This window comes from Varroa jacobsoni, unplaced genomic scaffold, assembly GCF_002532875.2.
Source record: "Varroa jacobsoni isolate VJ856 unplaced genomic scaffold, vjacob_1.0 scaffold_1296, whole genome shotgun sequence".
Lineage (NCBI taxonomy): Eukaryota > Metazoa > Arthropoda > Arachnida > Mesostigmata > Varroidae > Varroa > Varroa jacobsoni.
Window position 1 is genome coordinate 112952 of NW_019214198.1, and position 124208 is coordinate 237159.

The 124208-nt window shown below is 41.3% G+C and overlaps 5 protein-coding genes and 2 long non-coding RNA genes across 9 annotated transcripts; 4 read left to right on the plus strand and 3 right to left on the minus strand.

Annotated features, from left to right (window-relative positions):
- Positions 1-19048: 19048 nt before the first annotated feature.
- On the minus strand, positions 19049-24567 carry LOC111268517 (metalloendopeptidase OMA1, mitochondrial). 2 transcript variants are annotated; one of them, XM_022847541.2, is made up of 3 exons: positions 24449-24567; positions 22156-22542; positions 19049-20991 (listed from the first exon to the last, which is right to left on the minus strand). In XM_022847541.2, exon 3 carries the CDS (start codon positions 20780-20782, stop codon positions 19514-19516), a length of 1269 nt encoding a protein of 422 aa, XP_022703276.1. In that variant the 5' UTR covers positions 20783-20991; positions 22156-22542; positions 24449-24567; the 3' UTR covers positions 19049-19513. The 2 variants fall into 2 exon arrangements, with proteins under 2 accessions (XP_022703276.1, XP_022703277.1); XM_022847542.2 differs by lacking the exon at positions 22156-22542.
- An 874-nt stretch (positions 24568-25441) lies between these two features.
- Positions 25442-50769, plus strand: mask (multiple ankyrin repeats single KH domain). The gene is made up of 10 exons (XM_022847536.2): positions 25442-25648; positions 35590-35778; positions 38034-38343; positions 39017-39343; positions 39498-39996; positions 40252-42152; positions 42354-42814; positions 43461-47424; positions 47640-48397; positions 48696-50769. Exons 1-10 carry the CDS (start codon positions 25580-25582, stop codon positions 48735-48737), a joined length of 8520 nt encoding a protein of 2839 aa, XP_022703271.1. The 5' UTR covers positions 25442-25579; the 3' UTR covers positions 48738-50769.
- Positions 50770-54267: 3498 nt separating this feature from the next.
- On the plus strand, positions 54268-86657 carry LOC111268515 (uncharacterized). 2 transcript variants are annotated; one of them, XM_022847538.2, is made up of 15 exons: positions 54268-54680; positions 58976-59124; positions 64555-64985; positions 65280-65503; positions 74684-74870; positions 75150-75217; positions 76288-76402; positions 77625-77716; positions 79774-79842; positions 80061-80159; positions 82103-82266; positions 83217-83350; positions 83940-84119; positions 85428-85723; positions 86047-86657. In XM_022847538.2, the coding sequence occupies exons 1-15, from the start codon at positions 54585-54587 to the stop codon at positions 86128-86130; spliced, it is 2388 nt and encodes a 795-aa protein (XP_022703273.1). In that variant the 5' UTR covers positions 54268-54584; the 3' UTR covers positions 86131-86657. The 2 variants fall into 2 exon arrangements, with proteins under 2 accessions (XP_022703273.1, XP_022703274.1); XM_022847539.2 differs by having other exon boundaries at positions 74687-74870.
- A 5075-nt stretch (positions 86658-91732) lies between these two features.
- On the plus strand, positions 91733-107651 carry LOC111268512 (uncharacterized). Its single transcript, XM_022847535.2, has 4 exons — positions 91733-93577; positions 102039-102228; positions 103131-103362; positions 103871-107651. The coding sequence occupies exons 2-4, from the start codon at positions 102039-102041 to the stop codon at positions 104127-104129; spliced, it is 681 nt and encodes a 226-aa protein (XP_022703270.1). The 5' UTR covers positions 91733-93577; the 3' UTR covers positions 104130-107651.
- Positions 105186-105658, minus strand: LOC147752369 (uncharacterized). Its single transcript, XR_015314250.1, has 2 exons — positions 105435-105658; positions 105186-105283 (listed from the first exon to the last, which is right to left on the minus strand). It is a non-coding gene; the product is annotated as an uncharacterized LOC147752369 (long non-coding RNA).
- Positions 107652-109321: 1670 nt separating the features above from the next.
- Positions 109322-117872, minus strand: LOC111268511 (organic cation transporter protein; the record flags this gene model as incomplete). The annotated part of the gene is given in 7 exon segments (XM_022847533.1): positions 109322-109468; positions 109928-110067; positions 110673-110854; positions 113218-113432; positions 116771-116856; positions 117465-117618; positions 117704-117872. Coding segments are annotated over 7 exon segments (989 nt in total), but the record flags the coding sequence as incomplete, so codon positions are not given.
- A 1524-nt stretch (positions 117873-119396) lies between these two features.
- LOC111268513 (uncharacterized) lies at positions 119397-121653 on the plus strand. The gene is made up of 3 exons (XR_002685271.2): positions 119397-119748; positions 121134-121208; positions 121545-121653. It is a non-coding gene; the product is annotated as an uncharacterized LOC111268513 (long non-coding RNA).
- Positions 121654-124208: the final 2555 nt, after the last annotated feature.

Consider the following 124208-nt stretch of genomic DNA (forward strand, 5'->3'; position numbering starts at 1 on the left):
CCCATTTAAGGCACTGATATTAATATTTGGTTGCCAGTTAACCTAGTTCATATACCAATATTCGTTTTGGGTCGTTGCTGTAGGGTAAATAGAGCATATGCCGATCGAATATCCCATTTACATTCCGACAGGAGCTAAAGAATAAGGGTCGATTTTTTAATAGTAAACTTGCCTCGATTGCACCTTAGTCTCCCTGCTAAAAGTTGCCACCACCGTCAGCAAGCAGGGCAAAAAATGGCAGAAAGAGAGTCAGTAAACGATTCCAGCTATAGTTACAGAATTAACGGCATATCAGTTGTAAATCAGAACAGGACTAATCACAATCGGTGGAACGGTGTAGCAGTTTAAATGCATTACCAACTGTGCATTTATTACCTAAATAGATGTTTCAACTTGTACGTTCAGTCCTGCTCATAGGCATTACTTTAGACAGCTGGTTCCTTTCACCACGCTAAGGAGTGTGCCTAAGGCCAGAGAAGTAGAGTACCCCGCGTGTTTTTAAATTCAGCAAACATGTCATCGTAAAAGCATCACCGAGATGCAAATTTTTTGCCCGGCACCTTTAATCCGCCCGTCAAAAATCACTAAGATTATTATCGTCTATCCCAATTTGACTGTCTGTCGCATACAACAACTCCGCAGCTATTGTGATATACGCACGACAAGATTTGTAAACGATTTTAAAAATTTTCTGAAACTTCTTTACGTCTTTACGCCCTCACTCTAACAGCCCGTTAGTGACAAGTGAATGGTGCAACCCGGTCTTCGAGATCATTATTATGCTAATGTGATTCAGTAAATAGTAGCTGGACAGTGTTTTGTAGGAAGCTGCTTTAGAGATCGAGCGAACGCAATGGTAAAGGCGTCTCCGAATTGGAAAATGGCCGACTAAGAAAAACGCCCTGGAATACTATATTCAATATACGTGGTTAGTGGTTGACGTAAAGAAATCCCAACAATACAGCACTTGTTTGATATCTTCTCGGAACAACAAAACCAGCGTTCAAAAGATGGGAAAGACGGAAACTGGCACGTAACTATCATTAGCATTGATGGATTCTAATGGCAACTTTCTCTCATAGCGACTAGAGATTTAGGTATATTCCTAGGCCGCAATGACACATAACATGACGATGGAAACTATTGTGATCGCATTTGTGCACTCGATACTTACGGTCGTATTTTTCCTTTCTCTATCCATAAGTTGTACGGGACACTCTGTGCGGTCGCATCAACGACTGGCAAAGGGGTGCGTGACGCCGTAGACACTGAGTTGTGATCCATGACCCGCAGCGATCGCCAAGCCTATGTAAAATATTCGGTTAAGCTCAAGGAACGAAGTGGCGAGAACAGTGTCAATGTGTTATACCGCCTTCCGAAGTCAGCAAAATATAGCTCTTTCAACCGGTATTATAAATTATTTGATTTTTATTTTTCGTCATTTGATGACACGTAAATTTCTCAAACCTTAAGGCTAACGTCTGGTAATACTCACGAATCACGTATCGACTCAAATCCTTGAATCTGCTTGTTAGTCTGTAGGTATGGACGTGCATTCAAACGAATTCTACAAATGAATCAGTGATTGCGACGTAGCACGTGCAATCAAGCACGTACAACCTAAAGCTAAAATCGGTAAATAAAAATGGCGAGAACTAGTTCTGGTCCTGTGAGATAGAAAACGAATTGTCTCCAGCAAGCTAACTCTTCAACAACGTTCATCAAAAACTCGGTTCTTTTAATAATCAGTGAATGCAGAGTAGCGAATTCGGATCGAAGGGGGTTGGCAGCACCTGTCGCAACGATACTATTGATCATAGGGCATATCGCACATAAGTAAAATCACAGGACAGTAAGGCATTATCGAGTTGTCAAACCAGATGCCATGCCATATGGCCTACAAAACAGGACCAGAAGAACGAAACGCTGAGTAGAAGACGTAGATTAGCTGCGAAAAGACCAGCCTCATCGACGTCTGACATTGGAGACGTCGAATCATCCTCGGACCAGTTGATTCCTGTCACTGCCAGCCTGTCATCACCTGATACCTTCGGATAACAGTGACTCGTGCGACTATGACTGAATATTCTGTCTGATCGCAAACGTTGCTCTCTTAAACCCCCTCGATCCTTTGTAAACAAAGAAGGGGAGTGAGGGATAAGTAGGCAAAGCGGTCTCGCCAAAAAGCTAGCGTTCTTCCTATTATTCGACTGTTACACTGAGATGTTCTCAGTAACTAGGCACAAGCTACCTGTTCTGACGTATTTTGATAGATCCGATGTTAAGCCCATACGACATATCAAGCTAACTCTATAACCGTATTAGTCAGCTAAGGCGTCTGATGTAAGCACAAAGCTTTTTGTAAGAAAGAGACCACTGGCGTGCCAATCGTACACAGTGAGCGCGTACACAACGTAGAACACGAAATAATTGGAAAGTTTTTTCTTGCAATTATCCAACAATTGAAATAAATTGTGTGCTACTGGTAATTCAGGGTCTAGGTAAAGGACCAATGAGCAAAAATAGTTTTTTTTTCAACTTTTATTGGCGCGCAGTTCTAAATACTGAAATGAAGTATACGTTGGCACACCCATCAGTCCAATGATTAATTGCGTGCTGTTGTATAGTGTAATCCTCAACCCCATCCTGCCCTCTTTTTATATAGTTCCGTTGCCGTTCTTATGGATAGTCGCACGCTGAGCCCAACGTACCGGTCAACCCATTTACAGATTTAGTGATCTCCGTTCTGCGCACATTTTACCCTCTATCTATATCTCTCGGTATTTCTTGGCCCTTCAATCTGCGTCTATAGTTCAGTCACTCACTCTCGTTCGCAGTGCTGTCATCAAATAGGCGAAGGCGACGACGTGACTTTAAGGTGAAACGTGATTTTTCCACGAAACTGGGGAACCGCCGACTACTGCGATGTGCACTGAAACGAGCAGGCGGGTCGACACAGGTAGTGCGACGCACGCGGCCTCACTTGAAGCGAGGCAGGACAAACCACCCGCAGCGAAGCATCTCGTTGATGGAGCACAGACTACCAATATTATTTCCGCGCTGGTTCCATTCGCAGTGAGCGAGAGTCCTTGTCTTCTTCCCTTTGTTTCTTTCGACATAGCCGCCATATCCCACCATCGCCCATTAACCCATAGGCCAAGCAGAACTTCAAGCACAAGCTTGTCTGCCTGGAGAGCACCTCTTCGTGTTCTTTGCGTAAGAGACAGAGGAAAAACTGACAACGAGCGGTTCTGCCGGTTGGTGTCTTGCTTCACACAGACTGCCTTCGTCAAGCGGGGTTGCTGTCAGGGCCCGGCACTGTTGGGGTGTATATACGGTACCCACAATGGCTACAAAGTGCGTCATCGATGGACGACAACTTCTCAGTCGCCAATGCATTTGAACCGTAACTTGTAAATATTTATATAATGGTATGCAGGCTTTTTGGCGTATCGGCTAAACTTCCGACTGAAAGAAATAAGAGTCGCTGATTAAGGTTTACTACATAGCATATGCAGCACGACAGGTTAGCTGAATAAAGAAGCAAACAGGTTTTCCGTTTTTTTGCTCATAATGTGAATAGAAATTTACTTGGTCAATTTTATCAAAGCTGTTGTTAACTTTTGGATTTAAAGACATTCGCCCTATAACATCTCTAACGAAATCACAGTCCTCCAACCGCACCGCTCATGCAAAAAATCATACTATACAGAATCACATTAGTGTCTTCCGTTACTCATTCGTTCCCAGTATGTATGCTGCTCTAGCCTTTATCTCATTGGCTTTGTTTTACTTTTACTATAGATAGGTAGTATCTATAGTTCGTTTGCTTCTAAAACTATATTTGTTATATTTTGCTGCTACAGGGGCCGCGCTATTCATAACGCTTTTTCCTGCTCGTCCCGTCTGTTAGCCCAAAGAAGGAGGACCGGATGGATGAGCTTTTCATTAATAACCACGATGTCAGTGGTACTCGCTCGTCAAGAGCTCACCGATCTCTTATCGTCCGTTGCTTAAAAGTCTGACCCTCCACGTCTTGTTCTTATTATCATTATACGATCTTGGAACTTTTCTGCTCTGATATATTCTCCACAGCTCCTCGCCTTTCACAAGAACATACTATAACACGACATTGCACGAACTAATGAACTTCCTCTGTTGAGCTTTCAGGCCACAGGGCCATAGAAAAACTGCACTCAACGATTTGCACAGAAATGTAAATACGCGAAAAACGTCCGATTGTTAAATACGCCATTTTACATTAGTGACTCTATTTTCATACACGTACGTGACGAAAATTATCTCTATACACGTGTACCAAATTTTTATCAATAGGATCAATTCTTATCAATTTTTTATAACAACTCAAATCGGTAGAGACACATAAGTGCATAAAATACAGACTGAAACAATAGTTTCTATAGTCATTTATCCAACGGAGAAGTATGAGATATACGAAGATGGACACATTTTCAATAAATTGATTTGGCTTGCAGTTCTTGTTCACACACACATGTAAACAACACATTTAGTACGTCGAATCAGAATCTGATTGATCCGCTAAAATACCTCTCCGCTAACAATTTGCTCGAAGATCTGTGGAACGACGTCGTTTATTTGAGTATTCAGAAGCGAGCAATGATAGCGTTTTAAATCGATCGCGTAATAGGTGGAAGCACAAATGTTAACGTTATTAGTCAGGAAAGCGTACGTTTTTACGCTCGACAGGAATATTTAGCTCTGACGGTCGTATTTGTCTTCGAGAAACCTGTACTCTTTTCCGGTTGACGGTATGCTCTGATGCGGCCTTAATTTCGTCGGTAGGTTTACTCTGCATGGAAGGCTTTTTATAATAACTTTAATGTATGTGGGTGAGCACGTAAAGAAAGAAAGAAAGAAAGCTTAAATCTGAAAATCATGGGTTTTCATCAACCCAACCGGCTGACGGCCCAACGACCTTTAGCTAAACAAGAAGAAGATTAGTTTGTCTCATATTCTACTAGGCATGTTAACTCAAAAGTCACCTCTGCCTAATTAATACTCCTTCAAAGAAAAAAAAAGGATAATTATAGATGTCCTTTACCTACTACTGTCAAGAATGAGAAATACTTGTTGACTAGAGCATTTGTTCAAATAGCGTAATGCATAAGGCAGCTCGAAGAAAAACTACGGAACTTTACATACACCTATATGTACAATAAGCAAACATTACAATAACAATAAAATTCAATGAGAACTGACTGCCTCGGCAACGACAGCATCGTACGTTCGTTTGAACGCAGCATCGATGGGCAAGATGGCGTGGCGATATGGGTAATAAAAGCAAAAACAACAGAACAGGTAACAATACTTGCACTATAAGGTCAACTGAGTACAATTTCCAATTTTTTTGACTAATATCAACTCGTTTTTCTGCAATCTTCGTGCTGTTGTAATGACATCAGTGATAAAGCTTCTAGCTCACTGGCCCGCAGCCTGCTTCGTCAAAGGATGTTTTAAGGACTGTCGCCAAAAGAAAAGTCCCACACCACGACAACTATCTGTCGTGTACTCCCCCAGGGGGTGCGGGGTCTGGTCTGTGATAGCAAAAAAAGGAGGAGTAGGAGGTTTTGTTTTCATCTCTCTGACTGTGGCACGTGACCCCCCGACATGCGACGACTCTCGGTCCTAGCTTCGACCTATTCAATGAACCTTGCGGACGATACGACTAAAGAATGGGTGCGATCTCTCCGAGATAGTATCCCATCGTTGCCATCAGGACCATCTTTATTTGGCCGGTAAAGTAATACATTTTCACTTGAACAGCACAACCATCTTAATTTTGCGTCAAAGGCCTTATGGCATACTCGAAGTACCTGCCTTCAGTCTGGGCTTTGCTCGTCCAAGGCTGTCAGTCATTTGACATGGTCACGCTCTTACCCACTCCGCCAAAAGACGGGCTTTCGTCTAGGAACAGTAAAATCCAGTGATGGTTTTTAAATTAACAGAGACTAGTAAGAAAAGTGGATACTCAGGAAGAGCACTGTTGTGGATGGCTGCAATCGAACATCCAAGAGCACTTGCCGTACAAGGTCGGCGACGAGAAATCGGTTCAACGTACCAGGGAGCCGCAACGTTGTTAGAAACTACAGGAGCAGAATATTATGTGTTCGGTCTCCTTTGTAAGACTTCTTGTTCGGATGTACCATACGATTCAGTTTGTGATGAGTAGAACTAGAGGCAATACTCAAACCCGGGACAAGTACCACCAGCTACCTTACTAATCGCTTCCTTTACGAACATTCAAAAACAAACTCTGTAACTATAAGTTTCTTCTCAGATATTTGATGGCTAACCAACTTAACCATGAGTTTCTCAACCCAATATTATATAAAAGCTTGAACATAGACTCACAAATAAACAGCTGCATAAATAATTGTATAGCCCAAAGAAAAAATAGAAATGCTTGAGTTGATTACGACAGGCAAGGCCTTTATATCAAAAACATAAATATTATCAGTATTTCGACTACTCGGCATCAATATAAAGTCGGCTGGTTATCTGTATTTGGGTTGCATTTAGTTCGGTGACCATTTGGGACCAACCATCGATGAACACGCAAAACAAATGGTGAAACGTTATGATGAACATTAAAAGAAACCAAGTAATAAACGTGCCAACGATTTTACAGCAGTATAGGCAATCGGGTACATAAGAGTTAAAAACGCTTTTAGCTCTTAAACAACGGTAAATCATTTCATAGAATTCAATAGATCTTTTAAATCGGGGACCAGTTGCACAGAATACTAGCCGACTGACGGCGAAGCTTTGTACCATCGCTCGATTCCGAAACGTTAGGTGATAGCGTCAACTGCAGAAGTAGTGAATATAAAAGTAATTAATGATATCCGTTATTACCTTCATTATATTTTGTGCTCAAAAATAGTTGTCTTCGTTGAAGCTATGTAGATAAGCGATGCTGGCTTTAAGAGTTAATATTCGAAAATCTGCCAACCAAATTAATATAGTTTTATTTGGAAGATTTTTCGTTTCAGCAAAGATTGGAGCTTATATTCTGAATACCGTAAAAGCCATCCAGTAACTCTTTTTGTCCACAACAGCTCATCCACGACTTGTTTAGTAAAAAAAAGTCACGTGTTAGAACCGAGACAACTATATTCATTTATATATACAGGTAATTATTCAGTGGTTCAAACACAAAGCATTATAAGTTGTCAAATTTAGTTTAGCATGGTGTCAAACGTTCTCTGCAAGAATTGTTTTGTATGCGCTCTCAAAGTAAAAACAACGCCTGAACCCACGATACCACTTGGCCAAACTCTATTCAGAAACAGAAAACGAAAAACGCTAATGGGGATAATAAGTAGGGATAATCAACGTGAGTAAATGACCAGCGGGGGATAAAAGTGTAGGAGAGAGGGAGGGAGGGGGGGGTATCAAGATGGACGAAGTGTAGCTAGGAACGATGATTTGACTTTGCTGCCATGTTCCGCAGCGAAAAACACGGTGGCGGCCGCAAGAATTATTTTAGCAGCCATAATGTTTTCAGCTCCTGTAACCCAGGAGGCATTCCGAACTACTTGGTGTTTGAAGCTTTTGCGCGCAAACGCGTCGGCTTCTCTACACGAGTGTACGATCTGGTCTGGCTACATGCGTGGAGTTATGTTGTTGCTGGTTTTGCGTTCTGTTTAAGGGTCCGATAAAAAAAAATAACCCAGCTGAGGTGAACCAACAAACTAAGCAGCCGCAACTGCAGCGGGTACACGCGATGGGTCAAGAGCGACAGGCCGACAGACACCCGATGGCCTTACAGACAACTTCAAATCCCTTTGCTTTTCTCGCGACCGAACGCCCTTCCCCAAGTCCTAATCCGATCGGTCCCTCTTCCGTCCCCACTTTGTGCGTTCAAATATCTTTTTTCTTTTTTCGTTTCGATCCATTCCTCCTTTTCCTCCTAATTTCTCTCGATCTTTGTAGTTTCTCCTTAAACCCCGCCTGGCTACCGTCATGCGCGATGGTGATGGCGGATTCGACGGTGGCGTCGGCGTCAGCTGTCGGGGCCATGCCTAGCATTCCGTCTAGCAGTAGCCAGCCGCTTCTACAGAAAGACAGCGGAGCACGGAGCGTTGGGCTCTTGTACATAGCACTACGGGCTTCAGCAGTAGGGAGCGTTCATTGGCAAACTAACAAGCCGCCTAACAGTCGTTTCGTAGTAGCTCCGATGTCTTCCTCTCTTCGTTGGTTCACCCGCTACCAAGCAACTTCTAGCAAGTGACTGGATCTCTCGTCCTCCATCTCAGACACTATTACCCTAGCTTTGCTTCAGGCTTAGGCACGACAGCTGATCCGTTCTCTGGCCTCGAGTTCAGCGCTGCTCTGCTCCGGCACTGAGAGACGCATCCCATACTTCGTGGGATGCCATTGAAGTCGAAGTCCTTCCACATCCACCATCCCCTGTTAAAATCCTGTGCTACAGCTTCGCACCCCACTTACTTCATGCTCCCCATTTCCCCGTTCAAACGAAGGATAAGAGTCAGGGTGACAATCGCTCTCCATCGCTTACGGACGTTTCTAGTCCATGTCATGCGCGACACAAGCAGATCTGAGGTAAGTGCTTAAGTGGTGATTTCTCCTATATGTGTGCTCAGTATGCATGTGTTTTAGGAACATAATCAGAAGAACTTAACATAAAGCAATTTGAAGTCAAAAAATTTGACGAATACCGAATGTTTTCGGTTTAATGGCCGCGGCTTCAGACTCATGGGCGATTTATCTCACAAAACATCAGTCTTCAACACGAAGATGTAATGCCTATCGATACTTCAGTAGCTGTATGTTCAGTAGCTGTTAAAGCTGTCTAATTGTTTGTTATTCGATATGGTAATACTTATGTTACATCTGCGTAAATTTTTGGTGCTTCTATCAATGCAAGCCTACTTTATTCTTATATTATTTACTTCTGAATCCGAAAATAAATATATAACAAATTTTGTCTAAAGTTCTAAAAAGATGACTTGCGCCATTATCTTCTCATTGAACAAGGAAGTCTTAACAAAAATACGGCTGGTCTAAGCTGTAGTCAGCTCAATTAAAATAGCAGCCCTTGTTGTCTATAGGCCCGACTCTTCTTACGATGGCCCGGTACAATTTTGTGGCTATATCGTTGCTACAGACGCCGCCGTCGCCGCTGCCATCGCCTTACGCGAATCCTCCTCAACCGAGCGGTAGCGCGGCTATGTGAAAGCAGCTCTCAGCGCTGGTCCCCCTCTTCTGTAGCGCAGCCCGGCCAGATCTGGTCCGGCCCGGCCCGCTTTAGCTTCGCCCTGCAATTCGTCGAGCCGGAGGAGACCTGCTGTGGGCGAGCAGCTCGGCGGAGGGCAAGCCATGAAGTGGGGAGAGGCGGGGGCTGGTAAAGGGGGTGGATAAACGGAAGGGGATAGCTCAGGTTTCCATGACAACCGGGTCAGACATAATCTTCCACTCCTGTTCTTGTTCTATGTTCTCCTTTCTCAAAACGGCTCATGATCTGCTTACACAGGGCCACTCCCCTTTTTTCGCTCTCTCTCTTTCGCCCACACTCTGTCCGTCTGCTTTCACTATATCTTCCTAGCCCTCGCCCTCTATCCACCCACTTTGGTCGACTCTCTCCCCTTGTCAATGAAGGGAGAACGCTCTTCTCATTCGGCCAAGCAGACGACGCCCGGGGGACCCTTAGTAGAAACGGTGTCGAGCTGTTTCCTATTGGCGTTTTCGGGCGAGGCCGCTCGCGGAGCAAGTGGCTTGGAAGCTCGGGAATTGGAAATAGTAGCTTACGTTGTTGGGATCCAAGCTCAGGATTCTTTCGGTTTTCTTTGCCTTTTTCCTTTTTCCCTTCTTCGGAGACGGGTCGAGATCGCGGCCAGGCAAGGCAAGCATCTACCTAGCTTCAACCAGAAGTTTCTCGATGTTGTCGTCAGCATGAACCTTTCGTAGCTAGGCTGTCTCCCTGCGATGCCCGTAAGGGGCTTTGAAATGGCTTTTAGAGGTGATGTAAAAAGTAAAGTAGCAGTGGCTCTACAAACGAGAATTTTGCAAAAAATTCAACACCTATGTGGACCTAAGGTACAGGTGTACACATCAATAGCAAGTATAAACTGGTGTACAACTGAAAGCGGCAGTCAAGAGAGCAGGCCTACACTTGAAATAGAGCTTGTAGATAAGCACGTTAGTAGCTATTCATACGCGATAGCACGTGAATTATTTTACAGTCATACTACCGCAATATTGAGCGTGTACAGCGGCGAAGATGGTCACCAATGGTCCTTAGAGAGCGTAGAGCTCCATGCTATTAGTTACTGGCATTCTGCACCTATCAATCAAATACCGTCAATCAACCGTCAAATAGAATCTATATTTCAATACGTAGCGATTTAAAATTATTTTGTAGCTAAGACAAAATGTTCGACGAGTAAGATACGTAGATAATGATATGCGTAATCATTTGCTACCATATATGGTGAGGACTTTACGACATCTACAATAAACAGCTTCAATATGTGCTCATACGAGGGCGACTCACTAATCAGTATTAGCCAATGCCGAAAAGGACTATCTCGCAAGTATTCCTTACAAATGCTCAGTTGTTATGCTACTGATTTCCGACATATGTTTCCACTGTAAAAAGTTATTTTCACAACTGAAAGCCCCACTTTTTAAACCTGTAAACCTACGTTTGTACTCGCTCTCTATATAGTAAAATTACCCTTGGCTTTAGTTGGTATCAATCGCGGCATCCTCGGTGTGATGTAAATTAAAAATTCTCCATACAGAATTATTAAATATCTGCTAGTTAATTTAAGTTAGAGCAATCGATAACCTAGTTCATTTAAATTACAACATTAAACTGAACCGGATATTACACATATTGCTGACAAAAGTAAACTGTCTACTTAGAAAAAAAATATATATATTTATATAAACTTGTTAGGATATGTCTGCTAGACAAGCCATTTCAGTCATTCACCCATATATTGTGTGCGCGTATGTTCTCCACAAGAAACTCGGACTGTACTGCAGAGCTAAAAGTAATGCAAGCGGCTCCCCGCTGGTGGGAATCGGGGAATTATTTAGGAGAGCCATGAAATTAGGAACTCTCTGGATGGCCATCCGTACGGGGTCACGTGGAGCACTCACGGGTCCCATTTTTAGCTCTTAGGAATCCAGATTTCGTTGATTTGCCACTGAAGTCTACATCTGGAAAATTGGCCTAAGGCAATGTCTAAATCATAATTCTTTTAATCACCTTAAACCCAGCAATAAGACAATATTCTGCTTGCACGTAATGTTTAGTAGGTCTACATTACCAAATAATACATTTGTAATCTAAAAGCATGACGTCAAATAAATAAATTCTGTGGGACAAGCTTTTCCTTAGTAAATCTTTTCGATATATCACTGATCATGGAATAGACGCGACTTGCTCTCAATAGAAGTTTCTCAAATATGTTCTATTTACACCCATTTCTTGTCCGTTTGTGTATAGCACTCTGCGATCCCTCCAGAAAATGGTGAGTATTGTTCCATCAGGACAATTTCGTGGAAGAGAATCACTATACCACTGTAATTGTATAGGATCACACCGTCTATAAGTCGTTTGAGGCCTTACTTCCGAAAAATAGCTAATTCAAACAAAAATTCAAGCTATAGGAAATTGGGGTTTCGGATGAGATAAAACTACAAGCGACCATTACTAGAGAAATTTCAAAGGGACGTTATTTAACAGTAATTTGTTACATTTTGGCCTTTCGTAGAATTTTTCTTTTCAGTATATTTTCATAGCTAAGCCTTAATATTATCTTGTTCACATTAGGCTAGTACGTAGGCTCATATATCGCCATGCCACCACCGGCACCCTATTATTTTTGGCATTCTATTGGACCCTCTCGAAATTGCAGCTTCTTAAAAACATTCACTACGTTGCATATTTTAGCTATCCAGAATTTTTCGTTGCCATACCTAACGAAGCTCTATAAAGGCTGTTGTCTAACAAAAATCGATATAAATTGCACTAGCTTTTACATCATCAACTTAATTATTCAGTAATTAACTCCAGTTTATCTAAGTATGATACCTGGCGGCAGTTAATTTAATGCTGTCCTAGTCCACGCCGGTGCCGTCTAGAATCATTGACGCAAGACATGCATGAAAGCGCGGGAACTTATCATGAGTGGGATAGAAGTTTTGCATCAACAGAGAGAAAACGTGTAGCGAGCAATGGCAGTAAATTGTGCAACGTAATAAAGCTGAAGCCAATTGGTCAACCGTGATATGAGATAGATTTAAGGTTTGGTCATTTGGGTGGGTGTTATCTTGATTGTAACGCCCCATTTCCACCTCCGATCATCTTTGCGGTGTACATCAGAGCATCCTCTAGGTTCCCACATACTGACATTATAGACTCAGAGAATTACTCCCCTTGACTTGCATCTAAATCAGAAATGAAGGTTGGCCTTTCTTCGTTATTGTACATCGGCGCCTCTGAAACGATGCTGGAACCGCCCACACGAGTGAATCTCTGTTCGCTCCTAATCTTATTCTTATTATTATGACTGTAGGTGTATTGAAGGTGAGTCCCTTTGTCGATTGCTTGTATTGAAGTGTAGATTACCTATTCCCCGTCGTGATTTGAAGGCGTGGGAGTCTGCGGCGATACTTGTGCTATTCATAGATGCGGCCGGAACACCAAACAACGGCGAAACAAGCTTCTATTATTGAAAAGTCATCACAACTAGGACCGCAGCTTTTAAAATGTGTTCACAAAGCTTACCATTAGCTATTTATAATCAAACAAGTGGTTAAAATCATCGGATTCTATGCAAAATCGTTTGTTGGTTATCGCTATCAAACTACGGACTGTGGCCATCGGCACGATCATTATTCAGGTGATCCCTGAGTTCACTGTAAAGAAACATAAGTTTGTATACAAAATGTATATAGTTACGTAGGTGTCGAACCGACTACAGCAAAATCACCTCGTAATTTAACTTCTTCATTCGTGCGTCAAAGAATATCATAGGCTATTTTAACTTAATAATAGAAAATTTCTGATTCATGGTTTTAACAAAATACCCGATAAGATGTCGCTAGGTTATCGACGCGAAAACGAGATTCTAAACCTTCCAAAGCTTGTGTAGGAGAGTTTAGGAAAGACGGCCTAATCCCTCCCCCAATCAAATGTCTACAATGAAGTTCTACGATGTACTGACGTTGGCAATTCAGACACTTTATTTGTCCATCGAAGAGAATTATCACATGCTTCTCTTTGTGGAACTTATAGGGATCATGAGTACTATATGAGAACAAATCTTTGTTGAAATTTATCAGTACAAAATCAATTATTACTTGGCTAAATCAACTGACAATATTATCTGAACTTTTTGATAATCACATCAAATCCTTATTAGAAAACTGTGAATTTGAGCCTTGTACTGTTCAACTAAAAACTGACCTTACCTACAAAATACTAAATGAATTCTAACAATTCAAAACGCAGTTCTATCCTACTTACTACTGGATATATCTACTGAGACCTTTATTTGGGCTTTTTATATACTAGCCTACCCTATTTTGTCACATTATTCATCAAATACGGTTGGCCTTATACTTTACAAAATTATTAAATAATAGTAAAAAGTAAAAATAAAATCATCGATGGACATATAATTGTTGTTTTCGTACGAAATGCTATATGAATAATGTAGACTTTTTTTTAAAGCTTATTGCATTTGGACCTTATATTTGGTACCTTCAGGTTCAATAGTAGGAAGCAAAAGTTTCACTTCGGTGTTCATGTTAATCGTCGAGTTCGCGTGTACGCCGATTTCCATCCTGGTCCAGTCGAGGTACAACTACCTTCATAGTTTTTACGCTTTTATAGATACTGGACTGATCTGTAAACATTTTACAAGTGTCATTTATATGCCATTCCGACTATTATTACTCACGAACGCTCGTAAATTTACTTAAAGTACAAAGGCTTCGCGCCCAGCTTATTGGCCATAGTCAGGTGACGGTCGTCATAGGCCACCCCGACAATGAGTGCTTATTGCTTGTTAGAAAGTGGCTTTGCATTTCAAATTTCCTTATGCCTGTAAATAAAGCATAAGGTAGGTAGGCGCCTTAGGCGCAGAATTTTGTTGAGATCGACTTATGACGGATCAGCTAAACGTTAAGCCGCAGAACGCAACATCTAAAATCATTATCTAGGGGCGGTGGGCGTACATTCTTAATGTATCTAAAAAAATGTTTTAAAAGAGTTGTTATGGCCTTATTGTAAGGAAAATGGACCCCCACAAAGACTCACTTGGTTGCGATATAAAAAAGACATCTTAACGCGCTTGTCTTGGGTTTGAGTGTGATACATGACGAAACCTAGAGGGGTCTTCTTTTTATGCGAGTTTTTCAAGGGCAACAAACTACAATGGCGTACAGTACCGTTGCAATTCAACGGCTGTTAGAAAAGGCTGTGTCTTTCGTTCAAATAATAACGGTAGCCTATGCGCGAGTAAAAACGCTATCGATGCAAGTTATACCCAATACAAATTCTAGCGCAACGCGACTATCGCGTCTATTTCAACACGTCCTAACACAGAAACGGAAAAGTTTCAACAGGAATATGTGAGAATAGAGGGTGGACAGGCATAGTTGTAACAGTTTTATGTGTCCTTTCATTTTACATCTGCTTCTTGTTGTATGTCGTTCCTTTTATGTGATTCCGCACCAGCGTCGTCTGAACTGTGGACTTTTCATCTGTTACGTTAGTCGTGCTGCCTTCAGTGTCCAGGGGGCGGCAGCTATAAGGAGTGGAAGGCAAAATAACTAACATAGTTACTACATATTTGTTGGTTGTGTTTTTGTTAAAAAAAAACCACAACAACAAGAAGAAAAAGAGTGAAGAGAAAAGAGGAAAGATATTAGCTTTTTTTGAATACTATTAGACTGTACCAGAAAGGGTAGAAATGTATAATTACGATTATGAGAAAATCTACGTATAGTTATAACTTTAATTCGAATTTTTCGTTCGGATTAAATTTTGCCTCTTTCACTTCCGCTGCCCTTATAGTCCGCAACAGGAATAGTTGTGTTGAACGATTGTTGACGTTTTCATTTAGAAGCAACGTGATAGCTAGTAATTATAATAATTATTCCTATACGTAAAACTATTCCTAGACACTTCATTCAACCTTTTCGTTATCGAACAAACTATTCGAAATTAGTAAAGCTGCACACCTGAGATTGTGTGAAAATACTAAGCCTTCGTAGTAGATTATTTCAAACGATTTGTCTTATAGTTCTGCTTGGACGGCGTTTTTCCTACTTTAATAACGTTCACGACTCAACGTGAGCACTTCACAAGTGATAGCCGTCGTGACGTTTTACCAATAGGCCTTCATTAATTTTGTTCGATCGTTTCTTTAGACATTTTACAGGTAGCCGCTTCTATTCGGTATAACAATCACAGGTTGGTGATGTGATTATGGCCTGTTAGGAGCGAATTAAATACTCGCCAAAGCCTTATTTAGCAACCTACACAAGCTCCAGGCTGCGATCGTTTTCGATGAAAGCTAGAAAGCCACGTTGAGCTATGTTTCTATACCAGCATTCGTCTGTTAATCACACTTTGCGTTCGGGCACGCGCATAGGCCATCTGCTTCATCGACCGAGCAACGCTTTCCCTCACGATGGGTCACCGTTGAGCGGGCTATGCTTCCACGAATTTTTCTAAGCACCGCACATAAAAGCCAGTTAGTAAAGATGCAGATACTCAAAGTAATAATTAACAGTGCATTGAGCCCAAGAGAACGTATTTACTGTCTGTAAAATAGTGAACTCGTGAATCAATTATTATTACAAGAATTACTAAATAGAACACAGAGCAAATGTATGTTGCCTTAAGATACAGCTGATAATATCATGCCTTGCTAAAGCAAATGTTCCGTGAACTATTTCTTAGTGCACTACCTATGTGGAGTGTACTAAGGTACTATACGATACTACGATAAGTACTATATTCCCCCTAAATAGTGTGCTATTCATAGAAACACTGTATTCTTGTTTTTTTTTCGTTGAGTCACTCACGAACTATCGTTATGTCCACTAAATTCGTCGCCGATTATCGAAAAACCCTCGCCATAATAATCACAGCTAACTTGTGCCCCCCAGGATAAATGTTTCCTTGTTCCGCAATTGCAATCAGGCAAGATAACTACGTTTGATAAGTAATAATAATTTCATAACCTTATAAAGGCCGCTATATGGCCCTACCCTTTTATCGAAATCTATTTTTATTAATACGATTGCTTGCTATTGTTGTAAACTAATATGATTTACTGAATATGCACATGGAAAAAAAACGTATGTGAAGTAGTCTGGACGCATTATACATGGGAACAATATTTTAAGCACCCGCTATTTAGTCTGGGATGCCATGAAACTCAGGCGTATTGATAATCACATTTTCAATAACGATGGTTTTTGGCGATGGCGGGCGAACATTTTGGCTTGTGGAAATCCTTCGGTACTATAAAGTTTATCAGATCTTTCCACCGTTTTCACGACGCACTTATCCATCATCAAAAGGGGCCCAGACGATTCGAAAATTTTATTTTAGTGAATTCATTTGTCAAAGCTCTGAAATTTCTCGAAATCTGGCAATGGTAGTAAAAGAAACGTGAAGGATGAGTAATCCGGAATAATCCCTTTGTGCGAGAATAACCGCGATCGGTCTAACCCAAATGATTATCGACCCATAATTATTACAATTCCTCATGATGAACTTTTCGTAATGGCGTGCCAAAAACCAAATCTCAGCTTACGTGGAGCTCGCCCACTTGGCAGATGCTAATATAAATCCCATAAAGTCCGGCTAACTAAATTTGTTTGTTCTAATATAATAGGATTTATTGGCTGTACAGTCGAGGATGGCAACAGTGTTGCTTAGTGTTATCGACATTTGCAACATCTTTCATTTGTTGAATAATGTTATGTTAAAGATCTACATCTAATAGAATTATGCCAGGAAACGTCCTTTCTGACAAAGTCAAAGCTTTATAATTTTATTTCATATATTTTGTATCGAGAGCAACTTGCATTAACACGTACTTTTTTTTGGGTGGACAACAAGCAGAACCGTCTACGAACGTCTAAATTAGCAGTAGCCTAGAAAAATGTTATTCGAAGTAGTTTCCGATCCAGTTGACAGAAAACGTATTTCAAGTTATCCTTGGTGTCCTCTAGCCAGTTCAATCAAATGTCCAACAGCAGTCCTGGATGATTCATTCCTAAATTTTCTACTATGCACGTAATAGACATTTTGGGCACATTAGAACCAGAGCTCTGCTCGTCCCTGAAAGTAGATGACAAATTCAACTGTACGTTTGTGACCGAGGTTTATAATACATGATCCCTCTATGGCTTCGGGCATAAGGTAATATTTAATTTTAAAGCGTTCTCTAGCTACTATATTCTTACGTATACATGTAAATGTAACACGTTTGATAATATTAGTCATATTTCAATAATTTTGGAGGATCCGCATGGATTTTACTCGAATTTTTGATTCTATGACGGCATTCAACTTTTCAATAATGTCTCTGAATGGCCACTGCTATACTATATTTAGGTTGATAAAAAAAATCGAACCTGTATGTAACATGCCGTTCCAGTATTTAGCCCAAGCTTAATGGCCAGTAGTCACAGTTGCCGCGCAGAAAACATATGGCAGTCCAAGTTATTTAGTTTAATGCCACGCTATACATGTATGTTGTTTTCAAGCCGAACAACTGAGCAGCAAATGGCGTCTTGACAAGTATTTCGATTACATAAAGTAACGTTACATTACCTACATATATGATGATGATGATGATGAGAACGTATTTCTGCCTAGATATCAACTTTGAAGTTCATGTGGTTTCCATGAGAGCCATAGAATGCATCACTGGCAAGCGACTTAGTCCCACTTACCAATTAAAAAAGCTTTTAAACTTTAGAACTTATTCTGAGAAACGAAGTCCCAGTGAAGTTCTTATTTCTAGGCGCTTTGCTTTTGACTGCTTTCAACAAGTTTGTGTCACGCTCGGACATTGTCTACAGCGACCTATAGAAGCCTCACTCATGGACAAGCAACGAGGAGAGTCCGAACATCAATAAGTTATCTAATGGCTGTAAAAGAATTAAATTTCAGATGCCTGTTCAGAAACGGTTAGAGAATAAGTCCGGGAAACAAAAGCGCCCTGCTAACTTTTATTCAAGCGATAATTATAGTAATTAAGGTATATAAGGAATGCTGAAATTACTCGCTTAACGACACCGACATGGTGGCATATACCTAATACAAACGTACCGTATGGGCTGTTGAATTTGTTGACCCCAGTGAGACCCGGAGTGGCACGATGAGCCATTCGATATACTTTTACATTGTGTATAACTAGACATCGTATTATTAGGCTCTTTCTTTTACTTGTCATTTTTCTGAGTTTCACGCACACAGCTCCGACAATTTATCGGTATGTGATGAACGCGTAACTTGTCTTATCCTGAATGGCCTGCATTTCCTCGAAAAAGTCAGCAATATGACGATCAAAGCCAAATTACCGAAGTGTTGACTATAATAATGATAATAATAATAATAATAATAATAATACCTGAAATCTGTACTAGTTTGACTGCCTCTCCGTCAGCGACATGCGTTCGCTTCATTGCGATTTCCTGTTACGCAAAGTAAACCCAGACACCGTTTATTGACATAGACGTAAAATTACGTGTTGCGATTTTTTTGAGCGTTTGCCACAAACGCTGCGAAGAGAAATCGCTTGCTTACCAGATGGTGGTAATGTCTGTTCATCTCTTCTCTTTTATTTAGGGTACTATCAAAGATAAGATTTACCAGTCAAGCATATTCGGAAATTATCACCTTGCATGGTTATTAGTCAATATATATAAATATTTGCTCTTAGATCTAACAGTCTCTGTTTAATATATATATATATCACTTTCAATGAAAACAAGGCAATTCATAGCATATTGAGTATATTTTATTACTAGTTCCACTCCTTTAAATAAAACTGCTTATATCAATAATCGTATTCCTAGTATCTCGACTGAACCATTTTCACTTGTTCTAGCGTAGCAGGAAAGCAGCGACGACTTCATTATATGACGCAATTGATTTCCCATTTACTACTGGCAAGATCACTATAATGAATGACTCTTTTTAATGTTTTATTTAACAAACATATTTAAAGGAGAACTACGAAACTGATAGATACTTAGCCAGTAGCAAGTAGGCACCAATTAGCCGCCATGAATAAACCACAGAGAAACTTCACTATAACTTTCTTTTACACTAATAGTTGTAACAGAATACTTTGTGCTATACTTTATCACTGAAATATCGACACGTTACCGTGTAGTTTTAGCGCTTTTCCCATCGCGTGACCTTTATTATAGGTTCTGTTTGTGTACCGCCGCTTATGTACTATCGCTTAGTAGTAATATAAGCTATTCCTTCTTTTTCCATCTCCTGTTGCCATTTTTTTACTCTGTCAACTTCGTGTCGTAATCCTTCGATGCTTGTTCGTGGGTCCCTCCTTGGCAACGGTGGACATCGACACTGCATCCTTTTTTTCAGCATGTCTCCGATTTGCCCATCAAGTGTCTGACAACGGTTCGCATCTGTCGGATGGGTGGATAAAAACTCCGGGATTTTTTCCTGATTTTTTAACTCTCGTAACAATTCCATTTTTGCCCAGAAAGTGCTGCTATGTCGTACGTCAAAGCACGCCTTTGCAGCCAGTTCTAAACCAACCGTATCAGCTTCTGTCTCAAGCTTTCTTGAGTACGGCAGGTGCAGCATAAGAGCTACAATTTTATTAAATAACCAATGAGTTATGGCAGCTATGCCATCGGATGGCATTACCGCCCATATGACAGCCAATAAGAAGACTACGCATATGTCAACGAAATGCGCATAGGATATGTTCTCAGCACTATGGTTGAGGACGGCATGGGCCATCTCATGCGCTAAAATACAGCCGAGTTCGTCATCGTTTTGACAAAGCTCAAGCATTCCACGAAAGACGTAGATCTGTCCATTTGGTAGAACGAAGGCATTTTGTAAAGGGGAGTCGATCACCGAAACAGACCAATTTTTCTCATATATTTGGGGTAGGTCTCGATTACCCGCCAGAAGCTGCTCTGCAACAGACTTCATCCTACGTACGTAGGCATGGTTGATTGGAAAGAGATCTTTTCTCAAAGGCACTATCTCCATTTTATGTTGAAACTCGGTAAGTTTTGCCATTTGTTCATCACTGAATGCGATAAATCGTAAACGACCTGTAATTGGAGCTCGCTGTAGGTGGCTTATGTAGTAAAGGGACCCAAGGCCTCCTGTGAGGCTTAGGCCTAAGGCAATCTTTCCGCGATTTTCACGGAAGCGTTGAGCAAAGTAAGCACGCCTGTTGGGCGGCAGCGATTTCCACCACTTTCGGAAACCACGACCCGTGAATATGGCAAGACCCTTAGCTAACTGACGAGCTACCAATATGACCAAAGGGTGGAGATACCGCTGGGAATTTACGTGTACACCAAACGTTTGTCTGTGAAGCGCTTTTCGAAATAGCGGTCGAGATGAGAGATTATATTGTAGACGAGAAAATTGCCGCTTCACAGTTGACTGATGCGGCATTACAGCTGGAGTAAAACTGGAACGAAAGGCTACGAAGAGACTTTGACGCCACGTCATGGCTATTATTTGGCGTGAGGCTCGTACCGGTTAAGAAAAGCTAGAACGCCGAGTGCGTCACCGCAGCGTCTTAGAAAGGCTTTTCGACAGTCTAGCAATACGAAAGGTTAATTTGATCGTTTACTTGAATCTGGTTGTTCTGATCTGTTTCAAGAGAAGGGCAAGTAAATCAGGTGGAGTAGGAAAAACGAACTGGCCATACAATTTACCTGAAACGGAAGAGAAAGTACGTATCTGATGTTTTACGAATCAGCTAACAGAGTACTATATAAAAATCGTTATGTTTGCCGCTAGCCTTAGCAAACAAGTCTCTAGCCCCGTCTGAACTACACAAACTATATGGAAAACAAAATATTTTTATTAATATTAAAATATAGCATAAAAAGGAAGGTAAACGTTCGATCGAATTATGATAAAATCCATTGAAATGGCTCATATTTTCTAATTTATAGATTTCGTAGAAAACGTAAGCGAATTAAAGGACGATTTCCATACAGCCCAAGGTGTCATAGTTTCTATGAAGAGATAGAGAAGTAATTTTGGGTTGCTGATGTATCTCATTATAGATTACTTCCTATTTTCCTCACCAAAAAAAAAAAGTTTTTAAATAGTATTACTATATATTATTTTCACAACTATTATTAGTATGATATTCATCGAAGTCACACGATCTGAGGAGTTTGCTTCAGGCCATACTCAAATATTTAAGAGGCCGTCTCGTACGGATATACCATTGGTCACATTATCACAGAGTTAAGCTTCCATAACATGATACAGCCTAAATACACATTCCGAATTCTACATTCGCTATTATTATTAAGCTTAGGTTTCAGACTGCTGGCTCCCTCTAGCGTCAAATTCAGTGTGTCCATCTGCGTCCATTTGCACCTAAACCGCTTTCTACATCCTGAAAGTTAGTAAGCACGTTAACCCTGGACCGTCACAGGGAGACCGACATGCAGTGTATGTAACCTAGTATGTGGTAACTTCTAGAATCTTGCATTAAAAATTACCATGCCATGTAACACATGTGACACCATTAAACCGCTCAAATTTTTTGTCAGTACTACACCTATCCCTTACGACAACATTGGAAAGCTAAGGAAGAGTAGCGGCAGTTCCACTCCGTTGCGACTAAAAGGGAGTGCGTATAATGCGGTTCGTATTTCACACACATGGATCTACGGGAGACTCGTTTTGTACGTTTTACCATAAGTTTCTTAATGTCTGTTTTTAATTGTGCCACTGGTTTTAAGGTCTACGTACCAAAAATGTCCAAAATTTGTGTCGCTGTTATCGACACAGTCAAAGAGATGTGTACATTTTATTCTCTACTAAATAAAGATCAATTCAAGAACCGAAATTTTTCTTACCGTTTCCGAAATCTTTCGCCTGCACCTCATCAACGGAACTGTTCCGCGTTATGTTTCGTTGCTACATTCTCTCTAGTTGATACCCTTGTTTATCTCTTAAAGAAGTTTACACTTGTGACGAAAATTAATTCTATCGACGAGTTGTTGTGGGTAGCAGGTGCAAATTTAACTACGACATGTAAAGCACGAATTGTTATTAAATATCCATAGATTGAGCTTGGTGATCGTTAAAATTCGTGAGTTACACGTGCGTTCCAATTCGCCACCGTACGGTTTTGCACAGCAGCCGCTCCAAACAACGGAACGAAGAGGCCATTCGTAGTTGTCTATGCTTCAAATATCGAGGATGCGCGCATAGCCTGCGCGTCCGAAAATTTCAGACTACCCCTGCGGAGAGATGGTATTATCGAAGCGTGTGGGTTGATATAATAAAGCCATTACCACAAGGGTGGAACGTCCTTTAAGAAAACTGGGCGAAGATAACGTTTGGAAATGATTTAGAACAAAAGCCGATCACTGACAAATTATTGAAGCAAATGGTAATAGCGAATCGACTAGCGATTTCTGGAATACGTGTGTAAAGGCAAATAATTAATGCAAGTGAACAGTCAACGAGAAGAAGCAAAAGGTTGTAAGAGAGACCGAATCATTTTGGGCATTATGCTTCGATCAGCAATCTATAGTTACTGCTGGATCAAGAAAGTGTCGAAAAAAGTACCGCAGTTCGACTTTGGTCGGTTAAAGGCCTACTCGTGACCGCGTTTGTGGCGCCGCACTCATTGCTATGCACAAGCCAAATTTCAATATATTCAAAACATGTGTTTTTGCAAGCATTATGTAAGTTACTGTCGAGTGTTTGTTGTTTCTTTGGATAACGAATATGAAATGTTAAACAGCGTATATGTTTTCCTGAATTAACATAGAAATTAAGTGCTGCCGAAGGCTTTTGAAACTATCTTAGTTGGTAACAAGTACACGAGTACCACGAACGGTTTTGTGGCAGACAAAAGGCTTCTAAAAATAACCCTGGTCTTGGACGATCTGTCACAGCGCATAATTCTCAAGGATTATCGCATCAACATGTTAGACAGTACGAAGAAAAAGTAAACATCCTATCCGCATCGGTCCTGTCGGACCATTTGCAGGCGAAAAGACTTATAGTAAGAATGGGGGTAAAGGATTTGAACTTAAAAAAAATAGGGTCATTAACAATTCAGTACCAGGAAAAACTTAATACAGCTAAGGATCAGCCGGATTCTGACAAAAACTTGACAGTTTCCTCATTCACCAAGGCCCCCTGGAATGTGATATTGTCCTTTTTCCAAACCTTGAGAAAAAGCTTTAGAACAACCAATGAAATATAACAAAATTAAAAGGTCTACTCCTACGACTGAGTCTGAAAACAAAAACAATGGTATAGGTTTTAAATGATTTGATGGGGATTATTTCGTGGGGGCCAGCTGGAATTTTAGACATAGACAGGTTGGTACAAAAGATAGCTTTTAATACACTTTTAATGCAATAACATAAGCTTCGTAGTTCGGTTAGCACTATTTACCAATAGTTCGACCGAAATCCTAACAAATTGTTAAAATCGTCGACTACTGACTGATTTTGGAATAATGTCCTACACGAAATGTTTCCTATATCCTGGATTCCTTGTACAAATCGACACAAGTTTTTTGACCCAGTTTAGCACAGTACCAGCGACGATGTATTTATTTGAGGCTATGATCACTTACTAACAAAGTATTGGAAAATCTTTGCTAAAATGGTAGAAATTTGTTTGCCTTGTTACGAATTACTGCGCAGCAACAACATAATATAAATATTGCCATACGTGTAAGTAAATACAGCACAAACTGTCAGGCCAAAGTGAGTCGATTGCACATTCGTGATCACCAAACTAAACAATAAACTGGAGAAAAAAACAGGAAATTCTAGCTTGAACATAAGAAATATCGTATAGGTTAAGACTTTGTGTTTTGAATATTTGCCCTGTATTGTATAAACATAATTTTTTCCAATATTTTTACATGATTGTTCATTTGCTGTGACGCTTGAAGAGACTCAATTGAATTTTCAAGGACGCGATTTAGTCACTCCTTAGTCGCATCTCATTAGATGACTAATTGTTACGGCATTAAACGCAGGTGAACTCGCATGTTATACGCGTATCGAAATGTTTCAGCAGTTGCTATATATTATATTAGTAAGTGTTGAACACAATGGCAGAAAATACAAGTTAAAGGTAACGCAACTTTTATTTAAAATAAATGCCAATAAAACTTACATTCGAGAAAACAAATCGAGGAAATCATGATCATATGTTGAAAACTTCAAAGTTCCTCCCATAAGGAGGCGGCCATGTCTGTTTATGCCCGCGGAGTCGTCTTATTTGAAATATTGGCGTCTGTTCGACCTAGCGGACCTTCAGATAGAAACGCACCTTTGAAGTAACTGATATTAGAAACGTATTTACGAAAAAAAATCATTCTTATGATTAATATTTGCAAACTACCATTTACCTACACAAATTTCAGTTTTCCCGATCGTGTTTTTCTGTCTTCATCGTTGCAGTAGCATTTAGGCATCTCGCAACTGTGTCATTGGGATAATTATCTAGCGTGTACATTGAACGGTCGTTACCTGCGAAACTATTTTATATGTTTTTTTACCTGAATGAGCGGTGCTGTGCAGCTGTATGAGCATCAATCTAAAAACGCATGTGAGAGTCCCGCATTAAATACTGTCGAAGATGGTAATTGTGATTTTGGCATACCGCAGCAGAATTAGTGCAAAAAAGCAGTATGAGACAGCGGGAGAGAGAGAGAGAGAGAGAGAGAGAGCGAGAGAAAGGGAGGGAGGAAGGAAGGAAAGAAAGATGCAGATCCGAAGATCTTTCGAGTGAAGCCGATAATATTGAATAGAATCTTCTTGGGCAAGTTACAAGCTGAATTAGTTCGTCGCTAGGGTCAGTGACCTTCATCAGGTGGCTCCCTCTGACGGCTCGCAGCTGAACGACATGCAGCGGATGAACGCCTGACTCAAGCGCCTCCGGTGAGTTTTCTTCATTCAGCGTCAAGTCTTTGTAGATGAAATTGTTTGGCTTGGCCAGGGCTAATCGTGGAAACACTGCACGAACGAGGGATTGTCAAATCAATTCCTTACAGCCAATATCTGATTAAAAAGAGATTTGTGTCTCGTGAGTGAATTAGCAGGATTGCTGTTGTGGCGCATGTGTGTGGCACGGGCATATTTTCGGCCGTTAGGTGCATCTAGTTGTAAGCGAATCGTGTATGGCGGCCCTATCGATGGTGTGGCCAAAGTTGTTTTGTGCGATTTTTTAGTGATTTTTTCGTTTGCCAATCGGCCGGAGAGCGGCCGGCAATCTCGTCTGACGTTATAGACGGGCCGACCCAGCATGCAGGAACCGGCCAATAAGGATCCCGACTGGGTCGAGGCCAGTTCGACCAGCGAGGACGAAAGCGATGTAAGTCACCAATCAACTGAACCCATCCACAGGCAATAATACTAGCACAGAGCAGGCTGAGGCACGGTGCTAAGTAATGACTAGCCAGTCAGTCAATCAACTGGTACAAAGCACAATCAGCTACAATGACCATTACGGTGACGAACGACAAATGTTCAACCGGCTGAATTGAGACGAAAGCAAATTACAGAGGGCAAAATAACTTCGGCAAAAGAGTAACTGCCAGCAGTCAACTATTGGGACCATGCACCAGCAGCAGCAGCTATCGTCTTGCCGTGTAAGACCGTCTGTTTCTTATCCCCGCTCACGTCGCGTGAAAATTGTGTGAGTGCCTTTCGGAGTGCGTGTCTCTAACGAAGTTGATGCGTTGTCCGCCTCTTGCAATTCCCTATGGATTAGGCTCCCAGTTCTGGGATAATCAGTTTCGCAAACCCTTGGTCCAGTTGGAAAAAAATACGTGTAATTTAATCGCCGTATGTATTTAGACTGTACTACGGTTTTGTCACTGTATTGGCCTCACTACCGCCTCGCTGTGTCGATGCTATGTGGGGACAATGTGCGATGCTTACATGTGCTCTAATCAAAAGAGTCAGTCATTGCTAAGCTAGAGAAGTGTTACCTAACATTTTCGACTATTGCTCTGCGTCTCAGCGTTTTTCTTCATCGTGGTAGCAACTGTCGTCGTTTTTGCAGTCGTGTGAGTCCCCCGGTCCCCGAGTAGGCCGCTGCCGGCCATTATGCTGCGTAGCCCCCCCGAAGTCGGACCTGAGTCCGATGACGGACCCATATCGTGGTATATGATGTCGGCTTTTGTCAATTGTTTGAAATAACACTTATTTTTCATCACGCCCGCCAATCGTGATGGGTATCGTCAGCGAAAACTGCCTTTTCAATATCACAAGCGTAGATGAGTCGTTGTGCATGTGTCGCGTGTATTTGTGTAGGTTGATCCGTTTGACTCGACCAATCGCATTTTCGCAGCGGGAGGGGTGGCTTTAATTTATGTGCTTGTCTGTAATTGTATATGTGGATGTATATGGTCTCTGTGAGCGAGCGAACGAGCGAGTCTATATGTGCAATGTGTGTTTTTTGCGGTCAGTAATCTATCTGTGCGTCGGATGCCTTTTTGCTACCCAGCTACCAGACCCAATGGATGGTGGTTCGTCATGCTGTCTGTCTGTCATCATGTCTGCCCATCCACCCATGCTGTGGCGCCCTCATGACTGATGAGGAACCTTCGTACATAGCCGTCATATCCTATCCATACGTAACGGAATAGCGATTGCGGTGCTGGTAGCCAATACATTTTTGCTTCCACTACTACTACTACTACTGCTGCTGCTGCTGTTGCTGCTAGTGCTGCCGCTGCTAGTATCAGTATTAACATCAGCAGCAGTAGCAGTAACTAAAGCAAGCAAGCACGCAGGCAGGCAGGCAACAGACAGACAGATAGATAGGTAGATAGATGGAGAGACAGATACACGTCGATGTATACACACACGCGCACGTACGCACGCACGCATGCATGCATGCATGCACAGACAGACAGACAGACAGACAGGCGGACAGACAGACAGATAGACAGACAGACAGAGAGACAGACAGACAGACAGACAGACGGACAGACAGACAGACGGACGGAGTTGCCTGCCTGCTTTTGCTTCTACTGAGCTAGGCGTGCTGTTGGGCTCTTTTTGTTATTCGTTCGTTGGTTAACTGACTGACTGACTGACTGAATGACTGGCTGGCTGCTTGCGTGCGTGATGCCTGCAGCTTCCCTGCCTGACCGGCTGAATGCTGTTGGCCGCAACTGCTACGATTCGTTGGTGGCTGCCTCTTCGCAGCCATCCGGTGCTCGCTGACCGAGTTGTTCCCCTTTGCTACGACTCGTGCTGCTGTGACTCGTACTGACATTGCTTGCTACTGCTGATGCTGCTAGTTGCAGCGGTCGCAGGCTGATGCTGACTGAATGGTGGATTGTGAAACAGCAGTGGATATTGTGGATGTCGGTTGGACACAGCAACAGCAGCGTCAATGACAGCAACAACAGACGTACTTTGCGGCATCGCGGCCGATTGCCGGTCGCCGATTAGCAGCAGCAGCAGTAGCAGTAGCAGTAGCAAGTAAGCGACGGACGGCTAAAACAGGAGAACAAGGAGAACAGAAAGAGATAAAAACACTGATATGGACCGAGGCACCAACAAACGATATTTGAGGACAGACGGCAGCTACGCAAGTTGGTGTCAGCCCCATAAAGAATGACAAATGAAATAATACTTTCAATAAGGCTAACGATTATGGAAAATTTAGCTGTTCAGTCACGCCAACTCGATCAGTAGTAGGCGTGCGTGCCCACGTCACTCTAAGGCGGACATGGTTCCAAGCAAAGCAGGGCGATAGAGATCCATGACAAAGGCTACCCATGTGAGTGGACTACTTTCAGCCGGTGCGTGAAATTTAAAAAAAAAAAAAGCAAAAAACACTATTGACAAACCAAGCAGTACAAAAGTGTGACAGGTTCTCGACTTTAGTCGAGGTGATTTAATTCATTTCAGTGCTTAAAAAAAAAATCATGCCAATCAAGTGTATATCTGTATTTAAAATTTTGGTCAGCTGTATATTCGATTTTATCGAAATTATGCTTAGTAATTGAAGTTTCGGTAATCGAAACGGGGGTGGCAGCTTTTGTTACGTATCGTACCGACGTGTCCGCCTAAAGACTATGGGTGTGTCTCAACCAATGGTGATACTGCCGCAGCTGCAGCTGCTGCTTCCTCTGAATATTTGCCTAAGACTCAACCGAATCCGACAAAGAAGTTGAGCATGAACGAATAAGAAAGTTGGTCGTCAACTATTTCACGATGCATGGATACTTTAGTGGTAGCTTACTACGGGCCTATAGGTGACTACGTATTACCAACAAATATTGGTGGCTACAAATAACTTACAAGTGCTTGCGGTTGTGTGTATCTGATTGGGTACTATCGAGCAGATATGTTATTTGTCCGTCGTCCTGATACAACAATTTGAGATACTCAGTAATGTGTTATTACGTACTCTCGTTTAGCTGGATAGCAGCATACCGGTTTTTCATCGCTCTCACTCAGTTGTTATTTATGAGAACAAGCTGTTCGTATCGAATCTCTGCGAAGATGTGCCCCTATCAACAGCGAGTCAGCAGTGCAGCTGCAGTAGAAAACTAGCGAACATGCTACCTATCCGATTTTTGTATTTCTTGCGCCTTGTAGAGTGGCACCGACCACGCTCGGGCAAGATTCGTAGTGTTCGGTTATGATTTGAACGATTAAAACTGAGCAGGTATAGTTTTTTAAAGTAGATTCGCTGCTTGTCTTTTAGCAGATGTCACCGTGCAGAATGTCACCCTGACGTGCACAACTATGTCTACTTAGTCTTATGATTATACATAAAACTCTCGCCTTCACCGGTCTAATGCCAATCCGTGCCTCGGCGACAGGAAGGTGCCACATTCGTCTTTTTGTCGAATATTCACAGGTCAAAGTTATAGAGCATTCAAAAGAGTCCTTTGTATTTTTCAAACGTTTTGAAGAGAATGATTTTCGGCCATGTTGCATTTTTTTGAAAAACTAAAATTGAGTACCGAAGAGCCTGTATTATGCTGTGACCAATAATGAAGTCGAGTGCTCTCAGCTGATCCCGACAATGCTGAAGACGTAAGATGATCGTGCTAAATCAGCATCGAATGTATGAATGCAATTTTTAACAAATGACAAAATTCTATAAATGGATTTTATTTTGACCGATCAGTGTCGATCATAGCGAGCAGGCAGCGTTAAGATACACGAATAGCTAACATTGGAGGTTAGCTAAATTACCCCCAGGCATTAAAGCATGTCGCAAGAATTACGTTAAATGATTTTCAAATGGCCCTTGGGGGCTTCAAAGCTTACAGCATTTGGATTACGCCGGAGGACCTGAATTACAAGTGAAGGCAAAGCTGTCAACAATGGGCTCAGGAGAATCAGCGCACTCAGAGAGAAGCTGGATGTGCTTTAGCACACGCCACGGTATGTTACGAGGGCTGGCTGTACAGGTATGGCATCGAGAAAGAAGTACGGTCCTTTAGAGTATCGCTTCGTAGGTCGACTGAAGAACGCAGCAATATCGAAGTCAAAACCGAGCATCATCTTGTCGTCTTTACGACTATAGAAAAATGTTGCTTTTTTGTGAATTATGGTAAATAGTTTTATGCACTTGAGGAATATTACAAGTAAGAGAAACGCTTAATGTTGTTTACAAAATGAACTAGAGCCCTGATAGATTAAGTCCCTACGTAAAAGTATATAGGCTTATGTATCGGTACTTGCTTTACTACAGAAACACTGGAAAATTAGCTAAGACTAGGAAAAACATGGCACACGTGCAATGATTCCGGCGGGGATTATTTCACAGACACGCGAGATTTGCACAGTTTAGACATATGTCAAAGACAAATTATCGATACATTTTTCAACACGGTAATAGTTTAGCATCTGTCATTTGCGTCGTCAAAGACGTTTCCCCGTAATTTGACCATCATCACACTGTCATTGTCGTCGTTGTTCGACAAATATTATTGTCATTGACTCATATTAAAGGATGTGTGCATATATAATATTTAACAAAATATGCAGGTGGGTCTTTTTGCACAAGGTGTTTATGACTTGATCCGATATTGCCTCGCTTTTCCTTCGACCTGTCCTCGTGATCTATCTATCTATCTATTTAATCCGTTTGCATCACATCAGCGTGTGTGATACGTATGTTGGGTTTTCAGTGTCATTAGTTGTTAGTTGCCTTCGACGCAATCGTTGACTGTGCCGATCCCTAATGGCAGGCCAGTGCAGATGCAGCTGAACGCCGTTCCTGACTGACGACGACGACGACGATGGCGGCAAGCAACAGCAACCAGTGGCAGAACCAATTACGGTGGTGCGGCCGTTGCTTTAACCACTATTCGCTGTGCTATAGTTACCTGTGCGATCTATCGCAAAGACAATTAACGTGCGTAGTTCTGGAATTACCGATAGACAAAAGGCGGAGACGGCAGGGTATCTGAAGCAAAAAAACACGCTTGCTTTTCGCTTGTTCTTGTTGCTGCATATTTCTTCTGCTCAAGCAAGCATAAGGATAAGGAAAACACGCGTGCGGTTGCGATGGCAATTTGATGACGTTGTTACACACAGCCGATCGATTGACTCGACTGATCCGTCGAGGGATTGACGGAGGGACTGCTATCGGTGACATCGCCATGGCCGACAGAAACAGCCCATAACACCTTAAGTCAAGCAGTAGTCACTGGCTCAATCGTAAGTCGCCGGTTGTTCCGCTATGCTATCGTCGATATGATGACTGTGATGACGACGGAAACGGCGTCTACTTCTTGATTCCCAGAGTTCAAATGGGAAGGAAAAAAAGCAAGTTAAGCCTGTTTGCGGTGCTCTCGTCGACTTCGCTTTTGTTCAAGTCGTAGCAGTCTTTGTTGGCCCCCTTCAATGATTTCTCTTTTACTCGGGGTTCATCTATGCCATTCTACGGCCACGAGCAGCAACGTGAACAGCAACAGCAACAACAACGACGATGACAACGACGGTAACGGTGGCGGTGTACAAGAACGGAAAAAAGCCATGGGGAACGGAGTAGCGGAGCGAGTGGCAAACCGACAAACCGCAGCAGTAGCAACGAAAGGAGCAGGTAGACACCACGCGGCGAACGGACGGACGGACGGACAAACAACGCGCAACGCAACGTGCGTCTCTGCTCGTCTTACTGCGGCTACTGCTTTGCGATAGTTGCTGCCTCGAGCGTTGCCAACGACGTTTGGTGTTACCATACCATCATCACCACCGACGACATCGGCAAAAACAGCTGTGGCATCGTCGCAGCGGCCGCTGTCACCATTAGTTAGCACAACAACTGTAATAGCAATAGCAGGTGGTGATGATGATGATTCTTCGAGGAATGCTGTTAAGCTGCTGGCATTTACCGGGTCGGTGATGATGAACCTGCTGTTGTTGATATCTCGCAACCGTTGTCTACATATAGAATTAGCATCTGTCCGTCCTGGTGTCTATCCTTCCATTTGTAGCGTGCGTTTGGTGGCGTTTTATTGTCGTCACCGTTTTGCAGCAGAGAAGGCACGCAGTTGTGCATCATGTTGATACCAATGAGCCGGACGGCACTGTTGCAGAACCACAGATAGATTCAGAGTCAGCTGCACAGGGAACAGATCGGAGTTGTGTTGCAGGTAGCCCTTAGATACAGCTGCAGGAGTAAAAGCGCCGGCGGCTACGCATCTTCAGCGACGGCAGATCATCAGGGTCTATGTGTGCCTGTTCGGACTTGTTGTATGCTTCTCCTACTTTTCATCGTTATCTTTCACCACAGACCGCAGCCATTGCTGATCGCAACCTCATCTTTTTTTGTTGCCTAAGTTAGCTCCATTCACTACTCCTTCATTCCGTCAACGGCTCGAACAACTGCTGCTATGGCAGCAGTGACTACGACGGCTGCACGAAGATAGTGCTGGTGCAGTTGGCGTCTCAATTATTCTCTGACTTCGTCACCTTTGGTGATCCTGTTATATTATTACATTTAATTTGCGTTGGACATAAACAAGCTCTCACACGCACAAATACACACACACACACATCCATCTGTGAGCAAGTCGAAATAATGAATAGGAAGATTGAATCGAGAATGTTGCTGTGGCATGCCGCAACACCGTTCGGATCTGTCTGGGCTATTCAGCTGCTACTGCTGCGAACGTTAGGTCAGTTTTACCCCGACAACGACGGCGACGATGATGAAGACAACAGCAGCAACAACGACCGCAAACGACGATCACCAGCACTAGGCCGGGGGCAGTGGCGACTGTACGCGATCGAGAGATTGAACAAACATAGACAATGTCAGCCGCTTTTTGTCCTCGTCGCTGTAGCCAGCATCAGTTGGATGCGACATGTGGCGGCAAAGCCAAGGTACAATAGACATCATTGCAGCGAACTATAATAGTAGACATTATTATTGTTCGTACCAGTGGCACTCGGTCATTGGCAAAACCACTACGACCGATGGAAAATAGAAGAGCATGGACCAATTGGTGTTGCCAGCATTGGCAAGTTTGTAAGATATGATGGGATTGGCGGATGCAGGTGGGGGTGGCGGGGAAGGAACTACGTTCGCGTTGTTGCGTAAAGTGCCATTGGCGGGTCGCATCCGACCGCGACGGCTGGTTTATTGTTATTTCACTCTTATGTTAGTTTGCTTTAGGGTAACCGAATCGAAGAAGGATCATAGCACAGCGAAGAATGTCGTACCGAGCATACTATTTCAGCTGGGTAGCACTGAAATGACCGTAATAATTTGTCACTTCGCAGGGGTTCTGTATGTATCTGAGGATCCGTGCAAGTGTAATACAATGAATTGTATATATCTCTAAATCACCTGCTGATAAGCGTACTCCTGCTGTGTATTCATAGGTACAAAAAAGTGTCGTTTGAACATCAGCATCAGAATAATCAGCTGGCACTAGGCGTCATGCCTCTATTTGATCTTTCTAACTCAGCGTACGTCTTCTATCTATTAAATCGATTCGTTCAGTTTTATAGTGTTGTAATAGTCATATGACGTCTTATGACATATTTTTTTGTCAAGTGTGGACTTTCGGCTGAAATTTGGAATCGTCTTATATAGACCCTGGTTGTTTTCGGGTCGACAAAACCAAGTCGTCTTTGAGTCACAATTTCATATGAAAGCAAAATTAAGTAGAAGTTTAGTTTAAATAGAGAACCACGTAATATGTTGAGAGCTTTTGCCACAATTTCTAACCATATTGATACATTTATGTTGGATAGGTTAACGTTACAATGGCCGCCTGAGTTCTTTACAGCCCCAATGTTAGAATCGTCATTACTAAATGCTATAAGCACAGCCGCCATGCGGACACCAGCCCACTTACAACGATTAAAATAGCCAAAAAGGCACCTGTAAAAGACAAACATCAACACATGGTAACGTGAGCATTGACTGGCTTAAAGTTGTTGGGTAATAACACCAAGTTCGCTGTTTACCAAACAGGCAAAAAGTATTGGCTTTTTTCCGTGCAGGAAATAAAAACAGTAACACGCGTGTCACTCCTGAGAAACCATTCTTTTAGTTACTATTGATTCTTATATTATAGGCAAAACCGATATTATGAAGGCTAAACAGATTCTCAAAAATTAATTGTGGGTAGATATACGATTACCCATAAATTTAGAGCGGAAGCGGGAACTATTTTAACAATGTTTATATTGTTGTACTTCCTCAAGAATGTTTTTGTATCTTGTTGTACACGCTATTTTGCTAGGAAAGGAATTATGTCGAAGTTGAAGTTTTTCTTTGAACTGGACGATTCAATTCTGGATAATTAAGGCAGTCACGTTATGTTATAAATGTAATAGTGTCTATTTTCATTATATGCGTGTTTTGTGTACACTTTAGAACCTAAATTTCCTTCGACCTAGATAAAAATGCTTGTCAATTGAAGACAAATACGCTATTATCAAAGACCAAAGGTTAAAGATCCTTTATTATCCTATGAAGAAGTGACGAACATTAAGGAACAAAACCATTTGATTTGGCTATCTGAATTAATAGATTAGCGACACGTTTTAAAGATGATTTTATTGCAGTCAACTACACCACACATTTGTAATTCTTGTTTTTTTAATAAAAGACGGCCCACATGACAGCTGAGAAAATTTGTGAATTGCGACATAAGAAAAATTGCGCTAGCATTATTTTTTTTATATAACAACATTATATGTTGTGTCTTTATTAAATATTAAGCGTCAGGCTATTAGCGAATTCGGCTGACTTCAAAGCTGAAGTATTTTTAAATTACCTGCCACTTGTTACCCCAGTTTTGTACAGACTTATGGGTACAAGCGCGGATTCAGAAGGAAAAATATTCTTCAGTCTCAAAAATACGCGCTCAGTGATGAGGTCTCTGCTTTTCGAAAACCATTGTGCTGAAATTCATCGAAGCTTCTTCACCAAGATATTGCGGAAGGAAACATCGAGCGAAAGCACAGTACGAAAATGCGCAAACTCTTCGAAAACGAAGATGTTTTGAGCTAATGAGCAGGTGACTAGATGACAGGGCTTGAAGAACAAAAACGCATTGCTGACAATCGAAGAGGCTTTTCACGAGAGCAGAACATTGAATTCACGGCCCTTGTCGACCAAATTGGATAATCATAACCAAAATATCGAAAGTGCGGAAATTGAGTAACAAACGGTCCTTCGTGAATTGACTACGGCAATGTTGTAAATGCATGTATTCCACGTGCAATTTGTGTAACTTTGATCAACAGAAAATTCGCTTGGAGCATGTGGTCGCCGTAGACGAGACATGGTCCAATCTCCACCGCCAACCGCACAGGGACAAAGTGAGGGAATGGTGAAGGTCTAAAGAGGAATCGAGTTTGTCGAATAGGTTCCAACGTAAGATGATGGTAATTCTTACAATGGACACAAGAAGCATCTGCTACTAGTAGATACTCACCGAAAATAAAAACAGAATGCAGCTCGAGCTCTTCAAGAAGCCCATGAGCCGCTGGCACAGCAATCGAAACCACGCGGACTGGTTACTTGATGACAACGCCAGATTTCATTGCCATGCTTTCATAACCTCCTGGATTAAGCGAAAATGTGTTCGTTTAATCTACTTATTTCCTGATTTAAGTCCGTGTAGTTACGGGACTTAGGACCAGTGGGCGGGTATGTCCCACGTTTCGACAAGCTATAGATAGAGAAGTTACGAAAAAAGAAGTGTATAAAATATAGAGGAGAATGTCCCTGACACAAACAGTTCAAAAGTGCATCAAATTTATTTGTAATAGTCTGATACTAAACCTCGATTATTTGTTGTTTTACAGGGCGATGCAAGCTCCGCAGACACCATCCCAATCAGCATACCGTCAAAGTTTTTACTATCGGAGAGCTCGTCGTCTCTCAATGAGGATATGCCTACTGTTGGAGTGGGAGTTGACCCTGAGACGCAAGCTCGACTCGAGGCCATCCTCAATGCCACTGGACTTTCCAAATTTTCCCTCGAAGCCAAACAGGTTGCCTATTTTAATAGCGTTTTCCAATATAGCCAGGGATTTAATGACCAATTAATCATTCGATACTTCGAGTGAGAATGTAAGCCTCATCGATAAACGATTGGAAATATTACCAGCAGCCTCGCTGCAAAGAATGATTTGAAAAGGGCAGTTTGTCTAAATTAGCAAGTTATTAGATGTGGTTCTTCTCTTGCTGATCGTACGTACTTCGGCATTAGCCTGCTGTACAAAACGTCTTCAAAACAGTTTAACGATTGGAGTTTTTTTTTCGATAAACGCGGTAACAATTTGTTTCGGCCATTGAAAACCTACGTTCGTTTTCTCCCTCTTCGTTCTAATGGTGCGCATCATGTAGAATAAACAACAATGCCAGGTTGACATGAAGCGATGTGCACGTTGCAAAATCAGATTGACATTGTTATTTATGAATGAATAACACATTGCACGTTTTTAAGATCAATCATATGGACTGTCAAGGGTATAACCGACATACATCATCAGCATTGTAATCTGAATCATCATTATCACCAATCCTAGTAAAAATAATGTTTTCGTAAAGTAATTCAAGCCATTCTATGTTTAGTTTAGTGGACACAAACGTCGCGAACCGATTGTTCTACCCAACTTATGGAATACTCGTTTGTGACAATTCGAACGTTTTAGTTTTTGCGTTATGCAGAAAATACGTTGACTTTTTCTCGAAAGAAATGTTTATTCGCTTAAGGTTCTATGATAATACGGTGTTATGGTTCATTGATGGTGTCTTTATCTATACCTATATCCCGCTTCGAATTAAATGCGCTTTTCTCCGTATTTTCGTTCTTACTGAATGTTATCTGGGCTCGCACGGTCGACTTAACAGCAATTTTCATTTCAGCAATTTTCAAGAAATTTGGTAGCACACATATTTTAGTAGAAAGCTCGTGCGTGCGTTCTGAGAAATTTGTACCTAAAAGGACGACTGCCAATATCTTTTACTAGAAGAGTATGGATAGCCTTTGTTTAGTTTACGCTTGTAAAAAAAATGTAGTCCATATTGAACCAATCAGTAAGTTATTCCGTTTTCCAGCTTTTTTAAACTGCCTAAGTTCTGCTAACTTTGGCAAGAGACTAACTTACCCTACTTAAATTATTTTTTTGGGTTTTCATGACTTTGTTCCACCGTTCGGACACCAGGCGGCTTCTTCGACGAACAAAGGAGGTATCAATGGGGGCGATCAATTCACAGTACCATTTTCGGACTTCTGCCTCTTCCTTTGAATTGCTTGTCCTAGAAGCCATAACTGCAAAAATCTGAACAGAAGGATTCGGTGGATCAAAATCTGCGGTATAAGCCGGGCGCAAAGGAACTCCCGTCTAAGGTCTGTCAGAGTTTTCCGGGTCGCGAAAGTTCTGTGGCGCCAAATTTTATCAAAGTGATACTTTGTCCAGCCCTTTGCCTCTCCATAGATTTTATGTTGTCAATTTTTACTCAGAGTGGTGAGTTGGATCATTATGTGCATTCATCATGTCAGTGCTTTTCAAAAGTTTAATTGATTGCTCTAATCCAACAAAATGTTCTAAAGAGTTTATGCCTGAGGTCTAGTCTGTGATAAGCCGAAGATCAGTGGTCAAGTATCTCAGTTTCGTCGTAGATATTGATTGTCATGTGTTGAAATTACTTCCTTTTCCATACAAAAAAATCAGATGCACGCGTTTGAGCGCTTGGCAATGGTTCTCCCCACTTAGGTTCTGAGAACTTTTGAGGTGATCGCGTCGAAGGTCCACGTAATAGAGCTTGCACTTTAATGTGATCCGCTTTTTGAAACCGTTCGGGCCGTGATTTCTGATCTAAATTGAGATGTCCAAACAAGTGAAACCAGTTCCTTTAAACACTGCAGGAAACTGCCCATTTGTGCTCAATCTAAAGTACAATCATCGCTGATTCAGCTGCGTGTTTTTCAATGAAGAAGCAATGCCGGATGTAGATTTTAGATCCCACGCTTTGGCTCGACGGGAAACTGTTATCAACAGATCAATGAGTGTGTGGATGAGGATACCGAAACTTGTACCCCACAGGCTAAATTCCCTCGAGATATTAACAACCTGGTGGTACTCGCATTGCAGTATAGGTAAACTGCTAGTGAGTGATTAAACTAGCATTACCCACACGAAAGTACTGTACCTTAGAAGATGTCGTACAAATAAGCGAAGTGAAAAGACTAGCTTAAGTCTTGGCATAACTAAGTTCTTAACTATGTTTTCTGCCCTTTTAGTTTAACGACCCAGAAGTTTTGCGTCGATTGACTACCTCAGTGAGCTCTGCACTTGATGAGGCTGCGGCTGCTTTAACGCAAATGCGGGCTGAACGTGCAGGAGCCGCTGCTGCTCAACAGTTGCAGCAACAACAGCAGCAGCAACAGCAACAAACCACCCCTGGAGGCTGCACGGGGCTCCAGCAAGCGGCTACTGGGGTGCCGCCAGGCAGCAGTGCGCCTGTGAGCGCACTGGCAATACCCAGCGCCGCCGTACCTACTGCCCTCCAGGTGCAACAGCCAGGCGCAGCACAGCAAGCAGTTGGTCCCGGTACGTAACGAAACACACACTATACTGAGGTGATTTGCTATCTCCATTTCGATATAATTATATGTTCGAAATGTTGATAAGTACTGGGGCATACTTTATTAGCAAAAAAAAAAACTATATTCTCGTAATGTGATTAAGAGATAGCCATTCTTTAATGCCTCCGGTGCCCCAAACGGACGCCTGCCGATGCTATTCACCTGATATTATTCATGATACATCATGAATGATGATATTCAACTGATAACAGCAAAATTCTCAAGAAATTAGCGGTTGTTTTCGGGGTAGGACTGGCTACAGAATCGTTATGCTTTCTTTTTTCTTTTTTGGATTTCTCGGTGCAGCATATTGATAGCATAACATTTAAGTCTGCCAGATTTTTTTATAGAAGGCACATTTGAACGACATGTCAGCGGTCTACGTACACCAATGTCTCCTTCCTTATATTAACTAAAAAGTTTTTCAGGCTTTAAGCCCACAGTTAACGCCACAGTCAGCTGTGGCTGTCCGGAACATCTCTGCTGGTACATGCAGTGTTTCACGTCATTTCATGTAATTTCGTCACACGTTATTTTGAACACTCATATTGATTTGTTTTTTTGAGGGTTATCCGCTGAAATGTATAATACAAATTGTACGTAAATACTAAATAGTACTGATAAACTAATTCATTCAGGGGGTAGTTCATCGTCGTCAGCGTCGTCACCGTGCAGGTCGCTTGTCGATGCTTGCATGGATGGCGATATTACGACAGTGAAGCGCTTGTTGGACACGGGTCGCGACGTAAATCAGATCACGGAAGAGGGCGAATCGTTGTTAAGTTTAGCATGCGCGTCGGGCTATTTCGAGTTGGCTCAGCTGCTGCTTGTGATGCGAGCTAACCTTGAAGAGCGAGGCTTAAAAGATACCACCCCGTTAATGGAAGCGGCTAATGCCGGATATTGTGACATCGTGAAACTTCTTCTGACCCATGGTGCAGACGTAAACGCGAAGACACAACAAGGTAACTTCTAAGCTTCTAGGCTGTGTCAATGACTGATGATAACAGAGATATACGATAAATTTCATGGACCTATCAACGTCTACTAACGGTTCTGCTACGTTAGATTCATTTAACGTCAAACGCTTTGTTGTTCGGTGTTGCGGTCTATCACCAGGCAACACGGCCTTGATGTTTGCCTGCTCAAACGGTTTCGAAGACGTGGTGCAGGTGCTGTTAGAAGCCGGTGGAAATGCTGAAGCGCACAACGAAAATGGGCATACGCCACTGATGGAGGCGGCGTCTGCTGGACAGGTGGCAGTGGCGCGTTTGCTTGTAAAACATGGCGCACAGATCAATTCGCATTCAAACGAGTTCAAGGAGAGCGCACTGACCCTCGCCTGCTATAAAGGCCACCTTGAAATGGTTCGTTTTCTTCTCGAGGCCGGCGCAGATCGCGAGCACAAAACGGACGAGATGCACACAGCGTTGATGGAGGCGTCAATGGACGGGCATGTTGAAGTGGCACGGTTGTTGCTTGATTCTGGAGCTCAGGTGAATATGCCACAGGACTCGTTCGAGAGCCCTCTAACCCTAGCTGCTTGCGGAGGTCACGTTGAGCTGGCACAACTTCTTCTTGATCGAGGCGCTAACATCGAAGAGGTTAATGATGAAGGGTACGTTTATCTACGATTTAATTCTGCGAAATGTTTAATAGCCATTTTTCTCTTATGTCACACTCCTGTTGTTTACATACAGTAGTTTAGATAAACCTACTGGGTTTCAAATCTTCATTCTTTTTTTGTTCGTAATTATCGTAGCGATCAAAGAAAACAAAAGCCATGTACGTTAAGATCGTAATTTTTGTAAAATAATTTTCGTAAATTTATTAATTTCACTTAGCTATGCTATTTTCTGTCATGTCGCCTCAGATACACCCCCCTCATGGAGGCTGCAAGAGAAGGTCACGAGGAAATGGTGGCGTTGCTACTGTCGCAAGGAGCTGATATTAACGCTCAGACGGAGGAGACGCAAGAGACGGCGTTAACGTTAGCGTGCTGTGGCGGTTTCCTCGAAGTGACCGACTTCCTCATCAAAGCCGGCGCCGACCTCGAGTTAGGAGCGTCGACCCCACTCATGGAAGCAGCGCAGGAGGGTCATGTGGACTTAGTGCGGTACCTGATCGGCGCAGGCGCGAGTGTAAACGCATGTACAGCGACAGGCGATACGGCTCTAACCTACGCATGTGAAAACGGTCATACGGACGTGGCCGACCTGTTGCTTCAGGCAGGCGCAGCGATGGAGCACGAGAGCGAAGGTGGGCGAACACCTCTAATGAAGGCTGCTCGCGCGGGTAATGTATGCACCGTCAAGTTTCTTTTGGCGAAAGGCGCAGAACCAAACAAGCGGACGACATCTAACGATCACACGCCATTGTCTTTAGCCTGTGCGGGTGGACACCTGCAAGTGGCGCGCATGTTACTTGACGCCGGTGCGAATCCTGCACATCGACTAAAAGATAATTCCTCGATGCTAATCGAAGCAGCCAAAGGCGGGCACCTCGACACAGTCCGATTGTTACTCGACTACAGGAAAGATTGTCCGTTGGGTTTAGGCTCAACAACGCCAACCGGCACCGTCACCACGCCGCCGACCACAACGGCAATTGCCGGCACAGTTTCGGGCGTTCCCGCTATTGCCCCTGCTGTACCTGCGACATGCCCCGCCGCTGCAGCGATCGCAGCTGCAGCGGCAGCTGCCACAGTCCCGGTAGTTCCATCTGGGGCATCAGCAAAGACGTGCATCCATAAAATGCAGGACATGAAAGACGCAACCGCCGTGCCTGCACCGCTGCCGCCTAATGCGCGTATTCCACCACCATCTGATAACTCGTCGACAGCTGCTGTTGCTGCAGCACCAGCAGCAGTCGCTTCAATATCGGCCACTCCCGCAGTTGCACTTGCCTCTGCACTCTCCGGTGGTGCGCAGGGCAAAGACGCAGCCGAGCTGCGCGCTGATTTTGAACAGTGTCTGAGTTCGATCATGAAGGGCGGACCGATGTTACCATTAGCAGCGGCAGCAACAGTAGCAGCTCAAGGTGGTGTTTCGACGAGCGAAGAAAAGCTGCGCAATAAGCAGCAGATTCTTGAGGAGCTGCAGAAAGTCGAGCGCGAATTACAAGAGAAAGTTCCTAAAAGCTGCAAAACGGATGCGCGAGGATTTCTGACGTCTCTTGTCAATAACGCCGTAAATGAAACTGCTCATTTTGTCGCCCAGCAACAGCCCGATGCGACTTCGGCTATAGCGGCTGTAGCCACCGTCACTGCAGCTACACCAACGGGCGCTTCTTCAACGCCTACAGTTCCATTGCCGGCTGTAAGTGCTGTCATCCCTTCCGTCGACGGATCTGCTCAAGTTGCAGTAACACAGGCCAACGGCGGTCTAATGGTTGCTGCTCCTCCGCGAACACTCCAGCAGGAACAACAACAGGAACAACACGTTGAGCAGGAACAAGATGCAACAGCAATATGCACGGGTGTTACAGGAACTGCTGGCCAGATTATTCCTGTCAGCCCAGCGACGCCTCCTGTAGCTGGCACTGTTCCGCCGCCTAACGTAATAGCCGGAACGGGCGACGTTCTTGCGCCGGGCTCGCTGTTGCTCGACGTCGAGTGGCAGACGGATTCAAATCACGACACTGCGCTCACACTGGCGTGTTCCGGCGGCCACAAAGAGCTGGTCGGTTTGCTGATCGCTAAGGGCGCTAACATTGAGCACCGTGACAAAAAAGGCTTCACCCCGCTCATGCTCGCCGCAACCGCAGGACATGCTGGTAGGTTTTAAAACGACCTCTCGGAGTTCCTCAGTTCTAGCCAATGTTACCTAGAGCGCCTATATTTTTTACAATAGGCTTCTGTGCTGTTGGATTCCGCTTGTCTATTGTCAAAATCAAAAGAAACCGCTCGAAATAAAAGCTCGTAGAAGAGTTCCTAACAAGTGTCGTTCTGTTTGTTAATATTTGTGCACATAATAGCGGTGGTGGATGCTTTGTTAGAGCATGGCGCACAGATGGAAGCTCAGTCGGAGCGGACCAAGGACACGGCATTGTCTCTCGCCTGCTCGGGCGGCCGACTCGACGTCGTCGAAATGCTGCTCGGGCACGGTGCAAATCGTGAGCACCGCAATGTGTCCGACTACACGCCTCTGTCGTTGGCAGCCAGTGGCGGATACGTCAACATTATTCGACTCTTGCTCCATCACGGAGCTGAAATCAATTCTCGTACAGGCTCCAAGCTCGGAATCTCGCCATTGATGCTTGCTGCTATGAATGGACATGCAGCTGCAGTTCGGTTGTTGTTAGACCAAGGCTCAGACATTAACGCACAGATTGAGACGAACCGAAATACAGCCCTTACTCTCGCTTGCTTTCAGGGACGACACGAGGTCGTGTCGCTTCTGCTCGATCGTAAAGCTAATGTTGAACACCGAGCCAAGGTAATTTCTTGATTTTTTAGTCGCGCATAATAATGTCATGCAATCGAAAAGCAACTAATTCCCTATTTTAGAGCGACACACAAAATTGAGAATCAACAATCTCTCATCTTGTAATTCGGGATCCTATGCTCATATTGTGCAAACCTCGTGATTTAGTGAGAATGATTTAGGTGAGAAATCAATGCTTTACTTACTATTTTAGGCTGCAAATAGCTAATCAAAATACATGAAAAGTATCAGGTAACCAAAGTTTATTGCATTCTCTCGTCGTCGTTCTTTGTTTCATCCTGTGCCGTCTTACGTGACCGAACTGCACCCCGGACGACACGAAATGCTGGGTTATAGATATTGCAGAGACATAGAATTTGCTAGTGCTCAGTACTGATCTTCGCAAAGCTCTACTCAATTAGCGTTAACTGAAATTCTGGTCATCTCCGTGTCTAGAGCTTCGCGTAATAACTACAGGCGCTAAGAGTAAAGAAATGGAAACATTTTGATTCTGAAGAAAAATTAGCTTTGCCATTGGTGACCTAGCAGCGTTACTATGAAGGCATACGCCAAGCTCGAACAATCTTTCATTTTTTCTTGATATTATTAAAGTCACTTGATACGCTCACACTTAGCTTGCATTTGCTATGTATTGCAGACGGGATTGACGCCCTTAATGGAAGCTGCATCAGGAGGCTATGTGGATGTAGGCCGAGTACTGCTCGACAAAAGTGCAGAAGTAAATGCATCTCCCGTGCCGTCGTCACGTGATACGGCGCTTACGATCGCCGCCGATAAAGGTCACCTGCGATTTGTAGAATTGCTCCTAGAACGGAACGCTGCGGTTGATGTTCGCAACAAAAAAGGCAACTCACCCCTTTGGCTGGCCTGTAACGGTGGCCATTTAGATGTGGTGCAGCGGCTCGTGAGTGCGAATGCGGATATTGATTCGCAAGATAACCGCAAGGTGTCGTGTTTGATGGCGGCGTTTCGTAAGGGTCACCATAAAGTAGTCAAGTGGATGGTTCGCAACGTGATGCAGTTCCCCTCAGATCAGGAAATGACGCGGTACATACAGACGATTAGTGACAAGGAGTTACTTAAAAAGTGTGAGGCATGCATGCATACCATTCACCAAGCAAAAGAAAGGCAGGCAGCTGAAGCTAATCGGAATGCCAGTTCGTTGCTTAAAGCCCTTGAAGAGGAGAAGACACGTGAAGAACAGAAGAAGGCAGCTGCGGCTCGCCGACGGGAGAAAAAACGGCTGAAGAAGAAGGCGAAGCAGGTCAGCGCCTCAGGAAAGGACGACGAGGAAGATGATGAGGCCGACGCCGAAGTGACCGAGGTATCTGGTTACCAACCGGCTGAGACACGACCTCCGACCATCGATGAGATCTCGAGAGCCGGTGGAAGCCCCACATGTATCGTCCCCCAGAGGAAAAGCAACCACGGAAGTCCACCACCTGCTCCTAAAAGTGTCTCACCTCCGCCCGTCATACGAGTGGACAAGACCCCACCACCACCTGTTTTATCTCCCCCACCTCAATCGGCAGCTTCTAATATCAACAGCAGTAATAACAAAAACAATAACAACAATAGCAACAATAACAATAATAGCAACTCTACAAATATGAGCACAAATTCCGTATCGTCGTCAAACGCAGCTGCGTCCACAGCTCCTTTGTTTAACCGCAAAGACCGTAAGAAAAACTCCGACCGAAATCGTGTTGAGCCATTGAGTACTCAGCCATCTAACAATTCGCTAGCTTTGGGAGCCGTACTAATGCTGAAAAACCTTCGAATAAACGATTCCAACCAACAACAGCAGCAACAAGGTGCCAGCGAACGGAATCCCAGTAATTCGAATCAAACGTCCTATTTGAGTCCCTCTGGTAAAGACGAACATCCATTTGAAGCAGTAACGACCAGTCGTCAAAGGAATAAAATATCACCGAAGCCTCAGCAAGCATCAGGCGGATCCAGTGGGGCTCGAGAGGAGGGCTGGAAAGAAGTTACCCGAAGAACTAAAAAAGTCACTGTGCCTGCAGCCGCAATTTCGCGGGTCATTGGTCGTGCTGGATGCAACATTAACGCGATCAGAGAAATATCTGGTGCACACATCGAAGTGGAGAAACAAAACCCGAAGGCGAACCAAGGAGAGCGTACGGTTCTCATCCGTGGCTCAGCTGAAGCTACCAAGCACGCGCAGAACCTTATCGCCGGCTTAGCAGACGACGCTGACGCCGAGCTTGTGGATGTTGTGCAACGCTGTGGATTAGCCGGAGTAGCTGCACGTGCGAAAGGGCTAAAAAATTCCGGTGGCGGCAGCAAGTCGGCGGCACAGCTAACGCCGTTCGTTGTTCTCGCGGGGCCTGCTAAGGCCAAGGTGGTTGTTCAGCCTGCGCCGCCACCAGCGCAGCCTGCTTGGAGCACACCTGGCAATAATCCAGTGCTAAACCACAAGCCACAATCACCGCAGCTTATTTCCGCAACATCGTCATCCTCGTCACCATTGGCAACGTCGTCTGCCCCACAGCCCGAAGCCAGGGCATCGAATAACAAGAAGACAAGCCCGCTGCTTGATCAAGGCGGCAGTGCCAAGTCTTCCCACAGCTCTTCTCATCATCACGCCAATAACAGTATCACCACTGGAAGTACACCTTCGAGCCAGACTTACCATCACCAACAACATCACCATCATCAATCGCCAGCGAAGTCTACAAAGGAGCCATCACCAGCGCCCGTCATCGCCGCATCGGAACTGGCCCGTTCAGCCAGCGCCGGGCAATCGACCTCCCCCACTCCGCAGCCGCAGCCTTTCTTGTTGTCCTCCCGCAGCTGGCATCAACAACAACAGCAGTATCAACAGCAGCAGCAGCAGCACACACGTCAGCAGCACCAGCAGCAGCAACAGCAAGCGTGGGGTAATGGTGGAGACGTTGGTGCTTCGACCTCATTGTCCACGTCGAAAGGTTGGTCTTCAGCTGCCCATAACAACTGCACAGGGATAGGTGGTGGGGGCGATCGGCTATTCTTCGGCGCCGTTGGATCCACTACGTCAAAGTCCGGCAGCGGTGTTGGCCCAACACCTGTCTCCGCCACGGCATCTGTTACCTCGCCTCCTCAGTCCCCTAGGGCTGCCTCATCAGCGTCATCATCGCTGTCACCGCGAAGTGAAGAGGAATCCTCGCCAACTGGAAAATCACATAACACCAAGAACAACAACAGCAACAATCATAATAACAATAGCAGTAAACAACATCATGCCGCCGCTAACGCAACAATAGGCCAACCGCATCATCATCAGCAACAGCAGCAGCAGCGTGCTTCGGCGGGCAACACGACTGCCGCAGCAACAATGAGCAGTCATAGTAGCAGTGTTAACAGCCATAGTAACAGCAGCAGTACTCATCACAGCGCGACGGGAGGAGCACCATCTGTGGGCGGTTCACTGTCAGCTCACGGCTCTCCGACGAACTTCCGGCTACTCATATCATCGGCAAGTGGAAGTCAACAGCACGCAGTCGTAGCACAAGGGGCCACAAGCAGCAGTACTGGAAGCGGCGGCGGTGCGGGCGCTCCTTCAACACCTGCCACACCTTCATTTGGACCATCATCTGCTAGCAGTTCTCATTCCTCGCCGACACCGACAGGCGGCTCTGTCGTCACTATCGGTGGTGTTCCACCGGCAACCAATAATGTCACTTCATCTACTACGATCGATTATCATGTGGCAAACAACAATAATAATAACAATAACAATAATAATACTAATAATAGCAACGCCACCGCCCCCTGTTCAACTCCATCAAGTGCTACCGTTAGCGCGAGTGTCGTGAGTCCCGCAAGCGTCGTCGCTTCTTCGGCAGTCGTCTCTCCGTTTGTCAATGGAAGTTCAGCCACAACGACTCCGGTTGTTTGCGGTTCGGTGTCGTCGCAAAATGAGAACAACGGTCCGACTCGACAGCACGTGAGTACGTTGCTCGACCTACCTGAAACACCTGCCCCGTTAATAGCTGCCCAGGTTCCAAATCCTGTGGGTACCGGTAGTGGTTACAAGTACAGCCAGCATCATCATCACCAGCAGCAGCAGCAGCAGCAACAACAGCTGCACCAGGCCCAAGCAGCTGTAGCAGCCGCAGCCACTCACCATACAGTGGACCCGATGTCCATGTATGCCAGCAACAATAACAATGCCCCCAGCCACAACAGCTTAAACCCTGCTGCCGCCGCCGCGCACCTTCACCAACAGGGGGTTGGCCATTTAGGCTCACTTAACAGCCATATACAGCCACCCGTATATCACGGTGCCATGCACCTTGGCCACAATCATCATCAAGACATGAACGGTCATGCGCATCAGACTCACCATCAACTTGCGCCAGGTCATGGCGCCATGCCCAGCCATCTTCAGCAGACAACTGGTAGCAGTTTGCAGCCACAACAGCAACAACAACAACAGCAGCAACAGCAACAGCAACAACAACAACAGCAGCAACAGCAACAGCAGCAACAACAACAACAACAACAACAGCAGCAGCAGCAGCAGCAGCAGCAGGCTCAACACCACCATCATCACCACCATCATCATATAGACCGGCAAATGCCACCGTTGCCAATCGGTAAAAGTATTTCTATATCTAGTTCTGCTTGAACTTTGCTGTAAATACCTTGTGTATATTTATATAAACATTTAAAAGTATACTTATTGGAAAGAGTAAACTAATAAAACCGCCCAAAAACTTCATGATATCTTGGCAATAACAATACTGACAATACTGATCCACCGCCTTTTCACGAGCTTGATCTCTGAATTTCTGATATCTTCTGTTTTTAGGCACTGAACGTGCCCAGCAGCGCAAAACCTCAGCGATGCCTGTCGTATCGAACCCCAACCATCAAATGTGGAACTCCTTAACACAGACAGGAAACATGCCTCCTCTGGCCGACACCGAGCGTCACTGGAACCATCATTATCCTACGGGAACAATGGATCCCTTGGCATCTATAGCGGGTGGACCCGATGCGTTCTTGCTACGTTCGCTTAGCTCCCACGGAAATCATGGTGGTGGTGGAGGTATGCCGGGCCATCATTCAGGACATCCCTCACTGCCTGAGTCGTTGCTAGGCACCCTTGCGACCACCCCGGGTGTTCCGTTGAGTGATCTTTATGCCGCTAGCCAGCAGAGCGTCGCTGGCGCACATCAGAGTCATCAAAGTGGAACAGGTCATCAAATGGCGGCACATCCTCATCAGAACAGTGGAATGGGAGCGGCATCCGCTAATGTTCTACATGCCGGAAGTCAGCACTCAGCCGTAATGAACGGGGGCGGCGCCGGGCTAAGTGCTATGAACGGAGGCGGAGGACTGAATGGACTCATGGGAGCCGGTGGCCAGGGTGGAACTGGAAGCTACATGTTTAGTGGACAAGCTGCTGACCCTTGGGGACATCAACATCACCCACAGCACCATCAGGTTAGCCATCAAATGGGACCCCAGCATCACGTCGGCCATACTGTACACCAGACAGGGCCCCATCCACCACCCAGCCATGGCTCGCATGGTCACAAAGGCATGCACAGCTTTCCCCAAAAGGTAATAACTGTAATAGTTCTAGTGATGTAGGTATTATTCAAAATGACGGCATACATTCATGTCAGCGTGATGATAAAAGGAAGCGATTATTCAGTGTTTCGCGTGTTCAGGTGGCTGATTCTTGTAGTTGTTTGGATTATTTTTTAGTTCTATTGTGTTCATTTTTCTTGATATAATTCGTAAATCAGTTATACCTATATATATGAATGCGGCAGTTATATTCAGGTATACACCTTTATTGGTTTTCTCTGTGGTTTTACTTATAAATGATTCGAACCTGTCTATCGTTTGTATCTAGGGGATGCCGTGGAGCTGGCTAGCGAATAACCCGCCACAATAAACAGGAGAAGTGAAGCTTGTGGCCAATGCTTGCTGCCAGCTGATGCTGACTTACCCTCAACATTTTAAACAAGATACGTGCTTATTTTTTTTTGGCGCTATCTGCACGGTTCACCATGCGTATACTAACATCATCGTGCCGTTGACGGAGTACTTCAGATGAATGATGATACAGACGTAACGTTGATAGGACATCTCTGAACGAAATCGGAGGCATGAGAAACCAACGAGTGGCTAACAGCACGTACGCTTCCTCCTCCGCAGAAGACAGGCGCGCTTGCTGACTTTTATGGCGATTTCTATAGATTTCTTCTGTAACTGACACACACTCCGCAATCGGTGATTTCATAACGTCGCCTTCAAGGCATCACCATGGTGATGAATACACCTAGCTGCTTATTTATCCAGTGAACCAAATCAACACATAATAGGCAACACACACACACACATACACGTTTATACCAACATTAATAAACGTAATCAGTAACAATCCTTAATAGAGAAAAGCAGAGGAACAGCGGGTCAACAAAATCTACCTAATTACGTAACGCATCGATCATTCTAGTGATTATAAAAAGGATAACGTTAGAGCGAATTGATTGATGCATTAATTAGAAGAATGACGATAATATGATAATAGTAGCTAAGAGTAAAAACAAAAAACCTCGGTAAAGTCGTGTTAACGAGTACGCAGAAAGATGGTTGGTAACAGGTACGACTGCGACACCATAAGTCGTTCATTGAAAAGATCGAACGAAAAAGCGCAAAGAAAAGGCATAAAGGTTACGATTATAATTAACAATTTGTTTGTGAACTATCTACGTACAACTACATCTAACTAGAAACGATAAAGAAAACAAAAACAGAACGCAAAGGTGCGCTAAGCTTGTGAATGGGCAGTTGCAGCTTGCTGAGTTGATGACGTCTGCAAAACAGTGATGGTAATAAAAACGGTAACCGATGTACAACGACGCTCGACACAAGGAATACACAATTGGCTGAAACAGGCAACGGCAAAATGTTCTTGTGGGGGTAATCAGTGAAAATTTTTGGCCCCATAGTTCGATAGGTGACATGGCGTATGATATTGTTGATGCTGCTGCTGGTGATGTTAGTTCAACTGCAAACCGAAGGCAAAAAAAAAACTGACGAAATACATGATAATTAAGATGAGAATGGTACTGATGGTAATATTGCGGGTGATGCTGCTAATAGCGATGATGCATGAAGATGATAATTCTAGAATAACAAAACAACAAAAAAAAAAAAACAAACAATTAACTCCTTTTCTCCTTGCAATTACAAATGAGGCTATAAGGAAAAATGACTATGTTAACGGTAATTAATGATAAAACGATATTGATGATGATTATGATAATAATGTAACAAAAGAAAAACGAATAGAAGCAAGGTGAAGAGCAAGCAAGTAGGCTGCGGCATGCTTGAAGAGCGAGATTGTACACGAATATACACTGAGAGTTGGGCGACGAGTGTAGCCGCTAATATTGCGGAACTAAAAAAAAAAACCCTATTATCATTCAGAAGCAGAAAAAATAAGGCACCGAAGTGAGCGAAACATACGGTAGAAAAAGCGGCACAAGAAAAATAAAAACAAAAACAAAGCGTGTTAATTAACAAAACGATAATGGGTGATGATCTAGCTTGAATGATGTTGACTGCCTTAGCTGATACAACGAGGATCAGTTGACGACGAACCTCGCATGCAAGCAGGAGCAAGTAGCACAGGACAGGAGGAGATTTGAGGGCGGGTGATAAAAATGCGCGACTCATGAAAACCTCACTGGGTGAGTACGATGGTGAGTACGATGGTGATGACAATGACGACGACGATGATGATAAGTTGGTTTGATGTACTTCCAGCTTTTACGATAGTTGTATTCACGGGCCGAGGGCAAGGCTACTGGGCAAGCCTAGATTCGTGCCAGTGAACATCTTTACACGTTCAAAAGTGTAATATACTAAAAATAAAACTAAGAATAAAGGGCGTTATGTTAATTGCAATTATGCATGAAGATTTTCGTATTTGGTGGGCAATATGGTGGATAGTTGTATCCAGTCTGAGTTGGGCCGAGTTTCGGCGGCAGCGGGAAATCCGTAGTTTACAAGGCATTTCAGCGATTGTTTTTTTTTTTGTTTGGCGTGGGTTTTATCCAGTAGTACTTAATGGAATTACTCGACGTGAAATTCGAACCACGTATTTAAGCAAAATTATTGGTATTATTTAGCTTACCAGAAAACATGTATAACCACTCGCATTCTTACAGGTGTTTTTTTTTGCAAAACTTGAAGGCAAATCCATGAGCAACTGGTGGCACGTCTGTTAGGGCGTCAAAATTATTTTTACGCTTACCGTTGTGTAAATTTAAGTTAGTTAAGTTTTGATCTTCTGTATCAACAATCGATCTAAGGTTTACTTCGTTTTATAAATCCTTCAATTCCATGAAAAAAAAACCTTTCTGGGCCTATTCGTTCAGCTTAGTGTAAATGATATAGCCTGCGTTCAATTATACTTGAAAGAAATGTGTTCATTATAGAACTCCCGCAACGAATACATTCAACAGCCCTTCCTGAACCCCTATCAATGCATATGAAAATAAATATCTAACAGCCGCATGGCTTCTTAGAAGAAATCTATAGTGGATCTTCGGAAACGATCTCAAGCTAACGACAGACCAACAAGACATACTTGTAGCTAAGTCGGATTTATTTCAGCTATACTGGGTAAATGTGAGAAGTCTCGGTACAACCCATTTACAACATAGTACTCCTATAGGGTATGAGGTTAGCAAGAGTTGCCTTTTCTTTTTGAGCCACATATATTCAAGGAATGAAGTAAAATGAGATACAGGTCATGATGGCGTGAAGCTGCTCATTAGAGTAGTTGATCTCTTGGTCCTTGAAAATGTATGCGTACTTTATATCTTGGTAGCCGTCCACACTATTATTATCCGCAGTAGGTCCTCAAGGTGCAAAGTCCTTAGTGTTTTTTCCAAAATGAAAGAACTGATTTACTAAAAACAAATTATTAAGTGAAATGGAGATTCTCAATCGACTGTGTAGGGTCAATGTGTGGATTTTGCTACACGAAGCGAAAATATGTTAGAATGAGCGTTACAGCAACTGTTCGAATAACGAATACACCATTATTTCGCCACTTACTGAAAAACTTTTCGAGACCCATAGCATCTTATTTGTAAAAGCACATTTTTTCTAATTTCCCGAAAAGGCGATAGCAGCCCACATGGCTGGATAGGCCTTCTCCTAAGACTTCTAATATACCATTCAAAAACGCTCTGTCAGCGTGCTGTAACGCGTGTTGTGTTGCGAGGACAACTCACAAAAGACAAAGATGGATATTCTAGAAAGAGGAAAGTTCACATTCGAATCCTTCCGAGCGTCTTTGTTTGATGACAATGAAAGCACTTTTGAAGGAAGATGGTCGGCAAACAATTTGAGAATTGGCCAAAAAGATGAGGATATTAACAACAACCCAACAACTACAACCCAAGTCCCTTAAGTTCACGCAGACACTAGAGGCTTGAGTACCTCGTTAAGGTATGACGGCTTACCGGTGTGTCTCAACATCTCGTCTGATGTCGAGCATCACGCGACTACAATGACAGATTTTTGCACAAAATTGTTGCCGGCGATGAGAAGTGGGTCTGTGCAACCAGAGGTGAAAATGAGTGGATTCAGGAGAAACGCCAAAGCCCATTATGCTACCAGATCCTTATCCTGAAAAGGCTAAATTCCGAATTTGACTAAAAACTGCTTTCTATAGTTGGTACGTTTGTTTGGTCCAGCTGCACCAGGTCGACCGAGCTATTCGAGAGAAAAGTCCCGAAAATGGAATCAAGTCATTCTGTCCATGAAAGCACAAGACCGCGCACAGCAAAGATCGTCAAAGATGTTTTCCTGGATTTCGAGTAAAAGGTCTCGTTATGTCCTTCATATCTTCCGTTTCGTACGCCAATGAGTTTTCTGTTCAGTGGGCAATAACCTTGTGGCCTTAGCTACGACAAATATTAAGAACCCAAAACGTGATTGGAAAAACGAGAAGAAACCCGCTACCCTCTGACAAGAGAGCATACACCATTTGCTGGAAAGAAGAGAGAAAATCGCGGACAATGAGTGCGATCATATAATATATTATTTTCACAAGAATGAGAAATGCAATGTTTCGTAACCAATGAAAAAGCGCAGGAGCTTTTTTCCGGTCATTGAGGTTGTCTTAGACCTTCAATAATTATTAAAGTTGAGATTTTTCTAAACGAATTCGGTTGAAATAAGTACAGTATGGTAGCGTAGAGTGTGCATGATGAGCAACAAGGAAATACAATTGAAACTGCTTTATTTTTAAAATTTAAAATTGTAAATATTTTAATATGCATTGCTATGGTAGTTTGATAAGCAAAGAAGTACAGCACCGGATACATGCATACTGAAAGTTTACAAGAAGCCACGCTGAGATTAGTTTATTTACCAGTTATCTATTGATAGAACCTGTTTATATAGCAAATGGGTTACTTTGATTTTGGTCTCTATATAAGGGCTGAAGCAGGCCAATCCAGTAGTATTTTGAGATTACTGGTAAGAAAATTCGAAGCAATTTTCATGTAAAGTTAATTTAAATTCTGGTGCACTTTAGCTACGCACCCTCTTGGCTTTACGACCTTTGTCAAAAAATTGTCCTCTAGAAAGCGTCACACACTCTCTTTAACAACCTATTACGGACAATAGAACAACGCCTAGGATAAAGCGTGCATAAATATTCATGTGTTTAACTATCTACGCCAGACAAGTAGAGAGAGGGTTTCTGACAGTCTACTTTCAAGCACGGGAAGATTTCCCTAACAACACTATACAAGTGCACGCATAGAGGTTTTCGCCTATGTAGACAGCTTTTAGCTGAGCCTTTCTTTCTGGACTCGCAGCCAACGGCTCGACCCAATACCCAGATGAGCTAAAGAGTCAGTAGCACCTCATAGAAGGAGAAATAGATTCAAAAGGACTGAGAGACACAGGCGGGAGCAAAAGCACGAGCGCTGTTGCTTTGCTTACTGTAGTTGTCGTTCTTGCTAGTCAGCTAAAATCCGCTGTTCGGCTTTTGGTATTCGCTTGGCCCTCGGTCAGGTCAAGCGCCTGCCAATGTACCCATATTGAAAGACACTTAAGCGAATTGTGTGCGAACAGGCAACTCTGATCTGTGGTGTTTCCGGCAGCAGTGATCAACCCAGTGCCACCGAGCCACCGGAACGATCTGCAGTCGAGACGATTTATGGCCAACGAAGCTGCGGTAGCTGTAGCGCATAAAAGAAGGACTAGGCCCCGATAGTAACAGTAATAGCGGCAGACGTTTTCTCACGGGTGCGCGGACAGCTGCCATTCTCCATGAGCACTACAACGGCTAGGACGCTAAGCTGGTAACTATGGTCCGTAGCTCGAAGAGTCGTGAGTGAGTGAGTCTTTTATGGCGCGCGCCCTCTGGCGAGGCAGCTGAGGGGAGGCACGGTGTTTCGGCGCGACCAGAAAGCCGCCCAAACGAGGAAGCCATCAAGCCTTACGAGGGCTACCGCTACTAGCGTGGTAGCCTAGTTTGCAAGCGCCACCGATTCTGTCTGGCATCTCCAGTGATTCAGATACGGGTGCTGTGGGATCAGTTGGGTAAAGTGAGTGCACCATATCTTTATACTCTCCCTTTCGTGAATACGTTCTTCACGTATAACACCTGTTATTGGTACTGCTTTTTTGTTCAACTACGCCTCATGAGCTGTGTCCAAGTATACTGTGAAGTGAGAAAGCGGAATTGACAGCGTGTAACCGCCAGATGACGGGCCTGACTGTCCAGCTGTGCGGAGGACCGCCATGGGGATTCCGATTACACGGCGGTCGTGGCCAAAATTTACCCCTAACGGTCGCAAAGGTAAGAGTACAAAACCGTATGCGAGGAACGAAATTGCCCAAGTGAAATCGAACCATAGTTCTGCATGCATTCCTTATTGAGAAAGTTACCTCTCCTCCGTAAAATCACAGCCATGAAGATGATGACAACCCGTTACTCTGCGGAGTAACTGGCCCGCACTTAATCATATCGCTGCAGCACTGTCTCTCATCAATAGGTCTTAAGAACTACTGCGCATGATACAGGCCTACGGATCATACCGGTGCGGAAGTATCTGAAACTGGCTTAAAAATTAGTGGTCTGAATCTAGTTGAAGATCTTGATACCATCGGCTGTAGAACTACGATAGTTGTGCTCAAAAGAAAAGAAGAGCTGATAAGCCTCTTACCGGTAGCTAGGCAAGTATCGACAAAACGTTCCTATGATGCGAGGAGAATCGTACACATCGATACAAAAGAAGAATGAAACAATAGAAATAAATATGTGCCACGTTTCCGATGCTGCAACTGATAGATATCTCGGTAGAATCGCAACTGTTGCTGGTTACTATACACTCCTTTGATGATTTGAAATTTTAGGTTGATTAGGCTAAGGTAGTACACGGTAGAAGTAAGACGGTATGTTGTGCATAGATCGATTTCATACGTCGATCTAATTAAACATTTTGAAAAGGATGAAAGATTTTGAGAATTTATCGCAGTAGAAGGTTATCTTTTGCCTTCGAGTCGGTAGACGACACATCGGTCAACAGGTTACTATTATACGCTGATAATTACTATATGATAATAACTATAAACCATAATATATTGAAAAGCCAATGCATGAACGATGACGACACTAACTTTCCAGAAGCTAGATAAGTTGTGGAGACTCAACGGAAGCTTTTTTAAAGACAACAGATATTCAGGGAGATGCTTTGCACGAACTTTTCTACTATTTGATATGATACAGAGGGGATACTATCGGAAGAATTCTACGAGTAAAGACTGTGCTAGGCAGTCTTCTATAAAGCAGATGTGGCACGTTACTACTTCCCATTGGTATCAATCCAATTCGATATATATATATATATATATATATATATATATATATATCGTATATAAACTTTAAACAACCGATAAGCAATGGGTAGTGTTTCTATAGGTAGAAAATAGCGCCGTCTATTTAGGGAGACCGAATATGTGACCTATGTGAATTTGTATGCGTATGTTTAGCTAATTTATTGGATTGTACCAACGTATGAGTTTATGCAGAATCGATAGTTATAGCCGCCGAAGTAACGTTATAGGAGAATTTGGCATTTTTATATCGGCATCAACGAAACGACAGCCTACGCACGAGTGGCATTTATTTTTGCTGCCTATTGCGTTATGCGAATTGCCTATAAATTAACACGTTTCAGTTAGTCTACATCGGGCTATAGCCCATTCACACGCGTCAAAACCTGTCTTCTGGTACGTTGCTCGCGTGTTGAAGGGGCAAATAAGGCATATTGAAGGTAGCGGACGCATTCTAAGCAAGTTTGTCATCTGATGGCCGCAAATATTTAAGGTCGTCTCTAGAAATGCCGCAAGCATAATGTTTGTTATGTTGATTATTTAAAGCCGTTAAACGCAGAGAAAGGTTTGTTTCTCCTCTTTGTTTTTAAAAATTGACTTGTCAGTGCTCTGTACGAGAGCGCTTGTTATATCCGTTCACTGGTCTCGGTCAAACCGGAAGGGCATTATAAACTCGGAGGCCAGCGCAACACTTCAGGCTCGTCGCAAACTCTCGTACGAAATATCTCAGCGCATGTTTCGTCTATGTATGAATCGTAACCTTGATTGTACATGCTGTCCTAGAATCAAACGGCAATCTACCGTACAGAATAAAATTTAATTTAGTCTCTTTTTTATTTATTTAAATTCAAGTTAGTCAACATAAGTATATCGCTTATGTCGAAGAGCTGTAGTTCACGAACTGTTCACAGGTTCCCGTTTTTCGTTAGCTTTAACAATCGTCACTTTTAATTTAATAGTCCTTTAAAGGAAATGAAAGAAAGAAAATTACATGTACAAGAAACTACCATGAAATAGATAACTTGAATTTCTAGACCATCGATTTGCTCGCTCTTGCATTGCTTGTACTAAGTTTTGCTCTAGCTAAAGTTTAGCAGTAAGCACAATCGTACTATAATATTAGGCAGATAAAAGCCAGTTTTATTAGAAAAACTAACGAAGGGATGGGGTTTGGAGTTCGGAAAAAGTATGTGCACGTGAATCACCCAGAGTTTTTCTATGGGAAAACTGCCGATAAACGCGTATCCATTATGCTAGTCAAAAGGATAGTGGCGGAAAGAAATTCCTACTGGAATACGGATCGGAAACGCTCAGCGTCCAATGTATGTGCTATGGCGTTGAGCGGCAGTCCAACGGCTGAGCAGTGCCTCTATCTGCATAAACATGACACAGCAAATAGAAAAACAAGGCATGTTGTAACTGATAGCGTGTACTAACCATCCACTCCCAACAGTAAATGTCGTTCACGTACACTGCGATTTTTTCTCTGATGGCGTCCCTGGTAACTTCAGTGTAAATATCTGGACGCTTCTTACTCGCGGAGCTGCTAAGCGCCAATTTGGGATGCCGGGATAGATCATCGAATTGAAAATGGCTATACTTTTAAGACTGGCCATTCTATAAGGGATATGTTATATTAAAGGAAAAAAAAACATTTGAGATGTTTTTGATAAGAAATTTTAATTTTTGATAAGAAATCCGCCAAAAGAGCGGATGCTCGATTCGCTTCCAGAGATTCCGCTGGATTTATATACATATATATAATGTGACAGTTCTATAGCTCTAGGTGACATTTTTCGTTCTTATAACTTTGGTCTAGGCTAAATGCATATATTTTGCTGGTTAACTGAGGAATTAAGAGTACACTCTTGGACATTTCATTTATCGGTGGGATATTGTTTGTTCGTTGTCTCATATTTTCTACCACACTAGCTATCCGAAGCGCTGCTTAACCGCACAACCGTACGTAACGATTCAAAACATGTGTTTGTTCCACTTCGAAAATCTGTTTTTCACTTTTGCGATCTGGCTGATCTTTTTACTGAGAGTTGTAGATATAATTCAATTTCGTATCGATAGTAGAACCATTCATTCAGGCTAGTCTCCATCGGCAGGCTTGAAGTGGTAACAGGAGGCCAGGTAGGACCGAATGCGATTTCTTTCAAGCTCAGTATTTTCTACCTATTAAACAATAAATCATAGAGCAAATGGTCGTCTCTGGAGGTAACGTCTAATGGATAATAGACTCTTGCGGTCTGAGGTCGGATCTACCTCTATTCACTAACCACGCTGCTTAATAATGATAACAATGCGAAGTTTCTTCCCCAGGTATTCCTAAAAGCAATAATCCACAAAGTGCCTAGTAATCGATTTACCACGCAATACAAAGCACACAATGAAACTAAAATTTGTAAACCACTTGCATTTTTCGACTATTAATAACTCACCGCTAGTCGCTTACCTGAAACCCTAGTGACGGGATCTGACTATTCCAGGTAAAGTGAAATTGCAAAAATTCTTAAAACACAAAAAAAGCCTTCCCAAATGCTGCACTGTTAAAAAAAAAATAGCAACTGAATGAAATAGGAAATCTACAGCGTTCCAATAGAGGTTTACAATAAACATAGAGGACAACAAACTGATACAATCAATGTCAAAACAAATTAAAAATCAATATATTTAAAATAAAAATTAAATTACAACTAAATTGCATTTAAAATATAGAAGAATTGTCCGATGAGTACCCCCTTGCAAATCAGATATTAATAGAAAAGCGAATTGCGGTTTTAGGGGGCAAACGTACTAATGATCTAAAATCACTTACAAGACATTTCTAGGGTGACGCGTATAATACCGTTTATAATGATTTACCCCTGAAGAAAAACAATAATTATCATTTGATTCTCTGCATGTTTTTATGCAAGTACATATTTTTGTTTGCAAGTACAAGTTTTGTTGAGATGGTCCTGTCTAGAAAACTTACCGTTCATAGCAATTCGGTATTTTTTTTTGCAACAAAAAGACCCATTTAAGCGAGAAATAACTAGGGTAGATTGATATCAACATTTTCAGTTTGTACGCATGTAATGTACGGTCATTTAATGATTATTTAATATGTTATTGAAAGAATAATAGACCTTGTCGGATAACCGATATTCTAGACACGTAAATGAATCGTTTGTGTGCATGGCCGAGCAGCCCACGTAGTCGAGTTCGACAACCTTTACTATTATCATGGTTAATTCTGCCGTATTCTAGGTGCGTCGCAAGAGTAAATCATTCGGCCATCTTCTTGAGGGAGACAAAATTTCCCGAATCGGGGGACGCAGCGTAGACGGACTGAGCCACGACGAAGCAATGGCGCTAGTCGACTCGCATCAGGACAAACTTGACATTGAAATCATACGGTACGTGAGGTATTCAAGCAGGTTTTGCATTAGCGAGTTTACAGATATGGGTAGTATTGTGAGACTTGAACCAGCGACGTCGTGTTTTTCGGTCCGAGACCCGAGTAGAAAAATTTCTTAAAACCCGAAATTCGCCCATAACTATTTTTGTAGCTTCTTATGTTAATGGCCAACACTCAATTCGAAATGCTATCCTTTACGAACCTTGGAAAAATGTCATCGATTAACAAGTTGTTTATTTTGACTCGTTTCAACATATTCAGAGAAAATCCTATCATTTGTCCAAGCTGACAAGATTATTCCATATGGATGATGTAACAAATTGGCCTGTGATTAATCCACTGAGTGACAATGAGAGAAGCACGGACGAGTATTGTTTCTATGTGACGCAAACGACGCGTAAGGATTGAGCAGGCCCCGTTCTTGTAAAGACGACGTCTTGAAGAATTTTATTATCATAAGCATGCAGTATGGCTCAGATGCAGTTTGCAGCCTTTAAACGGTAAAGAAGCTGGCCTGAGTAGCGAATGTTACAAATATTTTCTGGTCCTTAAGCTCTTTCTATTTTCACTTATTCGAGTCGCAGATATAAAGATGTAGGCCGCAAACATTAACAATATATGTCCTAGATGAATGCAGTCCAAATCTGTGCATAAGGGCCTGTTTGAGGCCGAATAGGTCGCAGTTCATCAGTAGAGGTCCACTTATTAGCAGCATTTTGATGCTGCTAATAAGTGGACCTCTACTGATGCAAATCAAAATTAGACGAACAAAGTCAGATGAACAACAACTTTCGAGATCGAAGCAGGTTCTACATTTGAGGCTCTACTCTCTCGTCCGCCCGCGAATGTCATGAAGCCTAAGGCTCGATGAACGTGAAGTTTCTGCTGTAGAGAGCAGGGCCATTTAAAAAGTAATTGCCAGATAGCTCACCTTCATCGGAGCGTAATTTATATAAACGGGTCCGTCGACAACCCGTGTGTACAGATGGGTGATAACTCCAGTGTAGCAGTAGTCGCAATACTTGACTTTGGGACAAATGGAAACGCCAGCTCTCCACCGTTGATGTATGAACTACGCTCCCCGGATACCGCATCACCCTTAAAAGGAGTATACACCTTTACGATGCTCAGTGCACCCCACTGATATTTCTAAAAGTGGTTAATGTCGCTGAGGACGATGGGGTGCCGTTTTTCATCGCCAGCAGCTTCACGAAGGACCCGGTCCTATGCAAGCAGTTTTTGACGAGGAGGTAATCACTGCTATGGCGTCTTTAGAATACATTACAACACACCTAGTGCGTGGCAATTTAAACGAACCACTCCGAAACTTAGTGCAGCGAAACGGGGTCTCAAGCTGTTCCCTGACAGGTTTGCATGCGTTACCGTGCAGCCTTATGAGCACAGATGCACGGAACCAGAGTCAAATGCTATTTGCGAAATTAGAAGACCTCCCCATTAGACCACATTGGGCAAACGAACAAGTATAACGAGCCTGAAGACCATGGGGCTGGCACCAATGAACAGTGTTTCTTTTATACTTTCAGTTACAACGGATGTCTTAGTGTAGGCGTGAAGTTGACAGCGAAGAAATGCAAGTACTTCAAAGTTACTCACGGGTCACTACAGCTATTTATCCGCGCATCCATGTCGATCTGGATCAGCACACGATCCCGACCGGCGATTCACCTCCAATACACTCCCAGTCACATCGAGTTTTACCGGCGCAGAGGCAAGTCAAATATGTTGCGCAATGGCATTTTTGAGCCCTCACCCAGCCCGTGGTCCTCGTGTGTAGTTTTGGTGAAGAAAAAGAAGCAGATGAGGTGGTACATCTCTGCGGCGACTATCGGAGGCTAAACTCTACCACGAAGCTAGATCTGTATCTACTGTTCTGGATTGACTTCGTTGACAAAGCTCTCGCTTATGCTCACTACTTTGGTGCCCTGAACCTGATATTGGTAGGTTAGCATGCACTTGAAGGACAAGCAGAATACGTTTTGTGCACCTAGAGGCTCCAGTTCAAGCGGATCTCATTCGGACTCGCGAATGTTCCCAAGCGTATGTCCTTAGGTCTCGGCTGCCTACCCAAGGGCTTCTTGGGTATTTCGGGGGCTGTTACAATGCAAGATCGTAGAGGAGCCTGTCTTGTGGGACGTTCGGCAGGATTTGAAAGTTGAGAATGAAGTTACATGCAGATGCTAGTGGAACCATGCTACGGGCTGTCCTGCGGCGCGAGCGGGCTGTCGTCTTGGCTAGCCGTCGTGAAGGGGACGCAAGCGACCTCCGACGAAACCTCCCATTGGACACGTTAAGCTGTCAAATACCATGCTGTAACTGGCCCGTCGAGCGTGTGATTCAAACGGTCACGCAAAGCCTGGGGGCTCCGATAAAAGAATATGGCGCTTGTTCTAAAAACTGTTCCCCTGGATAGCATTTTCGCTCGATACATCCACAAGCTAAAACTTTGCCAGGACGCCATTTGAATCATTTTTCGGTTGCCGGGCTGTATTGCGCGGAGAGCGTTTTTGATGTGAGAACGCCGGAAGGCAGGATGCGGCGGAACTGCGCTCGAACGCGTATAGAGCACTCCGGAACCGGCAACGGCACATGATATGCGGTTTGAACGGAGACAGTCTGGTTTGCAGGAGTCTGAAACCGATGCGAAGGTAGTGGCGAAGGTCGAAACAGGCAACGCCAATACTTTCCAGGAAGTTCCAGCTGCGCTACCACGGGCCATTTATTATCGGTGGTCGAGTGGTTCCTCACAGCTATCGGGTTACGATGCCCCACAGCCCCCCAGCTGACCGTGAACGGAAAGGGTATGCGGTGGTATGTACAACTAATAGCGCGTACGAACGTAAGGGTGATAATTTTTAGGTGAAGTTTTAGACCAAAAATTTCTAGGCCCTAATCTGTATAGAAGGGGCTGCTTGAAGCCAAATAAATCGCAGTTCATCAATAGCAGCTTTCGCATTCAGAGCACAGCAAAGAGTGCAAATGGGGAGAGCCCAGAATATAATGGGCAGCCGTTCGAGTTCATTGCTGGCAGCAGTCCCGAGAACGAAAACTACTCTCATTTATATATATGTGGTACGCGCTTTGTTGTTTGTCTCTTCGTCGGGTTTAGCTCATATTTTGTAAGCTTACACACATACCTCACCTTAACTCTAAGCTGAGGTATATGTGAAGCCTAGAATCATACATTAGTTTCGCACTTATCACATTTAAAGATTCATGCACCATTTATTTAAAGTCAATTAATAGCATCATGGGCATTCAATGAGAGTAACAGTTAGCATTTTGTCGTACTTACAGCTACAAATACAGCGACTTTAAGGAACAAAATGCACCTTTTTAAGGCTGTACAATCCGTTTCACATCTGTATTGTTTCGTTGTTTATGTAGCAAACATATAATGAAGAATCCATTGCATTACAAGATGAAGATACGTAATTATTGGTACACATGATAATGACGCGAAAGTTGAGCGAGAGCAAGTCTTTTTTCACTGTTAGTATTTCTAAATGGTTAGGTCAATCGGTCTAACGACGCAACAACTTAATGTGAGAATGACGCCATTACCCTATCAAAATTTATGGTCAACACTTTTCTTCGAAATTTGGACACTGCCCTGTATTTCCATATAGAGGTAGCGTGGACATTGTTTAACTGTGAAAGGTCTTTCTTCCATAGACGTTAGGGTGAACAAGTAGCCTACATAGATATAAGGCTCCGACCGTTTGTTCTTTGCACAAACTTCGTTTTTGATTGCTCAAAGGGATCGCAACAAGAAAAAAATATTAAGGCACTTGATATAGACTATTTCTAAATAAAAAATTCTGTCTTTTTTCGACATTGCGAAAAATCATTACGGACCTAAGGTTTAGCAAGGACTTCAGAAAAGCATTACACAATTTTTGCAATGCTTAATGAGGCGTACGAAACATAATAAGGTATAGTCTTTCCTGTGTTGCAAAAGTCAGTGATGTGGACCTTAAAACCTATGTTTTATAACATGTTAAACTTTGTCTATTATGCATTTGAATGTAAGCTCTTTTGAAGCAATCGACTATTAACATTTGTTTTAAAAAATTGATTTTTCTAAAATAATTTTAGATTTCTTTAGGTGTTATTAGTAAATATTTATAATAAGTTCAAGTCAAAATAACAAAGTCCTGAACTGTTTATTTCGTAAATGCAGTGACGTAGTTAAGAAAAATCTTAAACCCTCAATCTTTTTGGCATGTACGGTACGCTCACTAATTTAAGTTGATCTTAATCTTTGTATCACATTCTCGGATTAATTGTATAAATTAAACGGGCACTTGGCGCAGAGGCTACCGGTAACTAAAATTTGATAAATCTACTCCGCGATTTTTTTATATATAATCAAACATAGAGCCTTACTTTACTTGGGTTTCCTTATAGTAGAACCTTAGTTCCTTTAGTTTGTCCTTTACAATAAAGGCCCTTTAATGCTACCGCATGCATCAAGTACCTTTCACTGCCAGCTACTAAATTCACTGTTAAGTACATTAAAGGCTACCATCTTTTTATATATAGAGAAAAGAAAAATGGCCACATTCGCAGCTGGTTATCAAGAGACATTCTAGGAAAAACATTTCCACCTGGTAGCGTCTTTTTGTTAGATTCGATGCCAAACTGTTTTAGCTGCTACCAAGCCTTTGTGATGTAAGCGGAGGGTTCTCTATAAACATATAAAGTTGGGATTACTCCCTTTCAGCGATTAAGCTAGAGTGAGGTCCTATGCACCTCAAACACCATTGGTCATTGTTTGCAGTTTTACGGCTTCAGCAGATTTCGCTCACGCTATCGTTGCGTTTATTAGCTGAATTCTCTCAGTCAAAGGGTTTGTAGTGGAACCGATTTGACCTAGTCGATCGTCTGGGCTACTCTATGGTCCACTCTGCTGCTAAAATGTAGTTTGAGCTCGGTCGATTAGAGCCTCTTCTCATTCGCCGAGTCACATTTGCGAGCACGACTAGCGGCCATACATGCAGTGAGCACCAGATACGATGGTGGCCGTTTATACAAAACCTACAGTGGTCCAAAAGAGCCCAGTTCAAGGTAAAACCCACTCAACGGGTCCCACTGAGCTTTCCGAGCTCGATTTCAATCCGTCTGACCACTGCCAATGCCGTAATTGTTCGCCTCAGAAGTTGCCAATTTATAAGTTCACTTGATGAACAGTAAGAAGCATCCCAGCGAGCGATTGGTTTCCTAATCAGATGCCTTCTCAACTGATAATCAATAACTAATAATGCCGATCTGGCGTGTACTGTTAGCTGTCTGTGAGACTTAAATCGCATCAGCATAATGCTGGTTGAGTAGAACTATTCCAGTAGAAAATTGTGAAATAATCTAATAATACTAATATTATTATTATTATTATCTATATGGACTACAGGCGTCGTGATTCTATTTCCGGTAGTGCCGGCGATTCCTGCGAAGTTCCTTCTGTTTCATTATCCACCAAAACATCAGCCATGCCGATTGTCGCCAATCCCGATGAAACCGGATCCACACATACACCGGTTGGTGGCAAAGATCTTACTGGGGCCCAAGTTCTGGAAAGTGAATTGGGTTCGTCAGTGGGTAGTAAATGTGATTCGATGCAGCCGACCTCACAAATTACCGGAAACAGCTCACAGACACTTGACGCATCGCATTTAACTAGCCCCGGTGAATCAACGAGATTCGCAGATCGTCCCCATCTTATTGACACCAACACGGGCCACGAAAACGAAACAAGAACCCACGCGAGTGAAACGCAAAATAGAGAAGCGACCACCAATTCATCAACCACTGTCAACATTTCCGGAGCTAAATTCGATCTCGGTGAGTTACTTATTATAATATGTAGTTCGCAAAAAAACCCCTGCCTCCGATTACTTTATGTTATACGTTTGTTCACGGATTTGACATGAGCGTATGAAAGTAACCCATCGCTACCATCTCAAAATCAGTCCTTTAACCATTCGGTTTAGGCGCTGCTTTTAATTGTTCGCATAGAGACTCATCGAATATATAACTTGACATTGTATCTGACCTGGACACCTGATTGAAAAGCTGTAATCAATGTCCGTCGGCCCTGCCTAACTCGATTTTGATCTCGGCCTTCGGCCACGAAAGGCTCGGGTTTTACTGTGCCGGCATCAATTGGTTCCGGTAGCAAGTTCCCTGCAGGATCCAGCTTGGCTAATCCATTTGCTGGCGTTGAGCAAATCCTAGAAAGTGAAAGCAAATCGTCTAAGGAGCAGATACCCGGAGGGGAGCTAAATCGCCTTGAAACGCGCGAGACAAAAATTACCGGAGATGGGGCTTATGTACAGAGCCACACGCTTGCCGAACACAAGGTAAGTAAGTCATTGCTTCTAGTTTTTGATGATACTTAACATCAGCTGGCAGGCTTATTCACTTCGCTATCAGTAGTAGAACCGTAACTGACGATTCATACTGATACCAAAACTACTATGTACAATAAAGGTTAAGCCTATTCAGCCGCTATGGCCTTAACAGTAGTACAACGGCAAAGCGCAGAATTGCCCTTAACCACAACAATACGATTCATTTGCCACAGGGGACAATTTCTAGTGTTATAGCTATGATATATTTCTGTTAAATTGAGCTTCAATTTCTATTTTGACAATGTTAATTTTCAGAAATTCAAGCTCGATACACTGAGACATGTCTGCATAATATTTCGTTTGCCACTAGATGTTTTTTAAAAATAACAGGATTAAGTAGCACAAAAACAGGGATTTCAACAGTTGTCTGGATAGGTACGTGAGTAGTGTCTTCTGTTATCTGTATCATGGAAGCTATATCAGTGGCTATTGCACGTTCAGCCATAAAAGCCCTTATAGGCCATTTCTATTTTCCAGTAAAGGTCAAGGAGGCCTTCAAAGGTCAGAGGCAATGTTTGACAGGCTTGCTTTAACACGATGTTCGGGTTATGGTCCTGTCAACTTCTCAGGCTAGCTGAATTATAATAGCAAACGTTCAAAACTAGGAAAAAAGAACTCGATCTCCACAAAGTAGAAGCAATACAAGTGTATTTAACGCGTTCATCTTGCGCGAGCTCAAACCTACTCGAGGGCATAGACCGGAAGTACAAATGGCAAGAGCTTATGTAATGCGCTAATGGTTGCGTATAGTATATGTGTGATATTTTCATAGTTACATTATCGTACAATTGAACTGGAAACTTCGAAGGAAAGAAAAGCGTCAAACCTAATGCACAGATCTATTTGGTGGCGTTTCTGGACGATGACTTACGTCGCGCATATGATAAGAAGTGACGCTTAGCAAAAATGCCTCAAATACCGGCGATACCAGTAACGCTTAGCGTTTAACGAATAAAAACAAAAACAATCTGTTTCTAACAAATTCTAATAACACCAGATATCTGTCAGCTGCATATATCGATGCAACAACGAAGTTTCGCACATTTTTATGTCGGTATTAGTTCAGCACGAGGCAGGCGACCCCTAGCTGGTTTTCAGTTAATCATATATTGCTGCGCAGCTTCTGACAGCCGATTACTGATCGTTCAGTCGACTGATCTTTTTTTGTACGACGGCATTCTTGATGACGAGAAGTGGCTGGGATTCTTATTGGTGTTAAATATAATGGATGTGTTGACATAATAAGTGCGTGTTAATTAGAACGTGTTCTTTGTCCTAACATGTCAGAGGTCTACGGAATAGACGAGCAGCTAGAAAGTAGTATGATAGTCTGGCTCAAAAGCAAATGATTGATTGCCAAGCTGATTTTTCCGTCATATGAAAAGCAACGCAGATCGTTGATGTAAATGACAGTACAACTGGAAATATCGTTTTCGCGGTTACATACTAGAACGTCGATACGGCGGTCGTTACACTGTGAGGTTAGCTCCGAAGGTTTTCGAGTTTATTACACCTGCGTTAATTAAATTAGTAATTAACATTAGAAACGTTCATTTCACATGCTCTCGTGACAAAGTCTATAGAAATTGCTACCTTAAACGGCCTCCAACAAAGAGATCCCATGTCGATTTTATCCTACTTGACATTGCCACAACGATGGAGAGTCGCGATGCTGATGCGTTCGACTTCACCACAGATGCGCCACAATGTGCCGAATACAGGAGCGTTCAAACGTATTAGCACGCGCGAACGTGGGCAAGTTTGCAACAAAGGGTTGAACTTGCGATACTCGTCGTTGCCATCAATAGGCAAAGTCTGATTCACCGAAAAAATAGCGAACGCCACCCGTGTGTTGGCGACAGCAAAACGCAAGTTAAGCAAAGTAACTAAAGACCAGTCGTTGTTCAGTAAAGTGTAAAACAACGATCCAACACGGTTTGTCAACTACGTCCTCAAAATAATAAGGAGTTCATAGTAATAGTAAGCAACACATCTACCTTTTCTAAATATGTTGTTGTGAATATAGTTTTTTTTATCTACGATTATGTATACGTACAAAGAAAAAGAGATAGTTTCAAACAGACCGAGAAAGTGACCGAGGGTTTACACAGTGTGAGATTTGCTTGAAGATATAAACAGTTTACGAAGAAAGACAGATACGTCTTTTCTATCGATAGAGAGTAGGCAATGACCACGGGGTTTGCGAGGTGATGCTGTAGGGCTTGTTTTGCTACCTGGGCTTATATGTCAGTGTAAAAATATATGCACCGTAAATAAATGAAGACTTCTACGAAAATTATGCTGAAGATCAGCTCCCTTTGGTTCCGTAAGTTATAAATTGAAACATTTCAAAATTGTTTAAAAATCTCTAAGATTTTAAGGAAGAAGCTTTGTTTACCCGATAGCATATTTCTCCATGTAGCGAGATGTAACAGGTTGTTTGGACATGTTTCCGGGTAAATTTGTGTCGAATATCTGTCGTCCCGAAAAGTATCTTTCACAGCGGTTTTTGACTGAAATTCAGCCAATTAAGAACGACATCTTTCACTTCTATCAATAGAATCTCAACTTAGTATTAGAAAACTACACACTTAACTTGGGCTTATGGTTAATTCGAAAATATCTTCACGCAAGCTATCGACTTATTTCTACTCCCTTATTAATATGTTCGTATTTTTATCGTATTTATGATGATAGCGACATATTAAATGATCGTACCTTCTTGCGAGGCATAGGCCTACTCGGGCTTTAAACAGCTAACCCATATATAGGTCCATCTGTCCAAGAACTGATCAGTTCTCAGTAGCTCAACCTTTAGCGCCTGTGGCCTGCTGTAGCAGTTGTGTATTCGTATAAGATTAATTCTATTCATAGTAAAGCGCGCAAAATTTCTAACCAGCTTTCGTTCAAAGAGTTTACCCTATGCTACCGTTGACTTTCGAGCGTCTACCGATTTTAGATTCCTAACTTCAAATGATAGTAGCATACGTATGTAAACTAAAGGGAAATGTTTACTTGCAAGAACAAATATGTAGACTATCTTCAGTAGTTTGTCTATTGTAGAAATTGAGGCCCAGATGTAACGATGTTTTGCACCGAGATATGATGATGTGTTGCGAGGTTCTTTCCAGAATTATATAGCCCATGCGTAAAGCGCAAAACTTTGCACGAAACGTTTAACTATGAAATATCGCTTTACGGCGTTAAGCCGTATTTTTGCTAAGTATGTCTATTGATTACAAGACTCGGTCTATCGTTTGTGTGCTGACGAAGTCCTAATCCTAAATGATCTTGCATAATTCGGTTCCATCTATCAGAATTAAGCTTTCTTACTTTTTTCCCACATTGTTTTACAAACAATGTTTTTGACTAATCTACTTGGAAGGCTGACCGGGTAATTTATCGACGATCTTCCATCTTCGATGAACTTTACTGACTATGAACCAAAGGAAATGTTGGCAGCGCCAACCGTTCGGTAGAAAATTCGTATATAATAGTTTGAACCTTTTTTGTTCTTTTCTCTCTAAAAAAATTTGCCTAATTTTACATCCAGAATTTTGCAGAACGTAAAGGGGAATGGATGAACTTTTCCAATGTTCGTTTATGATAATATAATATAAGTAATAATCGCATAAACACTTATCAGTGTAAAATATTTATTATTTTCTAAGATGTTTTTGACTTCATTACCCAAATACTTGCATGAATTTAATTATAATCTTAAATACCGTCATCCATACGAATGCGCTTTAAGATGCTTCAGACAAAGCACAAAAATCAACCGTTTACGTCAAAATTGACGGGCTAATTTTCTCTAATCACATATGTATAATGTGACAGTATCGATTATATTTTGTGACAGAACACACTTTGCCATTTCAACCGCAATGTTTGTTTGATTCCTCTCGCTGGAACCTTTATATTTTAGCATTTTGGCTCTTCCCATGTGGCTGAAGAAGGAGCGCAGGCCATTATTACTAGATTTAAAGGAGAGCTCTGGCACTTTTTTTAAGCATTGTCTATTTTCCGAAGTGCTGTTGGGTGCATTCCAATTGGAGACCCCAAAGCGAACTTTGTCAATTAACTGCTAATAAAAGTAGTGATTACGGTAGCTGTATTGAGCATTTACACGGGGGAGGCGAGCACCCCAATTAAACGTCAATTTAAAAAACTGCACGAGAAGAACCGAAAAAATTTTCACTGGGCTATATGGAACTTATCGTGTGCTTGCCTTAAACATACGACAGTAACATTAGCGTAAAAACAAGACATTGGCTAACATCAAGAAAACCGTTTCCGTCAGGGCTAGAGTGCACAAACACTTTCGCCATGTGATCAAACAGGAATCGGAGATCACTGATCAGAAAGCAGATCAGTTGAACGAATCGCTGTCCCAAAGGTTGAACCACCTAAGCAACTGCACCGCCACCCAAAAGGTGTGCTACATAGTTCGTTTGCCTCCTCTTACAAACGTCTCGACCGACATTGGCATAGCTTCAATGCTAACTGCCCTCTGGCGGGTAGAATGCATCTCCTTTTAGGCTTTCTCTTTTCAGAGGAAAGCTTCAAGAAGCGGCTGTTGGCGCCGCAGACGGTTCGACGATTTGTGCTTGATTCGGTAAATATCTGCGTCTGTGTGTGTGTGTGTGTGTGTGTTTTTGCGGGCGGTGGCATGCAATAATAACACGGCTGACTTTTAAAGCTCTCCGTTGGCACACAGCTTAGGATCAAGTCTAAGCAAGAAACAGGAGGGTATGGGTATCTTGTCCCTGAGAAACGATGCTGTTAGCTCAGCGTCTTTGTGTATGACCTCGTTAGTTGTCTGAAGAAGATTTCTCCGCTATAGCTTTTGTGAAAGACGTTAAGCGAGGCAGCAAAGAATCGCAGAGTCTGCGGCAATTGCATCGATCGACTAAACCAACTTCAACACAATATTACGTGTCAATGTAAGTACTTGTACGATATGTTCCATGCTATGTAATAGATCGGTAAGATATTTAGGTAATAGCAAATTTCGTACAGATACGTTAAGCGATAGAAGCTTAACTTGCTGCTCAAGACGTTTGAATGGTACATAACAAAGTGCATTAGCTATTAAGGTGCTGTCTTCAGTAAAAACTGATAAGCGGATGAAGTGAAAGCCACATTACCTAGATGTCAGTGTCAGGAATGAAGTTGAATCGTGGAAACAAATATCTTCACATTAATCTAGCCCTAAACTGGGCATAGGTCCGTTTTCTTCTGCATCAGAACAGAGCGGAGTATAGCAGCGAGTATAGTGTGTGGCATGTATAGAAGATTGGTGGAATATTAGCGATGTCCACAGTTCTTGTAGCTTTTTCATTCAAAGTCTATATTAACGTAAGAATCTAATCTATTTTCCATTGTAGTTTGCATTTAGTGTAGTCCGGATATTGGTGACGATTCATGCGTCATTGTGACGCTTATCGCACCCCCGAGCTAATAACAAGCATTTCCTCTACCATTCCATCTTCAGATATTAAATAGAACCCCAGACACAGCAGGGCGTCGACTGGGACAATTGGGAAGGCCCTACAAAATGAAAAACGATCTATCAGCCATACGTTTGGATGGCACCTGTTCCGTAGATCAGTTAACTAACAGTTATCTAATTTAAGATCTGAATTCTGCCAATATTACACGACAGATGCCTCTTGCACAGCGCACACAACTGTTTCGACGAGCTCACATTGATTCGCTAGTCAGTAGCCACGATGATTTTCGGAATCAAGTTGAACGGGACTTCACTCAGGTCCGTCGCCAGATGGACAGAGACATCATCGCTGCGGTTCTATTGCCTAGATACAGCCCACGTCCTGGAGGGGCTAATTACGTTTCGTCATGCCCGCATCATTCGTTGACTACTGCTCGTAGCGCGAGCTCCACTAGCTGCCATGCTCTATCCAAGGTGTGAACCATTTCGGAAAAGAGTGCAATATTCTACAACTTCATTGTGTATATGCATGCTGACTTCAACAGTAAACCTGTACGAACTCATCAAAGTATCTATCTTTCTGTTTCAGAAAACTGAATTCGACCACACATATTTCTATGACAGTCCGTCTACTCGCCGCAGGCTGTATTAAAAGTAGCCAATGAATGCCAAAGAAGACGCAAATTTGGGTTAAACGAAGAGCTTCATTACGACACGCTCTTAGCAGCATGGACTCAATACGAGTCAGACTTACACACATAGAATATATATGTAAGATGTTGTTGTAAATAAAAATACTAAAAACGTCTGTATCGGAAAATTGTTTCTAACTATTTTTTTTTTACCAAAGACATTGTTAGCTCGCAGTCCTTTAAAGCCCGTATAATTTAACTCTATCTATGCCAGCTGTGCTTGAGAATTGCAAGCCACTATTCATTCTGTAAATTGATGAATTAATTTCATCCAATGTTACTTAGTTGATGTGCTAGGTATTGTACATCTGGGGTTTCTTGTTGCAAAATTATCACAGACACAACGAAGGGATTTGTTCGCTATTAAGCAGAGCAACAAAAACATTTGCGCACGATGTGCATATATGTATATGTAAATAAACGATTAGTACATCTCGACATTTATCCGCTGCCCTATGCTAAAAAGATAACGTCATATTGTCGATAAGATCTACTTGCCAACTAGTTACGGCACACGTCGGCGCTTCTACAGTCAGAAGCAGAATCCGGCGGGAGATTTCTGTCTTAGCTGTATTACGCACAAACGTAAACGCTGGGAAGTCAGATCGCTTAACAGTTTGTTAAAACGGATTACATAATTTTTTTTCAAACGCTATCCTGCTGTAGTTAACTTGTATCTACGAGTAATCTAATTGGCCGCCAGTGCCAAATGTCTTCTTTTTTTCACTCATTTATACAGGCATATATGTATATAACTGGTTTCTACGCGTCTATGCGATCCGATGCGTCGGTTAACTTTTTTTGTTTGTCTTCAATGTAAACAGACAGGCCAGTAGCCGGCGGCTCTTGGCTATATGGCAGGCTCGTGCAAACTGAGCGGCAGCTGCGGCAGCAACTCGAGCAGTAAGAGACAGTCACTTTAAGTTCTTGCCTGAAGTCCGTTTGTGGGCCTTTTCGTCATACGAAATGGTCTTGCACTTTTTCCTGTCTACGTTAATCAGGAACAAAGAAAGAAACATAACAAGGATTCCACAGACCTGACATGCCACCCTGTCACCTACCTACTTATCGAGCTATTCTACGGGCACGAGGCATAGAACGCTTGTTGTCAGTCCCAGTGCTTGCTGTTAGACGATAGGCATATCACATGATTATCCTCAGTAGTGTACACCGCGTATCAAAGCACATACTATTAGCTCATAATTATGAGTTCTTGACAGAATAAACACATAAAAACATTGGTTGAACTAAACGCAGAATAACGTAAATAGGGTAGCGTAAGGAAGGGACGAAAGCTACTCGATACGGCCGCTTGGTAATCACTTCTATCTGACGTGCCTATTCACAGCCGAATCGAGCAACATTCACAAGGTTCATAATTTGCCCTTGATGGCTTCCGCTATCTCTTTTTGATGACATAATTTCAGCTTTTACTACCGGCCTCTATTTTTCACCATTGCTGTGAATATCTGCCAGGATAGGCATCTTAATAAGGGAAATCTGGAAAGAACGAGCAGGACTCCTGCTATGCATCAGCTTACCGTTCTGATGAATCAGATATATTAATTATACCGGATTAAACAAATTGAAACGTTTCGATAGGTATTTTCGAAATTATGCTCATACAATAACGAAATGTGAAGCCTTCGTCACAGCTTGGTAGATTTTCTATCGTTAGTATTATTCAGTGAATAGTTTGTCACTGCATTCGTACAGTGGAAAAAATACATTACATTTTTATTTATATATATATATATATATCTTTGAAAACTTACTATTTATTCTCATCTATCAGTAACATTGCTTTTGTAAAGACTGTTTTTTTTTATAAAGTTTAAGCCCCTAAGATAGGATCTTTTGTGTTTTACACACCTATCACGGTAACTGTACGTGAGGTTGGTATCGCCTCTGAAAACAGGTGTTAAAAAAAGATAGATCTTGCCTCACATAAATAGCCTGTTGGCGTTCAAACATATATTAACAACCGTCGCAAGTTTTCTACTACGGCACCTTATTTCTCCTAGAAGATTTGTTTGCCGTATAAAATGTTACTCTATTTCGTGGGAGTCCTCATAGGGTTTTTTTTTTTAGGAAACTTGGCGATTATTAGCGATTAACTAGGTAGAAAAATTCCATTCTGTGCTGTGAGCCCTATAAAAACAGACAAACTCCTGCTCCCTGTAAATATAACTTGACTCATCGAGACGTCAGGTGAACTGCGAACGTTACTTGAGTGTATATCTTCAATATGAATAGATCTGTAGACCCTTAATTAAATATAGTATAAGCTGCTGCCCATTTGATAAACGTACTTATTGTGTTTTTATGCATAGCCTCTATATGCCGCAGTGGTGGGGTGTAGAGTTAACTGTTACGAGGTCTCCTATCAACTACGAACTATTTGCATTTATTTGTTGATGTAAGTTTACGACGAGGTGGAGTTCGGCAGAATGTCATCTCGTTTCAACCAAAGTGATGTACTCAAAATTGACCACTCGACCCCTGTGAACATTTTATAATACGGAGGCATTAAGAACTCGATGAGGATTTAGCCTCGAAAAAAAAAAAAACAGCAACAACTTTGAATGAAAATTATTTCAAAGTACGATAGATATTCTTTAACTAGTATCGTTTTGCTCGTGGATATAGTTTACGGATTCCTGGTTTCAGGAGGCCAGCCTTTGCATATTTAGCCAAGTAAACGTTTAGTTAAGGCGCTGTATTTATGCGGGACTCCAGTTTCCGAGAGAAATTTTTTTCTTAGAAGCAATCTTTTCCGATGTCTAATTTTCTACATATATTTATTTTAAGCTATACAAAAGTAATGTATTGCTTGGCACCTGACAAACGAACCACAAGTTATTTAATTGATTATAGGTATTTGCAGTACGGTTCGCCGTAACAATCTTGTCAGTGAATAATTAAGTGAAAAGACAACCTCCGTACCCGTAATGAGTGAATGTCTTTTGTTTCAATGTTCAGCAGGTATCAAGCGCTTCATCCACGTCGCCTCTTTGTATTTCGGTAAAGGCCGGAACAGGACCTCTTAACGATGATACACTCCTAATCAGTCCAACTGGTCGGCCTATAAAGGAAAGATATTACAAGCCATTACCGGACGAACAGCTCAAAGAAATTGACGACATCATGGCTCCTATTCTGAACAAAAGTAAGCAAAAGAAGGTCAATATGTTCCTAACGTTATTGATTGCAATTGATCTTCAAACACAGTATGAATGACTGCTGCTGAAGATCGAAGAAGTAGCGTACACAGAAAGATAGTTTACAGCAAGATCTGTGGCTGGCCGTCGATACTGTGTAGCATAAGTACAGCTGCCGCTGTTCAGTTCCAATCAAGAAGTTGTCATGTGATTTTCTTGTTGAATACGTAATCGATAGCGCTGAATGTAGCATACATCTGTTGCATATGACTTTATTTTTCTTATAGAGAAAGTGTTTACCTCCTCGTCGTTCTATGAAGATGCCAATTCAACCTACCCGACCGTTGAGGAACAGGTACGTGTCTGTGACTCCTCATCGCAGTGATCAAGTTAACTGTTATGGAAACAAAACTCTACATACACGCACATACGGTGGCCTATACTAAGGAATATACTAACAGGAAACTGCCGTAGAAGCAAACATATAGAGACCGCATTGCCATAGAAGTATTTGCATATTCGCTGAGGTAGAGACTGTATAGCTCCAACGAGTTCGCTTGTACATGAATCGCATATTTCTTTGACCAGTGGTTTATGTCTCTCCTATGTCTATTCTACACTGGCCTGGGACTTGACAGTTACGACATTCAAGTTTACAGTACCCAATAAACATCATATAAATCTTAAGAAGTTCCTTTCTGTAAATAGCGTTCTTTATCCCTCATGTTTATTGCTTGTGAAGTAAGTAACTTGGACACCTATCAGATCCGGCAGCATGTACTTTCGTGAAGTGCTTTTCACTAGACGCGAGCACATTTGTCCTTTGATCTTATTTTTTTTAAATAGTATGTTCCTTAAATCTGCCTGTTTTACATAACAGGCTAGATTCGTTGGTTGGCTAGTGTATTGAGCCTTAAGGTAAAGAATTCAGCCTGTAGTCCAATCATTACTTCAGGCTCCTAACCTAACAGGTCTAAAAGCACGCACACACATCAAACTCATATTTCTCAAGTCACGAATAGTAATCAGAAGGTCGAAACGAAAGGTAGCATGCCATGCAATTGACTAACCCCCGTGAGACGATATTACCCTTAATGAATTACCACATTCACGTATAATAGGTATATGCTAACTTCATATAACCGAATACAACGCCATTTTGAATTCTTTAAATGTGCCTTATTTGTGATATTATCCTATGGGACTAGGTGAAAGGAAGAGTTAATACCTTGTTTACATTGTTTATCTAAATCCAGGGTACTAAGTTATACCGACATTAGAGACTACAAAAAGTGATGCATAAATAATGATAAAGTTGCTGTGATACGGTTATCTAGGACCTACGATGATGCTCTAAGAGTGCCGCAGGACTTTAGGCAAAGTAAACTTGTTTAGAACAGTTGAGTCTACAATTCGTCTTTGCAGGTTGGGATGGCGCGTAAAATTGCCGAAAGCCTTTCAAGTGATTCCAACGCTCAGTCAAAAGGAGCAAACATGTTCTTCCGTCGAGTGAAACGAAGTCACAAATGGGTTCATCAAGGTCTGTGGGTCGCCGGTCCATGCATTTTCGGTGGCTGTTAAATTCAGAACTACCTAGCTTTAACATTCAAATGATAGCGCTATTGCCAACGGCTTGTCGGAGACATTTTAGGAGACATTTCCACTATGTAGCTACTATCGATTTTGACCCCGTCAAGCCTCATCTCTCAACTTTAGAATCGTTTAACTGAACTTTCATCCTGCTCATCAACTTAAAAGCCAACTACACAAAGGAAACAATGCAAGAATCATCTGCTAGCAGAAAGTAATGACATACCTTTGATGTAAGCGGCCTTTAGCCTGTATCAGAGATACATTACGATAGTGTACTATAGTTAGTCACGGTAAACCATCACGCACAGCTGATACGTACGAAACTCAACTAATAATATCGATTAAGCACATAAGGTATGTAATTTATGGTTTGGTTACCTTAAGGTAATGTAACTGTAATACTTTGATGTACCGGAAAGGGAAATTTCGTTAAAGGATTCTTCTAATCAAAACATTTCTGTCCTTGCGAAAACTGTAAATCATATTAGTACTCGAAAATCAGTATGTCATGGTTAACAGCCCCTATTTCGACTACTTGTTGTGACACCATGGGGCAGGCTAGCAGGAAGATCCTTCTTAAATCCATACAAAATTACCTGAAAAAAGTTAGTAAACGTAATAGTAGCCAAATTTTTACTAAAGTGGTACAAGCATACAGTATTGCGATATCTATAGCACTACCTTAAATCAATGGCTTCCGTCCCATAACAAGCATCCCCAACATAACAAGCAAAGCCGAATCGCTTTTCCCGGATTCGTTATCATTGCTCTACGCCGAAAGCCATTGCTCGATGAAAAAGTAAACATCTTAGTTTTAATATTTCTTTATCTAAATGGCCGTTTGCGTCTACAAAGCACAAAATCAGAGTACCGCGCTTTTAAGCTTCTAAGAAGATATACGATTCTCCACGACGAAATCCAACATATTTGACTTAGGCGAGCACGCCTTCATCACCAATTGCATCCTATGTGCTCATACGATCATATTTTACTAAAATTACATCTATTATCTCACTTTCATACACATTTGGATGTTTAGCAATCAAATTAAACTTCAGCTTGCCTTAAAAAATATCCTTCGGTAGAAAAATAATCTACTACTTACTAAACCCATTAGAATATCTGGAGTGGGCTTTAAGACAGCTGATAGTTGAAATTTCTTATTCCAGCTCCGGGAATTTCTGAGTCAGAATACACCGAAACTGAGGATTGTTCGACTGTCCCAGATCCCGACAAATTTCCAGGTGTTAAAATTTCTAAGGTAAGACCTGGTAGGATGTTGCAATGTCTTCAATATCTGTGAATTTTCTGCTTAATATCTAATTCGCTTAAGTCAAACAAACCTTTATGCTGACCAACCGAGCCGTTTTAATTAGGTTGAAATTAAGTAGAAAGGGCTTTAAGTTTGTTCGTTATTTTCTGATATTTCGTAATTGATAATTGCTAGAATTCATGTTGGGTAATAAGCATAGGATGCGATAAATATCATCGAATTTAGACAATCAGTGCGATATTTACGTGGGTCAAAGCATTTTTCCACCACCAAATGCTAACATAGTACCATATAACTAGGCATACGTAATAGGCTCCAAACTCTATGAACTATAAATTGATGTTTTAGACAGCTATACGCTTAGCTTGTATGTCCAGTTCTATCTATAAATTACCTAGTCTCCACAATAGGTACCTTATTAAGCCATTTGCTCACGGTATTTTAATATGCGCCCCAACCTTTGCTGGGTATTGTCCATTGATGCTTCACTCCTTCGCCTTCATCGAAGGACCAGCTCGAACGACTCATTGCTTGAATCGCTTTCACTCTTTTGATGGGTGCATGAAATCGACTACGATCAAGGAATGGCCTTGATAACATGCACTGATCTGAAAACTCGCTTATTATTTGGCTCCGGCTTTTAGACCCATCGGGGTTCGTAAATGGCGTAATTCACAGTGTAACGTATATGTAAATAGGAGATGTACATATTTGTTGAATTATCTTCTACACTCATAACATTATCGGATCGTTCGAGTTTTATGGCTTGTAGGTGATCAAGCCTCGTCACTCTGAAACGAACGTATTCGGTTTAATGTGTCTATTGATGAATCCCATTGACACTATAGAAACCTACAATTGCTCATCTTCACTGGGTTTGTCATGCATATAAAGGTGTATCATAAGATCGGGAGATAATCTGAGCTGGCTTTGTTTTTCATGCCCTTTATCAAAAGGGCATACAGCGGCAGCGCTTTTGGCACATCTATAAATTAAGCCTGGAATAGCATGCATGTGAACGTCACGGTTTAATAAGTCATATTTGTATATTTTTAAGAGCCCATCTAGCTGATTTGATAGGCCTGCAAGATCGGGCAGTTGTTGTCTAGCAAGTACGAACCGGCTTTCTAACGCGACACTGAAGAGTATTGTTTTCATGAAATCGCTTTGGTACGCACGTTTTATGCCACACAGACCATTATTGGTGATCGCTCGCCAGGTTCGTCCTAGAAATACCTGATAACGTTATCTCTAATATTGAGGCTGAATGATGAAGAAGCCTTAACCGATACGTAAACATCGGCTTTAGCAACAAACTAAGCAACTGATACTTTTTGAAGTTTTCAACCATCTCCCAGAAAAAAAAATGCCGTTGTCGACTCGATGGCAAAAAACGAACGAAGGTAAATTTCTTTGCTTACTATATAAGGGTAGAAAAAGTAAACTACTGCCAGAGCTATATGTTTCGCACACTTCCGAACAAAACTGTTTAAAAACTTCAAATTTACATTAGAGTGTTTCGAAAGGGAAAAATTTTACATATTTATATTAGGTAGGCAAGATTTTTCCTTGAGATTTAGTTTTCTCCATAATTTTTCTGTCATTACTGATTACTATCAGCATTTGTTTTAAGTTGGCTACACATTTTACATTTGATGGAATAGTTTAACTTATTGTTTCTGTAAGATCGGTATTATTTATAGCAAATAGTAATGTTTGGGTAAAAAAATCCTTGTCCACATTAGACTATAAATCGATCGGTCCTGATCGCTGAAAGTTGTTGTTGAAAAAATTAAGGCATACTGTTAATGAATTCGATGATTTTTCTATATTAAGGTTTTCAAGCTTCTTCATCATCGATCGCACAAAATCTTGTGAGCAGTATAAACAATTCTGCGTTGTTCAGGGAGGTATCATAAATTCTCATAGTCTCAGAAGGCCATCCCCAGATCCCGGGGAGTGAACTGTAAAACACTTGGTAAACATGGAGAATGGAAGTTAAATAGTCGTTCATAGAAAAATTGGCTTTTCCTTTTTCTCTTTAGGAGCCTCCGAAATTGAAACTTCTCATGGCTCCCAGCGTATCCAAATGGGAAGAATCGACGGCTGCACAGGTGCGCAGGAGTTATTCTGCTTTTATCCGCTAGTAAAGATTTTTCAAAATAAACTACCTTATTTATCGTCTACTTTTAGGTCGTGTAATTGCATATGGAATATTATTTACGGCACCCGTCAAGCCTACCGGGTAGATAACGCCAATATTTATTAAGTCCTAATAACTACTAATATTCACCTCTTTGTGGCTTTCGTTATTCTATTGATTATTGAATAGGATATAACTGTGAGTCCTGAAGTTTGTCTAGATATTGTCAAGGGATTAAATTCGCCCAGTGGCAAAGGCTCGCAGATGTTTGCCAAACGCAAGAAAAAGGTACGTACCTTTTTTGTCCTGCTGACGAAGCCCTTAGAATAACAAGCGTAACTTTGTCACATTGTTGCCATTATCTAGTTCATTCGCCGAAATGATTTTGCCATCTGCCACAACGTTGTGGCTATCCTTGTTATCTCACAGTGAGCCTCGAAGCTACGTTGCTTTGTTTTTAAGCAGTTCTGCTACTTTGACACGGTCACACAAAGATACTATGGTTAGTTCCATATTCCATAATATTGATCTAATCATTAATTTCGAAAACGATAGCGTTCTGCTACGCTAGTTGATTTTAACCTTGCTACAGCCTCTAAAAGTTATAGCTTCGTTCCAGTGCAATACTTCCATTATCTCAAAACAAAGTTACATCTGTTTAAATTAGATTTGAACGAATCTTATCCCATTTACATAAAGCCCAAAAAAGTTAAGAAGATTTCACGCTGGCACCTGTGGGAAGTGTTCACCGATTCCTCGAAAAATGGTGGTCGCTTCTTGAGAACCCGGTTTCATTTCCATTACGGTCGGCAGAACCCGGAAAACTGAGCAGTTTCCATACTTAAATGTCTTGTACACCTACCACTGTAATTTTTCTTCGGTTTACTTGCCTTGCATAAAAAATATTATGCAGAAAATGATAGTTGTGAAAACACTTCAAATTTGTCCTAAAGCTATACAACAATAATAGCTTAGTTAATAACGTTGTAAATAAGCTTTATATAAATAACTACATTATTTTTGCAGTTATGCTTCATAAACACTGGATAGGTTAGTTATTTCAGTGGTACAATAGTTTATGATACATACAGTGCCATAGAAGGGGTAAGAAGAGGATCTGAAATTGTGTACTCGTGTTAATTAATTGGTCGAACTCAAATACGATATAGGTTGTTAGACGGCAAAATTGGCGTTTGTTATCATTGTTTATCAGTGAATGGATGACGTGGATTAACTAACACCAAATGTTCACGCGTAAATTCGTAAAAATCACCCATTTTGGAAAAAGTACACTTCATGAGGTACATCTGATGACGTTTGCTCCTTCTCGATGTTTTTCGAAGGTAGCAGACTATAAAGGCTCATACGGTTCAATTTTAACTTTAATAAACAACTTGGAACCTTCCAACGTCTCCATTGAGTACTATTGGAATAGTGTAGTACGAAGGAGGACATTGTTAAAACATGTTTGCTTAATGTGGTCGGGTTATATAGCAAAACGATAGAAAGACTAAATATCGTGAAACCTACTTTTTGAAAACCTGCCATTTAGGTTAGGGTTTCACTAAATATGCATGCATACATAGTAGCGTAAGGCTTTTGCGACCTTCATGGGAGGGGTCTTTCTTGCCAAAGTAGCCCGACTTGTGCCTAAGTCACTTAATGGCGATGATTTTTATGGCCGTTAAGGACCACATTGGATAAAGGTACATGAATCTCTCTTCGAAATAATCTTCTTTACGTTGACTTGAGATCCCATAGTATTGCCGATCTCATTAGGTTGTATGTTATAAAAGAGAAAAAGTTGGAAACCATTGTATTGTGTCGCTCTACACTAAGAACGAGACACAAACATTCTACAGTGATCGTTATAGGGAAGAATATTGAATTCACCTAACTAATTATAAGCTTTTTTTTTATATGATTGAGGTAATCACGAATGCGATTGTAGTTATATAGAGATGACGCTAAACGTTGCAGTGTCTGTACGTACATTCGCAGTGCGTATAGGTGATCAGTAGACGATCGTAGAGAAAAGCAACATGCTTTTACATCCTATTACAAAGAACGTAAAAAATATATATTGCAGCTCTTACCATTTAGTCATGTATATTTACGCATTCGAATACTATTTCTTTTTTATATATTTAAATTTTGCCATATTTTTTTAGCAAATGGTTGTGTGCTTGTTAGTAACTCGCGGTGATAACGAAATTAATTAATTTCCGTAGTCTGAAGATTGGGTTGTCGACGTAGATAAGTTGAAAGCACAGCTTGGTGATAGGTGGCCTGAAAAAGACCGACCTGAAGATGATGCCTCAGTCGAGCCCCCTCCACCTCTGCGACCACCGATTCAGGCGCCTAGAATCAAAGAAATATCCTCTCCGGCCGATCGGTAAGAGGTTCTTTTCAATAACACATATATATATATATATATATATTTGTTTTCTTTATTGGAATTATAACTTTTTCGAGGCCACAATAGCAGAAGCTATCTATCTTGCAAAATGGTGAAAATTTGCATGGCTGAATGTTTAGCCTTTTGCTAATTTCAAAGATAAGCTCACAATAAGTTAGTAAACGTTTGTCTTGTATTTCCTAAAGAAATCGTAGCATGATTATTGTTTAGGGTCACCATTAGAGAACTTACGTTTAAAAGTTTCATGAGACAAATGTTTTTCCACGTTACAATTTAGCAATATATTCAGAATAGATAAAATTCAACTACCAGATGCATTCAGTGTTTGCATTAGAGGGACGGGCGAGGATATCAGCTTCTCTGCTATATGATGCAGGACTTGAGCATGAGCAGAGTGTAACATTGCATATCTGATATGGGACGCTTTTACTTATCTCATCGTTTTTTCTATTCAGCCAAGGATATGCACCTCGGCAGAAACTAAATCTGTCGTTTCTACGTTTAAAAACTGTCATATTGTTGCCCCTGACTTATACTTATCAATTACATCTCGTTTAACATAACAGACGATAGTGAGACGGTTTAGATTCAATGATAGGAAGTATTAAACCCCATCGAAGTGTATCTGATGCTGCTAACAAATCCATCCTCTAATCATTCATATAGACACGATTAACTGTAATATTTCAAAAACCCGATGCAATGCCCTGTTTCCTTTTTCAATATATACATATATTTTATAACGTTATAAGCTAGTATAGGGACTTCGCGTATTAGACCTTAAGCTCATTTTATCGGTCTTAGATATGCTAATTATTGCTAACGTCGACATACCTCGATCCATCCTGAGTAGATTTTTAAAATAACCAGGTAATTCACGATGTTACAAAATTAGTGTTCGTATGAATTTGTCCTTCTATTGTCAGGTACCTTAACCAGATCGGCCAGCAGGCCACCCAGTCTCGTTTACGATTGGTAAAAAGTCCTTGGGAAGCTGCAATGGAGAGTCCAACTGGTGCCGTTGATTCTGCCTTCCAAACCGTGCACGAGCTCGGCTCAGGTAAAGAAGGCCTCTTAGTTCAAAGTTGGACCACCATGTAACTTCCTATCATATTTCGGTTTGCGAAAACTGCGTATGTTGGTATTTGGTTAAGGGTATTGTGCGTTTACCACGTATTGCTTGAACAGTGTGCAATCGGCCACATTAGCTTCAAATGAAAGAAGTTTTGATCCTGAATGGATTCTCACTTAAACAACTCTGACATATTATTAGTACAATTTGTTAGAAGCGTGAATACTCTGAGTGGAGCTGGTAGGACTTGGTTTATCTCTTTTTTTTGGCCTTTTATTCATTGTTCCAATAGACTACTAAATACATCCATAGTTTCGACTAGTCAATACGGCATGTCAGAGGAGATGTAGCGATGATATGCCGCAAATTATTCTGGCATGCTTGGGTCTATTGGTCTGTATATTGTCTTCCCTTTATCAAATATGGGCTTGAAATAGTATGGCTTTTGTGCGATGTGCCCTCAAAGGCTCTGTCTGTTGAAAACACGTAGTTCTAACAGTTAGGCCTACTCCAACCCAACTTGTAAATCAGTCACTTGAATCTGATAGCCTTTGTATGATCACACCGTGTTTTCTAGAAGTACCGTGGGACAATCAATCGGTCCGCATCCCGTTGGCGCCTCTGTCGTTTCCATCGGGCCCAGAAGTGAGCATAGCATCGTTCGATACATTACCGGCGCGTTCTCCTCGCGGCTGGGGTCAAGGAGCAAGCACAGCTACGCAAAATGTTTGCGTCACCGTCAATAAGAAGAAGCCACGTATGTGCTTTAGCTCTTTCGCTTATAAGCAATTTCGCAAAATAGCATTATTTTGAATTAGCATATTTATAGGGTTTAGAGAAAGGTTCTAGCTAATGATAGATGAACTCAGCCTTCGTCACGCTGGAAAAAGTATCGTCTATTTCTACGTGAGTAAATTATTATAATGATATATTTTTGACGTGCTGTTTTCGGTTCCGTAAACGTTCCGGTTTCACAGTTTATTCATTTAGACATTGCATATTACTAAACGTTTTTCTCGATTGCGTAGGCAATAAACACATAATGTGGGGTAAGACCCGAAAATTTTAAATGATCAATGAAATGAATGGTTTAAATTATCAAAACTCGCTCCCAAACTCTAATTTTATTTTCTGCTACAAGCCATACCTGTAACCGGAACATGTGAGGGACATCCCAAGGACGGCTCGGACGATTTACGCGTGTTTTTATTGTAATTTGCATTTAGTGTTGAGCGTGCTTTATAATGTGAGTGGCACATTTGGGAAAAAAATTGGGTTTATATAACATGTATGCCTCTCCCAAATGACTATAGCCATTCTGTATTTTACGCATATATTAAGTACATTTATTGCTAGACGACAGTGCTTGAATTTCAATGAAGATCGAATAGCATATTTATGGCATTATGTGAGACTTCTGTTTAACTTATGTTCGCAAACTGGCAAATTTCTTTTTATAACTTTGCGTTCCAATTGTTTCAAACATTCGTTTTGAACTTCAATCACTGGATGCCATCGACGCGCTTGCTCTCCCTACCTACCCCCGTCCCTCCATCTCGCTACCTTTACCTATCTATCTTATAGAATTGAAAGCTGAAATAGAAGAAGTAAGCGTTTTTATTAGTTCTAAATCCAGTTATATAGGTAAATATTCACGGCATAGCCGTCGTCGATACAACTACATCGTTTCACACTTGTTCAGGCGCATAATATATCCAAATGTAATTACAAGTTCCGATGAATCTCAACTTCTATCCAAGCACATCCCCCACTGTGACAACCACAAACCGACGGATCCGAATGACGCGAGCGTTTCGCTTTCTGACGGATATAAATGACCTTTTACAGATGTCTGCGCCATTTTATGATGGGTAATGAGCGGTTCTGATAAGCCACTATGCTCGCTATTCTAGATAATTACTAACAATACCGATATCTCACAAATCAATGTAAGTAGCAACTTATGTAACATATAGCAATGCTTGCCATATCCTATAGGTCAGTAACACTATATAATAATGCTACAATTGCTTGCTAGCTATTTAATAAGCACGCATGTTTTCAGCTCCCCCCCCACCCAAACCAAGTAAGATTCGCCCAGCTCAATGTAAAGCCACTGCTACAGCTGCATCCGTGTCGCCGATAACTATTGGCTCCCCATGCGTGGCGCCCCTCCAAAGTCAACCACGAGATGTTCAGCTCGACATTGAAGTGGGACCACCGGCTCAATTTTTCAATTCATACAACGAGTTCATCCAGGCACCCCCAGCTAGTCATTCATATTATCCGCTCCGCAGTAGCAGTGCGTCTAGCTCGGTACCGAGCTATGCTCCCGCTTCTACACCGTTCACTGTCCATGACGTAAGTAAACTTCCGCTTTAACATGCTCAGCAAAGAATAGTCAGTCATCGAAAACTTTTTCTCATACATACACTAACGCGTGTATGTGATAAGTTGCATTGGAATTTCGAGGGATCAGTCAAAAAGCGGCCTGCACAATTCGGCCAAGATGTTTCGTCTTCGAAGCTACTTCAGGACGTTCAGGACCTGAATCTAGTGATCAACTGTGACGTTTTATAAACACGCTTATATAATACGTATACGTTTGCATTTGTATGTTTTCGTTCCATGTGCTATGTACTGATAAATCCAAAGCTGTTTCTTTTCTCAATATTGGTTGTCAGCGCCAGAACTTCAATACGGCACCTCGGGGCTTCGGATTTGGCGTCTCGAAGAATCCCTCAAATTTTCGATCGGTGCACCTCTAATAGTTGTTATCGGCTTATGCATCTCAGCCCCGGTATGCTATTATGTTGAAGCGACTTTCAAAGTCCAAACAACTACGACAAGCACAATATACGCCGACGGCATGTGTGCGTACCTGTTGAAAGTCTGCCCGGATCACGCCTTGGTATGGAATCACAAAAGGCCGATAAATAAGACGAAAAATTACTTAAGGGAAAATAACAAAAAATTAGGCTACTACGTATAGCAGCGACAGTGTTTTTTTTTTGTTTCGATCACAGTTTCATGCAGTGATACGCTTGACTACCCGCTTGTATCAGTGTGCTGATCCCTAGCAGATACAATCTAGCATTTATTTTGGTGCTTTCGGGCATTACCCAATCGAATGGTGCCTTATTGATAGAAATACTAACGAGAATTAGATTATAAAATGCACAACTGTTTTATTTATTAGCACCCGCCAAGTACAACTATTTGCAGCTTTTACGATATGTACCGCAATGGCGCGATTTTCGAAAATAATAAACGACATTGTTTTTACAAAATTAAATGCTATCAGTTATTTAGGTCAGCTTCAAGTAGAGTACTAACGTTATCATTGTACAATGATATGATAAAACGAAAATGAGAAATACGGAATGTTATCAGCTAATCGACAATTGTGAGGTTATTTTGGTCATAGGTAAAACTGTACTTCAAGAAACGGCCAACTGATCATTTACAGAACAGCTAATGAGATTTTACTACATCCTGGCAAATATAATTAGGTCTTATTTAACGGTGTGTATTTATCTTATTATAGATTATAACTGGTGATTCTTTAGTGAAAACAAAATGTTACGGTTGTAGATTGTGTAGGTGTACATAGATTGCGGTTCTGTGTACGAATATCAAGCTTTACCTCAAGCATTGAGAGAAGTTTTGTTTTCATCCATTTGGGTTAGAACCGCAAACAAGTTCGTCGGCCAAATTCGGAAACGAACTGCTAATAGATTGGTAAGGTTCTGAAGTTAAAGGCCGTGATGACACATGTTAGGTCCCCCTAATGCATGCTTCATTTAATCTCATGCTTCTCCAGCCTAGAAGCGCACCTCTCAGAGGTGCCTGTGTGACAGCCAATGTCTCTTGAAACCGAGCTATTTTCAAGCGGTAGTAAATACTAATAAGAACATAATTAACTTTTGGCGAACGGCGTGCCCCTTTTTAAATGCCACGACACTGTCCGACTTTCTGAACATGTTTTTTGAGAAACATTTAACTTATGTACATTTGCTTAACTTAATTATTTATAACTTTGTGTATCACAGTTGCACTACTAAGGTTGTTCGCGTGCAGGGTACGTGATGCTTGGACGTTGTTGTGGCGAGGCGAAAAATGACCGCCAAACAATTTCTATGAACATCAAACACTAACTTTGCACTTTTGCATGTGCGTGCGTGCGTGCGTGCGTGCGTACGCGTCATGTCACTGCGTCCTACACTATGATCACTACCGCCAATGCTGCTAGCACCTATTGCTGCTACTATTACTGGCAGATGCATCTGGGCTCGCAGATACTTACGCGTAAACTTTTTCGTCCAATTTCTACGTCTTAAACATTGGTCAGTAAGCAAAATATACCGAACAGACGCACAACGTCTATAGCTGTCGTTTCTTACCCATTGCTGACTTGTTACCGTTACTATATTACAAAATCATTCCTGGTCAAGCTTTGTGAAACAAACAAGTTCAAAGGCCGCATCAGCCTGAGAAGGCCGACATCAAAAAGTCTCATATAACATATAATCAGCATTAATCGACATTAAATTATTGCTTGAATATGAACCTAGCGGAATAGTCTGATGCGGCGGTTTTAAAATAGAGTAAAGCGTATCAAATATGCTTGTTTTGATAACTCGGGAAACGTTGTTTCCGCGCTCAGTTGTCTCAGCTAGCACCGTCCTATGGTCACTCCTGACAGGATACTTACGAGCCTATAGGCAGTGGAGATCAACTATACTTTTGTTTGATTTGTGCATCAGACAACCGATTAGGAACTTAGATAAATTCCGAACTTTCTCGCTTATTGAAAAAAAGTTGACGCGCGAGCGAGTCCATAAATAGTCTAAAAGACACCATGGTAGCCAATTGACGAGACACTAAAATGCTGAGAGACCGTTTCGTCTCAAAATAAAATTAATTATCCGTCAGGAAGTAATTTATGAAGGTATAACAGTATTATATGCTGAAAAAATCGTTCGATAGCATAGAAGTACACATATTAGTACATCTTTGAAACCTATAGCCCAATAGATATTTGTTGTCCAAATGATTCAAAAAGGACACGTTAAATGAACGACTGTTCCTTGAAGATTGGCTAAATTTATTAATGAAATGGAAATGGGCCTTAAGAAGTTTTTTACGAAAGCAGTCAGGAACCCAGGCGAGACGTGTCCTCTTCTGGCGAAGTTGGCCATGTAACTATGGATATTATAGAGAACCACATCACGGGCGCGCGAGCGAAGGAAGCTCATTTTGGGAAAAATTTTGGATTGAAAGTCGTCTTGTGTTTTGAACGAACCCTTGACACATTGTTCGAAGAGTTCCGTATAGAGATAGAAAATTGTTTGAGCGTTAGCTTCGGAAAAAAAAAGAAATACGTTAAGAGATCTTTAAAAATGGAAATCGGAAAAAATAGGTTAGATATGTGGATCATTGAGTAGCAATAACGTACAAAGTCAGCGGTAAGCTGTCAAACTTAAACAGCAGTAAGTGGACTTTCCATACATGTCAAGTGACGCGACTAGCATCCTAGTTCTAGAGGAACCTCGACGATGATTGAGGCGAAAATCGTCTAGATGAGACATTATTTATTTATATGATAAAGCCCGTTTCTCCTATAAATTCTCGCTTAAAATCAGATTATCTTATAGATCCTTAAGGGGTTCAGGATCAAGACATTCATTCTTCCATAGGACATTTGTTAGCACTAAACTTGTATGATTTATTTTTTAGATCAAAATCTGCAAAAACGGCCTCAAGCCTGCGTTGGTTCGGGGATTGGTAGAGCGGTAGGTAAGGCTCATTAGCGAGACGAATAAGTTACGTGGTCAATAGATCTTTGTAGCGCCACAGGAAATAAGCTTACTTTGAAAAGAGCTACTGCTGACAGACTCCAAATACAAAAAAGAATTAAGCTGCTATGTGAAGTCGAAGATATTAACGAATTTACGTTAAAACTAAGTATGTTCAGAAATCTTGCTTCGGCTAAATCTTGGCCTTAGGTTGAGGTATCTTGTAGTTCTTTGCACAGCAAATATAATTACCTCTAACTGTAAAAGGCTTTACGTTGCTTCTATCTAAAAACTCAATTTTCGGTTTTATGCCTGATACTGCCGTTAGGCATCCGATCAGACGGTTGACTGGCTCCCAGCACGAAAGTACGTATGTCTACGCTTAGATTCGATCTCCAGGTGTTTTAAGTTTACGAGACAAATATCACTACGCTATGCTAATATTACTATATTGGTAGGATCGTAAATGTAATCAAATTATAATAAAGCTATACCTCACAGAGTGTAGTTATTACTTAATTGTATATGGCAATGAATACTGTAGTAGGGATTAGACATATGGAAGTGTATCAAACATTTGCTTTGCCACGAATTAGCAGTTATATCCTCAGTCTCTCACACCGAATAATTCTTCATGAGTAGACTGGCTGACACACCTCATAGGAAACTGGCCTGTATGGCAACTGGTTCTGTTTTTAGCTTTGACGAACAAAAATGGCCATGTAAAGATCGATGCACGAAAAGATTTCCTACTACAGCATTCATTTTATAGTTAGCACATAGATACAACGCGTGCAGAAAACATTAAATAGCTTCCAGCACCCGGGTCACGGCGTCCCTCATCAGCCCTTCAGATTAACCCAAGCTGGACGAAACCAGTGCCGTGGTCGGTTAACACCGTCCTACCAGCGCGGTTAGATGCAACAAGGCGTCCGCACTAACGGACCCCTTCCTGTAACTAACTTTGCAATTGTAGTTTTGTAGCATCAAAGACCAACGCGTTAAGTTCGCCTTTCCTTTCTAGTAGTTTAGTGCATCGCTATCGGTAACAACTTCCACATATCGTCCTTACGAGTATGGCAGGAAATTCTCATACAATAGCTAAGTACTCGATCTCTAAAGAATGCCGTCTACCCTCAGCGTCAGGCAAGCAGCGACTGGCGTAAGCAATGACCCGCTCGCATCCTTCTTTTACCTAGACTAGTACTGCTTCTCCTCCAGCAGGCGCTCGTCTGTGACCTCGTTTCTAGATCTTGCTGAAGACATTGACCGGCTCATCTTTGGTTTTGGATTCCAGCAAGTATACCCCCTGTCATGGTCGTTGTTCACACGAAATACTTCGCGCTGGCCACGGCGCGGAAGGGGCTTGCAAACTACGAAAAATCCAGTATAAGCTACCCGTAATAGAAACCTAAGCCTTTCCAAACAACGCGGAGGTAGACAGAGTTTCCACTAACAAGATATTTTCCGATCTGGGAAATATCCACCAGCGGTGATCTTGTAGCCTAAATGGTTCATCTTCCGAATTATAAAAGTGTAGTTTTTTGCTTTCAGCCGCGAGGCCAGCAGGGCCGATAGCCGTCAGTACTTTTGCACGTGTGTCATGCTAATGTCAAAGTCACGTGGGTAGACTATGATACCGACAAAGTAAACGAGATTTGTTTGGTATTTTAAAGGCCCAACGATTTTGTCCATCAGCATCCCCTTGAGCTGATACAGCCTCCGCGGCGTAGAAATTGGTTTTTTTTTCCTGGTCGTCCGTGTGCGTGCTGACCCATGGGTATCCGTTGATCAGATCCGGGTGCTAAAGTAGAGGGCGTCGATGCGCAACAACAGGTACATATCTCGCTTCGCGGCAGAGTTCCGCTTTCGGTAGTGGACACAGAAATATATGGTCCCGTTTTTTCGTCACCAGAATTTTTCTACTGGAAAAAAACCCTGGGATGAATGAGGGTCCGATGATGCCGTTGCTCAACATTGAACCTCATCCTCTATGACCTGCCTTTCTACAGGTGCAAATCGCCACGGATCGGTGGTAAAGCACCGAGTGGGTTCACGTGCTGAACAAGATCAGTATGAATCTGTCCGGCTGACCGAGAAGATGCCTTTATTGGCCCATAAAGATATAGGCGTTACTCTTGTTGTCAATCCCGTGTCTAGCCTGACCCGTTGTCATCGATCTTCTGAGCTAGCAAGTGACACGTGACTAAGCCCCGACATTCGTGCTCACGACGCCGTACGGGGACGCATCTCTGTAGAAACCCTTAAAGAACAGCTGAAGATCCCATCCAGTTGCCAGATGATCACAAATCGGATAACGGAACCTTCAATGTTTAAGAACTGAAACCTTCTGAAGAACAGCCTACTTATAACCATATTTACCACAGGGTTACGAGATTCTCCCTAAAGTTACATATAAGGCATCTATATATATATATATATATATATATATATATATATACATAGGTGTGTAAAAAATAATTGAGGTTTGCCGATCTGTTTATAAGAAAAATTATTTTATTTTAGACGCTGTGTTTCGCCAATGGAATCACGAAGCACTGCGTCGACAGTTCAATGTATGTGCTACCATAACAATCCCATCTAAATAAACTGGCTGGGTGGCTGGTTAGCGGCGACTTTTCTTTGCGTGATCGCTGTGAAACGGTGGCATTAAGGGTCGAGACGACGACAAGCCGTTACCATCGCTGTCAACAAACACAAATGAAACGTCGAACGAACGATGAGGACGATGAATCAATACAACGACAAAGAGAAACGATTCAAGCGTGTTCACGGGTCGCTTGTCTCTTTGGTCTGCTTGATCGGGTTTTGGTCATGGCTTGACTTCCGCAGCAACGTCTGACACACAAGAGGCTTTCATTTTTGCGTGCGTTTCTGCTGCGCTATCGGCTTGTTTCTTCCAGCGTTCTCATCACTGGGTGACGCAGTAAATCAAAATGGCGATCGACCATCGCGCAGCTGCCGTACGGCTGCCGATCGGCCGTAACTATGGGACTGACGTTGTTACCGGCAACAGTCATGCTACGGCAGTGTTCGGAGCGCCGTCTATTTGCAAAGCTCTCTGACACCAATGGTAAGTTACAACTGGAAGCTGTTCCACCGTTGCCAACGTAGTGGCGCTAGAAGCTGTTTTAACCTCCTCTTAGCTGGTAATGCTGTTGTCGTTACCGCTTCTGCAAAAGGAAGCAGACGCAGCAGCCGCAGTAACTGAAGCGCCGGCGAAGCGGCAGAGCAAGGGAAGCGATAACGGTAGGAGCGGTGGCAGCGTCGAATCTAACGACGAACTGCACAGACTGGTCGATCGGCTGGCTGACTGACTTGATCTGCTGAGGGTCTTTCAGCTGGTCGAGCTGGTTGTTGTCCGTAGTTCGCTGCTGCTGAAACCTCATCACTGGATTGAAGTCTAGAGTCGTGTTAATAGCAGTAGTGCTCGCCGCAAATGAGGAGCCCTGGAAGAGCTGGGTCGGATAGTATCCACTGGGTCAGTAGTACTGGGTAGTGGAGCAGTGTCAGAACAACGTCGGCTTCCGTTAAGGGACGACGAGCACTACGCAGAACATAACTCCATTACTCGCACGCTCATTCGCCCGACTAACGTTGTACCTGTCTCCGTTCTTCATTGACTGTGACGCACTTTATTACGGTGCATTGTAGTCAGCCATATTCTGTCCGTGCGCAAGTCTTTGTTGTTTACCAAACAGTCGAAAGCACTTCGGCCTGCTGCTGCTGGTTCTAATAGTAGAACCGTAGGCTTTTTCAGGCTGTCTCATACGGCTAATGAGCTAAATCGCTGGCTGGTCAGCCTCACCGATATTAGTATACCTTCTGATTTCTGTCGCACTAACGTATAGCGTAGCAGAAAGCGACGACATCAGCCGAGGCCGGTTTACCTCCGCCGCAGTAGTAACTTCATTGGCCATTAATGGTGCGTGTCTAACTTGTGTATAGAGTACCCGCTGCGCAATCAACCTGACCTGACGTCAAGACTTGCAAAGTCAGTAGGATTTACTACAAAAAAAAAACATCTGACAATACGACACGCTCAAAACATCATATAGGCGTTGATCTGGCGCTAGTAGAAGTGCTTAACTTAGGAGAATGTTGAGAACGAACTCACTGCTCAATGGTCTTATGTGAGCACCTTCAGTACAACAAAGGTGAAGTGCAAGTAACGGAAGTGTACTTCGGAACTTGTCGTCGTTGATATCCTGCTCGTCGTGATACTTATAGCGAGTCGTCGCAGCTGTGGCCAGAATCTTAGCAGTTCATTCAAAGGCGGGAGTGGAGGCGTTAGTTCGATACTGACATAGTCTTTGGCCAGAAATTATCGGACCGTGCGTCAGGGCAGTGCTGGAAGAATATTACCAGCGAATGAGGAGATCGAGATTACGCTGAGGTAAGCAGACATTTTTAAATAACGCTTCTCCCGCTTTCTTTTCAGAGCTCTATAGCAGAGAATATTATAGTAATAACCTAATCGTCATTCTTATAAATAGTTCACTTCTACAAGTTAAAAATGATATGAGTTAAGCCTTTATTGTCTTTGCGTAATCCAATCAACAGGTCATATGCCTCTGTTTGTGTAGCTACGGAACCATTAATGATAAACAAATTGATTTTTTGTTCCGATACACATCTGTACCCATTTTAACATACAGGTTAACAAACTGCATTGCAAATAGTACTATAATTGGATAAGGTGTCCACCTAGGCGCTCTAGGGTACACTCCGGCCTTTTTAGAGTACCTAATAATACAATATAATTTTTCTAAAATGTTGTTTTCGTACAATATTATCGTCATCATCTGAAGATACCTTCGTATTATTGTAGGATGCGCTAATGCTACCAGTGTTCGATTTCATAGTAAACTTCACTGAAACCTAAATCCTAACCCAACCCGACCCAACCCAAATTAAACATAGATAGGTAAGTATTTCGGTAACCTCTGGTGTGCTAACAGCATTATAACAAGACGACTGATGAAACAGTATCTTCCGTCAGGTGTGCAGATTGCATCGAAGAATCAGTGCACATCTATAGTACTCGACTTGCCCCAATGGGAATGGCAAAAAGAATTATTTGTATTTAATGCAACGGCTATGTACATGTTAGTTTGAGGCTTTAGGAAAGTTCTTCTTCTTTTGGGTCAAATTTCCCTTTGAGGCTGACAGCGTTGCACTTAGCTAAACTGCAACTAAGATTAATACAGACAATGACTGCACAGCATCGACACACAACGGAAAGCTTTATTGATTTATACATTTAAGTGTCCTTCTACTGGCCGAGAAGAGACTTACGAAAATACACACTTGTCGTAAAGCGAATGCCCCTTTCAACATGAGGAAATATCGTGTCAGATTTAAACTTACTATCCGATATAAACTCTTCCGTCTGTTTTGCGGGGAAGTCCTCTCTCTGTTCACAGTGACTAAAAGGCATTTCCTCGCTTATTGCCGCGTTCGCCTATTTTCTATTTTTTTTGCGGCTTTTAGCAGATCCTGTTCTTATCACCTGCCAGACTGTGCTGGGCGACGTAACCCCGTCCTAACTGAGAACGGCCTGTGTGAAACAGCAGTCAGGTAGATGTCGCCAGTTCCCCTTGCACACCCCGATCGTACTGCGACGCACAACTATTCGACCTCAATTTGTTTCTTACTTCAGCTGCTACTATGAACGATTACAACTACAATTGATTTACCATGATGACTACGATTATGTTTACAGTTATTCAGCTACTTGGGGCATCGACGGGCTGCCACGTTTTCGTTTGGTAGGCCATCCGGTCGTTGAAAACTACCCATCTTATGACACACGATATTCGTCAATATACGCGTGGAACTTTCTGCACTTTTTACTCGTTTATTCATAATTATATATATATATATATATATATATATATATATATATATATATATAACAATTCAGGCAATTGCGTTCGCCTGTGCATCTTTGAAAATGCCCAAGCATTTGCTGAATTATGCTATACTGCGTTGCTACGACAGTCAACTGCTTTCGCCTGATAGGTTAGACCCTTTCACTGGCTTCTTATCTTTTTTTCTTTTATAAACTGAATTAATCAAGGAAGATCGCGTTCTCACTACACACTTACTAGTACAGTCATAAACTGGACAGCCTGAAATACGCACGGAAATTATTTTCCGGTTATCTAGCCGTAGGTAATTTTACTCGATACGTTACATCAGGGTAGTCCTTCCGTTGTTGCTTCATGTTCACTTAATAAAGATTACATTTAGTTCGGGCGTGATATTTTATATCAGAGGCATTTTTAAAACCCTTCTTCAATGACATGTTTTGGCTGGCTCTTGACGAGTTAGTACATCGTGAAATCTGAAGTAGTTGATGCTTGGAGCTCTGGGCTATGGGTAATAAAGAGGTGCAGACTGCGCCCATTAAGAGAGAGATAGAACTGACAGCGAGCTCGCCGTCCTTAAGCGAGCATCGTAGATTACAAGTGTAAAAAGACTGAAAAACAACACAACTCGATTTTAAGTGACATCAATACGGACCACGCTTGTCTCGAGAGGTCGAACACCGGTCGAGCGTGCTCGAGTCTTTGCATAGTCCCGAATGGCTAAGACAATGTACGAGGTCTCAGTAGGAACAGACTTCCACCTCAAAAAATAATGTAAATGGACGGTTTGTCGGCTTCTAGGAGCCTTAAATGCCGTGGCGACCCGCGCGAGACAGTCATGAATTAATGAAAATAGTTGAGCCTCCCCCCCTCCTCCTCCTCCTCCTCCTTCCGTAATTATGACGTGTATAGCGCACACTTGCGACATGCCATTAATAAGGTTCAATTTATGTTAAGTGATATTTTTGTCACATTTCTGTGAGAGCTGTCTCGCCAGTTTAACCGTGGCGCAAGTCTGCAATATATGCATAAAGCTTAAGTCGGCCACTCTATTCTTCTAAACAAATGTATATAATAATGGACCGGCGTCCCTTCATACGGCCTCAACCAGTTAATAAACAGAATAGCTGGTAGCATATTCGTATGCTCATACGTCCGTACACTTTCGGTTTTTACTTTGACGGAAATCAGGATTGGAAGGAACATTCAAACGTATGGGAACTCTTGTTCGCCAATTAATTTGCTATTGTTTCTGCGGCTGTCAAACCATTGCTGTTCATTTCCAATAGTTTTTTTTTGTTAATAGCGACATCGCTTGTTTCGCGTGAACTTCACGCTTGTTCGGTCCGAAGGTGACATCAAGTTGTTCTCTTTTGCGCCCGACTGTGGCTGACGTTAGCGCCACTTACTACGAGCGTTTTTCTATTCCATCTCATACACATTCGGTAACAGATATTCCTTCATGCTTGTCTTTTGTTGCTTCGCTTCAATATCTTTAAATAGATATAGGAAATAAATTGATTGTTGATGATATCTATGAACATCAATATATAAACAAGAGCGTTTTCTGTAATATTCGTTGATAACCATACTATCTGTTGCTCTGCGAAATCCGGATCTGGCGTCGAGTCAATGGAACTATAGGGGCCTCGGTTGTAATATCGCACGGAACATACAAATAAAGAACATATCGTCTTGTAAGACTTGTTAATGAAGTGCTTTATGCACAAACAGATACTGTTTTGTTGCTTCTGACTCTATTATTGACATTACCATTTACATGGACTTATAAATTATGTATTTATTTCTTTCGTTATGTGGGCTCCTTTCAAAAAAAAAAATGTCCTGCTTCGGCAGACGTACAAAAATTAGGGTACGGCGTTTTTGGTCCTTCGTGATGAAAACTATCTCCGAGGGCACCGACCGTTGAGGCACGAGGCGAAGATTCAATAATCGACGCGTGAGGCCAGGAATATATGGGGGATGCACCAAAGATTGCCACTGCGACCGCATTACATGTTGGTGCAGTGCTGTCGCCAACGCAACGTGTACCCAAGCGTTCTCCTGTTAAAAGATTGCGCGTCTGATTTTCTTGCGAGTGGGCTAGGACGCTTTTGAGGCAGTGTATCCTGTCACAATGTGCAAGATCACGCCGCGATATATTCGCCAGCTTCTAAAAACCCAGTCAGCTTATGTGACCAATCATACAAATAGAATTTCGCTTTCCTTTATACTTTTTTCTTTATTTGGCACTACCTAAATATGCCTCCTGTACTAGCAAAAATAATCGAAAGAGCTTTGAAGTCATTTACGTTGCTTCCTAGTTGTTAGGCAACGCGAGGTGGGGTAGCGACGAGACGGGGTGTCTGTACGAGAAGCATTTTTGAAATAAGTATGCCTTAGCAGAAATTTCCTGAAACACGATTCTACAATGGCACAAATATCACGCCGTGGATTCCTGCAAAAAGTCTTTAATGCAGCATCTTTAAATTGTGCAAGTTGGCCTACAAAAAAACAGTCATCTCCAGTGGCCAACAAACTGAATTGCTTTTTATGAAACTTTATTCCTACTTACGATAGGCAGCGGTTCCTTTGACGTTAAAGAACATTTCATGATCTCAATATTTGAGGACGCTGACCTATCTTCATATATATCACAGAATATCAAACCCAAAAACTCAAATTCTAGTGATTGATAAAATTTACCTAATATGATTTGTGTGAATAGAAAAAATGACATTCAATATTCGCCTAATATGTATGGCTCTATTACATGCAACCTATGGCATCTTTTTTGCCTCACAGCGCCCCATTTGACCAGCAAAGAAACCCTCGCCGAGTAAAAGATTACAGACTATTTGCTATGAGTTGAATTAAAAATATTTCCTTAGTAAATGCATTATTGAAATGTTACCTATTAAATTTATAAATTACCTAAAAATGAATATATTTACAAATAATATCTGCTTTGAGTTCTGTCATCTAAGGCAATGAATAGGTATTTTACCTTACACAGAATTAATAGGGTAGGTTTGGTCATCTCGAATATATATCTCCCAAGTTTCCTTATATATAAGTTAAAACTTGGCATAGCTTTCAAAAATAGTATCTTTTTATATATATATATATATGTCAAAACTTGTGAATTTATGCAGATACATCTTTAGCTTCCATACGAGCATGCGAATTTACCAATTACATATTTATGTTACAGTGTTATTTTCCGCATTTCTATTTTTATTCATTGTGTTTTTGCTGCTATGGCTCGAAATTTTTTGCCAAGCTGATCTGGTACCCCAATAAACATCTGGTGTGCCCAATAAACAGTATCTATTCGTCATTGCGATTAGGTATATCTATCCGAATGTTGGCAGCGCTAGCTTTGTTTTCCGTTTTGTACCGCAAAGTAAATGTGAGCTTATAAAAGTTATGTCGGGCTCTATAACCGGGTAGATCATTTCAAACGTGTGTACCCATTGGTATAATCTAAACATAGTGACATAGTACAATACGGAATAGTGCGATTCTTCGGACAGCGGACATATAAAGCGTTTTAGACCGGGACGTATAAGGTTCTATGCAATGGCATTACTTTCGATGGACAGGCACATTTTGAGATGGATATCTGTGTATATATTGAGAAACAAATAAATAAAAAATCTAGCGTAGTTTTTCACTTTGTTTCCAAAAATACGCTAAATTATTTATTACGTTCGAATCCGCGCGAATAACGCGTGTATCGACTAATGCTTGTACACGTCTTCAGGCAAATCGTTGGGTTTCGTAAATACGCTAGATAAAGTTAATTTTTGCCTCTTCATTATTTATCTCGTCTTCGTAATTAGCGTTAATATGATCAAAATATTATCTTTCCGTATTCGCTAATTTTTCTAGGGTGACGCCCTAATTTATCATCTGCGTCACTCAAGGACGAGCTGGCTACCTCAATGTTTCTCGTAATCATAGGCATGCAACTTAAAAACTTGAACCTATTTCGTTGCAGTGTCGTATCGCTGCACCAATTGCACATATAAACTTCTCAAGGCCAGGAAGATTCGTTGCCGGAAACGCAAGCAACGCGGCCAGGCGGATTTAGTTACCTTCTTCTTTGCCATAATCAACAGCTTTTTCTACAAAAGAACGAATATCTTTTTTTGACAAAACAACATATTTATATTTCATGTAAGCGAAGTGTTTTTTTTCCGTCTATTTAGCGGTTGCATCGACATGAATCATATACGCCCGCTTTATAAGTATGAGATTTCTGGAAATAAGTTTTCTTTTTCCTATTAATTTATTTAATACGCCAGTTAAATCTGTCAGAGTTTAGCTCAAAGCTTGCTCTATGCAGCTGCAGAATCAATCCCTCTATCACCCGACTGCGGACCAGTATAAGTTAGTTAATACTACTGAATTGAGCTAGAGAAGGCATGTGTTCTAAGGTACATATATCGAGCTAGTTTCAAAAAATGTAATCTCTTTTAAGAACACCTATTTGGAGCTCAACTGCGAGCGATCGTTTACAAATGTTACTGCTGTATTTTTGGAGGAATCTACGCCATGTGAACATCAGTCATTCGGTTCCATGACAATGATGGAAACAGGAATGAAATCAAATGAAGTGGAAGCCTCGTTCGGTGACGATCCTCCGCCATGAAGGCGATCCATATATGTATGACTGCGTTAACATTCAAGAATCAAATTCCTGCTTGATCACCTGCTTGATAGTCTAGTGTCTATTCACGAGGCTATAGTACCACAACGATGATAATAAAACCTGCCAAAGTTGAACGTTAATAACTTAGCTATTGAACTTGTTGCTTCGTCCGAACTGGGTCGGCACGCGGTCGTTAGCGATCATTGCCAGTAAGTAGTCTTGTCATTGGGCACAAATAATCCATTATCGTATGCGTTCGCGTAAAGGCGTGCCGACCGATTATGGGGGAAGATCTAATATCGATTGATCATTACAACAGCCGATAATGGTTTCTAACGGGTGAAGCGAACGGTAGTTTTGGCAAAACAATTTGTCTTACATTATGCGATTGTAATGAATTGATTCCTTAGCTTCGTCCGGAAGGAGGAAACAGAGCGTCGACTCAGCTATACTAACATCTGTTGCTCCTTCCACGAAATTGAATAGGTGATCATTAGGCACTTATGAATGATTTTTGTTGTGTAGTTGGCGACATTCAGGTGAAAATGTAGCTCCACCTTCGGAAATAAAAATTAGGAAAAATTAGTGATTTTTTTAGACGGGTAGCTCCTCAATTAAAGTTATCTTTTTCTTTTTGTATTGTGTACGTTTCGAATGATATTGTCCTAATGTGTTTCCGCCCTATCGTCAGTTCTTCCCCTACCTCTTGCCTCCGTCAGGTCCTTCTCGATGCCGCACATTTCAGGTGTTATAGAAAAAAACTTGTTCGAGGTAATTTTACTGATACGTACACATAGTACCATATCCATGAAAAATTATTTTGCTCGTCTGAATGGTCTTGTCTTATTGGAAGCTAGTTAGTGTTATAGAAATGTATGTAGCTCAAACGGGAAACACAATTCTATGACTCAGTCAGGAGGCTGGATATGGATGCTGTTGGACCAAATTACAAAGGAGACCAATGTCTCCCCATCGTTTCTGGGGGGTTTGGATTATTAATGAAGGTCGCTGTATGCCCAAATAACATGCCTGGCGTAGTAGGAGGCGTAGTTCCTCGATTTTTTATCAACACCAACAGAAATGAAACAAATAGAACATCATCTTTCTTTCAGATCCATTCATTGAAGATCGATTGAATATGTGTATCAAACTCATTAGATATGGTCTATCAATATGTGAAAAAAATATCATTTTTTAGGATATATATAAGAATTCCAGATTTTTCTTACGAGTTGTTTTTAGAACCGAATTTATTAATTTTTCAACTATTTTTTTCCATATGCTAACAGTCATTCCTATTCGAGATAAATATTTTTCATACAGATGACATCTTTAATTCGGAACATAAATCACTCATTCATCTTTAAAATAATCTTTCTTTAATCCGGAAATATCTTCCAAATTGTAACCATGCATCAAGCAATATTTAGAAGTATAGTTTATCCAAGTGTTTCTCAGATAAACTTCACACAGAAAATTCTAGTAGGGTTAAAACTTAAGGCTGATAATAGGTTGAAAGTTCCTCAACTGCAAGGACTGAACGCGACTAAAATATTCAAAAAGTGTAAAAAGAAAACATATTTAAGACAATCTCAAAAAACCCTTAGAGTATATTTGGACAATTTTTCAATAATTTTCATAGATATTTAAATCGTTTTCATCTAAAATCTATTGAGACACTTGTGGTCATCTTTTTTTCAAAAGCCGCATGAAAAATTACAATAAATAAAGTGAATCGTCGGTTGCAGGTAAGCAAAAAAATTTTCCATCCTGATCAATGTCTATACAGCATGAAAAGATTAGATAAAGGCTTATTTATTTCTCAGATCGCGAAAACGTCGCCCCGACGAATTGGTCATTTACCTCACGACAAGAAGCCCATCAAAAAATTACCCTAATATACATGGTGTATATATATATATATATATAGTGCCTGAGAACGGTGCTTCAAAACGTAAGTAATATATATACACGAAAAATCTTTAAAACATTTGCTAACTTCACGTTCGTCATTCAGTTCCCATCATTATAAAGTTACTAATTTCACTTGCAATATACATCCAGCAACAGACAGACGTGTTGTGATTACTGTGTGTGGACTTTCGCGTCGTTGCAACGCCCGCCATGAGCTCTTGCATTTTTCCGTCCTTTGCATTTAATCGATTTATCTCTATTTTCTCTACTATACAATGATAAAATGCAAAGTGATACCTTTTCCGTTCACTGTTCTTCCAATACAAAAGCGTTTCCTACGTATTCATAAATATATTATTTTTATTACTATCATATGACGGCTTACACAACACTTTCATTTAATTGCTTTGCAGATGTTGCCCTTGGCTAACTGTTGGCCTGCTGTTGCAGCGGGCGTAGTGGAAGGCACCAGACCCAATGACCCTCTCAGGCCGGAATCGACGTGGAACGGGTGGCCGTCATGGCAGCTACAGTTCGATGTCCAGCATCTGACGAACCATTTTCAACAATTGTCAAAGGGAATCACGTTATCATCTGTTGTTGGTTAGTAGCATCAAAATCTTTGAAGAGCTGAAGCCTTTTTACTGCTGCATTAGATCTAGACGTTTTTTACAATAATGTATAATAAAAACGTTCTTGATTTCGTCTTAACTTCCGTAGTTCTTCATCATATCTGCAATAGCAAGAGTTTTTGCTGACGGAGAATCCATAAGCCACAGTTTGTTCACTGTAATCACACAACTGTGCTTATTCTATACATTTTGTAATAAAACATGTTTCTTCAATTTTAAGGCTTACCTCTTCTTGATACTACTTTCGGTAGACTTCACTTCAACGTAAGTTAATGTATAACCTTGTAACCCCGATTATGTTGCACGTTTAGTAAAAATGCATAGTAGTCAGGCTGATCGTTATAAGACTCCCTCATCCCTTGAGAGAAACATCAAAAGATTGAATAACGTAATTAGCTTTTACAGTCTTCGAATTTAGTAAACGGTTGATGTTTCGATATCAGTAAACATAAAAAGTTTTCTGCATGAGCAACGATTGGATTTTCGACCATCAGCAAAGTGGGTCGTTTGGAATATTATTACTTCAAAGATGCGTGCTTATACTACAGAATCAGCTTTTCCATTCCAATAATCATGTACAATTCATCATTTACACAATGCGTTATATGTTTTTACGTACTGAATAAAGTCAATGTAGAGAGTCATATAAAAAATAAGGTTTGCGAGACGAATGTATCTTATAGAGAACCTCGTTCCCGGTATGCGAACCACTGTAGGGCTACCGATTTTCATAGAGTTATTTGTCATCTACGAATAGCATACAAAGTGTACGAAAGAACAGTAGACATGAGTCTTCGATGCTGCGGGCCATGTAATGATGTAAATATATAATAAACTGTTTTTGGCAATTTAATGTCGATTTGGATGATTTAGGCATGACTTGCTTGTGTTTGGGCGTAGCTGCATTTAGTGCTCTTTACGAATACATCATTGCTTCACGCCAATATCATCGAGAGGTCCGGCAGAGGACTGCAGAGAGCGTTTACGTTCGAACTCGACGCTGTAAACTCGAAACTTGCAGCAACTCCGCGGTAGAAAAGCAGCGCACAAATCTTGTCCTTTTATCTGGAAGGCACCAAATCAATGTCGACAAAATCTGGTACAGGTAAGGGATCTTCAGGCATTTCAGGCTTATCTCAACGTCAGTATAGCTTTTCCAAACTGATCCTTGATACGGAATTACTGCCGTTCGCAAGAACGGTCTTACAAAAGAAACGTCAAAACAAAAATCATAAATAGTCCGTTTCTAGCCTACTTTAACCACTATTCTTATATGTTACGTGTCCACTTATTTAATAAGACAAACCTGTAACAAGCTCCAGCAACAGAGTGTTGACCATTTTAGATCAGGACAAAGTAGATTTTTGAAAATGATAAGGCGAACTTTTATTTATAGAAACCTACCTTTTTTGTACATCCCGTTATATATCTTGTTGTAGCTTCCGCACAATTATGATTCAATAACGCCATCACATTTTTGGATTTCTTGTTTGCAGCTACCCAGAAATCTCACATCTAAAGCAATAACTATAATGGTAACACTTCCGAGTTCATAAAGACTAACATAGTCGACATTTACAATTCTCTGACGTATCTTGTTCGTCGCATTTCAGGGTGCGGTTTCACCTGCTACAGACGTTTCTGCACCTGCTGCAGGTGGTTTTGGGTTTTCTGGTGTTGGGTATTATGCTTCATTACTCAGGCTGGATCGCTGTGACGGTCTTGCTACTTTCGGGAGTCGGCCATTATCTCATCGGGGTTCTTGTCTTCAAGAGACCTCTACCAAACCTCCCGATATCGCTCGAGCATTCTCGTCAGTGGCTTGATAAGCTTATCAGGGAACATCAGGAACTCACCGCCAAGATCTCGTAGGCTAGAGACCAAGAGATTCACACCTGCATCACATTGAATTCTCGAGTCGCTCATTATTCTTTACAGTATAGCGAATTGACGAGATCAGTATATTTCTACCTAAATGCTTGTTCTTGCTGATCCCTGAGCTGCATAAGCGTTACTTTTAAAACATTTCGTGATCACCTGACAGAAGTAGTTGGTGCACAAGCACGGACGCATCGGCGGCTTCGAATACAAATTCGCCAATATCTTAGTACCAAAACCTGATAATAGATTTTGAATATTTAAAAAAATGTAAACATGAAAAGATGATACTTGTTCTTGCAGTTCTGTCTAACAATATAATATTGCTCATAACCCAATACCGCCTAGATTTTGTAATAGGAACGAGGACGTAAATGAAAGTTAGGCCATTTCCATAGAAGCTGAAGCTAGGTATAAGTCATTGCCTTAATACACTTCCTTTTTACTTTACGTTATAATAATATGTTTATAGACTTAAACTTAACTTTTTCTTGAACCGGTTAGATTCTGTAGTTCTCATGAAGGGCTACATAACTTTTGTTTTTTTTTTGCGTAGTTTAAGTTAAACCTATTATAAATGTATTTGAAAGAGTATTAGATTAGGGAGTCGTTCTACATGTAACTGTATATAGCCACGTAATATAACCTGAAGTTTCCTCAAAACAAAATTTTATGAATCATTTAGTGTTGCCGAATTTAACATTCGGATAGGCACGAAGCCAATTGAACTTTATATACAAATACGTATATTGTCATGAATAACAAAGCTGCTACTGCTGAAGTGCAATTAGGTCTCACACAGCCCCTTATATACAGATTTGAGCTGTAGTTATCTAGTAATTATAATATTACGGTTTGTGGCCGCGATACCGAGGTATATTTCGCTGCCCAATATCTGTTTCGTTTAGAAAGCTGCCGGCTATAATCCGTGGTAGTCTGTATCAGTGTGGGGCCACTCTATTCGCGATAGTAAACGACCCACTCAGATGCAGCTTCAACTTCTTGGGAAGCCCTGGCGTTGCATGTTTGACTTTTTGTGTTACCTTCGTACTGTCCTTCGTTACCCACGAATCGTTCTTTCATGAACCCGGAATTGTAGCTACACGCTTCAACGCAGTTTCGCAGCATCCCGCCTCCCGGCGTCTCCACTGCCAAAAAAAACGGTCAAAACATTATAATATGGTAGCCGAATACCAATTCAAAGAACCTCTTATTTAGGCTAAATGTACTAAATGAAAACAATATCCAGCGCAAAAGCCTCTAGAACGAGCTGTGCTCTTCCGTCATCAAAAGACCTACCATTTTTCGTCGCGAATCATGTGCTTGACCAGCCGCTTGCATCGTAGATCTTCGACGGCTGTTCTGATGTGCCAAACATGGTTTAGCCTACAGTCTGTGACCTGCAACGATGTGAAGCAGGCGGCGTTTTCTGTTAAGACAGCGCCTAAGCCCCCGAAGAGGCATTGCATAATTCCCGGTTTTCGGATTACGGCATCCGACGTCGCCTGGCATCTAACCGGCATGGGCTAGATAAAACAGGGGACAAGCTTTACAGCCTAGGACATTCAAGGAACTCATTAAATCTAAAGCCACCTTCCTGAAGGGAGCCTCCGACGCTAACACCGGATAGCACGCGTCAGTTTTCCTTAATCTCGGTAGTGCCGTTTGCAGATTTCACACCAGGCCAACGCCTCTCGAACTCGCTCCACGTCGTAAGCCTGACTCTGAGAAAAATGTTTTAACGTGTTAGGACACCTTTCGGATATCGATATGCCTCATCAGCTAAACGGCATAAGATGGCACCTGGGACGATGGAACGTGGCCCCGCGTTGCCTCTCGTTCGATCCGCTAAATCCTTTTGACTACGTATGCTGGGATGTGAGCCACTCCCTCCTATTCGGCAATTATCTTGTACAGACAAAAATCATTCCTTTGCATCCATATTGAGGAGTCGCTTCGTATCAGTGGCACGGTCAGACGCGACAAAGGGTCCGTTTTTTATTGTCAACGTTGTAACTCCCAAAGAGTAGGCAGCGTAAGGGTCAGCCTACCCCTTCAGGTAGTGCAATGCTGTCAGTCACGACTAGAAGTGTCGCCCATACAGATACGGTCGGAATTTGTCAACGCCACATACGATACCTAAGCTTTCGGCCGTGGAAGAGTGGCATTGAGTTTCGGTCTAGTCAAATGGCGATCAGCCTATGCGACAACTGCTCAGGCTGCCCTTTGATTTAAAGCAGTACGATACCTAGCCTGTCGGTAGTCCGTTTGTAACCCTATTTCCAAACCCAACCGAAAATGCCACGAAATAGGCTCCTTTACGATCCTGGACTACAACAGCCGATAGGTCTAGTTATGATCGGCATTCCTGTTTTGCGCCTTCACCACGGGCTCGTGATTTACGCAAAAACCCGCATCAACCGCAGGTAACAGAAAGCTATGTCCAGGAATTCCCTAGGCCACTTGAGGGTTCTTATCTCGTTCATAAGACTTTTCCGAAATCTAAAGAAGTTCCGACGGCCATAATATTATGGTCTTGTCGCAGAAGTGCGTTTCTATGTCTTCAAACGCAGGCCGGCGAAGCCGATAATCGCCAGTATTTTGTGCAGATGGATTACGTGAGTGTCGAGATCAAATGGATAGCTTATGATACATTGTCGAGATAGATGAATGTCAACAAATTAGACTTCGGTAGTTTTGTGAACAGAAGTTCTTAGTTTTGATTTTCGCCACCCAAATCGTTCGTTCGTAAGGCGGTCGTATTTGCGCTCGTCGAGCTTTACCTTAAAGTTGTTGTTGACGCATTGCACTTTGCTAGCCGCTTTTCAGGATGTATGATACGCGTACTAAGTCTTTACGCTGATCATGCAACCCAGTGGAGAAATGATCGACCTGAGGAAAGTCATCACCGTCATCTTCAAACTTGACCGTTTCTCAACATTATTAACGGAAAATAAGGCCCAAGTTGAAGACCGAGAAATGTCGATATGAGATCGGCGACGAAATCTCCACAAAACGTTCGTTTGCCTCGTCCACTGTCGTGTCTGACAGGGTTGATGTGGTCAGCGATTGCTATCGGAATCATTGGGATTGCAACTATTAGAAAATGAAAAACATACAACTGGGTCGCCAGTTTACAAAATGAGGGTCACCATTTTTACAATTGTATCCGAATTCTGCAATGATTTTGTCTCATCGATTCGAAACAGACACATCGATGGCTTAGCTGTTTTGTCGTGACACGCCGTGGCATCAAACATCAATACAAAAGCCTCAAACGTGATAAATTCTGTGTAAGAAGAAGCATTAAAAAGTTAAAAACAAGGAGGACTTAATTCAAATGAATTTAATTCTCATGGAGTCAAACAAAGATGCATACGTTTAAACTTTTAATAGCCACTGTTATTATGATTACACACAAACACACACGCTCACATACATAAACAGTTGTGGTGATTACCACTACTGTAATTATTATGTATACATAATAAACATACCTATGTAAGCAAAGCTGTATAGCATTGTTGAGCGTCTTCCTTTTATACAAATTTTCGCGTATACATGCCGTTTAACTGCCTAAAAGTTCAATAATATTAAACTTTAAAATATTAATAAAGGTTCCTCGCCTTTTCCGGACCACACTCGTGCAACTTTCCGTTAGAATCCGCTGTGTTTACATAAAAAAAAAAAAACGTTATAACTCTTTTTGCTTGCAAGTGAATCGTACGATTTCGATGAATGCTTTTGGCAGAAGAAAAGTACACTTTTATAGTTTCCTTTAAATGTTTTCTTCCGAGGTATCCGCTTGTGGATGATGAGAAAGACAATTTTAGAGAAAGACGGCCGTCAATCAGACTGTAGCTTCGATACTTTTCCCTATCATCTTTACTTAGTGGAATCCATTCATACTTAGTTGGCTTTCCCTACGTGATTATGTCACATCGACTTATTATAGCTGGTTTTACAATAACAGATATGTGCACAGAATTACCACACGAGACAGATCAAAGTGTCTATAAAATGATACAACAGAGTATGTGGTGCCAAGCGGCAAAAGTCAATCCAGACCTATTAGGACTCCTGTTCTAAGGAAGTCACGACCCGTGTGCAGTGAGACTAGGTTTCATACAATACTGAATGCTCTAATAAGCCTTCTTCACGATAAGGCCGGCCGCAGCCGCAAAAATGGTCAGGACCGCCTTGCAAGAGTTCAGGTGGAAGGTTTTACAGCATTCTTGTACTTTCCTCCCGCGCTAGGTTTTATAGGTTGTTGCCGCGATAGTGCTAGCCTTCAAGCAGCGTTGTCTAACTGTCGCACCCATAAAATTTGCATTTTTCTATGTGCTTTAATCAACTATTTTAGCTAATTCTAAATACCTAATACGGTGTTTGCCTCGTTGATTGATACGGAAAAAAATGAGGCATTTTTTTTTATGTTAGGCTTAGACATTTGTAGGATTCTTTAGCAGCTAGAGGAACAGTAGCTTTGGAAAGAAGAGTTGGGCACTGCTAGCCAGAAGGCCAAACGCGACAAACGTCTATCTGCACTGAAACTTCCAAACTTTTTATCTACCATTCCTTTGCTTATTCTTTATTATACGTGTTAGTGGAGAGATTTAAGCAATAAATAAGAATCAATTTTTGGGAATAAAATTGTTTACAGGCCAGCCTATTGGCCAACCCGTCCTATAGACCGGAAAGTCCTCCCTTTCCCCCCCATTTTTCCCCTATATTTGCAGTCACAGGTCGCAATGCTCCTTGCAACCAGTTAGCGGTTGGAAGGGCGGACGCGCCTGAAATTTCGAATGGCAGTGGAGTCAACAGGTGGGTGGGTTGGAAACCTACGGATGTTTGTCTTATATGTTGGTCTGTGGTAATAGATAAAATTAAGCGCCTGTTAATTAAAAAACAGCGATATTTGTTTATCGATTTGTCTCGCAACCAATGGCAGTTTCTTAGTCAAAGTTTATTAGCACATAAATCGCTAATAGGGTACATACTTAGGTTAGGAAAGTTTGTATGTTAGCCATTTCCTTGACATATCTATTGGTAAACTCTTTAAAGCTCTACTATTGATATTAAGCTTTGTCTTTCAACAGAGTACTAATAAAAGATCAGCAACCGATACTCTGCACAAAACGAAAACCTTGTATTCAGTAATAGAAGCTGAATAAAAAAAACTGTAATGAAATTTTACTTCGAATCTTTCGTTTATTATTAGCTATAAAGGAAATGACCAGCGCGCTTTGGCTAGTTTGGTTGTATAATATAGAAGAGACATGAAGTGACTTCATGGGATTAAGGGAGAGGACTTGCTGCTTTCGGACGTTTTCCTACATCAGTGAAACGGAAAAAATATTGTTAAAAAGTGTAATTATATATATATATATATATATATAAACTAATTAACCTAAAAAAACAAAGAACAAGGCAATGTGGATATGAAAAGCTAGTTGAAAAAAATAACGATGAAGTAGGCCAGTAAATAAAACGGATTCTTTTTTTCGGTAGGCTTAGCCATGCCGCGTGCGACAATCGGTGACTCAGTCGCTGAGTCAATGTCCTTCTATAAAATGTTTTGGTGCAAGCTATGATGCGAGTCATATGTATCGCGCATCTTTTTTTGGCTTTAATTTTTACCCACATTGCCTGATCCCTTTGAAGGTTCACGTATAACTATCGATCAGTTTTTTAGCGTCTGAGTCAAGCAAGTATAACATGTTGAAGATCTATTAAGCAGTAATAAATCATAAATAAGTAACAGTGTAAGACATAGGCTCTAAAATTCTGACCTGATAGTTTGCTTCGTTTCATTAAAGGTATCGGGCAACTTCTCTCCGAAAGTCTCTGGCAAAATAAACGATAAGCACATGGCGACAGCGCACATGCCGATTGTTAGACAGATTGGCACCCAGCTTGCAGTTATTAGTCCCTAAAAATGAAGGCGCAAAAATTTTAAATAGCTTAGAAAATGGCCTATAATATCAACTCGTTTTAAAGCACATTTGCCTTAGCGAAGCCATATGAAAGAGCTGCAGCTCTAGTACGTAGGAAAAACATATTCGCAAAAATTTAATTATAGCAGATAAAAAAAAGGGCCGAAAAAGTCTCAGCATTATTCGTTTCTATACGGCGATATAGTTTTCCCTCGAAACGTACCGGATAAATCTGGATTATTATAGGAAATATTCACCAAGATATCGATTTATAGTATTTGTACACCAGTTTATAGCATCGTCCAAGCAAACGTTTGCAATTATTGCCCCATAGACGGCAGGCGTACTCGAATTTAAGGCTAAACGCAGATGTCTAAAACAAGTCTATCTAAAAATGCCTGTTTCCATTCAATTTGGGGTTTTTCGCGACTGTCTAGTTGTATTTTGGATGACTAATTGGAGATTTTTGCTGCTGCTACTGCTGCTGCTCGCTTCCGGCTAATTCTCGAATAAAAAGGATCACAATCTACTTAGTATTCCATATATGGCTTTACTTAATTAACCGAATAACATCAAATGTACTTCGGTTAGCGTTACGTACAATTTGCTTAAGGAATGGCGCCGCCATAGCGCCGATTCTCGATGACATCGCGGACGTCCCCAAAGCCAAAGAGCGAACCTTTGTCGGGAAGCACTCAGATATGTGTACAAGTAGGCAGTTGTATAAAAGCATCGATGACATCTTGCCCAAATTTGCTAGTACCATACAAACGGTCACGTTATCTGCAACAACGCTCTCGAAAAAAGTAAATCTTGCCAACCCCATGTATATATCATTAAGATTTATGTCTTCAGAGCTTTATTTAATTTGTCGTAGTATATATATATATATATATATATATATATATATATCCCTCATTCCATACCTGGAGACGAAATCTCTTGTTATGTTTAGAAAAAAAAATAGCTATAAAGGCAAGTTACTGTGAGGTGTGTGAGAGCTCAGCAGTTTCGATGTCTTCAACAGATTTGAGCATAATTATTTTTCATTTGCTTCAAGTGGTGGCATGAGACGACAGTTCTCATAGATGACCGCTTACAATATGCGGTTTGAATCGGGTCGATGAAGCGTGAAGTTCTAAGCAATGACATTGTCTATTCACTAATGGGGTTAGTTTTCGCTCTCCGAAACTTCTGAAGTTTAATTTGAAATCTTAGTTGGAATAGTACAGAATATATAGATGCATTTAGAAATGGGTCATTTCTGGGCTACGCTCCGCTGTCGGACGAAAATAAATAACATGTGGCAGCACAACCGGTAGGTGTATGGCCGATCAGAGGGTGTCAGAACGACGAGACAGTATGTAAGAAATTAAGTTAACACAGAAACGCTATTTGATTTTTAATCCGCCGAATTCGAGGGTCAGCTGCAAGCGGGTATTCTGTTAATCAATAGATTTTAACGAGTACCTATATCAAACATCGTTTATGAAAACGTTTCAGGTCACGTATTGCTAGGCGCGCTTGAGTATTCTCATTAAATTTTTTAGTGTTACGGTAGCTAGTCCTAAAAAAAACCACAAAATTCTTCCTGCCACAGAAAGGCTCTAGCCTTCTATTTGTGCATTATTACTGCTATCGTTCTATAGGTTCGTACCATTAATCGGCTATATGACTCCAAATGACCCGAATAATAGTGATTTATGTTATGATTCTCTTTTATATAAAGGTCAATAAGCCAACTTTTTTCAACAATTTTCGATCTGGGGAGTTAGATACACTCTAAAGAACTCGCTTCTGTGTTTTTCGGTATCATCTTTTAATATAAACTTAAGTGGAGGTAAGTTCGGTGAGTTACAAATAAAGAAAAATTCATCATATGAATAGATTGTTCTATAATCTACTCAACGGACAGCTCCAGCACAGACTGACCTAGCTATCGGTATTTGGAGGGTGAACTTTCACTTTCAGCAGTTTTTATGATTTTTTTCTAGTTTTTATTGAAGTTTTCCTATCTCAAGCGACCAGTTTTCAGCAAATATGTCGCAGCCGAGATAAATCGGATGGCCAACATTTCCACTGAAAGCTATTTGTGTCACAAATGAATGTTAGGTACAATTTTAACTGATAGAATTTGACCATTTTTACTGCGCCGTTGTAGGTCTACCTGACGCTATTAGTTAAAACTCTAGCGAGACAAATTCCTACTTCCCACTTTCCCCAAATTCCACTTACATGCTTGTTGTTTCAGTTGATAACCAACTTCATATCACTTCAACTTAAAATACGTGTATCAATGAGTCACAAATATAATGTCTGTCATCCTCAAATTGTCCAAAAACAGCCGTGTCCTAATTTTGGCCTGTCAAAAAGCTGCCTTGTCCCGCTTAAGCTTTTACATTTATTTTACTACAATGCGGGAAGATATCTGAATCGGATTCTTGGATTCGATGATTGTAGCCAAATCATTGAGAAGCTAATCAAAGTTTCGAGTATTTGCTGAACAATTTCGCAAAGATGGAAATTTAGTAACACCACGCGTCAGCTTGACGCGTTCTTATGAAAAAACGCTAAAATGCTCTCCTAATATACATTTAAATCTAGGGAAGAGTTTAGGTACAAGTTTAAATTGAGCGTGCGATATATCGGGTCCTTTTTGAATAGGTTCGAGGTTGAGAAAGTTACCTTTTGACCCACTTCTTTTGTTGGCAATTGAACTTCTAATATAGAAATTTTCGTGTTGGGTGCAGACAGGAAATCACTAACATAAACAATACGGCAATAGACGTTCTGGCGGACAATGGTCTAGCTTAATTACATTTTTTTCAGTTTCGAAAGCTAAGTTAAATTTATACTATTATAGAGCTAATCCTTTGATGCGATGTTTTGTTCGATCTAGCAACTCTGCAAGTGTTTATGTGTTCCATTTATTTTACTAGATAGTTTTTAAGAAGGCGAGTTTAATAAAGATAAATTCTATTCTTAGTACATAGCATTTTCTATTGCAGCTGAAATAATAAGCTGATCCTAATAAGCTGATTGCGATCTGCATAGTATGTCATTTAAGTTAAACGGACATTGAATAAATTCCACTAAGGCAGCAAAAAACTTCAAAACTTAGAGAAACAGGTTAGATAAGTGCTCACCGTCAGCGGGAAACAGTAGAGCGACCACTGAGAAGACTGAAAGCAGGTATGACCAGAAATAGACTGGGCGCCGACGGAAGTTGTTTACAACCCAACAGGAAAGCGTTGCGATAGGTAACTCCAGTAATCCCATGTAAAATACACCTGTATATGGATCGCTTCCGGTGTCGACTATGAAGTATAGCATGTGATAGTATAATAGGATGATCACTGCACTGGAAAAAGCAATTCCATGAAATAGTGTCGCAGCAGAGGACAGAAAGCTGAATTAGCCACGTTATTCAAATATCATTGATTGACCGTATACAGAAAAGGCGAAACGAGACGAAGGGAAGCAGCCAAAGTTGACTCGGACTTGAATTAAACGTGGAAATAGGCACATTAATAGTGAATTGTATGCTAAAGGACACCTCCCAGTTTCAGTCGACTTTGCGATTTTGTCAGTTGTTGGACAGAAGAGGCCTGAATATATCGTCTTATTGGGCGGCGCCCATACACCGCATTCAACATCACTTTATTTGGCGCCGGTCGTAGCTTTGACAGGAAACGTGTGTTTTTTTAGCTGCAGATTATTGTCGTACATGATCTACTTTTCGTCACCCGTGATCAAAAGCTCCATACAACAGCTCGATTTCATTACACTTCTGCAGAGTTTTGCAGACAGAAACACGTAGTGCTTTTTTTTTTTTTTTGTAACACTCTTCTACAATGGATATTTGGTCCCTTGGCGGTACCGTGGTTACTTACGTGTGGGTTTTGCTCAATTTTCACAATAATTTCACCAACCCTTCCGGTAATTGGTTGACCAGTACGAGGTGCATGTTTTACATGGAAATGTACAGAACAAAAGAGACAGTTCCATCTTTGGACCATTTCTCCTAATAACACATCTCGCCTATAAACAGCACACATTTTTTATGGGCCTGGGCAGTAAAATAGTACTATATAGCGAGGTGAAGATCTATCAATGAAGTAAAGGTACACGTTGTGGATGTATGTGTGGAGAGACTGATAACAGCAAGAAGCTGGGCACCATTCTATGCCTGCGTATCGCGAGTAAATTACAGTAATACATAAAAGCTCAAGGTAACCGTCTTAAGCGCTTTTGCGATCAGGTAGCCTTGTGCAACTGTCGTAGTCAAATAATTGCCATAGAAAAAGCTATTCTTCCCTTTGCTAGACAACTAGACAAACGTTTTTAACGTTTAACTGGTATTGAAGATAAGGCATTTACTAAACCGTCCAGTGACACGGCTGTTCATCAGAAGAATGTATGAAAAATCGAATCATTACACGCGACTGATTCACAGATTTTTTCTCTTTTCACTTCGGTAAAAGGTATATAATTTAATTATTATCGTTACTCTTACCAAGCGATAACATTGTTGTGACCTGTGAAGTTATTTTGAAGTGAATTTCTAATGAATTTGTAATGGAACCTCGAAAAAAAATTCATTCAAGATTAGAGGACGCTATTAGTCAGATTTATACAAAGAAAAAAAAACGCGATCGCAAAGAGAAATCTCTAAGTGGGTCGAAACATTGAAGTATATAGTTGGCAACTTAGCCCAGAAAGTGAGGCATGCGGGGCCTCTGTTATTAAGAAAGACTCTAAACAGTAGTAACGCGGCAAGAAAGCAGGATAACTTTATCCGCATCTACGAAACGGCCGATTTGTAATGGTTTCAAAATTACGTCAGAGAGTGGTACTATTCAGAGTCACTCGGTCCATACAGATTTTCTGACGTCGTATCGATACGAGTGATATTAGCTGTCGTATTTCAAATGGCCTGAATAATTCCAAAGTTAGACATTTCACAATTGGGAAGGGATCTATTTATCAAACTAGTCGCATTTTCAGATTTTGGGTAGTAATGCTCAACATGTCTATAGGCGTTTCAGCAAAAGATTCTATATATCCTGTGCAATACAACAGACTAAACATCCAAGCAAAATTATGGTGTAGGCCCTGATCTCCACTCGCGATGCAGGGGCTCTACATATCGCTGACGAGAAACAGTGACAACGCGGTGAAGGAACTGAGACGAAAACGCTATCCCAGGTTCGCATGTTGTCACGCGTGGCAGGTCATTTTGTTATACGGCTAAGTGGTTCTGATGATGCTGAGATTCTGCCATAACCTGGAAATGCATCCGACCTGAATACGATCCATAGTGTGTAGCATGGTGTCAAAAAACGGGTCAGGACCAGACAAGAGGCCAGAAACAACACAACTCAAAAATAGAGTACTCCATGTATAGGTGTAGGACCTGTGCGTGACGAATACGGTATGAAAATACATTTGGAGTATAGCTGCAACGATGATTGTGGCCTAGGGCAGGGGACCAAATGCTAGCCCTAATAGGTGCTTTCCCTTCGACAGCTACTCAGCAATACTTGTCCAGCGACAGTGTCATCATACACGATATTATTAAAAAGCAAAAATAGCAGCTCGTTAGTGAAATCTGTAGATGACCTTATTTCATTGATCAAAGACTGTAACTGTTGATAACTGTCAGTACCGCCTTTGTTTTTAACTGTAAGCCTTTTTTTACAATCTGACTGAATATTGCGTCTCTTCTTAGGTATAGCCTCGATTATGTCTGCATCGAACTGCCGTTCTCAGGAACGTCATACTATTGAGTTTCTATTCACTAAGCTACTATTATTGAAATAGAATTGTTAAAACCTTGGTTTAAGCAAGCTAACATGATCGAATATTTCAAAATGGCTAGTCGGATAGGGATGCGTTCGACAAACAATTTGTGGATCACTAAGATCAATACAGCTTTCCATATAAAAGTAAGCACTTTATGGTAGACGCTTATAGTACCATACAATGGTGAAAAGTCAACACTACGAAGGGTTGATCGTCGACGTTCGTTGAGTTATGATCTTTCGACAGCAACGCACGGAACCTATAGTATATATACGATAGTACTATATAATATAAAGTAGACGAGAATATAGGCATTCTTATGTTTCAAACATTGAAAGTTATCAACGCATCCGTAACGTTCAAAAGAAGATCTTCAGATCACCTGAACGTCACAAGTACATTTATTGGCACAATCTGTTTCACTAGGCACACAAGATGGTATCTAAAGCTTCAATTAATTTAAGCGGATCGTATAATTTTGACCATTTTTTTCGGGTAACGCGCGTTTCGGTATTAGCGAGTGCGGTTCTTTCTGAACGGGTATGATAAAATCGTACTGGCGTTCAACTTCGTATCAGCTCAGAACATACCCAACTATATGGTACACTGATGGTATTCAGATAGCTTTTAACACTGAAATATGCGCTCAACCGAAAACCGTAGCTGGAAGGAAAATATCAGCTAGAAATAATCAAATACGGACTGGTTGAATGTTCGACAAGAAGTAGATAAATATAATTATCTAGTGCTCGTATTTATATTTAAAAAGATATTTTTACATTAATTATTCTATAGAATAAAGAAGGCTCTGTTTGAAGTTGACGTATTCTATATATCTGTGAAATTCTAAATTGTATACATTATAGTTAAACATTTTTGAGCTGAAACACCTACTATTGTCCCCAGCATGAGATCGTGAGCCTAAGGACGGTCCATTCGTTTAGCAGGTCGATTAACGTACTTTTCTGTGACCGGTTTTCCTAGAATATGATAAAATATATTTTCACTACATGGTTATAAATGAAGACTTCAGCAAATAAATGTAACATAAATAGAAGCAATTTAACGATCTATTACCATAGGTTTTTACTCGGTACTCAGTTTTTAGAACGCAGGCAGTAAGCTTTTCTTAACTTTGGTCCGAGTACGTATCCCATGAAAAATAATTTGTTTCAAAAGCATTATTTTGTGTACAAACAAAAAACACCAAATGTTGGCTAGCTTCGAGTTAAATCTTACAGTACACAATTAAAAAATAAGTACTCTCTTAGTTTTATATATATATATATACATATATCGTATTAGTACGTGTGCTATATCTAAAACAGTGAATTGTTACTGTGTGAAATCATTATCGTGCGGGTATTGACATTACTATTTTTCTTCAGAGTGTGTCTCTATCTCGTTATTATGTCAAGGAACTTTAATATACGATTTTATAGGAACCGAATTACAAGAGCTTTTCGCTTGAATGAACGGCATTCAAGACAACAACACCTCGGAAAGTCCTCGAGGTAGTCCTGTACTACTTGTACTATACACTGACTCAATTCAAAGCATGAGAACTTTTTACCTTGTTGAGGCTTACCTTCATAAGAGCAACAGTGGTATCTCTGACAATTTGGTCAATATCTATTTCTTCTTCGTACAACTTATTTACTCGAATGATTTTCTTGAGAAGTCTTCGCGCTTTGGCCTCGTGCCCAGCACTCAACAACCACTTGGGTGACTCATCTACGAAACTGAAAAAAAATGTTTCGTTGTATTGTCACAAGATTTTTTTTGCCAAATTACAATTGATCTATCTGTCCATGAAAATCGACTTACCATAACAATAAGACAAATGCCAATTCTGGCATAATAATGGCTCTCTGAATCCAGACCCAGTCACGTACGTAGTACGTAATTAGTGGTGTTAACAGCAACCCCAAACACCAACCAACATCCTGACCGACGGTTACTATAGCACGATGGTGTGCACTAACCGACTCCGTCGCTATAAACAACGATTACAGTAACGACAATGTACAAAGAAATTTAGAAAAAGCTTACTTGTCGAGTAATAACGTATTAATGAGTATAGTCCAGCTAGTTAAGTTGTTTGACTCATATTACTATTATGGAGTTTGTTTATGACACCGTATCCAGGGGATATCTGTGACATATATCGATATTTTCCTCTTTTAGTCAACAAAAAATCGCCTCATTCGCGTTCCGCTGGCACTTTCTTTTAGTTTATCGCATCCTGACAGTTCGAGTAGACAAAACTATGAGAAACAGCATATGTATTATAGGTTTTACTTTCGTTTGATGATCTGGATAATTTGTCAGACCGCGGCACCTCTGTTTTAATAAATGGGCTTTGCATTAGAAGTAATAGCTCATGTTCATCCAACCACGTTTAATATATCATGATATAATACGATGCTCACTGTTCTTTGCGACGCTGAAACTATTATTGTTCTGGATGACCGTCAAATAGCGATACTTGAAACAGGACTTGGGAAATTTTATACTGCGTTCCATTAATTAATAGTAGTAGTTCAGTGGCCACGTATTTTTCAAATACGTATTAATTCAATAAATCATAGAACAAAAGCGTGGAAACAGACACAACGAGCCCTTTGTCTATTCCGTCCTAGATGCTAATCCTAGACGGAAATCTTAAATAGCTCTGTTAGTGATATATAGAAACCAAAGAAAATTAAGAACCATTGTTTCACCTATTTTCTAATTTATTTATAGTCTGCAGAAAAAAAAACGTATGTCAAGTGATTGCTATGAGTCAAACTAAGACCAGATCGGTCCCAGTTTCTCGTGTAGTGGATTCTCTAGGCTTTGACGACCATTAATAACAGAGTACAATTATATAATAATAATAACTCATTTTAAAACGCAAACAAATATCATATTATTCGTAGGGGGAATTGTCTGACATGCTAGGTTAAAATAGTGGTCTGATTATCAGATTGTTGTGAAGATTTTTGGATTGAATCCTTAATATCAACTACAGCCATTATTACAGTGCAGTTATTCTTTTAATGTCAGTTTATTTATCACTTTATTTAGCGTTTTAAATGAAAATGCTCTAAACAATCTTATAAATGAAAGCTATAAACTAAATTATGGCAAAGCAGATAAAACGACATATCCTATGGTGTCTATTACTCTAGAAATTAATTAAGTCATTTTTTAGATTTATCAAAACTGATAGTTTATGGATCTTCTACAATTATTTTGTTAACTACATTTCTTAACTCATAAGTACTATGGGAAAAACCTAGTTGTCATATTAGCATATCGGTGGAACAGCGTAGCGAATTACAAAAAAAAGATATTCCTCAAAGCTTCTTTTTGTTATTTTTACCTTTTGGGCTCCTTAAGTTTCGAAACACTGCCTTAGTCTTAGATTGGGCGGGTTTTTCGAAAAAGACTACGTACATAGGCACTCGGTTTGTTCAAGTGAGAATACGAAATAATATTACAGTTGTATCATATGATTCTCACAACTTACTTTTTATGAGATGGGTAGAGTAGTACTTTAGGGAACTGAATATTAATATATACTGGTCTTCCTTACGCAGCCGTAAGCGCTGAAGCTGCTAGTCTTTAAAGGTGCCTGCCACAGCAGCTGGAGAGGCTCGACCAGAGAGCGGGCAAGTCAACTCACTTGGATTTGTTTCGAATCGTAGCGGTATCGTTTGGCTGGACACGCGAACGTTCAGTATCACGATTATGCGAGTGGGTACCATTAGAGTAAGCGATGTGACAACAATGTGTCATTACATTGAGTCTCCACTGAAGCACCATTAACATTATACTGTTCATGTGCAGAACCCCGCCTGTGCTCCTCAGCTACTCAGCGACTAATTGTAAGTTCAATCACACGACTATGAGCGTACAATACGTATGTGTCGTTCATTAAAGTTATAAAAGAGTTGTTGCTTTCGCTGTAACATTGTTCGCCTATCGCGCTCTTAGAAGACGCTGGGAAATTTTACAAATATGCTTAATTTATTGTATTTAATCACGTGTGACACTTAGTATTCTGTAAATACTAATTTTGGCCGCTAGCTTGGTATGAATTGATTGCTAGTAAAGCCAATCGATGGTCGTCCAGTCGGGAGACCAGTTCGGGCAAAGGCACAGATGGTGTGCATTTAGCTTTTTGTGCCGTTTATATTGCTGCTGTTATGGCACCGATCTACATGCGTCAGTTCCGCTAACGCCGGGATCGAGCTATGCTGGAGAACATTACCTAATTCCGCGTACATATATTGGCGGAAAAGCCTTGCAACACCCCCAATCGACCCTTGCTGGGTGCGTGTCGGATATAGACTAATCGCTAATTTTGTAAAGCAACACGAGTCCACTATAAGTTACTCTGAATATGCTACGATGTAAATACGATTGTTTCTTCCGCTCATTTTGCTTCGAGATCGTTCTTCCCATCAGTCAAGCTAGTACCGTTATCCGTTTACACGTAACTTTGCTGGCAGAGGTAATAAAGCGCAATACTGGCGTGCAAAAACAGATCAGTGTAGCCAGCTTTGGGAATAACCCAAAATATGTATCGATCCGAAACAAGCCGTGCTTTGCGTGTCTGATCATCGTTCTGAAAATTTTCGGCAGAACGTAGTCGCTGTTGACGAAAGTCTCAGTCAACTAATTTATAGGGCTGCAGACTCATTAATCTTCGCAAAGAACTCTGCTTGAACCGCAAATATCTTTAAAATGTACGCTTTTCAGCCCGTTTGTGCGATGGACACATAAAAGTATACGAACACAAAATTCTCTGAATTTAGAAAATTACCTATACTGCAAAAAAGTACTTGTCATATGATGATTATTAGTGGTTACTATGCAAATATATTTGCTAATTTCCATCAACACACCTCTTGCAAATTCTCTCGATGCCCCCAATAGTCTGACAACTTGTTTCTGGAAAATTTACTGAAAGTTACAAAGAGTAGCGTCTCCATGAAAAAATACGTAAGTGCATTGTTGCTGCCGTCGAAGCTACTGCCAATAATTAATTCGACTCAGCCTTATGAAGTTCAACATCAGTGGTAGGTCTAATATAAAATTAATTATATAGAAGAACATTTTCTTCGGTCACGATCAAAGTGGACATGGACCCATTTGCACAAAAGCCCTTCATGGGTATGGTAATAAATAGTATCGACAATCCATATATTAACAACAGCTTATATTAGTTGAACTCGTGCAGTGACCATAACATCTTTCATTTTTACAGACGGGAAAATGGCGTTGTTCTAAACGTAAATTTACAAGTTCGCGATATATGTACAACGATGCGTTTATCTAAATGGTAGGAATCATAATAATCCTATGAGCTACGAACACATCTTACTATGAATAGCCAACTTATCTTTATCTAGGAAAACGGTGAATTATACCAATGCTAATTCGTTCGTCAAAACGGAAAGTTCCTTCCTAGAATTTTTTTTACCTACGGCTGAGGCTAAATTTTGAAATTTTAAGCGATTTTATAATGTTTATTCACGCTTCTTTGAAATGAAAATGGCAGCATTGGCTTCAGTAGCGGTCATTCTTAAGAGACACAAAAATACTGAAATGAAGCTTACGTGCTGCATAATAATTCTTGTGAGTCCGATGCTTGTTTTGCCTTGCGTAACTTCGGTAGGGAACAAGAAGAATCCCCTACGAGTGAGCAATGACTACCTGTGTTAATGAATGCAGTGAAGAAGGGCACTAGCTTATTCTTCTAACAAAAACGTATGCCTCCAGCATGCTGAAAGGCGCGTATGTACAAATGGTCGAACCTTATGCGCACTGACCTTAGGGGCAACATAACAGTGTTGGAGATATTTGACTCAGTAGCTGATTTTCCTAGAAACTAACTTGATACATTTAGGATTACAGTCATTTGCTAATTTTATATTCACAGAGGCGGGTTCATCCAAAACGAATTTGATAAATTATAAGTAAAATAATGATTTTTAATCCTGAAAAGGCACTGCTGTAGTTAATGCAAATCTTGCTTACACGAGGCAGCTTAAATTAATATTGACGAATGAGATATCCTGCTTTACGAACGAAGATAGTTTAGATCTGCTTAGCTAATAATTGAGAAAAGTCGCACCGTTTCCGTGCACGGTAGCAGCCAGAGAAACTAAAATGTTTTTGTAATTACATCGATTTATAGGCATACACTGCTTTCAAACAAAAGTGGGTAAGGTGTATAACGACGCCTACGCGCTGACTTGTTGGACACTTCTTAATAGTGACAATCGATGACTCCTCAAAATTGAATGCTTTTAGGTTAATTTACACAGATGCTACTAATGATCTTATATGAAGTGCTGTCAAATCATGTTGAAGCATCGCAAACAATATTTCTAACTTACAGTTAGATAATACCTTGTGTTACGCACGCAGTGCGCTGACCCAAGACGAAAGGAGGGGACCCCATCTAAGTCACAGTTAAAATCGCACGTTTTTACGGATCAAGTTTTGAACCCACCTTCTGTCAACAACGCGTCCTTCAGGACACGTGTGAGTCGGAACACTAGTGAAAATTAAAGTTGTTGGTCCGTTTCGTGGACGCCTGTTCTGAACTTTGGGCCCGGGGTCGATTTGTAAGTTATATCTTGCAGGGTCTATCTGGTTTAGTCCAACGAAACATACTCCTATGAGTTGTCTGCAATGGCATTAGGCCTACATACGAGATGAAAATTTGGACCAACCTTCAGGCGTGCTTCGCACTGCTTTAACACTAATCAGTCATCAACTAAGCTGCAATATGGTACTGTAGCTCGTTCAAATAGGACTACCCTTTTTGGAGACTCTCCGTTTCGATAGCGAGTATGTTAAAAGGTAACTTGTGTATATATTAAAAATAGCTCAATCGAACGTATAATATTGTTCTCAAGCGCTCTTCTGACAATAACATCTAAAACATTATAGAAGTGAACTAATAGTCGAGTTTGCTCGGTTGACGCCGTGGACGACGTTGTTTAAGTTCGTTCCCCTTATCAGAAATGTCCACAGACGCCCAGCTACCATCAAGCTACAAGAAAAAAGCTTCTACTGTAGAAGTATGGAACTGGATTCGTCAGTTGACGTATTATCGTTCCTTGTTGGCTTTTAGGTAAAACGCTCTAATAATGGCTTCAACGACATTGGTCCTCGAACAATTTTAGCCACTCCTTTAGCAAAACGCTTACTGAAAAGCTTCGATATAAGTAAAAATTTACCGCAGAGCTCGAGTCATGTGGGGCAGCCTTTACATTGATGCCTAATACTGTATAACCGGAACGTACGTTTTAGAGGTTATTGCTTTAATATCGATGCAGCTCGTTCCTACGAACAGATTACCGATTTATAGATAAAAGACGTAATTTAAAGTTTTGATAGACCGATGGACATGGCGCATTTTGCGCGTTCTAATAATAGAGTGTATATGACGATTCCAACGTCAATGTTACACTTTCGATTTGTGCGTGCCCCGAGGAATAATTTTGAACGAAAAGGAGAAAAACGAAAATGATTTTTTGCTTAGCATCGTACGTAAGTATCTTGCACCCAATTTACCCAACGCGTTCATAACGAATTATTGTGATTATGTTTGTTTAAGATTTTAAGATTCGTCTAAAATAAACCAATTCAAAAGCTATCGAATGAATAGTCGCTGACATCGACCACTTATCACAGAAAAAAAAAGAGGTAGTTAGTAGTCTAAAGCAACTGATGCCTTTATTACACAGGCAAAATGTCATACTGTACCAGTCAGGACAGGGATAGGCTCTAATTCTAATAAGGCGCACTCCTATATAGTAAATTAAAAAACAATTATATAAGCCAATAGAGTTACATACGTTTAAATAAATCTCAGAAAGGCCCATAATCATTGCCCTCTAACACCTCCAAAGAATTGCATTAGAGTTTGTTAATTTAGTACAGCCATTTATACAGTACGTTCCCAATCAAATCATATAAGATATGTAGTTTAGATAGTGTTACCGAAATATTGTTCCTAAGGTAACTTAGGCTGCTGCCTGAGAAAGCCAGCGATCATTGACTTTTGACCCTAATATGCAACACTGATGGCATGGTAACTTGAGCAAAAATATCAAATATTCCAATAGGTTTTTTGAAAGTTTGAATTGATCCACTCTTTGAAATACCAATCTACATAATGAACGGGCATGGAACTAAATGGGAAACATGGCTACCGGCGACACTTTTGATCAATTAATAATTATCTTCCATTTTTAGGCCTTTTTCCAATCGATTCAGTGCCCACTTTGAAACATTTCAAGCAGGGATCTGCTTAACGAATCAACAT

Coding starts and splice junctions, on each gene's coding strand:
- LOC111268517 (XM_022847542.2), bottom strand. CDS start 20,782: ATGACGTGGCGTCAAAGTCTCTTCGTAGCCTTTCGTTCCAGTTTTACT.
- mask (XM_022847536.2), top strand. CDS start 25,580: ATGCAGGAACCGGCCAATAAGGATCCCGACTGGGTCGAGGCCAGTTCG. Junction 38,344..39,016: donor ACAGCAAGCAGTTGGTCCCG/GTACGTAACGAA, acceptor TAATTCATTCAG/GGGGTAGTTCATCGTCGTCA. Junction 47,425..47,639: donor AATGCCACCGTTGCCAATCG/GTAAAAGTATTT, acceptor TTCTGTTTTTAG/GCACTGAACGTGCCCAGCAG.
- LOC111268515 (XM_022847538.2), top strand. CDS start 54,585: ATGACGGGCCTGACTGTCCAGCTGTGCGGAGGACCGCCATGGGGATTC. Junction 64,986..65,279: donor CGGAGCTAAATTCGATCTCG/GTGAGTTACTTA, acceptor CGGCCACGAAAG/GCTCGGGTTTTACTGTGCCG. Junction 65,504..74,683: donor ACACGCTTGCCGAACACAAG/GTAAGTAAGTCA, acceptor TTCAATGTTCAG/CAGGTATCAAGCGCTTCATC.
- LOC111268512 (XM_022847535.2), top strand. CDS start 102,039: ATGTTGCCCTTGGCTAACTGTTGGCCTGCTGTTGCAGCGGGCGTAGTG. Junction 102,229..103,130: donor CACGTTATCATCTGTTGTTG/GTTAGTAGCATC, acceptor TGGATGATTTAG/GCATGACTTGCTTGTGTTTG. Junction 103,363..103,870: donor GTCGACAAAATCTGGTACAG/GTAAGGGATCTT, acceptor GTCGCATTTCAG/GGTGCGGTTTCACCTGCTAC.